The following is a 144179-nucleotide window of genomic DNA, read 5'->3' as shown; positions in this document are numbered from 1 at the left end:
AGGAAGTGCCTTTCCATGCTAACTGATCATGATCCTCCAAATGTGGACTTACCACCATAGCTTCCAACTGTAAACAAAGAGAGTAAGGAAGAAAAATGTTAATTAACTCTCAATCCCATGACATACCTTGCCACATCTATGTGACTGAGAATTGCAACAAATAATCTGGAACTACAACTAATGCATGCATAATCAAAGGAGAATCCCCAACCATATATCCATTCAAAAACTCATTAGATAACCATTCCCTACCTTCATATAAGTGCCCTGTAGAAACAACCCCTTACTAATTACAATTCTCCTCCATATGACAGATGCATTGGGTCGTGGTGCAATCCCTGCCAACCCAGCACAATAAGTAACATATTTGCCACGTAAGATTCTAGCCCAAAGAGCATCATCTAATATATCATGCACCACCCTAACTTGCAAGAAATGCAACATTCATTTCCCGACAAGTTCTAATCCCTAACCCTTCATGACTGAAAGGCATAGTCATTTAGTCCCAATGAACAGTATGAACTTATTGATTACCATGGCAGTCTCCTCAAATGAACTGACAAATCCTTTTATCAAACTCATCACACACCATCCGGGGCAAATATATGGTCTGAATTAGATGATTTGGCAAGACGGTTAAAATCGATTTAGCCAAAGACACCTATCCAGCAAAGGACAACACAGATGCCTTCCATTTCGCAAGATGATCATCAACTTTATTGAGCAACTGGCTAAAAGCATGCTTTGTTATCCGCTCATGAAACATGGGAACTCCCAAGTACATACCAATCTCATCTGACTTGTATAACCCCACCACATCACAGATTTGCTGTTGAAGAGCCTTATCCACATTAGCTGAGAAAAAGACATGTGATTTATGAAAATTTACCTTTTGACCCGATGCCACACAAAAAAGGTCTAAACATTATTTCATAACCATGATCTATTCCACAGAGGCTTCTCTAAACAATAACAAGTCATCAGCAAAGAATAAGTGAGAAAGAGCAGGACATCGACAAGTAATTTGGATGGGCTTTTGAAACCCCCCACAACTGAATGGAAAATACAGTGACTCAAATGCTCCATAACAAGTATAAAAAATGATGGTGATAAGGGGTCCCCCTGACGCACCCCTCTTGAAGGTCTTCTATACATTTCTCATTCCACGCCACACGCATAGAACACGACTGTAAACAGGTCTTAATTCGCTCTCTCAAAGCCAACAGAAAGCAAATCAGACGTAGACAATCTAACAAGAAGTCCCACTGCACTCTATCATAAGCTTTTTGTAAATCAATCTTCATAACCATCTACCCAGGACTTAATCTTCTATTATACATTGAGTGAGCCATTTCTCGAAGGATTACAACATTATCATGAAGTTGCCTCCTTGGAATAAAACTACTATGACTTGTCGATACTAGATACGATAACACCATTTGCATCGTGTTAAATAAGACCTTTGTTATAGCTTTATAGCTGATATGACATAAGCTTATCAATCGGAACTGAGCAAAAGACTCAGGAACATCAACTTTGGAAATGAGAATAATGAAAATCTCCCCTAGATTGTTATCCAGAATGCCATAGTGCAAAAAATTCAAAACTATTCTTACCAACAGAGGTCCAACACGTGTCCAAGACTTTTGATAGAAACAAGCTTAAAATCCATAAGGACCAGATGCTTTAAATGGATCCATATCAAAACTTCCCCCTCATCAAACGGTTTAGCCAGTACTTCGTATGCCTCTGGAGAGAGAATTAGAAATGAAAATGTCGATAGTTCAACAGCATTCAAATTGGAATCATCGAAGTATAAGCTGAAAAAGAACCGGAAAGCCAAACTGAGCAACTTATCTTGGTCCCAACACCATTCCCCACTCTCATTCTTCAAACATCTAATGTTCTTTTTACTACATTTGACCATAACACTCATATGATAAAAAACAATATTACAGTCCCCTTCCACAATCCATTATTCTCTAGACTTCTGAAACCATAACAATTCCTTTTGATCAAGAATCATTTATAATTCCACATAAAATGCGACTCCAACTTTACTAGACCAACATGAGGAGCAAATTCCACTTTTCTCTAAATACCCCAAAGGTGATTCAATAGCTTTCATTTTTTATGATGAAGGCAACCAAACACCTCTCATTTCCAATTAGTCAATTTTTTAAAAAACTTGGCCAGAGAGGTAGCAAGGGGCACAAAATCATTCCAATTATTAGAAACAAAAGTATGGTAAGACGGATGTTTCAACCAGGCTGCCTAAAAGCAAAAATGACCTATCGGCATTTGTAATTCCATGGGTTCTAATGAAATCAATTGGGGACAATGATCCAAACAAACCTGCTGAAGATGGCATATAGAGGCAGAGGCAAACTGATGACGCTAAGATACATTACAAATTGGCCTATCCAATCTTGCAGCTCGAAAGGAACCAGAAGTATAATTCCGTCTCTAAGAGAGCAAAGGACCAGAAATAGACAAATCCATCAACCGCAGCCCATCCATCCACTGATGAAACTGAGAACATCTAGCAGAAATATGTGGCCCAGCGCTTGAAGTCTCAGACAAACTAGCAAAATCATTGAAATACCTGAAAGAAGCCATGGCCCACCGACATCACCAACAAGCTCTCGAACTCGTGAGAAGAACTTAAGACAATGCCTTTCTATCTGACTCCCATATATTGCAGTAAAAAACCATGGTGGTCTAACCCCATCCACAACTTTAACATAAAGGAACTGAGAATGAGTATGCAAAACCATGACAGACGTACAAGAGGAATTCCAAAACATCCAAATGCCCCCACTCATACCTACAGCTTCAACACGTACCCAATCCTCAAACTTTAACGAAGCAAAGATTAAATATACCCAAAAAATCACTAACCTTAGTTTCCACTAGAATCAGGATAAACAGTTTAACTTGTGAGCATAAATTTTTAAGAAATCGTTGAGTCCTCTTGTTGGCGATCCCTTGAGAATTCCACATCAAAACAGACATTAGAAACTAAAAATAAGAGAAATGCGACCCTAGCCAAACACTAGAAGCTCACAAGCAAAATAATAGACCACACAAAATAGTGACTTAAGTGACAGACGCGAGGTTATCACCTCGCCTGTCATTCCTCGAAGCCCAGCCAGACTAATCTGTAAATCATAAACCATCATACCAGAATTGGGGTGTACCACATTCTCTTTTAGGATACCAGGCGCAGCCTTAGAGGACATGGGATCCGAATCCTTAAAGACCACATGGGAATCAACCACCCCAACCCCAAACTTACCAAACACAACCACATGTTCCCAAACCTCAACGGCACATACAAATTTCTTCGATGAAATAAAGGGCAACATGGAAGAAGCTTGTACTGAAGATACCGCTAAAGGATTTTCCACACTAGATAGAGGATCGAACTTTTGAGGTTCCAAAGACTGCAACACATCCACTCGCCTTGACTGATGGCCTTTGGACTGAAGGGTGCTCCATAGACCTTTTTTTGTCAAACTAGAATGGACAATAGGCTGCCGAAAAAGGGGAGAGGAACACATCTCAAGCATTATAATACCCTGCTAAACTCCGGCGTTGGAATTTCCACTTTTCGATGGAATCTCCATCGGAACTTGGAATCTTGAAGCTGAAATCTTTAAAAGGGTAAAATAAGATTTTCATAAAATGAACTTTTAATTGGTTTTATTGTTTGGTTTGGAAATAAAAGAGAAAAAAGTTTTAGAGGAATCCCCAGGTTCGGCCGCCGAACCTCCAAGTTCGGCCGTCGAAGGTAGTTCCTCCAGCCTCCTATACGAGGCCTTCAGCCCGAAAATGAGAGAGCTTTCTCTTCATTTTTGGGCAGAGGTAAGTCCATGCCCTTCCTTTGATATTCTTGTTGAGATTTCTTCAAATTTCTCCAAGAATTCATAAGTTTTCCTTTGTTTTTGAAGATTTGAGTTCAAATCTTCAGTTTTAAACCTTGGAGACCTCTGGAGATCGATTTCCCTCATCTCTAAGTTTGTGTTGCTGTCACCTTTGTGTCTCCAAGAGGTAAGTTTGAATCTTTGCTTTTCTTTTATTTTCTAGAAGTTTTCAGCAAGTTTTAAAAGGGGTTAAGGGCTGTTAATGCATGAAATGGTTAAACCTAAGTTTTAGGGTTTATATTAGTTTTGATGATGAATGTTCCTCTTGTGTTGTATGATGGGGATTAGGCTAGTTTCTATGTCCCTTATGCATGTTGAGTGAGTATGAATGATTATGAGTTGTTGGGTGTGAGGATCGGAGTGTTTGGTGGCTGTGTGCATAGGGCAGAATCGGGTTCTGCCTTGATGGAGAACCCAGGTTCGGCCGCCAAACCTGCTTGTGGAGACAGCCTTTTGGCCACCTAACCCGCCTCCGAAGGTTCCAACCTTCGGATCTGTGTGGGGTTTAAGCCGCCGAATCTACCCCCGAAAGTCATTAACTTTCGGATCTGTGTGGAGTTTAGGCCACCGAAACCATCCCCGAAAGTTGCTGACTTTCGAATCTGTGAAGGGTTTAGGCCGCCGAACCTGCCCCCGAAAGTCCTTGACTTTCGGATCTATGAGGGACCTTCAGCCGTCAAACTTGCGGCCGAAAGTCCCCTGCCCAGCCTTCTTCTGCTTGTTTTGCATGCATACTTTGGTATGTTTTAGGGGGGTTTTTTGGGAGTTGTTTAGAGTCTTGTAAATGTTATGTTTGGTCCCTCGTTTGAGTCTATCTATGTAGGATCAGACTTGAGAGACCGTAGAGGCCTGCAGTGAAATAACTGTGTCAGTGCTAGGCGAGCGTTAGCTAGAGGTGAGTAGAACTGAACTGATCTATTATTTTAAAGAATTCAAACTTTTTAAGCATGCTCATGTATCACGAATGCCATGTATATGTATTAAGTTGTTTGCATTAGAAATCACGAATTTGATGCATTGCATAAATTACTGTTGTTGTGGATGGATGTTGGATGACCCACTAGCCCTCGAGTATGATATGTTATGATGTATACGGAAGTCCAGGTCGAGGCATATTCTATGCCCCTGGCAATATATAAGAGAAAGTACAGGTCGAGATCCATTCTACGGCTCTAGCACTATAAATTTATTATGTTATGTTTAAGAGGAAGTCCTGAGGAGCACCTGTAATACCCGGCTAGACTCCGGTATCGGAATCCCTACCGTCCGGTGGGACCTCGGATGTCAGAAACCTCTAGAAGGGTAAAACTATGATTTTATGAAATGTTTTCATGTATTTCATGTTTTTAAGTAAGAAATTAAATGAGTTTTTGCATGAAAAATCTTTGAGAGGAAAACCCAGGTTCGGCCGCCGAACATGCATGCTTTCGGAGGGACTTTAGGCGCCCGAAAATTTTGAGTGAGGGAAATGCAGGTTCGGCGGCCGAACTCCAAGTTCGGCCGCCGAACCTTGCATGCATGCGGAGGCACTTTCGGCCCCCGAACGTGGCCTGGCCAGCCACCTATAAAAGGGGCACTTAGCCGAAATGGGAGAGTTTTCTCCCATTTTCAGCCACAGCAAGCTTCCGACCTCCCTCTCCCAAATCTTGTGTTTTTCCTTCAATCCCCACCATTTTCTTTGAGTTTTAAGGTTCCACAAAAGTTTTTGAGTGTTTTTAAGCAAGTTTGGAGCTTGGAAGTCTTGGAGCTAAATCCCTCCATTTTCCGAGCTAGGGTCGTTCTTCCTCTCGATCTTCAAGAGGTAAGCTTCGATCTATGCTTCTTTTATGTTTTATGGAAGTTTTATGCAAGTTGATGGGGTAGAATGCATGTTTAGGCTTGTTGTTAGGTTTATGGGTCTAGGTTGTGATTTGAACAATGTATGCTGAAAATGTGTTGTAGTTGGGGTATATTATAGTTGAGACCCCTAGGTGTGATGAATGATGTGTATGCATGTGTAGAAACAAGTTTATGCATGTTTTGAGGCGTTTTGGAGGCTGTGGACACAAGGGAGCCAAGTTTCTGCCTTTCGGCAGAAACTCAGGTTCGGCCGCCGAAGTGACTTTCGGCCGCCGAACCCCCTTGTGGAGGCAGTTTCGGCTGCCGAAGCCTGCCCCCGAAACTCAAGTTTCGTCTCTGTCTGGGAGGTTCGGCCGCCGAAAGTGCCGCCGAACCCGCATGACTTTCGGCTGAAGAGGGACTTTCGGCCGCCGAACCTGCCGCCGAAAGTGCCCTGTTCAGCCATTTCTTGCATGTTTTCATGTGATGTTTTCAGGATGTTTTAGGGGGTTTTTGGGGAGTATTTTAGAGTCATACTCATGTATGTTTGGTCCCTCATTTGAGTCCACCTGTGTAGGTTCGGACCCGAGGAACCGAGACCCCCAGCAGTGAGCCAGCTGCTTCAGAGTCTCTTCAGAGCTAGCCAGAGGTGAGTGGGATAAACTTTAAGTTTTAAAGCAAATTAATGAAATGTTTTAGCACGATTCACGCATCATGAATGCCATGAGATATATTAGGTTGTTTGCATTAGAATTCACGAATATGTTGCATTTCATACTTTGTTGTTGATGTGGATGAATGTTGAATGATCCATTAGCCCTTGTATGTCATGATAGCCTATGTGAGTTCAGGTGTGCCTGCTACGGCTCTACGCCCCTGGCACTATGACAGATTATGGAAGTCCGGGTGTGCCTGCTATGGCTCTACGCCCCCGGCATGTATAAGTAAGAAAGATAGGGGCTAAATGGTGACAAGTTCATCCTTGTTGTGAAATGTTTGTGTTATGGCGCATACATGAAAGCATGATTTAAATTGACGTTTTATTATTCTACTCACTGGGCTCTAGTAGCTCACCCCACTCCCTTTATCCCCAGAGTTGCAGGTACAGGATAGATCAGGAAGTCGGCTAGAGTGAAGTTAAGTCATGTATGTTGTAATAGATAGAAGTGGACATTAACATGATGTAATGAGTATTTATGACCATGTAATGTAATGAATGATTTGATGATGTATTGAGGATTATAGTAGTGCTTGACCTAGAGGTGTGTGAATCCCCATTATGTACAGAGTGTTTAATGAGTAATGATGTTAAGGACCATGATTATCCAAGCTGATATGTATGATGATGATACCCCATTGGAGTATTTGATGAGGACTCCAGTGTGGGGTTTATGTGTGATTTTGTGCATGCACAGGTTTTGCTTGGATAAGAGAAAAGAAAAATTTTTACAGATCATGTATATGTTGTTATGTATGGGATTCCACAGGTTTACAGGAGGTATGTAGGCTTGCTACGGGTCCCGGCGGCCTTAAGCCGATCTGGATCCTAGCGCCGGTAACGGGTCGGATTTCCGGGTCGTTACAGAGTGGTATCAGAGCCCTAGGTTCATATGGTCGGACCTAGAGTGTCGGGCTCATAGATGTTCTAGAAGGTCAAGCACACTAGGAAAATCATGTCCACTAGGATAGGATGTAGAGTCCTGTCTATATGATGATATGATATGCCATGATGATATGCATGTGCATAAATGCTATGATGTGATGTTATGTATGTGATGAGGGTTCATGTGTTTCCACATGAACCATATGATGCTAATGATTGCTTATACTATGTGCTATTTTTCAGAAGATAGAATGAGAGGAACTCGTCGATCTGCACGATTGACTGGAGTGCCACCTCAGGACGAGAGCGCTGATGCCCGTCCTCCAGCATTGCCTAGGGCAATGTCCAGTAGGTCCAACAGAGACAGAGTAGCTAGAGACCCTAGAAGGTCTTTGGATCTGGGTAGAAGCAGATCAGTAAGGGGAACAGTGCAGGGAGGAATGTCTGAGGATATGGAAGTAGATCAGAGGAGGGAGGGCAGTCTCGGTGTGAGCATGCCGGAAGAGGGCATGGGAGAATCGGAAGGAGGCACTCAGGCCTCGAGTTATGTCCAGCCACATCACTACCCACCCTATTCACACCATCCAGGGTATTCGATGGGAGGTACATCGGATCACCCCAGTTTTAGTCCTTATCCTCCACATATGCCATACCCACCTTACTACCCACCATACTCTCAGTATCCCATGTACCCACCTCCACCTCCCTATACCAGTACAGCAAACCCTACCCCAGGGGATGTTGCACCTCCACCACCACCAGTACCTACTGTCCCGGAAACACAAGTACCCAAACCTACCTCATCTGGAGGGAGCAAGGTCAAGATGACCGATTACATGAAGTTGGGTGCTCCTCAGTACAGAGCAGGCGATGACCCATTTGAGTATCTGAGCAGGGTCAAGACTATTACAGATGAGATAGGGGCTGATGACAGTAGAGTCATTCAGATGGCTGGGTTCACACTGGAGTGCAAGAAGGCACGTGGTTGGTTTAAGAACTATGTGAACCCGAGAGCGGACAGTATGTCCTGGGAGGAGTTCGCAAATGAGTTTGCAGGATGGGCTTTCCCTGAGAGCTCTAGAGAGCAGAAGATGATAGAATTCGAACAGTTGATGCAGACTGAACAGATGAGTGTGGAGGAGTACACAGACAGGTTCCTGGAGTTGTTGCCATATGCTGGGCAGAATTTGGACACAGATCAAAAGAAGTCAAGGAGATATATTATGAGGCTGCACTCCAGGTATTCCTCTTTGATACAGTCAGCAGAGAAGGAGAGTTTCCATGCCATAGTGGATATGGCTAGGAGAATGGAGGCTAGTGCTATCGTTGAGGGGAAGGTAAAACAGTCAGTGGCACAGTCTTCTGGTTCCAAGACCCCAGGTGGGGAAAGGTTAGACTCTTCTTCTCTGAGTGCAGCAGTTGCAGGCAGTAAGAAGTGGGACAGAGGCCACAGAAAATCTAAGAAGAATAAGTTCTGGAACAAGATCAAGTCAGGTCTGGGTTTAGGCAGTGGCTCAAGCTCTGGCGCAGAGGTTACAGCATGTATGAGATGTGGGAGACCACACAAGGGAGTATGTCTGGCAGGGACAAACACATGTTTCAGATGCGGACAGGCGGGTCATTTGGCTCGAGATTGTCCTAGAGCAGCCTTTGCAGCACCGTCTCAGCAGATAGCCTCCGGTAGTGTGGTACAGCCAGTAGCCCCAGCCGCAACACAGGCCAGTGGCAGAGGCAGAGGGAGAGGGTCAGCCTCTTCATCAGTAGGATACAGAGGTGAAGGTCCATCAGCTCCGGCACGGATCTTCACTATGACTCAGCAGGAGGCCAACACATCCAACACCGTGGTGGCAGGTAATCTCATCATTGGTTGTTCTGATGTGTATGCCTTAATGGACCCGGGTGCATCTCATTCTTTTATTGCTCCGAGAGTCGTGGAGAGGGTAGGATTGATGGTCTCTGGGTTAGAGTGTCCCCTATGGGTCAGTGGACCCAAGTGTGACCCGTCAGTGGCAGAGGCAGTCTGCCAATGTAGTCCAGTTTTCATAGAGGGAAGATGCCTTTCCGCCGACCTCGTGGTCCTAGATTTGACAGATTTTGACGTCATTCTAGGGATGGATTGGTTATCGACCCATGGTGCTACCTTGGACTGTAGAGACAAGGTAGTCAGATTCAGAGATCAGGATGGGTCAGAGGTCGTCTTCAGAGGAGACAAGAGGGGTACACCTAGAGGTCTGATCTCAGCTCTTCAGGCTCGTAGGTTGCTTAGGAGGGGATGTCAGGGGTTTCTAGCTCATGTGAGGGAGTTAGATAGTCATGTCAGAGAGCCCGCCTCAGTGCCTGTGGTGAGTGAGTTCTTAGATGTTTTCCCAGACGAGCTGCCAGGGTTACCACCTGCTAGGGAGATAGAGTTCGAGATTGAGTTAATGCCTGGTACCAGACCGATCTCTATCCCTCCCTACAGGATGGCACCAGCTGAATTGAAAGAACTGAAGGAACAGTTGCAAGAGCTGGTAGATAAGGGTTTCATCCGACCGAGTACTTCACCTTGGGGTGCTCCGGTTTTGTTTGTGAGGAAGAAGGATGGATCCCTCAGACTTTGTATAGACTACAGGCAGTTGAACAAAGTCACTACCAAGAATAGGTACCCATTGCCAAGGATCGACGATCTATTCGACCAGCTAGCAGGAGCGGGTTGTTTCTCCAAGATAGATCTGAGATCGGGGTACCATCAGTTGAGGATCAGGGAAGAGGACGTACCAAAGACAACTTTCAGGACCAGATATGGGCATTATGAGTTCCTTGTAATGCCGTTCGGGTTAACAAACGCCCCTGCAGCATTCATGGACCTCATGAACAGAGTGTTTAGACAGTACCTGGACCACTTTGTTATTGTCTTCATAGATGATATCTTAGTGTATTCCAGGAATGCAGAGGAGCATGCCCATCATCTGAGGATAGTTCTGCAGACCTTGAGGGAACATGGCTTGTATGCCAAGTTCTCCAAGTGTGAGTTCTGGTTAAGGAGCATCTCATTCTTGGGGCATGTAGTGTCAGAGAATGGAATAGAGGTAGACCCCAAGAAAGTGGAGGCTGTGACTAACTGGCCTAGACCCACCACAGTGACTGAGATTAGAAGTTTCTTGGGTTTGGCTGGTTACTACAGGAGGTTCGTTCAGGACTTCTCAAAGATTGCAGCTCCTCTAACCAGATTGACCAGGAAGAACCAGAAGTTTCTGTGGACCGACCAGTGTGAAGAGAGTTTCGAGGAGCTTAAGAAAAGGTTGACTTCAGCACCAGTGTTAGCTCTGCCAACTAGCAATGAGGACTTCACAGTGTTCTGTGATGCATCCAGAGTAGGTTTGGGTTGTGTGTTGATGCAGAATGGCAAGGTGATCGCTTATGCTTCTAGACAGCTGAAGAGGCATGAGTTGAATTACCCCACACACGATCTTGAGATGGCAGCAGTCATCTTTGCACTCAAGATGTGGAGGCATTACCTCTATGGGGTAAAATGTGAGATCTTCACAGATCATAAGAGCCTGCAGCACATCTTGAGTCAGAGAGATTTGAATTTGAGACAGAGGAGATGGGTAGAACTGCTGAGTGACTGTGATTGCAAGATTCAGTACCATCCGGGTAAGGCAAATGTTGTGGCAGACGCCCTAAGCCGGAAATCACTTGGCAGTTTATCCCACATCACGGCAGAGAGGAGACCGGTGGTGAAGGAGTTTTACAAGCTCATTAATGAGGGTCTACAGTTAGAGTTGTCTGGTACAGGTGCTTTGATTGCACAGATGAGAGTGACACCCGTGTTTCTGGAGCAGGTGGCTCAGAAACAGCATGAGGACCCAGAGTTAGTAAAGATTGCCAGGACTGTTCAGTCAGGCAAAGATAGTGAGTTCAGGTTTGACAGTAAGGGGATCCTCCGCTATGGGAGCAGATTATGTGTACCAGATGACGTAGGGCTTAAGGGAGACATTATGAGAGAAGCTCATAATGCAAGATACAGCATTCACCCCGGAGCCACCAAGATGTATCAAGATTTAAAGAAGGTTTATTGGTGGCCAGCGATGAAGAAAGAAGTGGCACAGTTTGTGTCCGCCTGCGAAGTATGTCAGAGGGTGAAGCTGGAACATCAGAAGCCGGCTGGAATGCTTAACCCGCTACCTATTCCAGAGTGGAAATGAGAGAATATAGCTATGGACTTCGTAGTGGGATTACCGGCAGCGTCCAACAGATTGGACTCCATATGGGTGATTGTGGACAGACTCACCAAATCTGCTCACTTCATCCCTGTCAGGAGTGGCTATTCTGTGGACAAGTTAGCGCAGGTATATGTAAACGAGATTGTCAGACTGCATGGGGTTCCCGTTTCTATAGTGTCAGATAGAGGGCCCCAGTTCACCTCTAGGTTTTGGCGGAGTCTGCAGGATGCCATGGGTACCAGATTAGACTTCAGTACTGCCTTCCATCCACAGACAGACGGACAGTCAGAGAGGACCATCCAGACAATAGAGGATATGCTCAGAATGTGTGTGCTAGATTTTGGCGGTTCTTGGAGGCAGCATCTACCTTTGGTGGAGTTTGCCTACAATAACAGCTATCATGCTAGCATAGGGATGGCTCCATATGAAGCTTTGTATGGGAGGAAGTGCAGATCACCTATCTGCTGGGAGGAAGTAGGAGAGAGGACTCTTGCGGGTCCGGAGTTAGTAGAGCTTACCAGCAGGGTGGTACCCATAATCAGAGAGAGGATCAAGACTGCTGCTAGTCGGCAGAAGAGTTATGCAGATACCCGCAGAAGACAGCTAGAGTTTCAGGAGGGGGATTTGGTTTTGCTCAAGGTGTCTCCTATGAAAGGAGTGGTTCGGTTCGGGAAGAAGGGTAAGTTAGCTCCACGGTACATCGGTCCTTTCGAGGTTCTTCAGAGGGTCGGTAATGTGTCGTACAAGCTAGACTTGCCTGCTTCGATGGAGAGAATCCATCCGGTTTTCCATGTTTCTCTGTTACGGAAGTTCGTGTCGGATCCTGGAAAGGTTCTTAGTGAGCCTGATATGGAGATCCATGAGGATCTCACCTATGTAGAATAGCCAGTGCGGATCCTAGACACTCAGATCAGAAAGCTGAGGAACAAGGAAATCCTGATGGTGAAAGTCCTTTGGAACCACCACAATATTGAAGAATGCACCTGGGAGACATGGGAGTCCATGCTCCAGCAATACCCCCATCTATTTTGAGGTGAGTGTTAGTTGTTCTATGTGTTGCATGTATGATATATTGTATGCTATGTTGTATGTTATGATTGATGCCATGCTTTGTATGTTAGTTGAGGAACATTCGGGGACGAATGTTCTTAAGGGGGGGAGAATGTAATACCCGGCTAGACTCCGGTATCGGAATCCCTACCGTCCGGTGGGACCTCGGATGTCGGAAACCTCTAGAAGGGTAAAACTATGATTTTATGAAATGTTTTCATGTATTTCATGTTTTTAAGTAAGAAATTAAATGAGTTTTTGCATGAAAAATCTTTGAGAGGAAAACCCAGGTTCGGCCGCCGAACTCCGAAGTTCGGCCGCCGAACATGCATGCTTTCGGAGGGACTTTAGGCGCCCGAAAATTTTGAGTGAGGGAAATGCAGGTTCGGCCGCCGAACTCCAAGTTCGGCCGCCGAACCTTGCATGCATGCGGAGGCACTTTCGGCCCCCGAACGTGGCCTGGCCAGCCACCTATAAAAGGGGCACTTAGCCGAAATGGGAGAGTTTTCTCCCATTTTCAGCCACAGCAAGCTTCCGACCTCCCTCTCCCAAATCTTGTGTTTTTCCTTCAATCCCCACCATTTTCTTTGAGTTTTAAGGTTCCACAAAAGTTTTTGAGTGTTTTTAAGCAAGTTTGGAGCTTGGAAGTCTTGGAGCTAAATCCCTCCATTTTCCGAGCTAGGGTCGTTCTTCCTCTCGATCTTCAAGAGGTAAGCTTCGATCTATGCTTCTTTTATGTTTTATGGAAGTTTTATGCAAGTTGATGGGGTAGAATGCATGTTTAGGCTTGTTGTTAGGTTTATGGGTCTAGGTTGTGATTTGAACAATGTATGCTGAAAATGTGTTGTAGTTGGGGTATATTATAGTTGAGACCCCTAGGTGTGATGAATGATGTGTATGCATGTGTAGAAACAAGTTTATGCATGTTTTGAGGCGTTTTGGAGGCTGTGGACACAAGGGAGCCAAGTTTCTGCCTTTCGGCAGAAACTCAGGTTCGGCCGCCGAAGTGACTTTCGGCCGCCGAACCCCCTTGTGGAGGCAGTTTCGGCTGCCGAAGTCTGCCCCCGAAACTCAAGTTTCGTCTCTGTCTGGGAGGTTCGGCCGCCGAAAGTGCCGCCGAACCCGCATGACTTTCGGCTGCAGAGGGACTTTCGGCCGCCGAAAGTGCCCTGTTCAGCCATTTCTTGCATGTTTTCATGTGATGTTTTCAGGATGTTTTAGGGGGTTTTTGGGGAGTATTTTAGAGTCATACTCATGTATGTTTGGTCCCTCATTTGAGTCCACCTGTGTAGGTTCGGACCCGAGGAACCGAGACCCCCAGCAGTGAGCCAGCTGCTTCAGAGTCTCTTCAGAGCTAGCCAGAGGTGAGTGGGATAAACTTTAAGTTTTAAAGCAAATTAATGAAATGTTTTAGCACGATTCACGCATCATGAATGCCATGAGATATATTAGGTTGTTTGCATTAGAATTCACGAATATGTTGCATTTCATACTTTGTTGTTGATGTGGATGAATGTTGAATGATCCATTAGCCCTTGTATGTCATGATAGCCTATGTGAGTCCAGGTGTGCCTGCTACGGCTCTACGCCCCTGGCACTATGACAGATTATGGAAGTCCGGGTGTGCCTGCTACGGCTCTACGCCCCCGGCATGTATAAGTAAGAAAGATAGGGGCTAAATGGTGACAAGTTCATCCTTGTTGTGAAATGTTTGTGTTATGGCGCATACATGAAAGCATGATTTAAATTGACGTTTTATTATTCTACTCACTGGGCTCTAGTAGCTCACCCCACTCCCTTTATCCCCAGAGTTGCAGGTACAGGATAGATCAGGAAGTCGGCTAGAGTGAAGTTAAGTCATGTATGTTGTAATAGATAGAAGTGGACATTAACATGATGTAATGAGTATTTATGACCATGTAATGTAATGAATGATTTGATGATGTATTGAGGATTATAGTAGTGCTTGACCTAGAGGTGTGTGAATCCCCATTATGTACAGAGTGTTTAATGAGTAATGATGTTAAGGACCATGATTATCCAAGCTGATATGTATGATGATGATACCCCATTGGAGTATTTGATGAGGACTCCAGTGTGGGGTTTATGTGTGATTTTGTGCATGCACAGGTTTTGCTTGGATAAGAGAAAAGAAAAATTTTTACAGATCATGTATATGTTGTTATGTATGGGATTCCACAGGTTTACAGGAGGTATGTAGGCTTGCTACGGGTCCCGGCGGCCTTAAGCCGATCTGGATCCTAGCGCCGGTAACGGGTCGGATTTCCGGGTCGTTACAGCACCCATCGTGGGCCGGGCACTATTGGAATTTGTAGAGGGTTACTGGTGTCAAATCCATCTCAATGTGAATTGTTTGTGTAGTGACGCATTTCATTCGATCATATGTTTATTAAACTGTTTTTATATTCTGCCCACCAGGCTCTTGTAGCTTATCCCTTTCCCCTAACTCCAGGTTTGTAGGATCAGAGTTAGCTCGAGAGAGTCGGCTGAGTTACTGGTATAGTCCCTTGTAATAGTATAGATGTGGACATGTATTATTTTATGGTTGTAGAATTGTGCTTTGCCCTAGTTTTTGTCCTTGTAATCCCTGTTTACATGATTCTTATGTAACAGTTTTAAGTATGAGTTATGTTTGAACTAAGCTTGAGACATGTGATGTTTACCATACTGGAGCGTTTGATGAGGGCTCTAGTATGAGTTTATGTTTTCAGCTTTAATGCATGCACAGGTCGAGCCTTAGTTCATGGGATGTTTAAGTTTTTGTTTTTGCGTGATCATGTATGGGATTTTATCAGGTGTAACAAAATGTATAGTAGGCTTGCTACGGGCTCCGGCGATCTTAAGTCGATCTGAACCCTAGCGCTGGTAGCAGTTCGGTTTTCGGGTCGTTACAGGCATAGTAGAATCTACAAGAACCACAACCAACTCAACTGACTCCAAGGTTTCTCCTTCTAGCACCCAAAACTGAGAACCCAAAAGAGGAGGCTTAGTTACAGTAGGAACTCCTGCCTTACCCTTATCCAGACCACCATCATTACCAACCCGTTTCCCAGAAAATTGCCCCACTAAATTTTGTCTTCTCACTTGATTTTTGGTATTCATCCAGGGTCCAAACCTAGCCACTACCTCAGGGACAACCTCATTAGGGCCTCGTTATGAGAATCACTAGCCACCTCCCCCTCAACCCTAGTTGAATTCTGATTCACAGTACCATTCCCCACACCACTTTCCTTTTGGGCAATAATAACCTCAAGACATCCTTTAAGACGATGGCCAAAACACCCACAATGAAAATAAATTTGGTGAAGGCCTTCATATTCAATACGTCGAACATGCTGCCTCAATCTAAATTTTGACAGAAGGGGTTTATTCAAGTCCACTTCTGCACAAACTCTTGTAAACTTGCCTCTGCTAGCATTAAGAGTATTCTCATCCACCCGAACAAAATGACCAACCTTACTTCCAATTCTTATAAAAAAAGAAGCAGCAAAATACTCAATTGGTAGATTGGCAAACAAATCCATACTATAGCCATTGTGACAGAAGCAGTTTTTGGATCAAAATTAGGAGTCCATTCTCACAAAACCACATAATGACCCGCAACCATCTAGGGACCAGCATTCAACACATGTTCATATTCCGACATATTAGAAGAACGAACTAGAAAAAAACCATTCATCAAATCAACAAAATCAATAGCAGATTTGAGACCCTATACCTGCACCAAACGCTTCTGCAAATAAGCAAATCCAACTGATCGACCCAACACTTTGATGATTAGCATACATCGCCATGAAGCCCAAAGGGTCCTCTTCTCTACCCACATCACCCGTATGGTCGGGCATTTAGGATCATCCAAGTCTTCATCATCAGTGTCCGATTCATTATTGGAGAACACATTAGCTTCACACTCGACCTAGCCCATGCACAAATCTAGCGAAATCGAAGGCTGTAATACGTCTCGAAAGGATACCTTCCGTTTGATAGAGAGATCCTCAAGTGAACTTTCACGTGAATGCTCTTCCGCTACATTCTGGTGCTCGCAAGACCCATCCTTCAGTCATGCCTTCTTGGAATAGTGGATGACTGGCAACCCAACAGCAAGGTCAAGCGACAGAGAGAGCGGCTTTTCCATTGCAGAGAGACTTATCTATTTAATTTCTACACGTTTTAAGGATATTATTATTTAGTTTATGCGTTATGAAAAAACTCATTAGTTTATCTTTCAATTTTAAAAAATACCTTGAAACATCCTGATATTTTAAAAAATCTACTAATTAATCACTCTGTTAATTTTAGTTATATATTTTAGTATTTGATTAAAAATTAATCTATTCATATCGATAACATTTTAGATTTTCTTGCAATACTTAATAACTAAAATTAATAGAGACTAATTAGTAAACTTTTTAAAAAGATAGAAATATTTTAATATACTTTTCAAAATAAAGAAGCCAGCTAATGAGTTTTTTCATAAAATAGAACTTGATGACCACTGGATTTCTCCATCCCGGTCTGGAGCCAGGCCTATGACGACAGCCCATTACTTAGAGGCCCTCAAGTCTCTCGCATGAATCAAGTCCAGTCCGCTTAGCCTTAAGACCGGGGTCCACCTAGATTTCTCAATCAGACCGGCCCAGCCTTTTCAGCCCAATGATCAGATCTCCTCTGGGCTCAGTCTTGATCTCCTCTACCAGCCCAGCCCGGAGGAAGGAAGGTGGCCAGCCCGTCTGCCTGGTGGGTCCATCCGCATGCGCATGCGCACCGAGGGAGAATTAAATGGCCGTTACGCATGGAGCAGATCTGATATTCTTGTACGTTTATATCAACATGGCAGACACAGGTGGCCCAATGACGAGAAGTTTGTTACACTTCACTAGCAGGCAAAAGAAATTAATAAAAGGGGGAGGGGCATCCTCCTCTAGGACGAAGTTTTTCTAAACTTACAGAACCCTTTGTAAACCCTATTTTCTGGATCTCAGATTATCAGAACTAAATAGTAAATTTTCAAAAATAAATTCTATTGAATCAAGTAAAAATGGAATGAATGAACTTAAGCGGAAAAATTAAGTCGATCTCTAACAAAAAAAAGATTGGTGATAGAGAGGGTGCGACAAAAAGAGCTGTGTAATTGTTGATATTGGACTCCGCCGCCTGCAAGTGAAAGGCGTCTGATCATTTTTTTTTTGTGTCAATAGTTTATACTTTTATTTTATTTTGATTTTTGTTTTCAATTGTCAATAACTAGTTTGGGAGTGTTTGTTGATGTGTGTTTAGGGATTTACATTTTTTGCTCTGCCCGTATCTTGCTGCCATCGAAGCTGATGGAAGTTAGTGAATCTTTGCATCAGAGCACTGAGCTTTGAAATTCCAAATTCATTCAAAATATTCGAAGGGAGGTTTTTATAGGCTTTAGAGAATTTTAAAATTAATAAATTTCGAGTGGTGATTTTTCGAAATTTCTCAAATAATTATTATCTTCATTTAACGACGTCCGTTTGAAAATTAATAATGGTGATAGTGTATTTCTAAGAAAAAAAACACATCAAAAATTGTCTACAATAACTCTATAAAAATAAATTTTTAAATCAACGTTCAATTTGTTGGATCGAGTCGCTGCTAAAATGTTCACATTTGGACATCCATCTCGTCCAGCTAATTGTAAACTTATTTTTGGGTTACTTTAATGCAAACTCTTACTTGATAAAAAATAAAAAAATAAAAGAATCAACTTGAACATTTGTTAGAGTGCCTGGTTAACAAGCATTTCACTCAATTTTGATATCAAAATCAATTTTCCAATTGTTTTGAATAGATCGTTGATTTTATGAAGGAATTTGAACCACGCCATTTTCCCTCACATCATGTGTGTTTCCATCAAATGATTCAAGCTTCTATCAACTCAAAGTCCATCAACATCTCAACAAATCAACATAAATAATATCAAATATACAAATCTTCAAACTTATATTTTCATTTATTTTTATTTTAAAGTCTATGATTTATTTTATAATAAAATGATATTATAAAATAATGCAATGTTAATAAAATAATACTTTTTCAGTAATACAGTTTTATGTTTTGCTGATGTGGCATTGAAATGATATTTTTAAGGGGTGTTGGACAAAATAATTCAAATATTTATGATAATCTACATTTTATATTCAATATCTTGAATTTTGGAATTATAGCTAAAAAATTAAATTGAATCTCTATAAATTAATAATAAATTAAAATATAGTCTCTAAAATTCTATTTGAATAATAAAATAGTTTTTAAATACACATTTTCATTATAACAATATTATTTTTTATTAATTTCATTATTCGCCCCTTATTTTCACTTTAAAATAGTATTATAAATATTAATAAAAATTTAAATATAAATATAAATTTAAAACATATAATATTTCATTTTATTTAAAAAGTAAAATTTTTCAAATATAAAAAATATACCTATAATTTATGATATTGAATATAAACATTTAGTAAAATATTTTAATATATATTATTTATATTTGATGTTTTGTATAATAAAAATTTATTTACAGTAAATATTTATTCAATATAATATATTTAATATTACATATAATATATACAAAATATATTTAATTTTAATATAAAATTTAAATTAAAAGATCATATATTTTATTAATAATATATGAACAAAAGCCCTCAATACAAGTGTAATTTAACAAAACGTGAACATCTATTAATGCCCTCCATATTTTTTTAAAGTTTTTATATTGAATATTATAATTAATTAGGTGATGTTATTAAAAAAAAAAAACTTAAACTTTTAACTAAATAAAATTATCTAATTATAAAATTCATAATAAATAATTTTTCAGAAATCTAACTGGGTTCGCATTGGTTAGTTATCAGGTAAAAATAATAATAATAATAATAAACGATAGGGTTAGTGTAGCTACTATTTTTTTTCTGAGTAGGTGTAGCTACCATTTGAGAGTTAGAGCTGTTTCCAAATAAACCATCTATCTCCATTTAAGAGTTAGGCCTTGCAGGATCGAGCTATAGAAATTTCACTATCTTATGATTCGTTTTCTTTTTGAAAAAATTAATTAAATTATTTTTAAAAATTGAATTATTTAGATTAAAATAAATTAAATTAATTCTTTATAAAATTCTTAAATCTTCTCTAGACCTTTCAAAAAAAAAAAAAATTCACGTTAATTTTAAAATTACTTTCCATTAATGCACCACACTTTATAATTAAAACACCAACAAGTACAACAATATTAAACACAATAATTTTATCTTCAAAAAAAAAAAAAAATCTCACTACATTGTATTAGAAACATAAAAAAGAACATTTTCATTAGGATGTGACTGCATCACTTTTGAATTCATATGTAAACAAATTAAATTTATAATTTTTCTTAGATTTTATATATAATATTATGTTTTTAATAATTTTATCATTTTTCATAAAAATAATGCAATTTTTAATAAAAACTTTCAATAATTATTTTTTTAACACTTTAAATGTTACTTTTTCTTTTATAATTGGATAATTTACGATTTAGTCCCTGAGTATTACCATTATTAACAAGTCAGTCCCTGTATTTTTAGAAACCTATTAAAACGTCCTTATGTTTTCTCTCCGTCAACGAAATAGTCCTTCTGTCTATTTTTGCCGTTAAAAATATAGTAAAAGACTATATTACCCCCCATTATTTTTCTCCTTCTCCTCCTCCTTCCTTTTCTTCTTCATCAATTCTTCTTCTGCTTCTTCTGCTTCTTCTTCTTCTCCTTCTTCTTCTGCTTCTTCTCCTTCTTCTCCTTCTTCTTCTGCTTCTTCTCCTTCTTCTTCTTTTGCTTCTTCTTCTTCTCATTCTTCTTCTTCTTCTTCTCATTCTTCTTCTTCTTCTTCTTCTTCTTCTCCTTCTTCTTCTTCTTCTTCTTTCTCTTCTTCTTCTTCTTCTTTTTCTTCTTCTTCTTTTTCGGAGGAGGAGGAGGAGGAGGAGGACGAAAAAAAAGACAGGGACTATTTCGTTGACAAAAAGAAACGATAAGGACGTTTTAATAGATCTGAGAAAAGATAGGGACTATTTAGTTGACATAAAAAAAGATAAGGACGTTTTAATAGATATGAAAAAAGATAAAAATATTTTAATAGATTTTTGAAAATGTAAGGACTAACTTGTTAATAATTGTAATATACAAGGACTAAATAAATGGTTTTATTTGAGGGTAAAATTGGATTTTAAAAATTTTCTCTCTCCTCCTTTATCTAATTTTAACAGAAAATAGGACGGAAGGACTATTTCGTTGACGAAAATAAAACATAAGGACGTTTTAATAGGTTTCTAAAAATACAGGGACTGACTTGTTAATAATGGTAATATCCAGAGACTAAATCGTAAATTACCCTTTATAATTTTTATCCTTTTTTTAAATTGTCTTAAAGTTATTGTATATATTTTTTTAAATTATAATAACGTATAAATTGACTATTATAATTTTATTTAATTTTTAATAATTTTTTAAAGATATTTTTTAATATTTAATAAAATTTTATATATTTAAGATGGATATAATTATAAAATTAATAAAAAAATTATATTTTTTTAATATGTATAAAAAGTAAAATATACAAAAATTATGAAACAGATAAAATATAAAATATTTTATGTAAAAATTATATTATTTAATATATCATCTTAATGTTCCAAAGGAAAAGCAATGCTTCTGTAAGCTGGGGAAGTTTTATTAAAAAAACATTTATTATTAAATCTCTCAATTTTTATAAAATTAATTAATTCAACATAGGGAGAGTAAAATTGGATTTTAAAAATTTTCTCTCTCCTCCTTTATCTAATTTTAACAGAAAATAGGACGGAAGGACTATTTCGTTGACGAAAATAAAATATAAGGACGTTTTAATAGGTTTCTAAAAATACAGGGACTGACTTGTTAATAATGGTAATACCCAAGAACTAAATCGTAAATTACCCTTTATAATTTTTATCCATTTTTTTAAATTGTCTTAAAGTTATTGTATATATTTTTTAAAATTATAATAACGTATAAATTGACTATTATAATTTTATTTAATTTTTAATATTTTTTTAAAGATATTTTTTAATATTTAATAAAATTTTATATATTTAAAATGGATATAATTATAAAATTAATAAAAAATTATATTTTTTTAATATGTATAAAAAGTAAAATATACAAAAATTATGAAACAGATAAAATATAAAATATTTTATGTAAAAATTATATTATTTAATATATCATCTTAATGTTCCAAAGGAAAAGCAATGCTTCTGTAAGCTGCGGAAGTTTTATTAAAAAAATTTATTATTAAATCTCTCAATTTTTATAAAATTAATTAATTCAACAACATTTTAAAATTATTTAATTAAAATATTTTTATATTTTATAAAATATAAAATTTTAATTTCTCTATAAAAAATTTAATACTTATTATAAATTTATTTAATTTATATAATTTAATTATATATTATTTAATCTTTATAATTTTAAATATTTAATTTAATTTTTTATTAAATTAAAATAAATTGATTAATAATTTATTTAATAAAAAATAAAAATTTTGATTTTATATAATATAAAAATATTTTAATCGAAGAATAATTTTGAAATGAGAATAAATTAATAAATTTTCAAAAACTTTAACAGCCTGCTAGTAATTCTCTTGAAAAAGAATTGGTGGGAAAAAAAAGGGTGGGAAGCAGTTGATGGCTTCGGTTCCAGGCGCAACCAACCAGGAATCACGAGTTAAATTAAGAAGGCAGGTACGATTCCCAGTCGATTATTCCCAGAATTTTTTTTAAAAAATAATAATACTTTCCAGCGCAAATAATTAACCGACCCTTCATACCCAACTCAGCCATTCTATACTTTTCTCCTCTCTTACCAAACCCCTCCTCCGCCTTCTCTCCCACCCAAATCCAAACCCCAGTCACCGATCACACCTCATTTGCTACTCGCTATGGCTTTAGCAAAATTCACTTCCTCTTCTAGGTCCAATCTCCTAAAACCCCTCACCACCGTCTTTTCCACCTCGGATTCTTTCCGCCGTCCGATCTCCACCTCCACCGACCCCCTCACTATCGAGACTTCCGTACCTTTCACTTCTCACAAATGCGAGCCTCCTTCCCGCTCCGTTGAGACTACTCCCCAAGAGCTCATTTCTTTCTTCAAGGACATGGCTATGATGCGCCGGATGGAGATCGCCGCCGACTCTCTCTACAAGGCCAAGCTTATCCGCGGGTTCTGTCACCTCTACGACGGCCAGGAAGCTGTGGCTGTTGGGATGGAAGCTGCTATAACTAAAAAGGATAGCATCATAACAGCATACCGGGACCACTGCACTTTCGTCGGCCGCGGTGGGACACTCCTGGAGGTCTTTGCGGAGCTCATGGGACGCCAGGCTGGGTGTTCGAAAGGGAAGGGTGGGTCAATGCATTTCTACAAGAAGGAAGCAGGGTTTTATGGAGGACACGGGATCGTGGGAGCTCAGGTTCCACTAGGATGTGGATTGGCATTCGCCCAGAAGTATTCCAAGGACGAGACTGTGACGTTTGCTTTATACGGAGATGGTGCCGCCAATCAAGGGCAGTTGTTCGAGGCGCTTAATATTTCTGCTCTTTGGGATCTGCCTGTCATTTTGGTCTGCGAGAACAATCACTGTAAGAACTGGAATCTTCCATTTTTTTTTCCTTTAATTATAGTTAGGTTGCGTGATTTCTAAGCGGTTTCAATTGGTGGTTGTATGCGCAGATGGTATGGGGACGGCGGAGTGGAGAGCCGCTAAGAGTCCCGCTTACTACAAGCGTGGGGATTACGTTCCTGGCCTGAAGGTTAGATTGAATGACCCCCCCCCCCCTCTTTTCCTTTTTCAAATTTGCCTGGTTTGTTGTAACTCTGGATTGAATTGAATTTTTTTTTTCCTTTCTATAAAGTTAAAAGATGGTGTTTGTCATTGACTTTTTCTTTTGGCAAGCGGTTGTAAATGCTCATTAGTTGTGGTTTCGATTATCTTAATTTAGCTGAACTCTCTCTCTCTCTCTCCTCCCCCCAAAAAAAAAAAAAAAAAAAGAACAAAAATCATGTACACATAATGTCTTTCTTGTGCTTTCTATTTATCGTACCTAATGTGATATTTTTACTATGGGCTGTTGGTACTATGTTAACCCTTTGTGCTAAAATTTTCCATTTCCACATCCTGTTCCTTTACTGCATAAAACTTGTTGGTTAAAGCATCATATTCCTTTTCTAGTTGCCGTTGGTTGAACTATCCTGGGGGTGGGGAGGGGGGGATTATAAAAGTGGGCCAGCTAAACATTACAAAACCAGGCATACCCCTCCATTATCCCAACCCCTTCTATCTTATACACCAGATGGAAGTTATTGAAAAATGTGCAGACCTAGCTCAAGTTGCAACAGTTAGCTTGCAACTATCCATGAGGTTTACTTTTGGATAGCAACTCATGTATTGTAAATCTTACATGTTGAAAAAAGGTTAACTGTATCTTTTCTGATTGGTTCCTGTAGAATGGTTGTGAAGTGAGTTTTTAAGGTCAATATGGTTTTGGGAAGTTTGACCAGCTGCATTCATATTCTTCTTTGCTTGGCATTTATTAAATTAACCTCTACTCAGTTGAGTTGCTGGGTTAATTTTATGCAATAGTTAAAAATCTATTCAATTAAAGGCTTTCTCATGACCCATAAAGATTTTGCAAAATGATGTCTTCAACTTTTAAGAATCATCTGTAAAGAAAGCTGACAATATTAACCAATCAGAATGTTGAGTGACTTGTGCATTGGATCTGCTTGCTGTGGCCTTATTATGATGGACTTCAAATATAATATTTGTTACTGTTGCTATGGGTTTGTTTCTGCCAGTATATGGTCTCCAATTTTTTTGTGTTGTAAAATTTTGGTACTAAAGAGCATAGGATTTGCCCTCCCTGTTCGGAAAAATGATTTATATTTCATAACTACAATGTGTTCTCTGGAGTTCCATCTAGTAAGGTGTTTTTCTTTTTCTTTATGATGACATGTTTAACTAAAATGGATTTTAACATGTTTCTTTTCTTTCTTTCACTTTTTGAACAGGTGGATGGCATGGATGCTCTTGCTGTGAAACAAGCATGCAAATTCGCCAAGGAGCATGTCTTAAGGAATGGGCCAATTGTGAGTTTTACTCTGTGCAAATGTGTTTAATGAATGATTCTAAGCATGCAATCTATTTTTGGTATTCTTTGCATTATAGTACATGCCAAACTAGACTATGAAGTATTGCAGAATTCAACATTGAAGTCACTGCCTCGCCTGAATGGTTTTTTCTCCCTCATCTACATGAGGGGATAATTCATTATCCTAGCTAAGTTTAATAAAACATACGGGATGAAATTCCTCCCCCTAAGAAAGCTAAGGGTTGAAGGGAACATCATGTTATAATTGGTTGATTGATTAAAGGCATTAAAGTTGGACTAGTTTAAAAGATTGAGATACTCATAGAAATGTGTAATTTGAAATCCATATGAAATGCGTCCCCATTCACATTTATTAATCTAATCACATCCAAATGCCTTAATTTGAAATCCTTTAATCCAAATGTGACAAACTTACATGAATCTCATGGGAAGTGCTATATCATGGCATCTGTTTAGATGGACAATATGTATGTGATTTCACAAAATTCTCATTGGATTAATGCTGGTATTAGAATAATAGTATGCTAAAATATTAATCTAATTGCTTGATGGGTCGAAGGGTTTTCCTACTTATTGTGTATAAATTGATTTGTTTACTTTAATGTTTGATGCTGGTGTCAGATACTTGAAATGGATACCTACAGATATCATGGTCACTCCATGTCTGATCCTGGAAGTACCTACCGTACTCGTGATGAGATTAGTGGCGTGAGACAGGTTAGTTCTACTTAACATTTTTATTGTCTACAACTCTCGAGATTAAATTTCGCACACCAGTTTTGATGTTCTATATGTATGTTGCTTCGTGTCCTGATTTTCAGGAACGTGATCCCATTGAAAGGATAAGAAAAGTGATATTAGCTTATGATCTAGCTACAGAGAAAGAGCTAAAGGTAAATTTTTTGTTTTTTTTTTTAAAAGCTAAAGGCAATTTATTTAACTTGTTTTCATATATGATTTTTCTGCACTATTTGGCATGTTGCTTGAAGTAAACTTTACAAAATATTTTTTGCTCTATCCTTTCTTTCATGCCTCAAGGAAGATTTTCGAATTTCAATGTTGGGAATGCAGATCTCATAATGAAATACGTTGGGAAACTTAATGTTCACTACTTTCCTATTTTTTTTCAGGATTTTGAGAAAGAAATACGAAAAGAAGTAGATCAAGCCATTGCTCAAGCGAAGGTAAGAAGTTGCATATTGCTTTACTTCTGAATGTTACTTGTTCATTTCTGTTGAATGAAACATTTCTTTAGCTTTCATCTTTCTAGCATGCTTAATGTGTTCTTGAATCTTCTTGGTCCTGATCCTCCCTCTACTTTCTTCTTTTAAACTTGTGTTTACAGGAAAGTCCGATGCCAGAACCCTCTGAACTTTTTACAAATGTGTACGTGAAAGGTCTGGGAACTGAGGTACTAAACATTTGTTTGTATCTTTTTCTTCTTACTTCCTCTTCTTCTTTTCCTCCATTTTCTTTCCTTTAAGGGTAATTCTGAATATTAAAGTTTCACTCTCTGTTTCTTCAATCATTACAATTTGAGATTTGATAAGTGTAATTTATTATGTATGATAATCAGAATATCCTTTGAATCAAAGACACCCATGTTTTAATAATCAACTGCTTTAGAGCAGAAGACGAAAAATTGAATAGCATATGTTAGTCAAATGTAACCTTATCAACTGAAAGTCATGTATATCTTATCCGAGTTTTATATGATGGCGTGTGTTCCTGAGCGCGATGCCATTTTAATTGGTATGCCTTAAAGTGAAATATAAAGGTTGACTAAAAAAATATATATGTTGGTCTGAACAATCTCCTTTTTCATTCAATCAGACATTTATGTGCCTAATAATATTGGGAACATTTTATCTATGTCCAATGTTTGCGTTTTACCGCTATTAAATTGCTCTTATATTGGAAACATGAACTGTACCTTCAATTTCACTTTGGAGATTTGTTTTATTAACACAGCTGTTATCTTCCTTCTGATAATGGTGGTTTTCAAATTTTCAATTGCAGGCATTTGGAGCAGATAGGAAAGAAGTTAGAGCTGTGCTTCCATAACCGAATATATGCAGAAAGTGTTGAACAAACCCCACCTCAAAACCCTTTTTACGCTGCAAAAATCATCCAAAAAGGATAGCAAATAAATATTAGCAAAGATGGGAATCTCTTGCAGGCAAAAGATTTTGTTTTCACAATTTGTATAGAATACTGATTCTTCTCAAGTTGTGGGGTGGAATTGTGTGTACTTTTCTTGAAAGAAGCTACGGTTGGATATAAAGAGGTCACCAATGTGCTCTGAGATGCAAGAAAATTCATTGATATGACGAGTTTTTTTTTGCCTCCTGCTTTAGATGAGCTGTTTTTTTTTAATATATAAATCATTTTGCCAGTAGGACTGTCTTGGCCACCTGAGCTCTCAGATATATGAATGAGAGCAAAAAATTTATGCCTTGGTTGCTGGCAGCTTGATTTTTTGATTCTGTTCTGCGTTCTTTATGTTATGGTTGTTTTGGAAGTTAACATCTGCATCTGCGTGCGGTTGTAACATGCAATGAGGTATTGTCTTCGAGTTTTACATATGGAACTGTTCAGTAGATGGGTTTCTTGATGGATCTCATTTTATCAGCCTACATCCTGCCTGGTGGATGTTTTCCTTTCATTTAAATGGCAGTTGTTCTGGCTTCTTGATGATAAAGAGTATGCCGCACAGGAGCCGTCACAAATTGAGGGAGTTTATCTGCAAATCAAGAAAGCGATTATAAGGGACTTTGTTAGGAGAATTTTTTTTATAAAAAACCAGTGTTTAGGAATGTTCATTGATGAAGCTGGATAGCTGGAACCTGGTAAAGTGAATGTATTTAGGGACATAAGAGAGTCGGTTCGCTATTGTATGTGGATTCCAATCAAATCTCTAATTGCAACAATACAATGATTTGATTAAAAGAACAAAGATAGATGAGAGAAATTGGTGAAAGAAGAACAAACATAAAAACAGTATGCAATTATTGGTGTTGGGTTTAACATAAATGTCGGGTAAGATGAAAGCTTCCACCTTTTGACGATGCTAATGATTGCACTCCTAATTGTGTGAAGTCCATTGGACGTGAGAACCAACTGCCATAAAAACCTCTCTCTCACGCACCCATAACCTGCCATGTCTATAGTAACAAGTTTAAATTGAGAAAGGTGTTATTCTTGATCTCGTTTCCTGCATTTTCTTTATTTTAAATGGAAACTAGCCATACATTCATTGGTTACATGAAAATTTTCTATTTAATGTGGATTAACATAATGTTAAGTGCGAAAAGGATGATTAAATGACAATTATTATTATTATTATTATAATAACATATAAAATGTTACCTAAAAGAATATACTCTAAAAATAATGTGTTCTCATCCCTATAATATATTAAAAAATATACCTTTCCCATTTACTTATAATAATCCATGTCTCTCTTTTCTTCTTCCTCTTCACATCTTTCCTTTAACAATAATAATAAAGGCTTTATTGTTGTTTAATCCATTCTGTTTTGGAATGGTTTTATTATCTGGTTAACATAGTTGGACCATGCTTTGAATTTGCCTAAGAAGCAGAAGATCAAGAGGTGTAGTTCACTTGTATGCCAAATTCCATTCAAATTTCTCATCACTAAAATACTAGGATTTTAAAGATCATAGATAATTTGATGGTGAATTTTCATTTAAAAATGGATTTTATGATTATTTAGATTTAAAACTTCAACCGGACTTTACTTTATTAATACTGGAATGTCTTTAAAATTAAAAAATCTAATTTAAACCTAGTCGGAAAAAAAAAATTGAAACCACAATAGCTATCTCAATTAGCAGCTGCACGTGAATTTTTATTTTCAATTAATATCTAATAATTTGGTATTTAAATCATGAATATATTTCCTTTTTACGTTCTTTAAACATGATTTTTTTGAGAAAAATATTAATAATCTGCTAAGAAAAAATATGAACAGTATGCTTCTGACTAAATTAGAGAAAAATATTTAAAATAATGTATATATGTTTACTTAAAATATAATATAATGTTAATATCATTTCTCGTATCAAATCTTCTTTTCTGTGATAATTTCTTTATAAAGTAACTTTGATTTTGTTAACAATTATTTAATTTAAAATTGAAATAAATAAAAATAATTAAATATATAGTGGGAAAAAAATCTACGGAAATCGGCTAATCTGGCAAATAGTCCAAGCATGTTACAAAAAGCAATCGAACCGAGCAGGAAGAAGAATAATTCAAACTAATTATTAATGAAAAAGATTATCCATTAATATTATTTTAAATCTCAAAGCTTATTCACACGAGCAGCCTATAAAATATTAAAAGAAAAAAAATAATTTTTGCATAAATATGTCATCAAACACTGAGGATTGTTTATTATGGTAACGATATATTGAAAGCAATAAAATTAATTAAAAAAAAAAAGAAATAGGGTTTTTTTTTTATTATTGGGAACGTTGGTCCAATCCAATCTAATTAAATATAAAATGAAAAGGTCAAAGGCCGAATCTAAACTCTGAAATTTTAGATACGAGTTAGTTGGCTTGCACTTTGGACAATTAATCTCAGTGGGTGACGCAACCAATCACATTAATTAATTCATAATTCAAGATTTTTTTTAAAAAAAAAAATTTCACATTCGATTATCATTATTTTTTTTCATTTTATAATTTTATATGTATTTTTTAAATTATTTTAAAATTATAATTTATTTTTTTTATATTATAATAATATATAAATTAACTATTATAATTCCATTTATTTTAATTTAAAGTCATATTTATACTTGAAATCCATGAGGGGATATATAGGGTTAAAGTGGAAATTAGTGCTTTTAATTTTGGGAGACATGATATATTCCTTCTCTGGCTAGCATTACCACCATAATCAAAGCATAATTCTTCTGTGATTAGGAAATTAATTAATTAATTATGCTAATTTAATCATGCACTAAAAGTTTTAATCCTCCATTATTCCTAAGATAAAAATTGTTCAATATTCATTATACTGTTCTTCCACTTGTTCCATTTTCAACAATGCCACTCTTCGATTTGATTTTTAGGTATATATAGTTTTATGAATATTATTCCAATAATTTTTTTATTTAAAAGACAAAAAATATCGAATAAATTATTTTAGAATTTTTTTTTTAAAACGACAATTGTTATGAGATACTGCTTTAATCAAATATATTTCTGGACAAACTTACTGAAAAATCTTGCAATGCAATAATTGTTCACTCTGGATACCAGAGGGTATAAACAAAAATGGAGGAGGAGAATCCAGACAGAAATGGAGAACCTCAGAGCCTGGACATTTCTGCAGATCAAACCTGAATTGTGTGGAAAAATTTTTGTGTTCCAAAGATATCTATCAAGACATAGACCATTTGTAATCACTCGTATCCTTTTCACATAGTTTCTAATTTCAAATCAGCAAGAGACTCATACAAATGGCAGAACTAAACTGAAATGAATAACTAAGATAGCATACATTAAAATCTCAACTCTCGAGTTTTGCCTAAGTTCAGCCAATCTGTGAGCTCTCCTAATTATCCACGAAGTGTAAATGCTTGGTGCTTGTATTGTAAGATTAACTTGATACAAGGAAATTGAATTATAGATGCCTTTATTTATGTATGATCCAAATAAAATCTTCTTGATGTCTATTACAGCAAACCTTCGAGGTTATCTTACCAGTCTGTCGTGTTCTTTCATCTGTCAGGAGTTGAAAGAAAGGGTGTCGGGCTGTTAATCTACACTGGAACATGTTATATCTCAGTTATATTTGATTGCAGGCCAAGGCCTAAATGAAGATCAAGAGATTTACAGGTTTGCTTGGAAGCATGCAAAGGTGAAGGTTTCCTGATAACAGGCTTGTTCTCTCCGGATCTTTCAGGATCTGTTAAAGTGAACATACAAGTTTCTTGTCGGAAAGGAACCTGAGCAGGTACAAATACCTGAGATCCATTAAGGTGAGAATCTTGGTCGTAGGGATTGAAACTAATGTGAGAATCCTCATAGAAGGTGAACTCTGGAGTGCAGCAGGAAGGATCATAGAACCACTGTGTTGAGCCATGGCGATTGTAGCTGAGGTTGTTGTTGAAAGGTTGAAGATAACAGCTGATACTGGCCCTCCTGGCTTGAAGCTGCAATCTTTTCTTCTTCATCCTTTCCTTCTTATGGGCATTCTGGTGACCTCCCAAAGCTTGAGAATTTGCGAACTCTTTGAAACAATACTGGCACTCAAACTTCTTATCGTCAGGCTCACTTGTCGAGCTTTTCTCCTTGTTGATTGGTTTCGCCATTAAAGATGAAACAGTGTTTGATGAATTAACACTTTCATCTCCTTCTGCAGATCCTTTCAAACGGCTCTCATCATTCTTGTATGGATTAAGCTCAAATCCGAATAATTTGAGCTTCTTCTCAACAAAGGATTCAGCTGAATGACAATTTTCTCCGTCCACTGTGGAAGAAAGGATTGTAGAAGCCTCCATATCCATCTTTCTTCAAGCTTGATATAGTTGTTAGGCTTCTCTTCCTTTTATAGTAAACTCTACGTTCCCAACGATGCATTGCATCACAAAACAGGTTAGTTTTATAATCATGAACACGCCCAGGGGTCAATAATAAAAATCCTTTTTCTTTAAAAAAAAAAAGAAAAGAAAAGAAAAGAAAAGTCAGATCAGAGAGCCGTCTCATTAAAAACATTTTCTAAAAAATAATTTTCCCGTTTTGTAATAGACACACCTCTGACGTTCTCCATGAAATAGGATTCATTATGCTTTATTAAGGAGGATTCCATGTTCTATGACTACAAGTAATATAAAAGCATGCAATTATGGTACCACTTGGATATTTAAAACAAACAAATATTCCATGCTTAGACAGAAGATAAAAGGCTATTATATTAACAAAAGTCAAAGAAAGGAGGAGATGTAATCACCTGGAAGGAAGGGGCTCTAGCTTTGCAACAAATCTCCCACTGTACTTAAAATGCGTATCCAACATTATTTTAATTAATCAACTATGAACGACTGGATTCATGTACTGTCCTCTATCTGAGCTTATCATATAATACACCAAAAAAATTATCCATATATAGTAGCTGTGGCCTGTGGGTACCCAGTACCAATAGAAAATTATTATAGAAATGTGATTATTCAGCAATTAATGAAGCTTCTGTGAAATTATCCCACCACCCACAAGATTATAGAAAAAGAAAAGAATGTTTATATATAAAATATTGTGTATGTTGACCATGTATGGGGATGCAGGATGCTATTTTAGAATAGTAGGGGAGAGTAGTTGCTAAACAAAGGAATAAAAAGAAGTGGGTAATGATGTAATTAAGCATATATACTAATTAAGGTCTTTAATGAGATCTGAGCATATCTTCGTAAAGCAGCCAAAACCCTATATTATATACCCAAAACACAAAAGCATAATGTTTTAAGTCATCTAATTAATATTATTTTATAGATAAGCAAAGCATTTGTGTTGGACAGTTGTTATAGTTGGACCCCACTTTTTGCAGCTTTGGAGACATGTTAATAAAACTAGTAGATTTTGTTTTTATTCTATTGTCTGTAACTAAATCTTCTATTGGACTTCTTTCACCAATGGATCTCTTTTGCTCATCAATTCCCACTCCTTTTTTTCCTAGATTTCAAATCACTTTCTTGCTTTAGGAGAAGAATTCCAAGTAGGCATGCTGTCATCAAGCATTTCTTCATATTAACTTGTGGGAATAAAAATAAAACCAAAGAAGAGAGATTGGCTAATGGTGGCTTGGTGGGTGGGTTGGTTGGTTGGTTGATTGATTGATTTTAGCTCACTTCATTTCATTTATTCATGTGTTATAGAGGATCAAACGTGGTCCCACCGTCCGTCAATCCAATTTATGTTTATATTTTCGAGTTTAATATCATAATAAATACATTTAATTAAATTTCAAAATTATTAATTTCAACGTTCTAATTTTCTATTCTCTTTTAGACATAAAAAAAAAAAAAAAACCTATATTCTCATCCTATATATTTTATACTTTTTCACCGGACAAATCCCATTAAAATTTAAATATAGATTAGGAAACAGCAAGAATGCCAAAATTGACTAAGCCAAAATCAAAGAGAATATAATTGATGGTTTTTTAAGATTAAAGCAATTATGACCAAAATCAGGACGAGGCATGGGTCATTGTGATATTTCATGTACCTGATCTTCAGGGCAGGAAAGAATTTACAAGCACAGTCCTCCTCCACCATGGCTGCATCTCTATCTGGGACTCTGATCACACTTGCTTTCTGTACCTGCTTCACTGTATTTCAAGCTTAAGCCTTCCTAGGCTATAAAATAACTGCGAAAGAAAAGAAACTATTGCAGAAAAATAGATGTAATCCAAATTGGATTAGTAATGAAACCGGTTTGATCAACCATTTTTTAGAAAATCAATATCAACCACTCGAGTAATTTAGAACCGAAAACTTAAACCAAAATTATAACAGGTTTTTTCAATCTCAATAAAAAAAAATTACAATTTAATAAAACCATTATCAAAATAATTATTCGCTCACTAAAATAATTAATATTCTCGAATAGAGTCATAAACTGCAACATCAATTTGCTGGTGTTTCATAAATATATAAATTTAAATTATATTATATTAATTTTGAATAATTAGCAATTACTAACTTTAAAACTGTTATAAAATATATTTTGAAGAATACTTATTTAATCTATTTACAATTTGACTAGTAATAATTTATTATATATCAACGCCATGTTTACAGCGTTGCCAAAATTTAGTATAATAACATTTAATTCGTTGGTATGAATAAATTTATTATTATAAAAATGTGAAACTTAAAATATTTCTCCATTAAAATAGTTAAATATTATTAATTAAAGTTTAATTAAATATTAAATTTTATCTAAATTTATTTTAAGAATTATTTATAAATATGCAAAATCATCAATTATAATAAAATAGTACTATTAGTTATATAGTATTTATTTAATACTAAAGTTCAATCTGATTAAACTTATCTCTATGAAAAACATAACTTTTCTAAATAGTAATTTTTTTCCCTTTTGAACATACTAAGTCCTAACTAACACAAAAAATTGATTTAAACTTAGATGAAGGATTAAATGGTAGACAGAATAAAACTATAGTGTTTATTTTTCTTTCCAAACAAAAACAAGAGGACAAATTAGTGTTTTCTTAAAATGATGGTATTTAAAAAGAGAGAGCGCATCCACGAAACGTCAGTTGCATGGTATGCCATCATATCAAGGTGGGCAATAAACAGTGCAAGGAGCTATAAACAGAGCATCGGAAGGAACTAGGAAATTCATACTCCTGTAATTCACATCATACCCATCTTGACTCATTTATCAACCATCACATCCCTAGCAACCTTGGGAACCAAAACAAAACTGAAACAAGGAAAATATGATAAAATTGGTGGTGACTACACAATAAAATAAAGAATAGACACCACACAATAAAATAAAGAATAGACTCAGACCCGGTTGATTTTTAGAGGAAATACAAGCATAAATCTTCCAACGTATTTGAATATTAAGAAACCAGTGAAAGTCTCAGCACCCCATATAGAGAAGTATGAAACCAAGCCAACATGGCAATTGGCAAAGCCAGTAGTACAATCTTGACTAAGACAAACTCAGGCTCTATTTCTTAGAAAGAGAGAATATGGAAGCATGGCTTTTATTTTTACTGTTATTTACCAAACTCCAATCCCAGCATCTTCTTTTTGGCAAAAGGAAGATAGAAAGTAACTAGGCATCCCATAATTGCTAGCTACTATGGCAACAAAATTGAGAAGGCAAATAATCCAAAGAATATGACTCCAGCAGAAAGCCACTCAGAACACTAATGGTGCAGAGGCCAATTCTACTGATCTAATACATAGACGGATCATGAAATAATAAAATGACCCAACATTTAGTACAAACATGTTACCATCATCCCGTAGAACTGAAGGAAACCGACCTTAAAAGGTAAGATGTGATGCTCCTTAATATGGAGAGGCCTTTAAAACTGAAGGAACACTTTAATGTACTGCTCAACGCAAATTCGAATTAATCGAGTCAAACAGATGGTATAAACCAATAAATCATCAACAGTTATCTTCGCAGTAATATATCTTCAACTCAAAGCCAGTCCCTACTCTTTGGATTTTGTTATGCTGTTATTGGAGCTCAATTTCGCTATAAAACCATAATTGATTGTAAATTTTGTGAAATGTAAATACAAATGCACAAACCAACAGTAAAATTACGATATTTAAATTCCAACAAACCCATTTTGCAACCCTAAATATATAAAATAAAAGGAAGAGAAGTCACCGGTCAAGGAACCAATTATATATTGCGAATACAGTTCGTACTTTGAATAGTACAAAGAGGCACAGTTGTACGGAGAAGCACGCATGGTCCTTAGAATAACAAAAAGAATAATGGAATTTGATAATGCAGTTGACAAAATCAAATAAACAAACATGCATTAAAGATTGGATGGAGATGGAGAGGCAGAGAAAGGGAGCAAAACTTACACAGAATTATAGACGCCAGACACAGAGAGGCTTCAAAGACTTAAATCTTAATTGGCTTTTTTATCAAACAATTGGCGAGCAACATATGCAAGCCAGATAGTTTTTAACATCGCAGATGCCTGGCCAATTGCTGCATAAACACATAGATCGGGGTACATGCCAATGCAATCTTCTTTCACCCAGCTGAAACGTCCCGGTCTTCGTGGTGTTAGCCACACCCTTGTGTTGGTGACACCCTTGGCTTTTGTTAAAGATTTCAGCTAATATGTTTAAAATATACGTGTCATACGTAGGGAAATCTGCAAAAGCACAAAACTGAAATGGCCAATGTTCATGTTCTCCGTTGTGAATGATATTGGAGCAACCACAAGTCCGTCATATTTTATCAATTAAATTTACAAAGCATATATTTAATTATCTGTTTTTTTTTTTTTTTAATATAATTGCCGCGACTGATGTTCAAACTCTAGATCTCTGCTCTGGAAATGACTGATATTAGAGATTTCAAGGCAATCTTGTTATCAAGAACGTTACCCAATTAACAGATATCCATTTTCAAAAGTGGCAACTTTTCATAATCGTCTCCAAAAGTTATTACCTATCAGCTAGTTTGGGGTTAGCACTTGTGGTTCAACATCCTGCCAAAAACTTGTAGAAACGATCAACAGCATTCTCCTGCTCCAATACAGTAAATATCCACTTCAGATGCAACTAAAAATTGATATAACATCCATCTCCAAGTTAATTCTTTACATCAGCATCCTGTCCCCACGACCAATTCTATGGATACAGTTTGAGTACACGATCATAATCAAGCATATAAAAAGAATACATGAAAAGCAATCTAACATCTAACGATATCCTACATCTCAAAAACTTTTTGACCCAAACTATCAAATATTGACCGATTAAGTACTTATTGGATGCAAAAATTTTGACTATTGATTCATGAAGCACTACAAATCTAATCTGAGAAGAAATGCAGGGTGGAACTCCATGGAAAAATAGATAATATATGAGCCACCCATCACAGTATTTTGACCTAATTCGCTAACACAGCTTGGCTTTCTAAGTACAGTCATCGAGCTTGTCTCTTGGAACGAGGCAGGAGAGCAAGAAGAATCTTTTTTCTTGGTCCCTGCAATTCACACATCCTGTATTAAAAACAAACTGGCACTTCAAATGCAAATAATATTCACATAAAGCAAACTTGAGAAGAATTAAGAGTCGTGACAACCAGCAGAGAGGCAACTGCCCACAGCTCTTTCTCAAGCTAGGAAAAACACATACAACAAATACATTGGAAATTTAATAAAATTCAAGAAAACCTTGATATTATTTAAGTTAAACCTACAGTCAATATCAGTGCCACAGCCTCTACAGTCCATCGTTTCACAGTCTCCACCTTGTCGGACAATATATATGCTCAATCCCCCTTGGGTCAATAGCTTAATAATCAAGTACTTTGTCTTGTAGTTTCAGAGATGAGTTCAAAATTTTCTGATATACCAGAATGCAAAAAAGAAAAAGAAAACCTCTAATAAGGCTACTCACTCAAGTAGTACCTTTATATATCCACAACTGACCAGTATGAGTGGATGCTTTGAAAAAATCAAACTACAAATAGAGAAGAATAGACTTCTTGTTATCACAGAAAGTTACCACCTAAAAGATGAGATGAATAATGAAATTTTATATTTTCATTAAAAGAAACAAACTAAATTCATTCCTTAATTTTTCACAACATGCTGATAGCCAAATTTATAAAAGTTAAGAGCACTAAAGCAAATATGCACAAATATAGAGCAGAAATATCATCCAAGTTTCAATAGTTTAGTACTCGAGGTTTAATTTCCATACACATCAATAACTGAGATGCAGAAGGTTAAAGATTAAAAAGTATACAAGAACTATAAAAGTGAGTTCAACAGGCAAAGTGCAAGCCAACACCATGCTGCTTTTTTTGCTTTTTTTGTGGGGGTAAGGTTGAGGTGGGGTAATTACCATGGGTATTCCCAGCTCTTTGAGGTCGCTTTCCCCCATCTGTTTCAATGCAGTCATATCCACCTGCACAATATATCATATGTATCATGAACCAGACAAAGGAGAAACGGTAATCAATAGCAGACAACAAACCTTAACAAATTTCAATAATGGTCATAACAGCTCTCAAATAACCCAAATCCATATGACATGGTGTCATATGTGTATTGAAAATATTCTGAAATTTCCAAATTTTTAATCTTGCAATTCCTCAGATTTTTGTTCAATTGCAGTACAGGACTTGGGTATGCATGCAGGCATGCATGTATAAAACTGCAAGGAAAACGTATACAGAAGTTGACACAGAACAGAAATCAATCTGAATCCAACAAACTAAGCCTTAGTCTCATAGCAGTCAAAGAAAGCATATTCTAATACTTAACCTAAAAAAATCATGCATTTAATAAGACTAAAGGGAAAAGAAAAAAAAATTTATCCTTCTTTGAAACCATTTCCTCAGCACAAGAAAAATTTAACGTACTTCCTCAGCTTTAAAAATAATGGCATATTTCCCCAATCCCAGAGAATGTAACAAGCCTTCAACAGTCTGTTGTTCTTCAGCCTACATGGTAACAAAAAATAAACAATGAGGTTAGAAGATGTCCTTGAACGAATAGTCTACATGAATAGAGTCCCATGCACATCAGAGATGGTGACTCACAGAAATGATGAAATTAATATCTAAGCACTTAATAGAACAATACAGCACAGAAATGCTAATACTATGAGAACACAACTTCTTTTCGTGACTTGGAAATAACAGATTGTGTAGAACAACTAAGCTAGTACTTCAAATTTACAATCTGTATTCCTTTTGAAGACTGACAAGCAGAATCACTGCATCAGTCTCCACTATGCAATAAAATTCATTCAGAAACTTGAGCATGTGCAGACCTCCCTGACTAAATCTAATTCCAACATTGAAATTAGAATTCAGTAAGTCCAAAAGTGGCAGAATCCATTAGTTTAGGATTAAGAGAGAATAGCAAACTGACAGAAAAATGGATTTTCTGCAAAGGGGAACCTTACTATTGGCCACAGCCATCCATTTTCTATAATTTCAAATCCATAGGTTTTAAACTATAAAAAGTCACCATAAACTGCACCCTAGGTTTCTGGCACTGCAAATTCTGAAATTCATTTTAAAAAAAAAAACTTGCGTCCTGTTAGCTAATAGAAAAAGGTCAGTTCTTACACTAGAAGAACCATGACCTCTTTCATTTTCTCAAATTCACTTCCCCCCATTTTAGAGTCTCTATAACAGTTCCAACAACCATTTTCTAACTTCAATCAAGTAGGCATTTAGATGCATAAAGCTTATCAATTTAAAGCAAACTATAGGATTCTGAAGACATGTTAGATAAAGAAAAATCTACCGATAATGAATGACAGCCTTCTGCATTCCTTTGATAAGAACAGTAAAGGATATATCTTACTAACGATTAAAAGAACTTACACCAGCATGTATAAGCATTTGGAAATAAACTTAAGAAAAAACATTGCAGAAAAAAAAGAAGAAAAAAAACACTTCTTGTCAGTAAGCTAACTGTAACTAAACTATATTCATTTGAAGCACATCAGCATCATGAATACAATGAACTTGTGTGCACGCTCATTTATGTACATGTGAAAGAAAGGTTACAGCAACTTGTACCGCATATGAGCTCTTTTGTAGAATCCCACTTGCACTTGGAGGAAGTTGGCCCAAAAGAGGCGCTGTCGGCTTTGTAGCTACTGCAGGCAACACAGTTTTACTCATGAAAGGTGTGGAACTACTGACAGGCCTCGAAGCATCAAGAACATCCTTATTCATGTATGGAACTGTTATTCCATCATCCAATGTCCTGCTTAATGGCCTTCTTTGTAATTCTCCCACATTTCTGGGCGGAGATAAACCCCTAGAACTACCAATAATTCTATCCGGAGATCTCCTTCGTATATGATCCAATGTCCAAGGAGAATAAGAGCTTGTTGACGAATCAATCCTGGGCAAATTATCCACACTTCTTGCAGGAGGCAGTCGACCCAAGATACTAGTGTTCTTAGGATCAGGCATGTGCTGCAGTGTATCAACAGTACTAGGTGGAGGACCTGAATGCTGGTGCACTGTCCTTGACAACTTTTCACGGAGGTCCATGTTTTTTTTGCCATAGTCTCTCTGGGCTCTTCTAGTGACATTTTTTTGCATGAGTTTGAATCGAAGGTCATCCTTACCGATGCGACCATCTTAGATTATCAAAGGCACAGGTCAGTTCTCCACAAATAAATCCAAAAACTGAGAAAACAAATGATATTTCAATAACAAAAGGCAATTTTATTACCTTCCACACGGTTCCCACTCAAACCTGTCAAATAACTGTCTCCTCTTTGTCTGCAATATGGTAAAGTATAACTATAACATTCTCCATAAGTAATCTCATTACCAAAGCATGCTCTTGAAAGACATATGCTAATGGCACAAAACCATGCCATGAAACATGTATATCGGTGACTATAAAGGACATTTTGTAATAGGGCATCCACAATTCCACATAGAGTAGCAGTTTCGCTTTAAACCCAAATGAAATTAACTAACCAAGTTAAGCATTCTGCTAATACCAAAAGTTTCTATAATCAATGAAAGATAAGAAATTGTGAGGAATTAAAAGGTCATTCATAGATGCGCAACCATAGATTGCCCAATATTTTAACAATTTCTTTAAAACACCAGGAAATATTACAAATAAAAGGCATTATTCAACTCATTTCAAATTCAAAGTTACGAAATTGAAACATTACAATGAAAAAAAAACACACCTTTTGTTGTTAACTAGGCTTCCATGTGATGAGAAACTTTCCAAACTACTTCCTAACCTATCTCTTACAGACCGCTTATTACTAGCACCAGGCAGAGGATCATCAGAGTCAACCCCCGATACAGCTGCAGCTCTCTTTACCACCTGTGACATTACACTGACAAGTCAATGCAATTACAGAATAGAAAATTGAATGTGCTTGGTTTATCTAGAAAAATGAAGAAAATAAACTCTATTATTTAGTAAATAAGCAAAAGTCATTAATAAAAGAAAAAGGCACTAAATCATGGCTAAGACTATGTTTGATTCAAAGGAATTCCACAAAAACCATGTGCTACATTTTTCTTTTAAAGAAAAAAGATTCAATTTCATGGAATTGGTAATAACTAAAATCAATTCTATCACATTTTTATGGAATTTAAAATGAATTCCACAAAATTACACAACCTTTCTGGACAACAATGTTCATATATTACTAAAAAAATACACCGTCTCCTCTCTCTTTCTCCTATCTTTCTTTGTCATTATGCACTTGACATTGCTTATGTTGTTAAATAGACCTCCTACATATGTGTATGTGTGTGCGCCACATACATACAGTGATAAATGCAACATTAATATTTAGGAGGGTTAAGGAAAATCACCCTTTTAAATTTTTTATCAAAAGTATAGGGGCTAAATGAGGCAGTCTATTAAGAACAAATATATATTCAATCTACTCCCACCTAGGGGCGATAGCCCCACCAGAACCCTAGGTCCGTCACTGCATATCGTAAACTGATTTATATATTTGCAAATTTTGATAAAATTTACTAGAGATAAGATTTTTATAGAGGAAAAAATTATTGTGGCACATTAAGGAAGTGGGGATGAATGAATTTCAATTATGAAATTATACAAAATATGAATTATATGAAATTCAATTGACTTCTTCATTTTAAGTGGTGTCATTCCAAACAATGGAATTTATTTTCAAATCAAATGCAGCTATGATCCATTTGAAATGAATTCTTGGTTTATAGGTAATTTGAATGAAACACTTAAATGAACCTCAGTTCAACTAGATTCTCGTATTTGCTTAATTCGCAAAATGCAACAGATACATTCAAAATTAATTTTCTCTCCTACTTTCTCAGCAACCAAACAACATTAGAGAAACAACTAACCAAAAAGGAAGACATATATGTATATCAAGAAACTGTGGAATCAACCAATAAATTAATAGATATATATATATAAGCAGCAAAATCCAAATTCGAAACATAAGAAATGAGGACTAAATGATTAAAATAATAATAAGAAAAATACCTGACCAGTACGCCCAAGAGTAATAGTGACACGACCTTTCGAAGCTTCAGCCATTTCAAAAGCCAAAACCCTAGATAATGAATTCACTGATCGGCTCTATATAATGAAGCGTTACCGCATGCATAATCGAACTTAAGCCCCAGAATCAGAACCCTAACCTCATTATTGATTAACAAAGGCGTAGAAAGGATGGAAGATACATTCGAGTCGACGTTCTGTGATTCCAATAGAAAAGGAAAAGAAAAGAACAGAAAAGAAGAGAGAAGAAAAGGAAATAATAATAATGTACGACTCAACTGTCGGAAATGTTATAACGGTGAACGGTGATCTTTAGCTGGACACGAATCACTGTCAATGAGGGACGTCTGATCCGGAGGCTACTTTTCTCTTTCCTTCTGGCCTTCTCTTCCCTCACTGGCTTTTACTTTTTTTCAATTTAATTTTAGCTCAATTGATCCAAAAGATTTAACATAGATTTAATTGCCTTAATTTTTAGATTTTGGTATAATTCTAAATAATTTATAAATTTTAATACTCTAGCTGATATTTAAAGTTATTGTTATTTTTATATAAATTATTTATTAAATAATTGAAAAAAAGTCTAATGGATTAATTGATCTAATTTTTAAGTTTAAATGTAATTTTATTTAATTTTTAAAATTTAAAATATAAAATTTTATAATAAAATATTAAATATAATATTTTATTATTTTTTAAATATAAATTAATTTTATATATAAAAATAATATTAATTTATACTAAATTATAATTAAATAATATATTTAATTTTAAAAACAAGAGTAATTCAACTTTTAAATATATCTAGAATTTTAACGGTAAATAAATTTTATTTTATATTAATAATTATGAAAATTTTATACTAATATATTATGTTTAATTATTATTTTGGATTAAATAATATATTTATTATAAAATATTTATAATTATTATTATAAAATAAAATTTATTATTGTTAAAGATGTGAATTATTATTTAATAATTAGTTTATTTATCTTTAATTTTAATTTTAAATATTAATTAAAATTATAATCAAATATAAAATAATATAAACATTAGGTATTTTTTAATTATTTGGTCAATTAAAAAATAATAATAATAAATATGGTATATCAACTAAATTATTATATAAATTATTAAATTTAAAAATTTATAGATTTATTAAAATTATACTAAAATATGTTTTAAATCAGTCACGAAAAAGTTATTATTTATTTCATATTCTATAAAAATTTATGTTGGTTCATCTTGAAAAATATATTTAAATATTTATTAATTAATATTTTTCATATTTAGTTGTTAAATATTAATGAAATTATAATATATAAAAAAATCAAATAGTCTTTTTTGCCGATTGTGATTCTACCGGAATGTCAGATTCCGGCAATGAGGGTATGGAAGAGGATGATCTTTTGCAACATAATGGCCGTAGGAAGCGTAAAGATGGTGAAAGAGGTTTCTCTTTAGAAGAACAAGACGGTAGAAAGTTTGAGTCTGTTGGACAACCGTCTCCAATGGGTCCTTCGTTTAGGGATATGCTAGTCAATGGGAGTCCTAATAACGAGACTGTGATTGCTGACACAGTTGAAGGGAATGATGAGGAGTCGTATGAGCTTTCTGATGGGGAAGAGGATGAGGAGGATGAAAAGTGCCCTAATATTAAACTTACTAAAATTGAGAAATCTCGTTATTGTAAACCATGGAAGAACTCCTTGATTATCAAGCTGATTGGAAGATCAATAGGGTATGCCTATTTATCGCGAAGGGTGAAGGAACTCTGGAAACCTAAATCCCCTATTGACTTAATTGCTCTGGACAACGATTTTTTCCTTGCTCGATTTAATAGTAGGGAAGATTTTGATTTTGCACTGGAGGGTGGACCATGGATTATAGCTGATCATTATTTGTCAGTTCACCAATGGTGCCCGGATTTTGATCCATTTAATGTTTCCTTGGAACGCTTGGCAGTTTGGGTTCGATTTCCATGCCTTCCAATTGAATACTTTAATGAGGATTTTCTTATGCGATTGGGGAGGAAGATAGGAGATCCTATCAGAGTGGATAATAACATTAGCCGAGTGACAAGAGGGCATTTTGCGAGATTATGTGTTGAAGTTGATGTTACGAAGCCTCTTTTGTCGAAATTCAAGCTGAACCGGAGAGTTCGACGTATTGAATATGAGGCGTTGCATATGGTTTGTTTTTCATGTGGAATTTTTGGGCATATGAAGGATAATTGTCCTTCGTTGCGGCATGAGTTGCAGCCAGAGAATGTAGAGAATGTGCCTAATTCGGTTCATAGTAACCCTGCTCCTAAGGTGGCTCAGTTACCCGAGAATCAGGTAGTTAATCCAGCTGTTTTAGATGATTTTGGTGATTGGATGCTGGTTAAGAAAGATAGAAGACGTAATCAACGTCCTCAGGAAAAACCTGTATTTAAATTTGGGTCAGGTGATCATGGTCCGAGGGAGTCAAACAAGGGTAAATCAACGATGAAGGCCAATAATAACCCCTTTAGTTCTCTAGTTATTCTCCAGGATTCTGAGACTCATATAAAACATAATGCGACTCCACCAGTGGTACAAGATTTTCGTCCTGTCTTGGGCAAAAAAAAGCTACGGGATTCTAAAGGGAAAGGTCAAGTGGTTTCTACTGTGACAAGAGAGGAGACTCCCAATATTGCTTTAGATTCCTATGTGAGATCTAATGGGCCTGCTGTGCAAAGTTCAGTTCTAAAAATTAGAGGGGTTTCGAGTGGATCAGGGGGATCTTCTAGAAAAGCTGCTGCACAAGATGACCATGTAGTTGTTCAAGGGAATAATAGAACGAATCAGTCAAAGACTTGGGTTGTTTCTAACCCGAAATTGGTGGGACTTGCAAATTTAGAAACAGAATTGGATAGGAATCAACATGATAATTTTAATGACAACCCATCCCAATATCCCAGCAGCTAATGGAGATGGTAATCAGGATATGAATCTTGACAATGATGCGATGATAATTATTGCTCAGACTTCCTTGAATGAATTTCAGAATAGTGGTTTAATTGGTAAGATGCCTTCTAATGAGGGGTCTTACTAGATTTTTCGTTCTATTATAGGTTCAGTCATCCTCATGGCTTTCTTTTCTCTCTTATTTTTAATGATTATTGGAGTTTGGAATTGTCAGGGTGCTGCTTCTTCTAATTTTCTGAGAGCTTTTAAGGAATACAATCGTATCTATAAGCCTCAGATTTTTTGTTTGGTTGAGCCTCGAATTTCTGGCCATTCAGCTGATAATGTTTGTAAACAGCTAGGTTATGATAATTGGGTTCGTGTTGAGACTTTTGGTTTCAGTGGAGGCATCTGGATTTTATGGTCAGAAATATTTTTTAAGTTAACGCTTGTGTCGACAGATCCGCAATTTATTACATGCAATGTGTTACTTGATAATGGAGACTCGTGGTTAGTGAGTTTTGTGTATGCCAGCCCTGACATTAGTTTACGAAGACGTTTGTGGCATTCGGTTCTGGGTTTCAATGGAAGTGAGAAAAGTTGGTTACTGTTGGGAGATTTCAATTCTTTTACAAGCGAGAATGAACAAACCGGCTATGTTAATGTTCACAGTATTGGGGCTAGTGATTTTCGGCAATGGATTTTTGATAACTCACTTATTGATTTGGGTTTTGAAGGTACCCCTTTTACTTGGAGTAAGGGTGGTATTAATTCTTCTTATAAAGCTGCTCGATTAGACCGTTGCTTGTGTACTGAGATTTGGCGCATGACATTTTCTAGAGCTACAGTTATTCATGCTCCAAAGTTGCATTCTGATCATTGTCCTATTTTTATGAATTGCTTTGGAGTTACAAATTCTTCTGTTCGTCGTTTTCATTTTCAAGCGGCTTGGACAGCTCACAAAGATTTTGTTAATGTTGTTTCCCGTGGTTGGAAGCAAAATACTTCTTTATTTGATAATTTGAAATCAACCAAAGACTCATTAAGCCAATGGAACCGATCTGAGTTTGGGAATATTTTTCATAATAAGCAGAGGTTGATCCGTCGAATTGATGGTGTTCAAAAAAGCTTAGCTATCCGGCAAACGAGAGGTTTAGTGAAGCTGGAATTTAATCTGAGATGACAGCTTGAAGATGTTTTGAAGCAGGAAGAATTATACTGGTTTCAACAATCTAGGGAGGAATGGATTGTTTCTGGTGAGAGAAATACAAGGTTTTATCATCTTTCTACCGTGATTAAACGCAAGAAGCAGCAAATTCTCAAGCTGAGAAATGGGAACAATGTGTGGATTGAAGATTCTAGTCAACTTAAAGAGCTTGCTAGCGGTTACTATCAGGAGCTGTATTCGAAAGATTTGGCGGTTGACTGCAGCCATTTTGTTAGACCTGATGGGCCTGCTCTTTCTTCTTCTCAACGGTTGCTTCTGGATCGTCCTTTTTCTCATGATGAAGTATATGATGCTTTACGCCTTATGTCTCCTTACAAGGCTCCAGGACCCGATGGTCTACAAGCAGTTTTCTTTCAGAAATCTTGGTCTGCGGTAGGTTCACAGGTTTCAGCGTTTATTATTGAGGTCTTGGGCGAGAGGGAGATTCCAGAGGAAGTTAATGAAACGGTGCTGACTCTTATTCCTAAAATTGCTTGTCCAGAATTTATTTCTCAGTTCAGACCAATTAGCTTATGTAACGTGATCTATAAGCTTGTTACAAAAGTGTTGATTAACAGATTGAAAGATGTTTTGAGCTCTCTCATTGGATTGGAACAAAGTAGCTTCGTTCCTGGCCGACAAATTATTGATAACATTGTGGTGTTTCAAGAAGTTTTGCACACTATGAGAACGTCTAAGCGATCAGGGGGTTTTATGGCGATTAAAATTGATCTTGAAAAGGCTTATGATAGACTAGATTGGGATTTTATTCAGTGGGTGCTGGGTTCTTACCACTTTTCCGATGCTTGGATTTCTAATATTATGAATTGTGTTAGAACATCTTCTATGTCAGTGTTATGGAATGGTGAGAAGTTAGAATCTTTTAAACCGACTCGTGGTGTGCGACAAGGCGATCCAATGTCTTCATATCTTTTTGTTACGTGTATTGAACAACTTTCGAGAATGTTTAAACAGCTTGTTCGTCAAGGCAGATGGAAGCCGATTCCTATATCGAGTAATGGTCCGATGATTTCTCATCTTATGTTCGCGGATGATATGGTTTTGTTCGCAGAAGCTTCTGTGAAACAGTTGGATTTGATTTTATCATGTTTGGATGACTTTGCTAAGGCTTCCGGGCAGAAAGTGAATTTAGCTAAGTCTTCTCTTTATTTGTCGCCTTTTGTTGATAGTGATTTGGCGTCACTTTTATCTTCAAGGTCAGGTATTCTTTTGACTGCTAATTTGGAAAAATACTTGGGTGTGCCATCTATTCATGGGAGGATTTCAGTCTCGACATATAGTAGTATTTTGGATAAAATGAGAGGCAGACTTGATGGCTGGAAGACGAGAGCTCTATCAAAAGCTGGACGACTAACGTTAGTTCAATCAGTTCTTAATGTTATTCCTGTTTTTGTGATGCAGAGTGCTCTTCTACCGGTATCGCTTTGCAATAAAATAGAAAAAATATGCAGGAACTTTATTTGGCATGGGAAGGATATGAAGCCAGCTGTACATCTGATTAATTGGGATACAATGTCCTTGCCGAAGCGGTTAGGTGGTCTTGGCATCAGAAATATGCGACAAATGAATCAGGCTCTATTAAGGAAGTTGTGTTGGCGAGCTTACAAGAATCCGCAAGCTTTGTGGGTTAGGTGCCTTTTCAATAAATATGAGTCGGGTTTTGTTCATTGGGAAGTCGCTAAGCGAGCTAATGGTTCAGTCAATTGGAAATCTTTTTGTTATGGTTTGGAGCTACTTCGAAAAGGGATAGTTGTAGATGTGAATAATGGGATGCACACTAGATTTTGGCTGGATGATTGGCTTCTGGTTGGGCCTCTTTGGAATTTTGCACTTAAACCGTTGATTGAGTTGAATATGCAGGTTTGTGTTCGATATTTCTGGGTTCCTAATATAGGCTGGAATTGGGACATTTTAAATTCTCTTCTTCCTACTGATGTCCTTTTATATTTCCAATCAATTACTTTAGTTGATGATATGTCGTGTTTGGATGGTTTTGCGTGGAAGCATTCTTCTTCTGGCTTATATACAGTTAAGTCAGGGTTTGATACGTTTTATTCAGAAGTGTCAGGATCAAATATGGATTGGCAAGGGCTGTGGAAGGTTAGGGTGCCACAGCGAATTCAAGTGTTTTTGTGGGAAGTGGCACATGAGAAAATCATGGTTAATGTTCAACGCCGAAAGCGAGAATTTATTGATTATGATTTATGTCCTCTTTGTGGAGTTGCAAGTGAATCTGTTTTGCATGCTCTACGAGATTGCCAACATGTGAAACAAATTTGGAATTCCCTTTTACCTACCAATTTCGTTTCTCCATTTTTTGATATTTTGAATGTGCCTTTATGGCTATCTGCTAATATAGAAAAAGTAGGATTATTGGCTAATGGAATACCATGGGATGTGCTTTTTAGTTCGACTGTTTGGTGGTTATGGAAGCGAAGAAACTTGTTGGTTTTTAATGAGAATAATGACCAGAATACTATTGATGCGACCTTTATTCAGCTTCGAGCAAAAGAATATGTTCATGCATGGAGGTTTTCGATGCAGGCTGGGTCTGGACCGAGAGGCCGGTCTTTGAAGTATGTTGGGTGGAAGCCGCCAGAAACAGGCTGGGTGGTAGTGAATTCCGATGGTAGTGCATTGTTGTCAGCAGGAAGGGCAAGTTGTGCAGGTTGTTTTCGAAACAATGAAGGTAGATGGCTTTTGGGCTTTCAACGGTTTTTGGGCAATTGTGGAGCAATGGAAGCTGAGCTATGGGAATATATTATGCTTTAGTATTAGCATGGGATTCAGGGTGGAAGAAGATTGAAGTTCAAACGGATTCTCAACTCGCGTTAGATTTACTTGCAGGTAGAGGTGCAGGAGTTTTTAGAGTTGCTAATTTAGTAAGGAATTGTCGTGATCTTATCAATAGAAGCTGGGAAGTCAAGATGATAAAAATTTACAGGGAAGCAAATGCGGTAGCGGATCGTTTGACTAGTTTAACCATTAGTGATGATTTTAATTTGAAAATTCATCAATGGCCTCCTGTTACTATTAAATTTTTACTGGATGCTGATAGGTTGGGACTTTCATGGCCTAGATTAATAAAATAAGGGCTCTATCCCTCTTTTACTAAAAAAAAAATAATAATAATAACCATTCAAAAATTAATCGAAGGTAATGTTTTCAAAATCAATAATAATGAATGAGTTTTTCAATTTTATATTAGATTAAATAATAAAATTTAAAAATTTAATGCAAAAACAATAAAAGTTAGAAGTTAATTTCAACAAGTATGCAATTTTTAAAAAATAAAAATTTATTATTTAATTCCTTAATTTTATCTTCAGTCCTCTCATTTTGAATAAATTGATTTGAACCCAAATTTCACTTCGGATGGGTTTGTAGAGTGTACGAATCAGAAGCTAACGTAAAGTAGATAACAATTATAGAGAGTATTATTACAACAATAAATAACTAATTTAAATATACTCTTCCTTTCAAAAATTTTCTTCATCTTTTCTTTTTAATTATTTCAAGATTTTTTTTTTTACTATAATAATAAATTAATTATTATAATTTTATTTTATTTAATTTTATTTAATTTTATTTTATTTTTAAAAAATTTATCAAAATATCTTTTAATATATAATAAAATTTAATATTTTTAAAAAGAGTAGAATTAAAAATTAATAAAAAATTTTATTTAAAAAAAAAATAAAAAAATAATGAAATAAAAGGAATAATTATTAAAAATTAATTTATTTTAAACAACACAAATTTTGAAATTAAAAAATGAACTCGAGACCAATGTGTTAATCTGGAATGTAGAGTTAAAGTGGGTATAATTTTTTCAATAAAAATTATAAGTTTCATAATTTTAAATAAAATAAATAATTAAATATATATGATATTTATATAAAATTTATAATATTTTAAAATAATAATTACAAAGAATATAAATAATAAAACTACAGAAACAAGAACTGCATAAATAATAGACTTAAGGATGATATTTTTCAATAATTATGTTTTTACTTTTTTTTTTTACAGCAGTGATTGGAATGGTTACATTATGACTTACTGAGCCAAAAATTGAATATAAAAAAGTTCAATTGATTTCATAAAAAAAAAAAAAAAATAGTTCAGTTCTAATTTGACGATAATGAAGTAGTTTTATAAAATTATAAAATTTGAAAATTTATTTTATTTAAAAATTAAATAAATCAATTTTCATTTTTCAACTTATTTTATAATTTTTTATTAAATGACTTGCATAATGGGATAAATTTCCCTTAGTAATTAAAACCTGATGATCAGTTGGAATGTTTTCTTAGAGACAACTGATTTAGTTTTTTTTTTTTCCTTTTTATATATGTGGATTTTTTAAAACCACATATAAACAGCAAATCGTAAATTTATATACTTTATAGTGTTTAATTTTTATAAATATTTTAATTAAGTTGTATTTAATTCTTCTATATAAATATATATCTAATCAATTTATTATATAATTTTTTTATTAGTGTATAATTTTGAGTCAATTAATTTATTAAAAAAATTACTATTTAATTCATATAGTATTATAAAATTTATTAATTAATTCATTAATTTTAAAAAATATATTAAAACATCATTGATATTTTAAAAAATCTACTACTTAATCTCTCCATTAATTTTATTATTAAATAGTTTACTATTTAGTTTTAATAGTTTTGATAATTTTATTAGTTACTCTCTTAAATTTTTAAAAAGTTAATTAATTACTCCTCCATATCAGAACCCTTCCGTATCTGAAATATTTTAAACTTTTTTATAATACTTGTCAAAACTATAGAAGAAATTAATTAATATATTTTTAAAATATCAAAAGATGTTTTAATTTATTTTTCAAAATTTGATTGATTAATTAGTGAATTTTTCTGTATGATAAAAACTCAGTAGTAATTTTTTCTTATTTATTTGATATTGAATTGGCTAGTTTTTGACATAAATGCAGCTATTTTGAATGTCGTTCATCCAAATTCTACTTCAACTTCTGTATTTGGAATGTGAGACTCAAATATTAGTCTATCAGGTAAAATAATATGGTTTTAAGTACTGGACTAAATCAGACTAGACATCCTGCAACTATCGGTCAAGCGAGCTGGTTCATGTCTAAGCTTCTCAGATGCTTCCTCCAACTCATTCCCAGTCTTCTCAGGTGCAGAAGCTAGCAGTACTGTCGGATCCTTTCCCCTACTGAAGCCTTTAAAATTAATGATGTTGATGCATCTTTTAAATATGGAGTCCTCTTGTATGGCTCTAAGTGGATGGCAGTGAATCATCTTTCTAAGCCTTTCTCCACTGGCAGAAAAATATTGGGCTTTGAGAGCTCGTAGCCATTAACAGAAGCTTTTTGAGTGTTCAATGGTTTCATATTCTCTACATCTACGCCGGTTATCATTCAGCATATAAAGTTCTGGTCGTCTTGCTATCATTTGGTCAAAATTATTCATTTTTTTTATTAATGGGTTTTAGCTCATTGATATTGGAATCTGTCTCCAGAACTGAAAATTTTCAGATTCAAATTGAATTACGAAATTTTATAATATAAATTGAAATTAGAGAGATTTATTTAATTAAAACAATTACCTAAATTAAAAGATGAAAGTGAAATTAATAAATTTAGACAGATGAAAATTGAAAGTAAACCTATATTAACCTTTTAAAGTTGATCTCAAGAAAGAAAGTTAACAGTGATCATTTGGAAAGTCATTTGAGAAAAAGTTTAGTATAATTTATATATATTTTATGGTGGAAGACATATTGGTCTAAAAACCTATGATTTTTCCTCTATCAAATCAAATAAAGATAGAAAGGAGGCGACAAAACTTCATTTTCCAATCATCTTATGCCCACAACCACACAGGTTTTTATAAAAGCTCAAACATTCAAGTGAAAGCTAAAGTTAAATTATGTAGATGTTTGAGATTTCGATATTTTGTCTTTATATTTCTGAAGGAATGATCGGATCTACATGGACTCACAGTGAAAATATACATTAAGCAAGAGATGCAGTAACCATTATTGCACAGAAAAGAACTGTAGTTTTGAAGCAGATTAGTCAATCTCCATGCATTAACTTGGGGATAAGGGTAGGTTAATTTTGAACTATATGTCCCTAATTAGGACCCCCAGTTGGAAATTTTTATCCTGGTGCTTACCAGCTCACATGGCATCTTCTCCAAATTTTCCGGTGATTCTGGCTCTAGAAGTAGTCAATGGAGAAACATGTGACGTAGAAAACTAAGCATTTTAACTCAAAGAATTCAGCAATTGCAGATTAAAATCAGAGTAAAAAGGGGAATTTGAATATTTATCTGGGGAGGAATTGCTTGACAATAACTATATACCTAGACAAAAAAGAAAGTTCAAAGTACTTGGGAGAAAAAGAGGGAAAAAGATTTAACCTAAAAGACACACAACAACAGAAAAGAAGTAATTGCTCTTTTTGAAGAGTGATGAATCAAAACCCCATCTGATACCTGTAAATTGGCTAGGGTTCTGAGAAATAACTCTTAATATAGAAGAAGAGACATGTCAGAATTTAAAAGTTAGTACTGCATCAAGCCCTAATTCAAAATATATATGCAGCAGAGATTGTTTTCACAGAAATAGAGAAGTGTATTTATATTAACATGGAAATAGAAAATTACATAGGTCAACAGGAATCAACTGTTCATAGCTATATGTTCTCAAACAACAGTATTTATTGCCATACATACATAGATATAAAGAACATCCAGATCTCTAGAGCTTGGACCTCCTGCAGCTTTCAGAAATTTTGCACCAACATTGAAGTCTTCAAACAAACAACACATAACAGCCACGTATAATATCATCATAATATTCAACAGAAGAGAGAGAGAGGGAGAGAGGGAGCTCATGATCTTTTTTTTTTCTTAAAAATAAAACACAACATACCGAAAAAAATCGAGCAATACTCATGCCAAAATCTTCAATCATCTAAAGCAAATCCCTGCAGACAGTATCTAGCTACTTCAATAAAGAAACCCATATGGATAAAAGCTTGGAAACTTGTTTAGACATATGCTTGATCTAGAAAATTAACAATCGGACCGTGATGCTTCGATTCCCCGAGAGAGAGAGAGAAGAATAAGAAGAAGAAACTGCTCAAATTCTTTCAAAGAAGAAGACCCTTTTTTCTCATCATGCTGGAGTAGTGGAGGCTAATAGAAGAAGTGGGAAATAAGAGTAGGGTTTTTTCTTCTTGAGTGAAGCCATGTTCTTCTTCTCTAACTTTCCTCTTTGTTTTTCTTTCTTTTTTTTCTTGTCCTTGATGCTGTTATGTTTGAGTTGGGTGGTGCGGTTGGTGAATGGTAAAAGAAGAAGCGATGATGATGAAAGTGAGGGACTAATGATGAGAGGAAGAAGGTAGAGGACATGATGATTGTTGCAGGGTATTTTTACGTTGAATAGAGTGATAAAAATCCAAAGAATTGCGTGCTCTTTCTCAGAAAGGATTGATGGGTTTTGTTCCTGCTTTCACATGGAGATAATTATCATCAACCCCACCTCCCACCAGACCCAAACCCAAAGCAATCTCCTCTCTCCTATCTTCTTATTCTACATAATATATGGTACGGGAACCTGTACTCTACTGTATATATGACAGATAGAGAGAGAGAGAGAGAGAGATGAGAGCTGAGGGAGCTCTAGGGGAGCTCAATGAAGCTCTCCTTCACTTAACTTTTTCTTCCAAAACAGAACATCCATCATGTTTCGTACCCGGTACTTCTAGTAAAAGTAAAAACATGGCAGATTTATTAAATTTTTATTTTCACCCTTTGATTTTCTTTTAATTATCTAAAATTAATTTATCAGAATTTTATAATATTATGCTCATTTATATTATATATATATATATTAAAAAAAAATTGCAATTAGTCAGATTAAAGTGAATTATGTGAGATTTCAAATTCAACTTTCTTCATTCTCAATTGGAAAAAAAAATCAACAATAAACTTTTAATTTCTATGATAGAGATATTTCATTGATTTTCAATTTTTATAAATTTTTTAATATTCTTTCTTTCTGCGTCATGTTAGAGATTTTCTTTTTCTTTCTCACTTATTTTTTTACCAATTTGTTACATTTTTACGTTAGAAAATTTTAGCTTTTTCATGTAAAGAAGTTGTTATAAGGAACTCTTTCTTTCCATAAATGTATATTGTTAACAAAATTGGAATTAAATATTTTTCTGATGGAAAATCTGATAATTCATTAATAGTAAAACAAAATAAATAGGAAATATATATATATAAATCCTAAATTTTACATTTTATTTTCACAATTATACTCTTAACTTTTTTTTATAAGAATATTTCATATTAATAAGTTTTTTATATTTATACTATCCGTTTATATTTCTATTAAAAATTAATGCTGAAAATCTCAACATAAGAAATCTCTAGATTAACAAATAAAAATCCTAAATAGAGTTATCTCACTCATCTGTATTTTTGTTACTTAGTCTAAACTGGATATTGAATGTTTAATCATGAGACAAAAAAAAAACATTACTTTAAAAATGAGTCTATATCTATTTTTAGGATTAAATATTACTCTAATTAGAATTTTTTTTTTATTAATTTATAAATTTTTTATGATAAAAATAAATTTTTTTATTAATTTTTAATAAGAATATGGACAGAGCGTACAATTATAAAAATATCGCTGGTATATAATATTTTTATAAAAAAAAGTTAAAGGCAGAATTGTAAATAAAAATACATAGTTTAGGATTTTGATGGACATTATCCCAAATAAATATAATATAATATAATTTGAGAATATTATTATGATTATGTACGTAAATCTCTTATATTTACCAAACGTTTTGTGTATTGAAAAATTAAATTATTATGAAAATTAATAAAAAAATAATATTTAAAAATTATTTATTTTTATAGTAAAATTATGTAATTATATTTTCTAATTATTGGAAATACTATTAGGAAGGCGGCTATCACTTAGGGGCCGATAGACAATTCCGATTACACCTAACTGCCATTAGAATTTGATAACATTAACAATGGCATTAAATATAAATACTAATAATTATTTCCTATTTTGTTGTTTCTATTTTTTATATTTTTATTGGGTTATAAATTAGAGATAAATTTTTATTGATCTGATTCTAAAAATTAAATTTTAGAAAAACTTGTTTAATTCTAAATATTACAAAATAAAACTTTAAGAACAGTATCCAACATGATTCATTTTTTATTATTGTCCCTTCTTTACAACAATCTTAATGATTTAATTTTATTTTTGAACGGTGGAAGAAAATATTATTTTTGAATGGTAAAAAAAAATTTTATTTTATGAAAGAGAATCTTATTTTTTAATGGTAATAGAAGAAAATAATTAAAAATCTACTTATTATCTCGATTATTAAAAATCATTGCGGTTAAAAGCGGGTGATAGATAATAAAATCACGTGAATATATTATTATTAATATTTTTAAGAAATAATAGATATTCATTAAATATTAAATTTATCAACTCAATTTTAAAACGAACGAGAATCGAATCCATAGGGTTATATGTGTTTGAAAAATTATAAAATGATAACTAATATTTTCTTTTATTTTCAAATTATAATAAATTTTTTATTTTTAAAATTTATAATAGAGGTGTAATATTTGGATAAATATAAATTAATTTGTGGAGGAAATGATTTATTTTTGTAAACGAGTAAGATGACAATCTTTTTTTATTATTAAGTTGTGCATTAAAAATTATTTATTTTATAGGTGATTTAATTTTTTTTATTAAAATAAGTGTAGACAAAGATATTTAGATAAGTTAAGTTAAAAAGTAATTACAAACTAAGAAATCAATGATAGAAATAAAAATTACTTTCTCTAAAAGTGTGTCCATTTATATATATATAATCAATTATAAAATGATTTTTAGTTGGACCTAATTTTTTGTTGTAAAGTTTTAGTGATTTTTATTTTTGAAAAGTATAAAATAATAAATTATTATAAATTACAGTTATATTTATATATGCTTGCATTTATTTTATTCATAATAGTATTAAAAGTAATGCAATAAAAGAAAATAAAATAATAAATTGATAAGATTCTTATAAATTATAAAAATTTTTTATAAAATTGATCTAAAATAATTAAAATTATTAGGATATTATGTTAAAAATATGCTCATATTTCGTGTGATATAAATGTTATCTTGTTTCTAGTCAAGGTAATAAAATTTTTAAATTTTTATATGGTTTGAAATAAGTATGAGATATTTTATTAAGTTTTGGCTAATATATATGATTACAAAATTTATACATAATGAATATATGATTATTTATTTATATATAAATTATGTTTATATTTAACATAAGTTATAATATAGTATATGAAATTAAATGTTTTCTTATTCATAAATTTGATATAAAATATATAAAGGGAGCAAATATGATTTTGGATATTAAAATTGAAATGATGGTAGATTGTTGCATCTCATGAATTTTTCAGATTTGATATAACTTATATTATGTAGACTGAACATATTTACACATAATCTAATCATGATTATTGGGCTACTTTAGTCAAATTTAAGAATTATTTGAGAGGTATCATGAATTATGGTATTTTTTACAGTGGATGTCCAACTGTATTAGAAAAATATAGTGCTATTAATTGAAATTTAGATTCAAATGAGAAAAAATCTACTAGTGATTGTGTATTTAATTTAGATAGTGATGCAATTATTTAGAAATAGACAAATTATTATTATCAGAACCACGAAGTAGTTGTAGTTTATTACTCTGGAATTAACTGATAATAAGTTTGAATGACTAAAAATTTTCTTAGCAAATACTATATTGAGAATAAAATCAATATCATTCTTGTGTTGTGATTGCCAAATGACAATATCTATTATAAAAATTAAAACTTTCAATAGTAAAAATATACATATTTGTGTAAGACATAGTATGGCAAGACAGTTACTGAGAAATAAAATTATATCCATTAATTATGTGAAGTCAAAGTGAACTTGACCAATTCTTTGATTATATTTTTAGGAAAGAAGTTAATAAATGAAATATCGAGCGGAATAAAACTTGAGTCAATCTAAAATTAAGAATCTAACCTTTGTGATTTATAAGATCTCATGAAAAAGGTTCATATGGGTAATAACAAGTCGCTTGTTAGGTCTGCTAACACTATTTAACGTTATCCATTCTTAATAATATTCATATCCCTTATGGGTGGTGTATAAATTGCAGTATACACTCGGTGATATTACCTATATAATTTAAAGTAGGGCCGTTTTTATGAGATAGGTCTGCTAACACTATTTAACGTTATCCATTCTTAATAATATTTATATCCCTTATGGGTGGTGTATAAATTGCAGTATACACTCGATGATATTACTTATATAATTTAAAGTGGGGCCGTTTTTATGAGATTGTGGTATAATATCTAGAGCACTTATAAAATATCAGACATGCGCATAGCCTATTAATACAAAATAACATTGACAACAAAATTTGTAAAGTGTTATAAGATTGATGGGTATTAACATTAGAGTTTTTGGTTCACATAAACAAAAATTTCACCAATTACTATATAGGTTAAATCTTATTAATTTAGATTTAGTTCATAATCCAAAATACATCAAATTCAAAATATATATATTAAAATTTTTAAATCTATCAGTGAAAAATCATTTAAAATATATAGAAAATTGTTGTAAAATAAATTTAAATTTTAAAAACTTTTGTGATAGTTGAAAATTTTATTTGTGAGATTTTTTTACTGATATAAGTTTGATATTTAATATGATTTTATTATATTATTTCAATATTTTATAATAATTTACGATGATTATTTTTTCACTATAAATGGTATGCAATTTTACACACAAAGATACTCATTTTTTTTATTTTATTCTTTTACTTATTTATAGTTTCTGCTGCTTTATAAATTAGATAAAAATTCTTATATTTTGATTTTAAAAATTAAATTTTAAAAAAAATATATTTAATTTTAAAAAATTATAAAATAAATCTTTAGCAATAGTGTTCACTGCGATTCAGATTTTATTATTATATTTTTTTATTTCAACAAGTATACGAGAAAATTAAGAGTAAAAGGTAAATGTGAGATAATTATATAATGAGAAATCCTTAATCCTTAATCTATTATATCTTTTTTTTTTCCCTGTAAGTCTAAAAAATAACAGGTGGTTTTGCTGTGTTTTAAGATCTGAACCAAACGCTACTAAGAGGTTGACATTGCAGTTCAAATTAATATTTCTTAATATACTGATCAGTCTCGCAGCCCAATACAAGTTTTTTTTAAAATTAATTTATTTTATTACTTTTAATCCTAAGGATAAATAAAAAATTGATTTTATTCTTTTAACTATTATTTAATAGTTAATAATATTTTTAAAATTTTTTATTTAATTAAATCTTTTAATTTTTAATTTCAGTCTAATTAATTCTGTTTATTATAATTTTAAATTAATTAAGTCTAAATCAAGCATCAAAATCAACAGAAGATTTTTTAAAAAGTGTGGTATTGACAGCAAATTTTGAATCAAAAGAATCTGAAAAAAGAGAGTTAAGAATGATAAAAATAAAGAACAAAGCAATTAGAGATGATAAGCACTCTCCCATAAAAGAAATCAATTCCGCGTTCAATATTATGAGGCTGAAGTTTGGATTTGACTTCTTTGACGGAATCCAAACAGAAAAATAGAAAAGGTCACCTTATTTTTTGCAATTAGGAAGGATAGAATTTAATTAAATCGTCGATGTCCCACAACAGTTGATTGATTATCATAACCAATGTCAATACATTTATTCAATTTAATGATTATGATTCCAATTTTGGGGGCAACCGAAAAAGTCACAACCATTGGAATAAAATGATTTCTTTTGCTTGTTGGGAGCCGTCTTGGGCTCCATTTCAATTATTTTAACTTCAATTTCGATCTTTGCTCCCAACTCAGCGTTTTGTAAAATTAGGAGTGGAAGAAAAATTATTTATGGATTTAGGATTAAAAAAAATTATTTACGAATTTGGAGCCGAAAAAAGAGTCTAGCGCCTATTTGACAGGCGCCAGACATTCTTTTTTTTTTAAGAATGATTTGGCGCCATTTAAAATGGCGCCAGCCATTCCTTTTTTTTAAAAAAAAATGGCCTGATGCCACTTAGAATGGGCCATTATTTTTTTTATTTTTTATTTATCTTTTTTAAACAGTATTATATAATTTAAAATTTATTGATATTATTTAACAATATTACTGTATTAATTTATTAAAATAATTAAAAAATTTATCATTAGATAAATATATATAATATTATTAAATTATTTTTATATATCTAATTATAACTGAATTATTTTTATATATCTAATCGCAGTATAATATTAATTTTATAATTATAAAATTATATATTACAGTCATTTTTTATTTAAAATTAATAATAAAATTTATTAAATATTAATATATTAAAATTATAAAAAATATTTATTATTATAAAAATATCTAATATTATCTAATTACAAATGAAGGTGCTTAGATCGCTGGTACGGAAGTGTCAGGACCCCTCTTCACGTTAGGCGACCATTTAATTCCTCTAGCACGCATGCGGGCAGAGCTGCGAATTGACTGGGCTTGCTGTCCTTCTTCAAGTCACATCACCGGGCTGGACTCCTCGTGCTGGACCCAGACTCGCGGACAGTTCGATCTGCCCCGTGTCTATCTGAGTCAGGACCGAAGATGCTGGACCGGTTAAATAAAGTGGGTTTCTGAGACCTTAGGCCTATTTCACTTTTTCGGGTTTAGCTTCCCCTAAAGTGAGAAAAGTCTAGCGGTTATCAAATTATATAATAATATATTTGATAACTCTCCAAAATATTAGGACATTAATATTATTCTGTGATTATATACGACAGCATAATAGCAGTCCAATAAAAATAAATTTAATTTTTATAATTTTAAATATTTATACATTTGTATATTAATTAATTAATATAATTATAATATTTTAATAAATAAAAAAAATAATGGCATGGCACCACTCCATTCTTAAAAAATAAAAAATAATGGTCTGGCACCACTCTAAGTGGCGCCAGGCCACTCTTACAAAAAAAAAAAAATGGCTGGCGCCATTTAGAATGGCGCCAGGTTCTGACGCCATTTAGAATGGCGCCAGGTTCTGACGCCTGTCAAATAGGCGCCAGGTTCTGACGCCTGTCAAATAGGCGCCAGGTTCTGACGCCTGTTAAATAGGTGTCAGGCTCTTTTTTCGGCTGCCACCTGCCAGTCTAACCACAAATTCGCAAATAATTTTTCTTCAACCCTAAATCCACAAATAATTCTTCACCCATCCCTAATTTTAGAAAAAGCCCACCCAACTCTGTAATTACTACTACACAATGCTGGTCAAATTCCATCTTTGCGTAAATATCAAATTGAAAGTAAATATTGCATTTCACTTTCTTTATATGAATCGAATTTCTTAGATATAAAATATTTTTAAAATTTAAGAAATAATATTTTATTTTTTTAATAAATTTATTCAACATCAATCTAAATTAATTGATGTATTGAAATTGAAAGACAATTTTGAATTATGTAATTCACTTAATATTGAATTTATTTTAAATAAAAACATTAAGTGACGATATTTTAATTTATAAATGCTAAAATTATTTATTTTAAATTAGTTAATGGATAATATTAAACCAGCAAATTGTAATGCGTTTTATTTTTATAGAAATTGGGAATGAGCCAAACTTGAGGAGATGTGGAGGAATTTGCGCTGTGACGACTGACCGTTGGGTAAAAGTTAAAGGAAAATTGGTTAACCTCAACGGAAGTCAAAGCACGGAAGTTGACTTTTGCACCTGATGGTATCTTGTGAAAAAGGAGCTACCAACTCTGTTTTTTAGAAATCACTATCTAATTTTTACAATATGAAAAAATTAATTAATTAATATTTTAATTTTAAAAATATATTAAAATATTTTTAATATTTTAAAAAGTTTATTAATTAATAATTTTATTAATTTTAATGGTTAAATATTATAAAAAAATTTAAAATATTTTAGAGAAACTAATTAAATAATAAAATATTTAATTATAAAATTAATTAAAAAATTAATTATTAGACTTTTTAAAATATCATAGATTTTTTAATATATTTTTTAAAATTAAAAATTTAAATAATAAACTTTTTCATAGTATAAATAGTAAATAGTAAATAATAATTTTTCCATACTATCAATATTAAATAGTAATTAATAATTTTTTCTTTTTAATAGTTAATAATTTTTTATTTTTGTATAATATAATTTTAATATTTAATTTAAGATAAAAAATTATTAAAAAAAATTTAAAATATAATAAATTCATATATTAAAATAAAATTTTAATTTTTATTAATTAGATATATAAATTAACTTTTAGATTTCTTTATAATATTATCTAAGCATTGAAAATTTTATTAACACACTATACCATCTAAAAATTTGGACCATAATGGGCCTCACCCTCCCTTAACATTTCATATGGGCTCTCATTCAGAATTACAAAAATCTGTCATCATTTATTAGAGATGCTAATTAAAAGATATTTCTCAACGCTCATCAGGTTTAAAACTTGTCCACACTAACATCTTAGGTATAGAGTTGGTGATGTATTCTCATAATGAAAATTACGTTTCAACTGAATACAATTTAAAAGGGATTATTAGAGAAATTTTACAATATGATAATTAAAGAAATTTTCATTATAATTCATAAAATAAATATGTTATACGGTCAAAATCGATTGAATCAAATTAATTTAAAATTTTAATTTAATTTTTATTTTTAAAAATTTCAATTATTTTAATTCAGTTCGATTTTAATAAAAAAATAAATTAAACCGATTCATTATAGTATTATATTATTTTTGATAATATAGAAAGATAGATTATAATTAAAATTAAAATATTTTAATGAAATTTTAGAATATTAAAAATAAAATGTAAAAAAATTATTTAAAAATTAAATTAAATTAATTTTATTTCAATTAATTTTTATTTAAAATTAATTAAATTTTTTTAAATATTAAAATTTTAATTTTTAATTTATTCAATCTAATTTAATTTTAAATTGAATTCACTTAATTTGAATATAGAGATATTATAAATTTTGATTTGAAGTTCTATAATTAATAAAATCAAGTCATTATGATAAATTTCTCAATTACTGTTGAGTAAATTAATTGTTGGCATTGCATGTTACCATCACTAGATGATTACTAATATTATTGACAGCGGAAAGATTCATGGGCGAACAAGGTCTAAACACGTGGTCTGTAAAGGGTCAGGGTAGTAAATGTATGAGAATAAATTTAGTAGATGAGAGAATTAATGATTTTGGATTGAAGTGTTTAGAAGATTTAAGGCTGAGAAGTTGTAGAATAAGAGTTAATAGGTTGAAAAAGACCAGATAGAAGTTAATATTTTATTTTTTTTAAACACACTAAATTAAAATAGACACGATATTTAATATTTCGTATAGACATTCGATGAGTCAATAAATTTCCGAAGTTAAAACACTATAATTTTCATATTATTTTAATTTTTTTTAAGCTCTTTAAAATGAAAATTTGAATTTTTTAATTTTTTTTATAACTACTTAATATAATCAAAATAAAATTATTACAAAAAATAGTGATGATTACATAAAGAAGTTGAATGCATAAGTAATTGCTTACTCATTTCCACTTAGCATACCCTTAAGATGAATGTAGCTTCAAATGAGCAAGGCATCTCTTGTTTTCAGTCTTGCAAAAGAAACACGGATTCTCCAGAGTTAGGAGAAGGTAGGTTTTTCTAGAAAGTGGAATGGACATATGAGAATGTTTTCATTATTAGATTACTTCTTCTGCAATATTATTGATCTCAAAATAGAAAGTTATGGGTGTGTGTAAAACAATCCATTTTCATTCCTCAAAATTTTTTAAAATTTAAATTAAATTCAAATTTAACTAATTTTCAACTTCAACTCAATATTTATAAATCCAAGGTTTATTTATTTAAAAAACTATAATAAAAAGTGAACAATTCAATTATAATATTATAACTCCTAATTAAAGAAAGAGAATAAAATATAATTAATAAAATAAAAAACTAATTCGTACACATAAAACAAAATTGAACTTAATATATATTGTTTTACCATATCATATAAATAATCTTATATTATCTTTCGGATATATTCTATAATTATTTTCCATGGAAGATAATTTTTGGACCAAAATGCTCCCACACATGTCTTTAGTTTTTAATTTAGATTTCGTCTAAGGAGATTTATTATTTAATTTCTGAGTATTATTATTATTAATAAGTTAATTCTTACATTTTTTTAAAATATATTAAAATGTTTTTATTTTTTTTCAATACTCCCACCAACTCGTTCTTGACTTAAAATAGATGAAAAACGAGAGCAAAAATTTTTAAAACTGAATTTTACTCTCAATAAACTCCCTTCTTCTTCCTCTTCTTTCTCTTTCTCTTTTTTCTCAATGCTTTCACCAACTCGTTTATGACTTAAAATCAACTCTTTAATTCTCTCACTGCTCACATCTCTCTATCATTTTCGCTCTTTTTCTCCAAATTTTAATTCTAATCTCAATCCCAAGTCCTCCATCCTAAAATGGTAGGAGATTGGATTGATTTTACGGTATTTCCATAGGTGCAAGCCTTTATAGAAAATGATCAATGGAGGGAAAAATTGGATTGGAAATCCTTATGTCAACAAGCCTTTGATGAGTTTAAATGAGATCTTATCAATCCTATGGTTCTCATGCCTTCCTTTCCATTGAGGATCTTCCTCTATGTGTCTACGACTTAGAATCCTTATGGAGCCATGCCGAATTCTTTAAATCGAAATGAAAAGAATGAAAAGTGAAAGGTTTTTTTTTTCTCTCCGTCCATCAACGCTAGGTTCATCTCACCAACAGTCCATTATAAATTCACTCAACTCCTTATTCAAATTCTTGGCAAATTACGTACACACGGTCACGATTATTTCATCATCATCCCCGACCTCCCTTCAACCGACCTTCCTAGCCTCTGCTACAAGAAGTCACGTGGCCTCTTGTCCCAAACAGCTCAGTCCAACGAATCCAAATGCTTGATTTTCAATTCAATCTAGCTTTTTAATTTCAAATAAGACGAGAAGATTGAAGAATGTTCTTGTTCAATTAAGTGCTTAAATTTGGTGACCGTGAGCTAAGCCTTGGTGGAAAATGTGGACAAATTTGTTGAGGCAATAGATGAGGTATCAAATGGAGGATTTTTAAGGAGAGAAGAGAGGGAATTGGGATCGGATTGGGTGGAATTGGAGTGGAAGCTAAAGGTTATTATACCATCCGACGCTTTTGTGGCAAACTTAAAAAAAGAAGAAGAGGAAGAAGAAACGAGGAGAAGAAGGAAAAAAACGTAATTTGGTATTTTTGACATATTTTTAACGACACAAATATAAATAATCGGATGAAAAGTTTATTTCATAGATATAGAGAAAAGATAAAAATATTTTAATAGATATCTCAAAACCGAAAAATTAAATTAATAATAATAATAATACTCAGAAACTAAATAATAAATTTTTATTTTTTAAATATAATTATATACAAATAACACTAAAAATTCAAGATTTTATAGTTTTAAAAATAATATTATACTATTAAGCTAAATCTAATTTATATTAATTAATCTTTTCATATTTATTTTGAATTAGTTGATTTTTTTTTTCTTTTTATTGAAAGAGATATCTGAATTCAACGGCGACATGGTGAACCCACCATGCATAGACATATTTTAAATTTTGTGTATTCTTTAAAATCATGTGTGAAATCAACACAAATCAATTAATGCTTACTGATTTGATTATGTACTTAAAAATATAAAAGATTTATTTGCTACATACACGTTTGAGTTCACACTTTAATTAAATACTAAAAAAAATCAATTAACAATTAAGAAATTTTATGAGATATTTTACTTAAACCACTAATTACTAACCATACATTTCAATACATATTGAAAATTCTCATATAAATCAAATCCATTTGTAATATTAATACTAATGGTTTACAAAGACGATCAACTGTTACTAATGATATCCAGTTACTTTGAATAAAAAAATTTATATAATATAGTAATTATTTTAGATCGAGCGAATTGATGAATTTAAAATTTATTTAGATTAATTTGAAATAGAATGATTTATTTTTTTTAATGAAATTAATGTTTATTTATAAGTGATGATAAAAGATAATAATATAAGAATTAAAGTACTATATATGCAGAGATGCAGAAAGGAAAAGAGAGGAAACGTGGAGCATCTCCTAACCTTGAATTATTTATTTGTTTTCATATACAAAAACAATAAATGAAGGTAGGTCTAATGTCATGTAAGGCGAAAGAAATTGGGAACTCTCCAGCTAACATTTCAATCTCTAAACTTCTCTATCAATTTTAACAAGTGCCCATCTTCTATTTTTGATGTTTATGGAATTGACATGCACATTTATATTTTTTTTTAGCAAATATATATATTTCCTAATTTCCTTTTTTTGTAAAAAAAAAAATAATTTGCTCATAATTTAAATAAATAATTTATTATAAGAGATTAAATGAAAGTAGTCACTGTACGACAATATGAATTATTAATATTTTGAATTCGTGTTATTTATTTAATTTAATCGTTAAAGTCATTGATATTTATTTAATAAAATCTAATTAATCCCAACTAAAAGAAATTGTCAATATTCCAGACTCGTGTAGAATCATGTGGGTGTCTTTTAACTCCATGTATGGTCAACTCAAGATGGAAACTTGTTACTATCAGCTTTAAAACATATTAATTGTATAGTGTCGACTATATATTAAACGTGGAAATTATATATTATATGTAATTTTTTAAAAAAGAGATAGGAGGCTTAGGTTTGAATTCTTAATTTCTTACACTGAGAATTCTCATCGCTAATTGGGATTATTAACTCAATTTTCAAAGAAAAAATTTTACACTATACTAGCAAAAATTTTACAATATATTATTTGGGCTAGTTTGGAATTACTTTTTTCTTGCTGATTCTCTCTAGTATATGAGCTGTGTCGACCAAGAAAACTGAGAGAGAGGATAAGAGCAAGCTAGGATTAAGGAGAAAGAGGAGGCAATGCTTTTTTTCCCCCTCTCCTCCCTAACAGGATCCAAAAACTGAGAGAGGAAAAGATTCTAGCAGCCAAATGAAATCATCTTCTTCATGCTGCTATTTTTATAACCTAGAAACTAATGGTATTGGAGACTTCTACTTCTCTACACCTGAAACTCAAAAGAGAAGTCATATGATTAGATGATTCTCATTCATGGCTCATAAAATCTTGATAAAAGTTTCACAGGAACTATAAAATCTTACAATTTAATTGACATTTTTTTCATCAAAATATACACTAAAAAAATATAATAAATCCTTATAATCAATAGAGTTTAGACTACGTGAGCAAACCCTTTCATTTTTCATTTAAAATTTCAATTTTTAAAATTCGAAATAAATTAAATTTCTTCAAATAAAATTTGAATTTATGACCAGTTAGTTAACGGTTAATCACTCCACCACTGAACTTATGAGCAACAATGGGAGATGAGATATTATAAAGTTCAATTCCCATACTCATCTATGATCAATATGAGCTCGAAATTTCTTTTATAACTCCTGTTTCTATGTCTCATTTCATAAGAAATCTCAAAATGACTCTATTTTATTATATTCCATCCATGTTATACTTAATATTTCTCCAAAAAATATCTGTGCTAAAAAATACTAAATGTAACAGAAAATTGTTTCATCTTTACACAAAAGATTACAAGATTGCTTGGAAGGAAAGAAATAAATTACTAAGAAACCGAGGAATTGGAACCCAAAAATACATGCCAAATTCTAACATCGCAATCCAAACTACCACTGTAAACAAGATACGAGGTACCAGCTGAATAAAAAACACTGCCTCTACCTTCATTATTAGTGTGATCAACAGCTGCAGTCAGGCACTTAACTGGTCTTGTATGTCCTTCAAGTACTGCCAGACAATAATAATTCTTCTCTTCGCCTCTCCTCCAAATCCTAACTGTATTATCAGCTGATCCACTGCATACCAAATCTGACACAACTGCCAAGCACAAAATTGCCTTGCTGTGCCCTCTAAGCGCACCTGCCACCACCATATGTCCACTGCCAGTGTCGGCCTTTTCCCAAACAAGAATAGATCGATCACAAGCACCAGAATACAAAACACACAATTCTGTATCGAGAGCTAAAGCATTAACTGCTGATTTGTGCCCCTCCATTGTCGCCACCAGCGAATGCTTCTTCTTGCCTTCATGTTTGTTCCATACCTTGATTTTCTTGTCAGCTGAACCCGTATAAACAAACCCATCATTTGATAATATCATTGCATTGATTGCATCGTCGTGCGCTTTAGAAACTGATTCTAAACATTTAAAGTCTGTGGTTCGCCAGACCTTGAACGTCCGGTCCCATGACGCAGAAAAGAGAAGAGAGCCATCCCTGGAAATGGCGAGTGCTGTTATGGTGTCAACATGGTGTACCCATGTGCATTTCTTGTGTCTCCTCACTTGTACGTAGTTCTTTCCTGAAAAGAATCTGAAGAAACGATCGTTCATTGTGGGAAGAGTGGCTATGCAATTATACTTTTGGTGGCTATTTTTGTTAATTTTCCATACACGGATCTTGCAATCCTGGTGAGCGCTGAACAGCTTATCTCCTATAATGACCAGGGACTTAAAAGCTCCATTACTGGTAGCAATTATTTTGTCGGTAGAGTCTGGATGCACAGAATTTGAAGGGTCTGGTCTCCAGGCACGTAACTCGTTGTTTGAAGAGCCACTGTAGAGGAGCTTCCCGGCCAGAGTGAGGGAGGAAACGGAAGAAGAGTGGCCAGAGAGGGTGGCCAGGCATTGGTGGTGGACGATGGGAATTTGGTGATGATGTAGCTGAGAAGATTGTGGAGTAAGGGAAGGAACAGATAGTAAACTTTGTTGAGAATCAAGGGAGGAGAAGGTAGATGATTCTGATGAGATAAGGTCGTTAGGGTGGGTCTGAGGTTGTTTCTCTGTGGTGCAAGGAAACAGACATGGAAGCAGTTCCATTTGCTCAAGCTAAGGAAAAGCTAGAGCTCAGAGACAAGATTACTCAGTTGGATTTGACATCCAGACCAGATTTATACACTTACAAGCGGAATTCTTTCTACCGAATATATATAACCCGTCCAATATAATCTTATAGTGTATAAAACTTTTTGTTAATTATAAGGAAGGGTATAAATTTTTTTTGTTAATTATAAGGAATGCTTGCTAATTTTTAACTAGTAATGAAAATTCTGAAATCTATGTTTAAATGAAATTTCTTATCATTATTAGGGTAATTTTTAACTATCATCCTCGAATTTAAAATTATTACACTTTAGTCCTTATCATTAATTTAAATAACCATAAAATCTTTCATCTTTAAAAATCTTACATAAAAATTCCTCAAGCTATTTTCTAGTCATTTATTTAACAAAACTTATACATTAGTGTAAAAATAACAAATAAAAATACCATATAAAATATTAATACAATTATCTCTCCTTGCATTTTTTTAAGTTTTTATTTTCACTTTTATACTTTTACGTATTAATACTTTTGCTTGATAAATGAATAAAATTGAGGGATTTTTATTAAATACTTGTAAAGATGATGAGAAGTTCTTATGTATAGAAATTCTTGTATAACACTACTATTAAAGATGGAGGATTTTATAATAATAAATTAAAGATGAGCGAGGCACTAAATTGCAACAAAATTCAAAGTTAAAGGACTACAATATAAAATACTCATTTTATTATTAATTAAAACATGTATTATTGTTATTTTCATTTGCTGGTCATGTGATTTATGATTCACAGTGCTTATTGTCTAGTGATGCTTATCTGTCTGGTGCTTGTTTTAAGCACATGATGCACCTGCCAGTAGAAGAGACAAAATTATAAAATTCAATGCATGGTTTGTGCTTGAAGTTCACGAGCAATTTCCGACCAGCAATCAGATGACTGGCACTACTTTGTTATCGGAAACAGGATCATCTCTCATAAATATATTAACCTACATTGCCTCTTAACCACACTCACTAAACAACACAACAGCCACTCATTTTATCAAACTAATTCAAAACCACTGTAAATCTTCCAATTTTGTCTCCTACATTGCACAAAAAAAATATCAAACTGCTGTAAACTTGTTAGAAAAAATAAAAGAAAAGAAAATTGTGCAGATCAGAGATGGATGACAATACATTGGTTAAGATCCCCGAAGTTATTCTTAGCTCTAGCGGCCCAAGAATGCCACTACTGGGCATGGGAACAGCAGCTTCTCCTCTAGTAGGTTCTGATGAAATTAAAGCAGCGATTCTCCAAGCAATCGAGCTTGGTTATCGACATTTTGACACAGCCACATTGTATTTGACAGAGGAGCCTCTAGGCGAAGCCATTGCTGAAGCATTGACTCGTGGCTTGATCAAATCGAGAGAGGAGCTTTTCATCACTTCCAAGCTATGGTGCAGCGATGCTCATAGTGATCTTGTTAGTCCTGCGATTCAAAAGAGTCTCCGGTAAAACGACAATCTTGAAGCCTATAAAAATAAGTACCCATTATTACAAATTAATCTATGAACATGTTTGTGTGTTTGTGTGCAGTGCTCTTCAGTTGGAGTATCTTGATCTTTATCTGATCCATTGGCCCGTAAGCTCAAGACCGGGGATCTATGAGTTCCCAATAAAGAAAGAAGATCTTTTAGCAATGGATTTTAAAGGTGTATGGGCAGCAATGGAAGAGTGCCAGAAACTTGGTCTTGCTAAATCTATTGGTGTGAGCAATTTCTCCTGTAAAAAGCTATCGGATCTTCTTGAGATAGCAGAGATTCCTCCAGCAATTAATCAAGTAAGTTTTGATGATTGTGTTAATGAATTCTTAGTGTTATGGTGATTAAGTGAAAGATATGTTTGGATTTTGAAAGGTAGAGATAAATCCACTATGGCAACAAAAGAAACAAATGGAATTCTGCAAGGCCCATGGGATTGTTTTAACAGGTTATGCTACTCTAGGAGGAACCATCAAGGGCAGCAACGGGGTTATGGAGAATGAAGTGCTCAAGGAGATTGCAAATGCCAAAGGAAAGAGTGTTGCTCAGGTGATTATCTTTGTTTTTCATTTAGGATTAGTGATGATGAGTTGAAAATCCAGATGGGGGATTAATTAATTGATGGGTGTTTATAAAAACAGATCTGTCTGAGATGGGCGTATGAACAAGGAGTTTGTATAATTGTGAAGAGCTTCCACGAAGAAAGAATGAAAGAGAACCTTGACATATTCAACTGGACGTTGAGCGAGGAAGAATCCAAGAAAATTAGTGAGATTCCTCAGAGCAAAGGATCCAGTGGAGAAGATTACATCTCAGATAAAGGCCCTTTCAAGACACTTGAGGAACTTTGGGATGGAGAAATTTGATATTTTATAGTTTCTTTCTTTTTTTTTTTTTTTTTTTTGAGAAATGAATTTATTCTCAGCTTAAGCATACTTCTGTTCCTCCACATTTTTATTTGTATGGATAAACTAGTTAGATTTTACAATTTGTCTATACATTCACCTTATCTTCAAAAAGTCCAAGAAAGGTTGTTATTTAGTTTTTATATTGTGAAAATTTATTAATTGATTTTTTAATTTTTAAAAATAAATTAAATATTTTGATATTTTAAAAAAATTATTAATGAGATCTCCATTAATTTTAGTTTAAGTTTGTCATTATTTAGTTCATGTAATTTTTTTTTAAAAAATTTATTAGTTAATATCTCAATTTTATAAAAAATTATTAATTAAACTTTCGTATGGAGATTATTTAAATTTTTTTAAATATTTAATGATTACAATTAATTAATAAATTTTCTAAAAAATTAAAAACTAAACTAATAAATTTTTAATAATACAGCAGCAAATAATAATTAAAAACCCAAACCTTCATTTCATGAAATGGAAGCGTAAATAGTCCATCTCCATTTGGAATTTTTATTTTACCAACAAAAGGTGCATTTTTAAGGCAAGAAAAAAAATGTCTATATGGAAAAGCCGAAGGCCTATAGAAAATCAAAATCAAAACACAATTTAAAAAAAAAAAATCAAATCTAAATTAAATAAGCAAACAAATCACCTAAATCAGATCACTTAGGACTGTGAATCAAACTATTTAAATCAACAACTAAACCAAATACATGCATCGATCCAGCCCAACACACCGACCCATAGCCAGAATCGCCGAGAATGGAGCAGAATAGCAACAATGGCCAACAAAATCAAACGCAACAGCACCTAGAAAAATCAAACAAGTAAAGATGCAACAACAAATAAACATGCAACAAAACACTGAAATGGAGAAGGCCCATGGAAAAGCAAAAGTAAAGCAAAAAAACAGCTCAGAACAAATAAACAAATAAACAAATAACAATACCTCCAGGGAAGAGACGTAACAGAGCTTATAACATAACAATAGTTTGCAAGAGACGTGGTCAATGAATATAGTAATGCAGTTTCAAAATGTCTATGTCACACAGGTTAAATCCCTTCCTAAAAGACATAATTAGAGCAACTCAAAAGCAATTCCAAAGAAATTCCTTTCTAATAGTCGTCGGAGATCTATCAAAAGAATAGATACCAATATAAAAATCAAATTGCTACTCTATCCAACCATCGCAAGAGAAACTAAAGGGAACCTTGAAAAGAAATAGCATTAAACGAAACAACATAATAAACGGTGTGGATTTTGCTATTTTAATTTATATCGAGAGATAAAGTAGAATAAAAATTACCAAGAAATCTGGGCGTAATGAAAGTGATTCTCTATCTTCATCAAACTCTTATGAAAAAACGAGAGGAGTGCAACTCTTAAACTAATACTAGATTTAACTAGCAAAAAATTAACTGAAATCGAATCCTTATAATATATTTAATATTTAAATTTGTTTTGAATTTTATTAATTTTTTAAATTAAATTAAAGAGGTAAAAATTGGTTAGTTTTTAATATTTATTTGATCAAATGCTAATAAAATAAAATTGAGTCAATACAGGCTTGAGTATAAAAGTTAATAGTCATGACAAGCTTAGATTATATTCACGCTTTATATATTGTGTATTAATTATCAAATTTATTTATATAAATAATTAATTATTTATAAAATAGATATTTTTATAATAATATTTATAACTTTTTTATATTCTTTTAGTAAATAAAATTTAAATATTTTATAAAAACATCAAAAATAAAATTATTAATAAAAAAATATATTTATATGGATATTATAAATTAAAAAATATAAAATTAAACAAATTTGGATATTATTCAAATAATAATAGTCAGATTAGGATGAGCTCATTTGATTTAAAATAAATTTTAGTAAGATTTGAGACAAGTTCTAAGTATTGAAAATAACAATCGAGTTTAGACTTGAATGGTATAATGGTTTGTGTTTAATTGTTATATTTTTAATATATATTTATTTTTTTATATTTTTTAATAAATTATTAATAATATAATTAATTTATATTTAATTACAATATTTTTTATAGTTTCAAAATTTTGAGTGTTTATTAGATTATGATTTTAGTGTATATATTCTAAGTAATGTAAGAGTATAAACATACATTTGGCTTAGAATGAATATCCCTAAATTTGGCAATTTTTTTCCAAAGATAAATATATTAGATTACAAAAGAGGTTACAAGGTCCATAGAAGAGGTCATCAGCCCATAGCCCAATACAAAAGGAAGTCCAATGCCCAACCCATAAGAAAAACCCTAGAGCTATAGGAAGATTTAAGTCAACCGACCCGTTACAGTGAAGATCCCGCCACAAAACAGATGCCACAAAAGGCGAAAAATTGATATGCTCCATGAACCCATAAATCATTGGAGAAAACATGGGGTGAGAGGGGAGACAGCTCTAAATCTCTCAATCTCTTATAGCTTTAAGAAACCCGATATATTGGAGAAAATGTTAGTGTTTCCGAAGATTACTTTTTCCAGAAAAAAATTTATACCCCTAACTTGGTATAACTCCCTCTTCTCTACCTGGAAGAAAGGAGAGTGACCAGGAACCAACCTTAGTGTAGCACAACGACATATCTATGACATGCAGGTCTAGAAATCGAATTTCAATCAGTAAACCCAACTTGCGAAAAAACAAAGTAACAAAGGAAAATAAATGGCATGCACAACACATAAGAGACTCAAAAGTCTCATGGATGCAATTAGAAGGGGATGAAACACAAATCTCAGCAACAAAACCCTCACTCTCCAAACTCCAAATCTATGATAACAAAAGCGAAAAATAAAAGTATTTTCACCCAATCCAAAACAGGGGAGGGTAAAACCATGTTCTGGGCTGGGAGAAAGTTCGGGCAAGGGAAGTTACACGAAGGCAACAGAGGAGACCAGGACTAAGCCCGACGTGAAACTAAAAGAAGAAGAGGATTCCCTTTCTATAAAAAAAGAGAGAGAGAGACTTAGATTGGCATCCTAATAAGAACATAGACTGAACAAAGAAAATGTTGTAAAATTACGGATCGCCAAATTGCTAGTCATGGCAAATAGACAGAATAGGAGGCGGCTAGGGTTTCTTACGACTTTACCTTTTCTTCTTCTTTTTTTTCTTTTTTTTTTGTTTTTTTCAAAGGGAGTAGATTGACCGATAAAACAAGATCTCGATGTCATAAATTCCCCCAGATACCAAAATAGAAAAATAGCATACTTTTGAATTCAAGATGAGAAATTTTACTCCCAACAAAAAAAATAATAATAAATTCAAGACCCGGATTTAAGAGTCAAGGCTGAAATTTTCTTACAGAAAATCTAGAACTTACTGCTGGAGATCGAAAGATGGATACCAATTCATCGATCAGCATCCCGGAAGTGGTTCTTAGCTCTAGCGGCCGGAGAATGCCCCTAGTGGGCATGGGCACTGCAGTTTCCCCTCCAGTACCACCAGAAGAAACTAAAACAGCGATTCTTCAAGCAATTGAGCTTGGTTACAGGCATTTTGATACAGCCGCACTCTACCTAACAGAGGAGCCTCTAGGCCAAGCCATTGCTGAAGCACTGTCTCGCGGCTTCATTAAATCTCGAGAGGAGCTCTTTATCACCTCTAAGCTTTGGTGCAGCGATGCTCATAGCGATCTCGTTCTCCCAGCCCTTCAAAAGAGTCTACAGTATTGCAGCAATCTTCTCTTTTCTTAAGCTCATTTTCCATATTTGATTTTTTTTTCAACGCGTCGTATTTATAATTTTGCAGGACTCTTCAGTTGGAGTACATCGATCTTTATCTGATCCATTGGCCTGTGAGCTCCAGACCAGGGACCTTTGAGTTCCCAATAAAGCAAGAAGATTTTTTAGCTATGGATTTTAAAGGAGTATGGAGAGCTATGGAAGAGTGCCAGACAATTGGACTCACAAAATCAATTGGTGTCAGCAATTTTTCCTGTAAGAAGCTCTCGGAAATCCTTTCAGTAGCAGAGATTCCTCCAGCTGTTAACCAAGTAAGTTCCAGCTTCTTTCCATTTTTTCCTTGCCAAGTTATTTTTATTTTGTGGGGATTGGCAATGAAAGATGCTGGGAACTTGAAAGGTAGAGATAAACCCGCTATGGCAACAAAAGAAGCTGCTGGAGTTCTGCAAGGACAATGGAATAGTGTTGACAGCGTATGCTTCTCTAGGAGCAAGTGGGACCATTTGGGGTAGCAACAGGGTTATGGAGAATGAAACGCTCATTCAGATTGCAAATGCCAAAGGAAAGACTCTTGCTCAGGTGCTTTAACACTGCCTTGCCTTCTCTCAACCTTTATTTGTTCTTGTTGCTTTCAGGGCTAAAGACAAAATAAACAAAATCCTGAAATTTGTAGTATAATTTTCAAGTCCCTGACGGAACCTGTAGCTGATGAATTTCAAAGTCAGTCTATTAAGTTACAGTAATTAGCCATAATTTTGTTCTAAAAGCATCATAATTTCAAGATTATTTGGGAATCTATCAACTTATATCTGTTCTAGGATTTCAATTAATTGAAAGCTAACAGATTCATTTGCCCTAACAAAATTTTCAGATATGCCTTAGGTGGGCATATGAGCAAGGGATCAGTGTGTTGGTGAAAAGTTTCAACAAGGAGAGGATGAAACAGAACCTCGACATATTTAACTGGGAATTGAGCGAGGAAGAAAGTAAAATGATCAGTGAGATTCCTCAAAGTAGAGGATGTCGAGGAGAAGATTACATCTCAGAGAAGGGACCTTTCAAGACAGTAGAGGAGCTCTGGGATGGTGAAATTTGATCTAAATAAATTCTTAGCTTCAGGTACTAAACAAAGATGGACTCCTGTTCTCTGCTATTCCCATTTTGATAAATGCTTGTCAGTTTTCATATCAAATACCATGCTTTCAGAAGAGATATTGCTTGAATGCTGAATAAAGAATTTCAGATGGTGGCATTAACCTTTCATAATTTCATTGACCACGGAATTAAATGCCTGGCTTGATATTAAATTGCTATTTTGGAGGTTGGGATATTTGGGAATTGGAAGCTCCAAGGAAGCCACAGTTGAACTCATGAAATAAGAACACAAAAAATACAGTAAATGATTAATGATAATAAATGAAAAAAAAAAAAAAAAACCTACATCAGTAAAAGAAGTATGCATCATATGCCATAGGACATTCATTGATCTAACAATAATTCTTTCAGAATTTTGTCCTAAGGCCAAAAGGAGAAACTCTCCAGCCTAACTTGTTTGTTCCAGTAGAAAGTCACTCCTATTGGCCACAGTAACAAAATAACATCTAAATAATTTCCTCAGCAAACAGGACAACTGTGAAGGGTATTTCAACAGAAGTTCCGAATAGGAGAAATGGAACAGTCTAAGTCACTCCAATAGTACAAATACAACAACCAAGCTAAAAGTTCAAAAGACTCGTCAAACTTGAATATATGCAAAACTGACCAAGATAGTGTCTGCACAGTTCATTGTGGTTTTCAACAGTCAAGCATCTTGCAGAAGCAACTTGATAGGCATGTTAAATTATAAGTGGCTGATAAAGAAAAAAGTTCCATCGTTTACGTGGTCACAATGGAATGCAGTTATTTGCAATTAGTTTAGGTTGTGGCTCATAATTAGATTCAAAGATCTCGTAAGAACTATTTTAATTTACTGTTCCCAAACAAATTTATATTCTCAGAAAATTGAATGAAAGTACTATTATGTTTTGGCCTAACCTACAGAAACAATTTAATATCAAAAGTCTTAGAATAACACCTTAAGTCACTTCTAAATGTCCAAAAAAAATTTGCAAGTCCCTTTTACAAGTTTTACCAGTAGAACATGTAATAACTATACAAATCCCAAGTTTTAACTTGTTACTGACATAATCCAAAATCATACCAAGTGAAGAAGCAAAGCAACAAGTGAATGTAATAGTATGCATCTCCATTCACAGTACTTAATCAGATCCTTAATGCATTGAAATTGAAGATGGAAACGCTGCATAGCACATGATCCTTGAATAGCCACACGCACGCGCGCACACACAAAAAGGAAATCTAAAAGCATAATATAATACCACGACTTGAGCATATGTCAATAGACAGAATCCAACCTTCAATTCTCTGGCTTGTCAACTAATGCATGGACAAGGTCAATTTGAGCTCAAATAAAAAAGTTTTACAAAAAATGGTGAAGCATCTGCATTGATAGAGTTCCATAGTATCTGTCTCATGGCTTAACCTTTTGCACCACCAAGCACAGAGAAAAACTAGAACTGCCCAGGCAGGTTGTCTTTTCAACTGTACCATATATTGAACAAAAATGCACAAATTCTCTATCTAAATTAACTCCACTCCAAAATTTACTTATAAAACCTTCCTTTTCTTTCTATATTCTAAAAACCAATGAGGAAAGCGATAGTCACCATGATCCACATAAAGGAAGATTAAAAGTAAAATAAAATAATAATAAAAAAAAAACCCTGGCATCAATCAGTTCTGTAGCTCAAAGGCCATTAGTAATTACCGTTTACCAGAAGAGTAGTTCTAGAGTAAAAGTGAGAGGGAAGTCGTTCAAGTCATCTGCAAGCTTCATTTGTCGCTATAGCCTTCCACACTATTCTTTATGGTCACTCCAATGAGAAATCTGGAGTCACTCCAATGAGAAATCTGAAGTCACATGAAACGATTCAACCACTCACAGAAAGATTCAACGATCAATAACTGCCATTTGAAAAGTTAATACATCAGAATCCGTGTTAGAGGAAAAATTAAATACAGAATGTTGGTGATCTGCCGGGCGCCGGTACGCTCCTGTCGATTGCCTTCGTTGCCGTAATCGGAGTCGCAGTCGGGCGCAGCTCCCCTTTCGACGTCTAAGTTTGGTAAGCGCACCAGAAACGACGCCGCTTGCTAGTCAAGTAAAGCAGCAATGTGAGCCCAGTAACATGTCCCGACCCAATTTTCACTTTCCAAACTGCGTCAGCGTGTTACTGGGTTAAGTCATTCGATTTCAATCCATTGGTTAAGTAATATTTTTATATTATTTTATTTTTATATTTTAATTATGTATACTATTTAGTCATGGTTACTTTAATTATTCATATTATTTAACTTATATCGATATTAAATTAAATTTACTATATTATTTTTAACAGCAAATTTAAAGAATTTAATTATAAAAAATATAAATCAAGAATTTAATTATTTAATAATAGTTTTCAATTTAAATGTGCACAAAAACATTTTAGAATTTTTTTTTAAGAAATTAATAATAAAAAATACATTGCTTTGTATCAACCATTCCAAAGAAAGACATGTTAATTTATGATAGTTCTCGTGAGCTTTAAGAAGTGTGGAGTGACTGGGCTTGCAAAAGCAAGCTTCTTATTAGGTTTGATGACATGAAGATATACATTACACAATACGAAATATTTACTAATGCATGCTTAGTTATTAGGTTTGATTACATAAAGATATACATTACACAATACAAAATATTTATGAGAAATTCAATATAGTAATAAATTCTGATTTGATTTTAAATTTAGATTAAATTTAATTTTATATAAAAAGTAGTTTAAAGATAAAAAAATATTTAAAATTCTTATAAAAATATATTATTTAGAAACTGATGTGAAATTCAACATTATCACTTGAATACATTATCACTTGAATATTTTTTATTATTTTTTAAGATATTATTCTATTCGTATTAAATTAATTTATTAAATGATAAATTAAGTATTTATTTAAAGATCGAAAATTCTCAATTTTATTTAAAAAAAGTATTGATACACTTATCGCAATAAAATTATTAATATAGATGTATATCCACTAAATATTGTATAATCATTGAGTATATCACAATTGCCAAATTTAATTATTATTATTATTTTTTAATTTCGCCACCACTTTTACGAAATCAAACCTAACATTTAGTAGATTAGTTAGTAGTTAAACAAAATTCACCCTTATTATAAAACTAGAGGATGAATGACCTCACTCACTAAACATGGCATAATCAAATGTTTAAAAAGGATCACTTGTCAATTATTCATTGTTGTAATAATTGTTATACCTAATTTGATTATCTTAGCCAATGGAATCTCAAAAAGTGTTGGATTCGCCGTCCATCAAACCATGACCTTAGCTCTAATTAATCACTAGTAAATTCAAAATCAAAGGGAATTCTTTACTTGTGCCTAATCAATACATCAAAATCCTTTGTTGTCACTTCAAAATCTTATATAGTATAAGAAAAGATGTGGGCTTTGGTATCACAAATTTTCTTGATTGATTACCTGTTTGGTAAAAGGTAGAAAGTTCTTTGCCTCGTAATATGTTGCCAGTACAAGAAACAAGAAAAAGAGATGCTCCAAATCAAGCCTTATTTTTGCAAAAGGAGATATGCAATTATCAAATTTCTTTCCAAGAAAAAATCATTTTTTTATTCTTTAAAAAGAGAAACGGAGTACATGTTGAATAATAAATTCAAGATTTTTGTAGCCATGGATAGTCCATGATCCTCTTTCAACCTCAATGTTTATTCAAGATCGGATCTTATCCACGTAGTAATTCAGTTGGTCGGCCATGTCTTGAATGATACCACACGTTGAAGGCCCATCATTGATCATACTGAACAAGCCTTGTCAAGGTATAGTTGACAGATTTAAACGGTGAAGATTCTCTTTTAATACTCGGGCAAAATTAAATTTGTGGGTCCTCCTTACGGATGGCAACGAATCGAATATTTTTGAATACCCGATTCGACTGAACCCTAATAAAACAGATTTAGATAGTTATAATTGGATTTGAGATGGGTTCGAGCTTTAAAAAATAATACCCGTTGCGGGTTCGGATCAGATTTGGATTTTATGTACATAGTACCCATTATCCGAACCCGTTTATATAAATAATTAATTTAATATAAAAAATATATTTTACAATAATATTTATAAATTTTTTTTATATATTTTTATTTAAAAATTTAAATTTAAATATTATTTAAAAATATTAAATGTTTTAAATGAAAATTATTAATAAAAAATATTTTTTATATAAATTATTAATTAAAATATATAAGATTAAACGGATTCGAATTTTATTCGGATAATAATAATTGGGTTTAGAACGGATTCGGATAGTTTAAATTAATTTTTAATTGGATTCAAAACGAGTTCAGATATTACTAATATAAATCGGATTTGAATTCGAATAATTTAATTTTTACGATACCTACCGTTTGCATTCTAGTAAATTTCAGATTATGCTTCATTGACTTAAATTGTAGGGAAAATAACAGAAATTAAGAAATGAAAGAATAAATTTTATTTTATTTTATAAGCTATTTTGATTGGCTGCCTCTATTTTCAATAAATTTTTCAAAACATATTTTACTACTTAATAAATTTTAATATTTTAAAAATAAATATAATTAAAAAATGAATAAAAAAATTATTTTATTTTAATATACGGCAAAAAAAATTATAGAACAAAAAAAATATAAATGTATTTTATATAAAACACTAAAAATTAGTTTACTTATAAAAAATAGATTTTTATTTTCTATTTTCTCATTTTTAGAAAAGTCCTCATTTTATATAAAAAAAGTAGAAAATATGTTCACTTGTTAAATGTTAGAAACCTTTCTCAGTTCAAATTAATAAAGGAATATTCATAACATTCCTAATTAAATAAATTATTAAAAAAATAGTTGAAAACTTGATTATTTTATTCTTTTAATTTTTTTTACTTCGTACTTATTTTATAACAAGAAAATTAATTTTATAATTATAAATAAATATTTTATAGATAATTATTTAATTTTAGCTATGAAAGATATTATGATATAATTTTTTTATATAAAAATTATTATATTTCATTTATAAAACATTTAAAACATTTATCGTAAAAGGAATAATGAAAAACAATTTACATGTAAAATTAAAAAAAAAACTACATGTGAAAATTTTGACACATACAAATATGCAATTTTATTTTTATAATTCTTTTTCAAAATCTATTTCAATTAAGGTTTCGTTTATTTTATAAAAAATATTTTTTTAAAAATATATTTTTCACATTTTTTAAATTTAAGATTTTAAAAAAATTAATTAATGAAAATATTTTTTTTGATAAAAAAAATTAAATTATTTTCTCCTAAGAATATCACCTAAACAGAAATTTTGGAGATTAGCCTTTGATTTCTGTCGGTGATTTACCAAGTCAGCTATTTTTTTTTAATTGTCTTCGATTATTATGTTTACTACTATAAAATTCACATTAATTTGACGCTTGGTTCATTTCATGGATTTTTACTAAAAAAAAAAAATTCCACATTTGAAGACATTTAAAAAATATAATTAATTAAAACAATTTAAATTAAAAAAATGATTTTCTCAATTCAAAATATTAAAATATTTTTTAAAAAATTTTGATAACTTTTATTGAATTGTGAATCTATTAAAATAAATCACTGATATATTATTTTTCTAAATGAAAATAAAAATTAAAATAGATTGACATTTAATTAAATTATAATTGAGTATCAGTTTAATTAATCCTTTCGTAGCTTATTTGAGTTTAGTCTTATTTTTTTTTTTAAATTTTACGAATTAAAATATTAATTTTTTATTATTATAAACGTTAAAAAATATAAAAATATATTTTAAAAAAAATTCCATGAAACATTCTAAGGGTAAGTTAGTATTTCCCATCTTAGTCAATAAATAGTTAACATGATCTAATCCCTCTCCTATCTATCTTCCTATTATTGAAGTTTGATTAGCTTTTTTAAATTAATAAAATTGAAATGATTGTCGATCTTTTACGAAACATAGATAATAAATTTCATATTAATACTACTATAAAAAATATGTTTATTCAATGAAAAAACTTTAAAAATTTCTGAGATTTGATTCTCATTGGTCCGAATATATTGAAAACGAAGGAAAATTCCAAGAAAGAAAAAGGTCGTTTTGGTCCCATCCAAAGATTTGTCTGGGACTTCCAAATCTCTTCGTTCTCTTTCTCCTGTTTCCAGTCACTGTTTTGAAATTTCCTTCGCACCGTGATGTGCTTTTTTTTTCCCACAGTGTTTTACTATCAATGAAAATATTAAAAATGATAAAATAACCTAATCAATCCCTTATTATTATTATTATAAAATCATAATTAAGATTTTTCAGCACTTAGAATTTGTTTAGTTAGAGTAATTTTGGTAAGAGAAGTTCAAATATTCAGAAAATATGAAACGTGAGATGTATAATACTTCTCCACTGTAAAGAAAATAAATTTCTCTCTCCAATCTAAATTTCAATCTCCAGTGTTTTACCTATTTCTCATGCTATCGGTTCAGATTCTTTCTCTATCATCTTCATATTCGGATTCATTTGACCTCCGATCAACTCCCTTGTCTTCTCCGATCAATTGCTCGGTTACATCTTCAATATTTATTGAAAACTTGTCAAGCACTAATATATTTTGAATAATTCTTTTTTTTTTTAAATATTTATACACTTGACCCAGCTAATTAAATTTCGCTATACACGATAGCATGTGCCCAGATATTGGGGTTTCTTCCTATGCCTTTTTCACATCGATTTGGAGATCGCATTGACACCAAAGTGGATTTCAGAATCTCAGCGTTATTAAGGCCTTATATTTTAAATAATTAATAAATAAAGGAGATTTCTTAGAGAGAGAAAGCAAAGATTTGATTTTGAGAGAAAGAGAGAGTAAGGGACGCCTGTAGACACTGAGAGACAGCTACTCATCGTATAAAAGCCAAGGCTCCCACCATACAACACACCTGTTTCAGTTTTTGCTTCTGCCTCCTGCGAGAGTTACAGAAGCTGACGGTCCTCTCTTTTCTGCTATGGCTACAAACGGCGTCGCTTCCATGCATTGGAGGTCGGAGAAGATAGGTGGCTTTGATCTCTCACCTTCTGTTGATGAACAAGTACACGTTTTAGCAGTGGATGATAGTCTTGTTGATCGCAAAGTCATTGAACATCTGCTCAAAATCTCATGTTGCAAAGGTTCGTCTCTTGAATATTTCTGCTTAAGAATCACAACTTCCTTTTTCTTTTCCTTTTAGGTAATGGAGTTCTGAGTGAAATTTGTGTTGCAGTGACTGCAGTGGATAGTGGAATTAGAGCTCTGCAATTCCTGGGATTAGATGAAGGGAAGGGCTCCTCTGTTGGTCTCGATGTGAGTGAACTGAACATCTATTTATTTTTCACCTAATTGAGCTCAGTTGTGTATTCTTATTTTATCCTCCTATCTATTCTCCTCATCTGATTGCTGAATGTTAAATGGTTTCAGGACTTGAAGGTGGATCTGATTATCACAGACTACTGCATGCCTGGAATGACTGGTTACGAGTTGCTCAAGAAAATCAAGGTATCAACACTCATCCATTTCTCTGTTTTTAAACGGAATTCTCGAGAGAATTGTTTGCAGAATTTAATTGCTGATGTGTGCAAAACAGGAATCGTCCACTTTCAGAGAAATTCCGGTAGTGATAATGTCATCGGAGAACGTCATGGCTCGAATAGACAGGTATGCAATCAATTCACTCATAGTTTATATCTGCCTAAAACTCAAAATCCTTGGAGATTGGATTTAATCATTTTGTTTATAGTTTAACAGGTGTTTGGAGGAAGGAGCGCAGGACTTTATAGTAAAACCGGTGAAATTATCAGACGTGAAACGATTAAGAGATTACATGAGCGCCGGGGAGTTCAGAATGAAGAGCCAACAAATAGGCAACAATAACAGTAACAGCAATAAGAGGAAGTTAAGAGAGAGTTGTGATCTATCTTCATCGCCACCGTCCATCTCATTTTCATCATCACCAACATCGCCTTCACCGTCACCATCACCGTCATCACTATCTTCTCCATCGTCTCCATTGCCGGGTCTACCACCGTCACCACCATCACCGCCGATTCTGTCATATTCGGCGCCTTGTTCTCCCACTTCGTTAGATTCGCCCACCAGACGGCTGAAAATGAGCATCTCAGAGTAGATCCTTTATTGCCCCTTCCAACGCCACTATTTTTATTTACTCTACAAATTAGGGGGGAAAACCATTACAAATGTCAGCAGTTCTCCGTTAGCTTAACGGTCTTTGTTGTTCTTTTGCTCTTGCCTTTTCTGGAGGCATTTGTTTATGTTGTTGATTAGTACAATATTAAATTGAATACTCAATTAATCAGCTAATCATAATCATGAAGATGAATGAAGTGGATATTCTGGAAAGCAAACTGGGAATGGAAACTGATGGCTTGGTTCTTTTTGCCATTTATGATGTGGACGACGAAAGGCAAATATAAAATGGGGTTGTTCTTGGGCAGGTGGCGACATTGTGGGGATTGGGGTTAGAGATATTGCATGATATTGTCTGCTAGAAGGAATATTTGGAATGAGATTGTGATTGTGAATGATTTGTGGAGACGTTGGCTTCACAAGGCTCTGGGTGGTGTGGGGTGAAACTGCAGTATTTGTCTGGTTGTCTCTTAAAAGAGCAGGATGCTTAGCCTATACTCCTGCTACCGAGGGAACAATGGCCCAATACACCCTCCTGACATAATCTGGGCTTGTGCGTTGGACCCTGCATGAGAGACTGAGAAGAAGGATATGGAAAGAAATTAAAGGTTGTTTGATTAGGGTAATTTAGTTAGTAAATTTTAAACTTTTAGAAAGTGTGAAAAATATTTTTATTTTAGTTGGTATTTTTTATTTAATTTTATGAAAAATTAAGAGTTTTTCTTTTTAGCAGTGGTAGTGAAGTAACTTTTATTTCTCTCGATTAATTAAATTATTTTTTAAAATAATTTTTCAATAAATAACATATCTGAACCGAATAAAATTTAATTAACATTAATATATTTTAGTTCATAAATAAAGATTTTATTTCAATGCATTAAAAAATATTGAAAAGTAAAAAATATGTACATATCATAGTATATTAATGTATTTTGATAATATAAAGCAGATATTTAATGAGTAAATATTAGGTTAATAAAATTAATTTAGTATTCTAAATTGTTAAATTTCAATTTTAAAATCCTTCAAAAAAAATTTTTCAATTTTAGTTAGAATTAAATTGATTTAATGTACTTCTTAAAAAATATAATGGGAAAAAGGTCTCAATTATTTTGCTGAATTATTGTAGTATAATTTTCATTATTATTATATGTATTTGCATACCGCATTAGGGTTATTTTATTTTATTCATTTTATGTTTTTTAGAAATGTTTTGGAGATCACAAACATTAACCAACTTCGTTAACATACAGGGTAGGTATTTGTGCAAGGAGTATTCAATTTAAACTAAAAAATTGATAGAATCGAATTAATTTAAAATTTTAATTTAATTTTTTATTTATTTTAATTCAGTTGGGTTTAATTTTTAATTTTAAAAAATTTTAATTATTTTAATTCAGTTTAATTTTAATCTGAAAAAATAAAAAAAATTAAATCGAACCGATTAGTGATAATAATATATTATTTTAAATAATACTGAGAGATTATATCATAATAAAAGTTAAAATATTTTAATTATATTTTAAAAATTAAAAATAAAGTGTAAAAAATAAAAAAGTTTATTAAAAATATAAATTGATCAAATCAAATTGAATCAGATCGGTTCGATTCGATTTAATTTTTAATAAAAATCAATTCGATTCGATTTTTATAAATATCAAAGTTTCAATTTTTAATTTATTCGATTCGGTTTAAAACATAACAACATATAATAATAAGATTATGGAAAACTTAATTTAAAATCAAATATGTTATTTTTTTATCAAGGGAGAATTTTATGAATAAATATACTTACATAACTAATTAAAACATTTTATGTTTCTATTCTAACAATACGGTTTTATATATTATAATTAAGGAGAAATTATTGAGTGTAACTAGATTAGAATGAATTCCCATACTCATGCTGATAAAGGAGCATGTGATTGGAGGGTTATAGAATTTGCCATGATTAAGAGTCAATAATTAAAACTTCATTCATTAAATATTTGAACTTGAAGAGGTTAAGTTCTATGTATCAAAATATCAGGTCATGGAAAATTTTTAGATATATTTGATTTATCATAATTTAATATAAATAAATGTAAATTTTATGTATTTTTTTAATAAAAAAATCTACATTCATATGTTTTGGATTAATGTGGATTAAGTCTAAATAATTTTTTTTTAAATAAGTCAAATGTCTTACAAATATAATTTAGGATAATTTATAATCAACTCTTAGAATTTTGATAAAATCTATAAATTAGTCCCCATTGAAAGTTTATATAATAATTAATAAAATTTATTATTTAATTGTTAAAAAAATTATTGATTAATCAATTTTAAAAAATACGTTCAAATTTCATAAAATTTTTTACTAATTAATCTAGTTGAATATTTTACTATTTAATTCATACGATATAAATTTCTTTTTTCAATTTTATGAAAATATCTATCATTTAAGAATATTTTAAATTTTTATACAATATTTAATGGATAGACTAATTAATAAATTTTTTAAAATTTTAAAAATATTTTAATATATTTTTAAAATTAAAAAATTAAATAATAAATTTTTTTTATATTACGTAATCACATAATAATTCTTTCTAATAATTAAATTATTTAAATCTCAAAATATGTTAAAAAAATTGGTCTTACTACTCTTAGAAACAAGATAAATTTACCATTAATTTATCTTGTCGTGTATCGGATCTCTCTTTTTGGGTTCACTCCTCTGAATCTTTGATCGAAATGAAAATTTTAATTTCCCTGAAATATTTGATACCCAAAAAGATTTTAATGGACAAAGAAGAAATTTACTGCAAAATTCCTTCTCATTCTACCACCATCACAATTTCTAGCTTTCGTGAGGGGCGATGGATAAAGACATGGGCATTGAAAACCAAAATAAATTCCTTCCTTTGGTCATTGATTGTCACAGCTTGTGCACGCAACCACTGTTCAACCCTCTGCTCTCTTGGCATTTGGTTACACAGTTAATTACTAACTCCCCCACAATATCTTTCATTTAACATTTATTCACTCAAACTAATGAAAGTAAATAATAGCTTTAATTTTTTTAAAAAAATTATAATAATTTATCTAGAATATCTCTTTAAATATATATGTTTTTCGCATATTAATATTAAATGACATAAAAATTAATGAGAGTATATATAAAAAATAAAAATTAATATTATCTTAAATTTTTTAGAGTGACAGATAATTTAAAATAAATAAAAAAAAATTCTCTAGCTACATTCTAGCATTAAGTGGAAGCACGCAATTTCCATGGAAGCTAGTTGATGGATTGTTTTGTTTAGTCAAAGCGGTAACTCATGCAGTGACAACTCTTTGAATTTTTTGGGTCGCAATTTCTCTGTTTAGGCATCTGGCTGATCATGGATGAACTAGTTTTTATAGTTTCTTTTGCTTTATTGATTCTTCTTCTTCCTGTGGTCATTGAAGCATCAACCAGGATTGGAATACCCAGAAAATCCGAACCAGTGATAAACGACATAAAAGACAAATCGTATGAACCTTTTTTGGGTAAATCCAACGTGAGTGCCTTTACTAAGCGCCTCATATATCTAAGGCCTTCTGGCTTTGGATGAATTCCTTGTTGAGCAAAGGCTTCAAGTCTCCACCTCCGCCTCTGCCTCCGGTGCTTGATAATGATCAGTTTTTGTAAGTTGATGGTAGTCTTAAGGGTGTGATTGTTGATGAGAATGGATTGGAAGTGATTTCTTAGAGAAAACTTCAAGAGGAAATTGACAAGAATGGCAGTTCTCAAAAAGAAGCGGCAGAAGAAGAAGAAGATGGTGACGGCGAGAAGGTTCCAGCAAGAAATGGGCGGTCGCTGTAACTTTAAGCATACAAGAAATTCTTATTCGAGTGTAATCATCCGTTTCGGAGAACAATAAAGTTGTCCTGAAATTGGTAGTCCTGAAAGATTTTTACGGCCCGCAACAGTAATCCTCAATCTAAGAAGGCAATGCAGGCCATTCAAAAATCAAATTTAATAAGTCAAACATCGAATCTTTCTCATCTCCCTCCACAACCATCACCTGCGCCACCACCTGCAACGGCAATTCCGGCTAAACAAGCGCCTGCACCACCACCTCCTCCTCCTCCTCCTCCAATCCCAGCAAAGTAAAATTAATTCAAGACCACCTCCACCTCCGTTCCCATATTCCCAATTTCCCATCCCATATTCCCACAAATTAACATCAAATTACACAAACAAAAAATATTTGATTGTGACGTTTAAACAATCAATGGAGAGACAGACCCTGAAAGTCGAAGTCGCCTTTGAATGATGTTAATCAACTACAAGAAAAATTCCTCCTTATGCTCACTCTCATTCCAAGCCCCCTACACAAATTTCAGGCAATCTCAAGTTCTGATACTTGTGCATCAGAAGTTAAAATTGATCTGCTGTGCACAGAAAATAGCAATACCAACAGGAATCATTGTGTTTACAAGACAAACAAAACTTAATGCCCTTGAAAATAAATGGTTTCCATCAATTACAAGGTCCATTACATTTCTATTCTTGCATAACAAATTCTCTGGTACATGCACCAGGGGAAGCAGGGATGCTGCATATCATCCCAACCTCTGTCCTCGCACATGCCCTATCTACATAACATGCTCGGTGATATGCCCGTTTTCTTTTTCGTCTCGTAGCAACTCGGTATATAGATGGTGATTAATCAGTGGCATTTTTTCTATTTTCCTGGTATGACTACCTAAGTGGAACAACAGTTCTTCCATATATATATATTGTCCTTGCCCATACATGCAGCTTCCGCAGCAGGTGTAAACCAAAGCAGGTGGTACACCAACTGCTGTTCGCTTAATCTTGGATTCTCAGAAGACAATAAATGATTCTATATCCCAAGTGTCTTGGAACCCTCCTGCATGTACCATCATTTATCACTTGCATATTTAGAAGATTTCTTTTAAAAGCATATAGTAATAACAATAATCAATAATAATAACATCAATACAAATAACTCATCCTCTTTATCTAATTATCAAGGTTGCTATCAGAACTCGGCTAACAGCTATTAGTCATGAAAGATTCGCTAGCAGTAATATGATATCATTGAAAGAAATTTAGGGAAGAATCAGCAAATGGTCAAGCACGGATTCCTACTCCTCCAGTCCTAAAAGGAAAAAAGTTTTACCCCCATCCACTAACACTTGGAGGTTCATTTGCCCTTGGCTTAAACAACATAACCCCTCACCTTGACATTACTGGGATCTAAACGTTTCACCTTAAATATTAGACCATTCTATCCATTACTCGAAATCCATAAAACAGACTTGTCTTGAAATTACACATTGAATCAATTCTTTCATTTCCAATAATAGATGGATATGGCATACCTTATCTAAAGGGCCTTTTGACACTTTTTGTTCCCGATAAAAAACTGGCATGGGTGTGGCTTTGAAATTAAGGCTCTGCCTTAACTTTTCAGTCTTCACCTCTTTTTCCTGCTGTAATCAACAAAAAATTTCAAAACATGCCAATCATTTCATCAAACCATATGAATTCGTCTATGATCCAGTGATAGTAGCATATACGGAACATCCAATCACCCAAGCAAACCCTAACCGGAAATATAATAATATACACGTGCATTTGTAAACTTTCGTGTTTGGACCATATTGACATGGCCTTACTAATGGAAAATGTGGGAATGTTGAAGCATACCTTTGATTTTGTTTGATCGCGTGTACTCTCAGCCTCTTTTGCTTTTGATTTATCTTCCAGTTTCTTAGAAAACTGAAACAAATTGTAAAGGTGATCCAAAATTTAAATCAATGATGGAAAATGACCTAGTATCTTCAAATTATCTGAAAAGTCTTTATGTCTATCAGAAACAGGGTCAATGATTACCTCTTTCCTTCTCCCTGCCCTTTCATCGCTTTTCAAGCCAAAAGAAGATGGGGCTGCTTTAGCAGTTTTTTTATCCATATTAGCTGCTTTGAAAGACCTAAAAAGGAAAACTTTCAATGTAACTCTTAACTTTACAGAAAAGGAAATCAGGAAAATTCTTTTGGTGTTGGCATTAGCTTAGCGGCAGGGGCAATACAAAAAAATTTTGACTCAATTAAACAGACCTAGAAGTTGCACGAAACACTTTGCGAATTGCTACATAACTATTCATGATTTATGCAATGCTGGAATGACAAAATATCCATAAATGGGTATAGATAAAAAGAATATTGCCACAATACCTTCAATCATCATGGATTTTAAAAAGGAGGAAATATCAATTGAGGGAGAGAGTAGTTGAGATTATCTATTCTATAATTGATCACTCAGTCTAGAATACTAAAAGCTGCCTAATTGGTACTGGTGACCTAAAACAGATATAAAGTAAATAATCAGACTGACAAGAAGGTAAATGTTTATAAATGAAAATTGTTTAACAATCAAACAAAAATCAACATGCATAATTCCTAAAAAAGATTAAATATATTCTCTACTAACTCGTAGGGGATTTTTAACATTCAATTCCTTCTATCTTCTGTTGTTAAATAACGAAATAACTTAAACTTCAAAGCCAGATAAAATGAACTTGTCCACATGCATAAACAAATGTAACATCAATGCACAAGTATAATATTCAAGAAATACAACTATTGCATAACTGCACAAGTCCATGTAAGCAATGGTATTTGCATTCAAACAAAGTAAGAGAATCCAAGAAATTACCCTGCATACTCTTTTCGAGGAGTCACAGAATTGGAAACTTTAACTTCTGTCCCCTTTGTGGGCACCTGCCAAAGCAAAATGAGATTTGACATTAACAGGTCAAACATGACTAGTTATGCAGTAGAATCAAAAGGTTCCTTCCTATGGTAAACCTAATCAAATATCAAACCTGCTTTGCTTCCAAATATCTCCCTTCAGCGGAAGCCTTCAACTGGTTGAAGTTGTTTTGGAACGTCTTGAATGCTCTTTTGACAATGTCCTTATCCTTCATTTTCTCCATAATTAATGATTTCCGGTTAGTTGTCATGGGAGTTGATGCATGAGCAGGTGGATCAGATTTTGGAGCATCCAAACTAAGAGACAAGTGAAAGGATTTCGGAGCCACTTTCTTTCTTTCTCCTATGGAAGGACTTTTACTCTTTGGTAAGGATGAACCAGTTACTTTCTTTATTGAAGGCCGTGATGTGGATAATGTGCCAGAACTTGGCATTGTCTTTGGGGCCTTCGGTGTGGAAATCTGGGGTGATTTAGCTACAGGTGATGCTGGTTTCTTCTTTATCCTTGCCATATCCCTAATCTTGCTCATTGGAGAAGTCTAAATGGAAAGCAACAAAATTTATGAGACACCATTATTAGAAAAGAACCAATATTTCAAGAGATGCAGAGAGCAAATTTAACAGTGAGAAATTTCTCTACAAGAAAAAATGAGTTTATAGTGAAATTGCTCACCTTTTGAGACTCCTTCAAGTGATCTAGCTTCCCATTTTCCTCTTTAGTTACAGGAATTCTTTCTGTTTCTTTGTCCAACTTCTTTGGCGAGTCCTTTATTTCCTGAGACTCTGTGTCCAAAGTTTCCTCTTCTTTAACTAAAGCAACTTCTTCTTCTGGCTTGTTTAATGTGGGGCCATCTAGTCTGATAGTTGGTTCTTCTTCCACACTTTCAATTGATGAACCTTGAACTTCCGCATTGATTGCAGCATCTTCATCAACGACACCAACATGGCCAGAACCCAACACACTATCCAATTTAGTTTCTTGTCCAGTCCCTTCAGCAGAAGTTTGGCCATTGGCTATATGAGATTCAGAATCTGTCCCACAAGAATTTCCAGTGGGATCTCCACCATTTTGATCTTTTGATCCTAGTGAGTCATGTTCCATTTGCTTCTCCTGATCCATCTGCTCAGCCTTTCTGGCAGCAATCTTTTTGTAATGGGCTTCAAAGTAAGCCTTTTTCTCAGCTACAGATCCAGGTGTGGCACACTTCTCCACTTCCTCCATGTACTTATTCTGTGAGAAAGATGACCATTTCTCCCAAGACAATGAATCATTCTCAAATCTACCAAAAGAAACCGACACTTCAAGGGCACGATCTGAAGCAGCTGTCTCCCCCATCTGTTCATGTAACACATAAAACCAAACCCAAGCCATAAACAGAATGACACCTCATAATTTCACAAACAGCATGGGAATCTTGCAATCATGTATCAAGATCAATCAACGATCGATTTCAGAACAGAGCAAATTCAAGAAAACAATAAAGGGAAATCAAACTTTAAAACAAATGGGCCACTTTTTACATACCAAATAACAAATAATAAGAGTACCTTATCTTCATTATTTGAGGCAGCCATTATTGATTCACCAATTAACACTCAACAGAAGAGAGCTTATTCACCACAGAGCTACCACAGAAGAACACAAACTGGGCACGCCTGTGGCCTGTAATTAGCATTATCATGAATCCATTGAATCCCAGCTACAATGATTAAGAGTAAGATATTCACAAAGGAGACAAAAAGAAGACCTGAAAAAACGCAAGCGGTGAACAAGAAAAAGCATGAATGGGCATGTGATTGTGTTTCATAGTAAAGAGACCCGTCTAATCTCTCTCCCTCTCTCTCTCTCTCCCTCCCCTAAATTTTCTCCTAAATCTCTTTTATCACTACGCCTTTTCACAGTAATAGGCGCCCTTGTCTGTTTCTGGTACTTGTGGAAGCTACCAAATCATAAATCCAATCATCAAGACAAAACAATTACCTTAAAAGAGATAGAGAGAGAACATGCATAATCAAAAAGTACAAACAATAACCCATTTAATTATTTTTCTTAAAACGATTTAGCTTTTTGTTTCCATAATTTTTTCTAGCGAAACAAAACTGAAAAAAAAAAAAAAAATCAAACATTTGAGACTTCCCTTTAATTCATGAGTAAAAAACTCAACTTTGAAAAGGAAAAACACAAAAAGATCAAATATTTACATGGAAATTAAAGATTAGTTAGCACAATTAATGGGTTATTGAAGAAAATGTGGAATCGATTGGACAGAGATATCACAACTAAGTAGTAAAACAATAATTAATTGAAATTCATCCATCATCATTACCTTTTAGAATTGAGATTTCTCTTTATAATCAATCCATAATCAATACAAAAGGCGACGAAGGGTGATCAGATCAGACGGGAATGGAAGGCCCACCATGGAAAAGTAGGATTAGTACAGTGAAGAGCGATGGAGATGAGAGTGAGAGTCAAGCAAGGTACAGACAAGTCTCGCGTATATTAAAATATCATCTAACCATTGCCAGGCTGCCAGGTTAGGACAACTTATGGCCCCACCCACCACCGAATTCTTTAATTATTTCTTCTAACGGAAAAATATCATCTCCCCAAACGAATGTCCAAAATTGGAGATTCACCGTGTCGTTTCATTCTGATTTACAATGTCGTTTAGAAACTATTATGTATTAAAGTATTTTAAAAAATAATTAAAATATATATATTTTAAAATTTTAAATGAGTTGAATGTATAATCACATGATATCCTATAAAATATTATTTAAAATACACATGTAAATTAATTATGTTCGTTTTCTTTAATTTTTTAATTATTTAGAAAAATTCTTTTATATTTTTTATTAAGAGAATTTATAATTTAATTTTTAAATATTATTATTATTAATAAATTCATTTTTATATTTTTAAAAATTTATTAAAAGTTTTATTTTTTTATTATTTACAATGGAGATGAAATTTTTTTTACTGTTTACAATGTAGTACTTCTGTTTAATTTTCTTGATTTTACAGTTAAAAGGGATTGAGAAATTTTTTAAATTCTAAAACTGACCCTATAAAGACTAAAGAAGCATCATTTTCCATATTTTCCTTCTAACCAAACAGACTCTTGATATTTTCTCTCTTTTCTCTTTTCTTATAGAGCATCAATTTTCTTTAATTTCAGCAACAATTTCCCCAACTAGTTTAATCAATATGCTTTAAATACTCAATCTTTTTGGTTTAGAACTCCATCATTCTCTCCTATAAGCAAAATCAAAAGGTATATTTCAATTCTTCATACCTAACCATCCCTTATTCTAAACAAAAGGATTAAAAATTTCTTCACCATTTGTCCAATGGAGAATTCTCAATAATACTCAAAATTGCAACTCAAATGAATCCTTTTCCATATTAGATGAGAAGTCAAAAGATGAAAGGAAATTACTAAATCTTGGAAAAACTTACTATCCAAGACCTCAACTCTTTTTTTTTTTTTTTGGGATTCTTGCTGATAAACACATTTAGATATTTTTTTGTTCAAGCCTTCAATTGATGTGCCCATGATGAAAGCGCGTAGCAAGTGTTCGATAAAATGCCTAATGGAGCTGCTGTATTTTTCATTTACCTTGTGCTCTCTTTTTTTGGCCTTTTTGACAGAGAAAGAGAGGAAACGTTGAGGAGGAAACATCATTAATAATATAAAATGTGATAGAGATGAATTTTCTAGAGGAATTGATCGCGATAGAGGTAAAATTTTATGATAGTTTTGTTGTTTGCTTAAATTTATATAGGGTTGCTTCCTAATATTACAATTAAGTAGAGTATTTTTCTCCCTGAACCTATTTTAAAAAAAAAAAACTATGAGAAAAGGATGAAATGGGGCAGGTCCAATGAGCTTATAGAGGAAGGAATTATTTAAATAGTACCAGGTAGTTACCTGAGAAACCAAATGTTTTTGCTTTTAAGGCAACCTTAATGCTATCACCATGTTCATGCAATACAATCAAAATCACTACCCACATAATATAAAAACATTGACTTTAATAATACTTCTCTGTTTGACTGGTTATTTAAAAGAAAATAACATGACAATTTTTAAAAAATAATAATTGAAGAAAGACAGGTGTTTTATGATTGATTGTTCTTCCCTTTCTCTTTGGATAAAGTAGGAGTGGAAGAGTGTTTTGCCATTTAAATGGTAATTTAATAAAAAAAATGCAAACTTCCTTAGTTTTTAAGAAAATTGATTCTTTTTATATTTTTTCTATTATTAATCATGTGGGCTCAGCCAGCTAAAATCACTAATTCACTTAACTTGCCTTTGGTGTTTTATCCTCAATACTCTTAAGCTACTCAATATCCTACTCATATTATCATCCTACTAAACATCACTATCAAGTATCTACCATCTACTATATTAAACACAATACATATTTTATTATAGGAAAAAAATAATATTTAATTGATATGGTACAAAAAAATTCACTAATTAATTTTTTATAAATTTTAATTAATAAATGTTAAAAAAAATTTAAAATATGGTCGAAGGAACTAATTAATTTTTTTTTAAATTGAAAACTGAAATTGAAGATTAAAATCTAAAATTTTTTAGATTTATTCAGATGCACTTACCATTAAGTTAAGCGTGTGAGTGTAGAAAATTGAAAAATCAATTAATAAAATTTTTATATTATTATGATTAAAGGTTGATATTATTATGATTAAAAGGTATAACACTTAATATTTAAAATTGATAAAAAGATTGATTAGTAGATTTTTTAATATTTTAGATATATTTTATTATATTTTTTAAAATTAAAAGATTAATTAGTAAATTTGTTTATATATTTTTTTAAAAGGAATTTGATTATACCAAAATTAGCTATAAATTGGATTACTGTCTTAGCTTGATACAAAACTCTCTCTTTCGTTTTCTACTATGGGCTTCGATGTCACAACTTTTGCTAATTTACAAGGAATAAATACCTTGGGCCTTTTCCTGGCGCGCTTGATTCCGGTTTCGGAAGCAATCATTTGCCGCAAGGGTTCAATCCTTGTGGGCTTTGACATTACGGCCGGCGAATCATTTGTGGATTATCTGTACAATATGGACTTATGTGAACTCCAGCAACAGCGGTTCTCTGGGCTTAGCAGCAAAAAATCGTGTTGCCCAAGTAGCTTCTCTTGCAGCTTTCACATCGTAAAACCTTTGTAGCAGTTTTATCAATTTTTTTTTCAAATGAACATAATGAATGTTTGGGGCTCTACTGTCCATATTGGTTCGTTAAGGTTTGAACTCAATGAAGGAATTGATTATTTATTAGATAATTTTTTTTTATAAACAAGTAGATGTAAGAGACGAAAATGCATCCATTTTATTGATAGTGGGGTGATAATTTAATTCCCTTCCCATCCAATTCCAACCTATACCCACACTGTTCGACAACACATGGGTTCCAAAACAAAGGCAAAAAGAAAAGGTTTAATTACGAATTCTGATAGACCCAATCATGACATACCAGATCTAAATCTCTAGAACGTCTATTCACTTGAAAATAATTTTAACGTTTCTTTCCGTAGAAAAATTGAGCTATGGCATTGGCAAATGAAGCATAAAAAGCTCGCCCAATGCATCTTTAAAACAGAGCTCTAGAAAGGTAAAGGCACACGTATACGTTTACGTCAAGCAAACACGGCTCCTGGGTCCATGGGAGTCCTCCATCTGTGATGGCTTGACGCACAAATCTCCCTGGGATGACAAGCGTTAACAATCAAACTTTACTAGTCAAGGTCTATTGTATAGAATTTGTTTCCATGTTGAAAAGCTCCACCTCTCTTGCAGCTTCTGGAATCTTAAATTACCAACGTGTAAGCCACCTCCAATTAGAATCCAAGATGTTGCACTAGTAAGAGGAATAAACTAGAGCTTTGCGCCACTATGTGGGGCCTTAAAAGTGGTTGAAAAATACTGCAAAAACACGTTGAGGTTGCTAAGCCCGTGAGCTCCTTGAGATGAACATTATTCATTTCTTTCTCATCAGCTTTTTCCTTTTGGATTTTTCAAGATTGTCAATGTTCTTATCAATCATAATTACAAACCAACAACTCTACAATTGCAGGCATAGAGGACAAGAAAAAGAGATTGAATGAACAGAAAATAACAGCACTTTATTCTTCCATTATCTCTTCCAATAATTCCATTACATCCCCACCAAAATTGTTCCATAGCAATGGAACTCTAAAATAAGGAATCGAAATCCGGTAACTGTAAGAACATGAATTTATCAAGAATATCAACTAAAAAACTCACAAATCTCCTTCCCAGTGCCAGTCCATCCAGATTCCTAATCTGTACATATCTAGGAAAGAATTTGAATTTCTTCAGATGTTTAACTGGAAAAGAATATTAAAAGAATCACAAATAACTCGAGTAACCCATTATTGTTGAAGATTGAGAAGAACTAAAAAATCCCAGAGACTGATCCCTCGCTCTAGAGTTCTCGTATCCTTTGTAAAGATCGTAAGGTTCCCACAGATGATCAAGAGGGCACGGCTTCTTGCCGTCAAGCCTGACCCAAGGCTTACCTTTGCCACTCCAATGCAGCAAGCTAACTGGACCAGGATGCAATGACCTGCAGCTTCCTCTCACATTATCCCCGCCAAGCCCGTGTTGGTTCCACCGGTGGTCAATAGCCTCTACGTTACCGGCGAACACTAATAAAAAAGGTGGCAGTGAACCCAATTCGTAAATCCTCCTCTTTCTCTGTATCTCCATCCAGTTCTCGATTCTCCTCCTGTAATTACCCTCTCTCCACCTCACCAAATCCATCACCATTACCCCAGTGTTGAAATAGCACGGCTTCCGAGCTGAGAAAACAAGGGATAGAACAGGGTCAGACCAGAACCCATCAGTGAAATATTTGGTGAAATTTGCACGGCAATACTCAGGTGCGCCAATGATTCTTGACCCAGAAAGGGTTGTATTCCAGAGCTTGTGTATATCGTCCACAACAACCACATCCGAGTCTAGGTAAATGACTCGGTCAACGCAGGGATCTAGGATATCACCGAGGTAGTTTCTTGCGTAATTTAATGGGTTTTCTAGGGCTTGACGAATTGATGAAGAGATTAGATTGATAACTGTGTCTTCTCTGAATATATAAACCTTGAAACTGAGTGAAGGGAACGTGGATCGAACGAGTTGACTCAGAACTCGAGGACTCGCCATATCGAACTCTGCCGCAATAAAATGTAAGAACACGTTTTCTGGGCAAGAAGCGTGTTTTAGAACGGAGTGAACAGCAGCGATTGACCCGCGGAGATACTCCGAGTCCAGAGTCATGGCTACGTGAACCAAAGAAGGGTCACAAGTAGACACGAACTGGCTATTGCCTGACACCGGGCATTCCACCCCATTACGGTATTCCGGCGCCTCAGCGAATCGGAGTCCACCTAATTCAAGGCCATCACCTCCGCCGTTCATTTCTCTCCCGGGTATAGAGCGAATCCCAAGGCAGATAGGAGCATAAAGAACGGAAACCAAAAGGAACAGAACGGCAGGGAGTATCCCGAAACTATTCATTTTGATTAATGAATGCAGATTAAACAGAAAAAAAAGGGTTCCAACATACAATTGCTGGGTCAAACAGATACGCTATAGACTATAAATGGTTGTTATATAGCATTTATTGGCATTTGAAGTGAAAGGGAAGGTGAAGAGATTGAGAGAAAAAACGAGGATTGTAATTAAAGGAGTAAAATGTGTAATTGAAATGGAAGTACAAAGATTAAGAAGAATGAGAAAGAACAAGTTTTTCTAGTTTATCGTTCTTGACGTTTTCATTTCCAAGAAAACAAGGACTTTGCTTTACCTCTCCGGCGAACGGGAGAACAGAGAAAGAGAGAGAGAGAGAGAGAGCGAAAGGGAAGCAGAAGCCTATATAATGGAGATATCAGAGAGAAAAAAATATTAATGAGGGTCTCTCTCGCTTCCTCTGCTCTATCTCTCTCTCTCTTCCTCTGGCTTTTTCTTTCTCTCTCTAGTGTCAAAGAGGGAAAGTAACCAGTTCGGGGAAACTGCTAGCAAGAAAGGTATAGAATCCACACTGTAATTGCTTGATGCCATTTTCTAGGGGAAGTGTCATTCACGCGCCTTTTTGTGCGGGTGTCATTGGAGTGGACGGGATGCGTAATAATTATTGTTAGTGTGCTGGTTCAAAATTTTGTTACCCTGTATCTCTAACGTAAATACGCGTTTTAAAATTCTTCTAAATTAGTAATCGGGGAATTTTTCTTTTCTTTTTGGGGTCAAAAGCTTGGTAATTGGTAGGAATGTGAGTCGGGCGGGTTTTCGCGGGTATCCGATCCGTCCAAACTCTATTAGGACGGATTTGAGTTTTTACAAAACGGATTTGGGCAGGTTCAGATTTAAAAAATGCTACCCGTCTCGGATTCGGGTAGGGTTCGGGAATAGGTGCTCGGATACCCGTTACCCGAACCCGATTAGCTATATTAACAAAACTAAGTGAAGTAACCCTAATCCCTAATTCCTTTTTTCATTTTACTCTGCTTTCCTCTCTTCGTCGGCGCCTCTCTCCCTCGCTTCCCTTCCCATAGTTCTCAGTCACGTCTCTCCCCCACTTCACTGACGACTGTCGGCAGCCCAGTCGGCACCGGCGACGTCTCCTTTCTCTCCCCAGTCAGCTATATCTCCTTCTCTCTCCAGCGGCGACATCTCCGACTTCCCAGTTAGAGACAACTCTTCCCTCTCCCCGGTCGGCATCGGCGATATCTCCTTCTCTCTCCAGTCGGTGACATCTACTCTTTTCAATTGACGCTTCTCTCCTCCACTTCACTGATGCTAGAGACAACCCTTCCCCTCCTCAATCGGCGTCGCCGACATCTCCTGAAACTCTCTTCAGGTTTACAATTAAATTTTTTGATAATTAAATTTTTTGATAATCAAGATCTTTTGTGTGTATGTTCTTGAAAAATTTTTAGTTGCTATTAAAGATTTTTAGAATTTAGGAACTATTTATCTAATTATTTGGATACTGTTAAAAAATCTAATTATTTGCTATTTGATTAATGTAATACTGTTGATTTTTAGAATTTATAAAATTAATCTGATTATATGATTATAAATCATTATTTGCTGAGTTGCTGAGTTGCTGGTTCTTGTTATTGAACACACTGTTGGGTCTGCTGGGTTGTGCAACTGTTAGGTGTAGTTTATTTGGCAGTTTTTCTCATCGAATTGAATTAAAAAAATCGGGTTCGGGTATTGTACGGGTATTGTTAAACGGGTTCGGGACGGATTCGGATAGTAAAAATAAAATATTAAACGGATTTGGGACGGATTCGGATTTTATAAATATAATCGGGTTCGAATTTGGATACTCTGAATTTCGCGGATACCCTACCCGTTGCATATCCCTAGTAATTGGGCATTCATTTTAGCTTTTCATTTTTAAAAAATAAATAGTAATAATTTTGTCTAATTACATGAAATAATAATTCTAAATATTTATATTTATTTTGTCTAAATTATTTACAATATAATACATTTATTTTGTCTATATTATTTACAATATAATACATTTATTTTGTTCATTGGAAAAAGGTGATTAAATTAATAAAAGTTTTATTTCATAATTTTTATCTATTTTTTCTTTTTATTTTTCTTAAAATTATTATTTATTTTTTATACTATATTAACATACAAATTAACTATAATAATATCATTTAATTTTACCTTATTTTAAAAAATAATTAAAATATTTCATAATATTTAATAAAATTTAATATTTTAAAATAAATATAATTAAAAATTATATTTTTTAATTAAATAAAAATTATGAACGAATAAAATATATATTTTAATAATTTTTTAAGAATATAATAACATCATTATTGCCTTTTTTTCCTAAAAATAATATTGAAATTTTGATTTACCCACTGCAGGGATTAAAAACAGCACATACAATAATCCTTTTATAATTATTTTATTTTAATTTATATTATTTTCTTTTTTTACTAATAAGATAGGAATTATGATGATTGGTAGATGTATTTTAATTTTTAATAAAATAGAGCAGCAAAAAATTAAAGAGGATGGTATAATTCCAAGTACTCTCCTTGGGCCAAGAAATATTCTTTACCTCCACTAATGCAATGACAGCTGTCTCATCGAAGCAACCAGGTAATCCCTATTTCTGATTTTGACATTGACGGCTGTGATCTAGCCTGGCACTCATACTGCCCCACCACTTCCTGGATCCTCTCCCACGTGATCACGTGCTCCCCACCCTATTCCTGCTCATCTCTTTCCTCTTTTGTGAATTTCTAGCATACCACTGGCCCACATACTCTGTATTTGTCTTCAAAGAACTGCTATTTATTTCATTTTATTTTATAAACACTAGCTGTCGTTTACCATTCAAATTTTTATTTTCCTCAAATAAAAATATAAAATTTAATTAAACTTATTTTATTGCACTCCGAGACTTAGCCTGATGAAAAATACATCCTGATAGACCTTAGAGGTGCATTCTGATAGATCTGAGAGATCTAAGGTTCGACACCTCCAACCCCTATTTTTAAAAAATTACCCCTAATTTTCAAAAAATTAAACTTATTTTATTTCCATAACAAAACATACGTTAAGTGGTTTATGCCCATATACGAATATGAATATATTTTAATGAATTTTTATTTTTCAGAAAGTAGGGGATGAGGAGATGAATGCAAGTAGAGATATAAAAATGAGTAACTTGCTTAAAATGCACTCGCGGTTTTGAAAATCTTAATGCAGGATTAAAAGGATTTGTGACAACCAATCAATATTTTACACACCAATAAATATTTATATTTAATTTAAATTTAAATATTAATGAATGTAAAGGGACAGCCATACCCAACAATGACAGTATCATACATGAGATTCATTGAACAAATATATATTTGTTGGCTAAAAGGCATTGATCAATGTCTTTTTACTTTGGACACGGTTACAAAATTCAATTTTCCTGTAGTAATTTTTAAACTTTGTTGTAAGCCGTGTAAATGAGGGAAGCCGTGTAAATAAGGGAGAGAAAAATTTTACCATGCACTCACTTATATAGATTTACACGTTCAATCAATAAAATTTTATTAAATAAAATAAATATATATATTCTGTATGCATAGTAAAATATTTTCTAAAAAAATACAAAATAGATTTTTATAAGTAATCACTCTATTCCAACTCTATTATATTAGATTTAGGTAATATATAATTAGAATTTTCATATTAATTGTTTAAAATATATTTTTAATAAATTAGTAAATTAAAACTAGTAAAATTGAAAGAGCTTAAATTTTAGGTAAAAATAATTAAATTTTAATTAAATTTAAAATATTTTTAAATAAAATAACTTTTCAACGGTACCATTCCCATTTTAAGTTCTAAATTCCCTAAATTATTCTTCGACAAAAAAATTCTCTAAATTATTGTTAAAAGAAAAAGATTTCCTACGTTATTAAATTAACTACTCTAATTACTAGGATTAAAAATTATGTGCATAGGATCTAGAGTTAGATTTACAATGCAAAAATAATCCCAACCAACTCATAATCATATTCAGTTCCACCTGATAAAAGCTCTACTCCCATACACAAGATAAACTATAGATAAGGTCCTATAATTCAGTCACAATAGCACTGCATAGACTCAATCAAATATAATACCTATAATCCAGTCCCCACATGATTACGAATCACACTACCAGCACCACCATGACTAGGATCTTTACTCGCTCCATCACAATTAAGCTTAACACACTTATTATTAGATGGTTGCTAAGATACAGAAATAACAATATGTCCCTATTTGCCAAAAGATAAGTATCGGTGCGATCAAACATACGTATCGGTGTGACCAAACATACATATTGTAATGTAAAGAGTGTAATAAAGATCATATTTTCACATCAAATTGTAGACTATCAAGAACTTATTGGAAAACCACAACATTTCTCCATTTCTAAATCTACTACATTACAATAACAAATAATTGTTAAAGATGTAAAACCAACACCATATCCTAGCCAATTGGCCACAAACAAATTGAAAAATGATTCACACATACTAGGATCCCAAATCTGATTCCAGACATGCCGAGAGCATGGCAATTCCATAACACATGAAGAATAGTTTCCTCTCTATGGCCACAAATAGCACAAGTAGGGTTATTGGTAAACCTATGTTTAAATCTTTCATCATTGATCGTAATTTTTTCATAAGCAACCAACCAGTAAAACATGCGATAACATTTGGGGCACTTTAATTTTTCAAAGCAATTTCCACATACCATTCCTAGGCCAACTATCAAACTTGTCTATCAACTCATATGCAGACTTAATTGAAAATACTCTTGAAGGTGTGAATCGCCAGGATACCTCATCACAAACTCTAACATCTTCAACAATAGAAACGAGTTCTAATAGAAGACATGTATCTTCAAGAAGGTAGGATCGTATCAAGCCTATGCCCGCTCCTCTGAAAATGTCCTTAAATCGATTATCAGCCGGCCTCACAGAATATTCTTAAACGACGATTTGCGTCTCCACTCGACTACCATCCCCAACTCAGAAGCATTCCTAATAGGGTTTGCCACTGCTTCCTCCGCCATACCATCAGTGTAGCTTGACTTTCTTAGTGCTGCAAGCAAAATCAATCTTCTCTTCCTCTAACAGCAGCTTCAGAAAAAAAAAAGCCTCCATCACGTCTTCTTCTCTCGAGATTTTTTAAATTATTGTAAGATAATTTATTTGATACGGCCTCTGACATATCTATATATTAAAAAAATATGTGGTGCTATTTATGGTACTATTTGTTTTCAACATAATATTTTAAACTTTAATTTAAATTTAAATTTTGAATTTATTTGACTTTATAAATAAATATTAATGGTCAGTATTATTAAATTAATTTTTATCTAAACTCTTTTTCTCAATTAGATTAATTGGATTAGAATATTATAATATTTTCTAACTTATAAAATTACAAAATTGGATTGTTTAAAATTTCAATTATTAATTTAATAAATTATTTTAAATTAATTAATAATGATTTTGTAATCACTATTTAAATATTTTTCTCATTTAATTTTTTTATTTTTTTGAATTATTGAAAATTGTTCTCCATGAATATTTTTTGAAAATTATTTTTATATGTGTATGCAAGTATTTTCAATGCTTATTATTACACAAACCTAAAAACGTCTACTTTTATGTATTACTATATTACTTTTAAGTATCAATCATAATTAAATTTATATAAACACTTATTGAAAATTTTTAGCAAAGATAATACTTCATAATGTAAATATATTAAAGTAATATTTATAATGACAGTTTATTAATAATTTTAAAATACTTAGTTTAAGTTTAAAATATTTATTAATAAAATAAATATTAGTATTAGTAATTTAAATTTTGTATTTTTATCACTAATTAAATAAAAATAATCATAAATAATCAAAACTAATAATGTAGTTATACAAGTAATAATAAATATAATTGTTTATTTAAAAAAACTCCACAGTTCAACTCTTAATAAAAATAGCAAATCATATATATATTTTTTTAAAAATACAAGATATTAGTCTTTTAGAAAAAAAATGACATATTACTATATTTATAAACTAAAAAAAAGTTAAGGGGAGATAATTTTTTGTTTTGGTGCTTATTAGGGTGAGCAGTATTCGATTCAAATCAAAAAAATCAATCGAATCGAATCGATTTAAAAATTTAGTTCGGTTTTTTATATATTTCAGTTCGGTTTGATTTTTAATTTCAAAAATTTCGGTTATTTCGGTTCGATTCGATTTTGATCAGAAAAAAATCAAAAAAATCGAACCGAACCGATTAGTGATAATAATATGTTTTTTCAATAATATAGAGAAATTAAATCATATTAAGATTAAAATATTTTAATTAAATTTTAAAATATTAAAAATAAAGTGTAAAAAATAAAAAAATTATTAAAAATTGAAATCGAACAAACCGAACTGAATCGAACCGAATCAGACCGGTTCGATTCAATTTGATTTCTGATCAAAATCGATTTGGTTCGATTTTTATAAATACTAAAATTTTGGTTTTCAATTTATTCGGTTCGATTCAATTTTAAATCGAACCGATCGAATGCTCACCCCCTGGCGCTTATAAACATTAAATTTAATTTGACCAAATAAATTATCATATTATACTCATTTAATTTTAAAATTTCACTATATATTTTATTTATTTTTTTTAGTGATTTTCATAATAAATGTGCTTATAAATTAATTATTACTAAACAAATCAATTTCTATCTGTCATTTATCAATATTTTAATTAATATGTAATTATTTAAAATTTTAAATATGTGTAAGTTTTGTTTTAAAAAAATATATTTATAAGTAAGTAATGTTTATAAACTAATTTTCATAAGTATCCGTACTTACAATCAGATGAAGGCACGCATTAGAATGGAAAGGAGTAGCAGCTTAGAAGCCAGATTTTTTTTTTAACTCTCTTTTGCTGGCTACTAGAAGGAAAAACAAACTCAACTCTAACAGTCAAAGGAGCCACAAGAACCTTTATTTTAGCATCTTAACAATGGAAATTCTATATACACTCGGTCAATGTGATTTTGACGCATAATTAAAAATTAAAAGAAACTTTTATTTAAAATATGATAAAATTTATATATCAATTTAAAATGTAAAATTTTTATTGATTGATTATATAAATTAATGGATTAATTATTGAAAATATTAAAAAAAAAAAATTTACAAATATAACGTGAATCATCAACTATTTATCAGAGTAGTGTTTACGCATAAAAACGAAAAATGAAGAAAGTTGAACATCGACTGCTCATTTATTTCAGTCAGTTTCTCTGCCTACACAAATATCTCGTATTAATCCTCCTATAGAATAACAAAGAAGGAGGATATGTACTATGTCTGAAAGACGTGTTCCAGTTACGTTCCTCTTAGAGAAGATGTTCTGCAAATCCCTCCACCTATATATGATTATAATTTCCATCCTTCAATGCCAACTTTATCAACTTTCATGCCATTAGGAGAGTGGAATTTTATTACTTCATTTGGATTTCAATTTAATTTTTCTCATGAAGAGCAACATCATACCAGACAATTCACTCGGACGATGGCACCATCACTAAGTATATCTCAATATCCAAATGTAACACCGCATCAATATACTATTCTAGCTTTTAATGTATTTGCTTCAACATATTATGATACGCAAGACATATTCTATACTAGACAATTTTTTCAGTAACTTTTATCAATCTATGACATTTCAACCGTTTTTTTCTAAGCAATAAGGGGAGATGAATATTAATAGAAATATAGAGTCAGAAGGAGAGGCAGAAACTCCTTCTTAAGGGCAACAACGTGATATTCAAAGAAATCCACAACGTGTAAGAAGGCTTCTACGTTGTAGTACAGGAGGACACTTAAGATATTAGTTGTATTTTTTGGATTGCTCTTTTCGCAAAAACAGTAAATTAACTCAATTTACTTTTGACACTTCAATAATAATAATGATAAATTATTAAAATAGTAAATTATCACAATTTTATAATAATAAATTATTAAAATAATATAATATTTATTCTAAAACTTATTTCTAATAAAATAATATAAAACTTAATATACATGTGATATATTATTTTTTATCTTCTTTAACTATAAAATAAAAGAGTAATAATTATTTTTTAACTTCATTGCAGACAATATATAACATATAACATAAGAAAAAACTAAATAAATTGAGAATGAATATACAAACTTACAAGTGATGTACCTAGACAATGAAAATATTTAGAGAGTGATAACTATGATTGGTGATGAAAATGCTAATAGAATATTGAGAAGAGAATGCCGAAAGAATGAGAATATTTGTAAGCAGTATTACTACTGAAAACATAGTGTTTTCAAGAGAAATAATTGCTTCTGAAAACGCCACGTGCAGTGGCGTTTTCATTAACTAAAATGCCACTTTAAATTGGCATTTTCAGGAGCATACATAAGGTCAATTAAATTGATATTTTCATAACCCAGTATTTTCTCTGCAAAATATTTTAAAATTATATTAATTTTATAATTTTTTAAACTTACATTATTTAAATAATAAACCCCAAATTAATGTATGCACCACATCCATGAAAATAGAAAGACCCCAACCATGGCCGAGGAAATCGGGATCATGGCTATGCAAAGTGAGACCATCATTGTCCATCAATCATTTCAACTTGCCATCCGAAACCATCAGTGAAGAATGTACAATATGCAAATCGATCTACATTGAGGTATTGAAATATTATTATCTGTATTCGGGATAGAGCATGTTAATATGTCGATCGCAGCTGCAGTGGTCCTAATCACAACACTTATTTGTCTTGATGAGTTAGTTCTATAAAATTAGAATATTTATGTTAGTAAGAACATTAAATCACTAATTAACCTAAACATATTTTAGAACCATTAATTAATAAAATCTAGTTAATTAATCATTTGATTTGAATATTTTCATTCAAATCAGAATCATAACAACTATTTATTAAAAAAAAAAATCATAACAACTAGGTACAACAGGCGGAAGATCAATGGTTATTATGCCAAAAAAAGAAAAGAAAATAAAAAAAAAATCAACCATTTAATAATAAGTTTAATTTGTTAAGTTGCCTAACCAAAATTTGATATAAATGGGTTCTAATTTTCTACTACCATATGCAGAATTAAAAAAGAAAGTTTATGGTTATGAGATGAACACCACCCCATTTTTTAATATAAATAGTTAGTTGGAAATATTTTTTTAATCATTATAATAACAATTAATTTCCCCAATTTATTCAATTATTGCTATCATTCACTTATAACATCTTTAAAAATCCAAATTTGCAAAGTCTTGTTTGGATATTTTAGTTATTGAGTCAAAAGTCTACTGTATATGTTGCATTTGAATGAGTTTAATTAATAATGATTAAATTAAAATAAAAAAATGATTACTTTTATTTCAAATAAAGAGAATTATTAAAAATTAGTTGAATTTCTATAAAATTTTTAATTTTAAACAGAACATAAAGGAGAAAAAGAAAAAACAAGAAGAGCATAATGTGCTGAGACCCTTAGTGTTAGAGTTTTAGAATTTCAGAGACTAAAATTAAAAAATTACAGTTTTAATTCCTGAAATTCTAAAACTCTAACTGGGTTGGTATGATTGACAAATGAAGCGTGTGATTATAAGTTTTTAAAACTCGCTTCCAAATATTCGTAATTAATCATGAAGTTTACATTATTATTGAGACTAAGTTAATAATTTTGAAATTGTATTTAAAACTGTAAAGTTATAAATTAGAATACTACCAAAATCAATTATATAAAAAATCAACTAGAATAAACTTTTTTCTTTAAAAAAAAAAAAAATCCGTTGTGGCATCATTTCATGTTAGAACTTGGAAGAATAGAAATATAAAACCTAAAGTGGCATTACCGACAATTAATTAGAAGGGACGGTGGTTAATGGTTATATGTACAGAGTGTAGCATTCATTTAATAAAATAAAGAAACCAGTACAACCACAATTCTCATTAGGCCTGTGGACTTTTAAATTATGAAGTCACCAACAAATCCTTTATAAAAGTTTAACCCATTTCCCATATTTTATCACCTTCGAAAGCTCGGAAGAAATGTTTCCCCATCTCATAGAAGTTTACTTATTTTTATAATAAATTAAATTGACTAAAATAGAGATATATTTTTGGATTGATCAATTTTAAAAATAATGTGAGATAGTTCACGTCTATAACAGCTGAAGTTAATAAATTAAAAAAAATGATAGATATAATAAATTTTTTAAAATTTAATAATAATTTTATAAAATATATATATTTATTTTTATAATTACTAGTTTTTATATTATAAAAAATAAAATTAATTATAATATTTTTTAAAAATTTAGTGAAAATTGGCTAAAAAATTTTATTGAGTAATTAATCGAAAATATTGTAATTACAGATATAATAAAAATTTATTAAATTATATTTAATTAAAGTAATTTTTTGTAAAAATTTATTTTGTTTAGAGTAGCGAATTTTGATTTATAGACTCATTTTATTTAGAAGAGTGAATTTTGATAAAAAATTAGACGTTACAGTGTCAAATGAAATATCAATTTATTAAATTTTTATCATATAATTTTATTTTATAGTGATTTTATGTTGAAAAATATAAGTGTTACTAAATAAATTATAATTTTAAAAATAAGGTGTTCATATCTTAGCAAGAAAAAAAAAACCCTAAAGTTTTGTTCTTGGTCAAGACGGGCGAAGTTATTACGATTCCTGTTTATCAGAATTTCGGTGAGGAGGGAGATTCTGAATACCAGCCAACTAGCCATAAATAAAACTTTTTATTTTTAATTTTTTTAATTTTTACAAGTCCAAGACCTTGTTTGGTTTAATGCAATTAAAAAGAGCTTCCTTTTATAATTCCAACAAAATTGCCTCTGACTCTATGGGCGTGTGAGAAGCGGTAAAAATTATGGGAATTATTGATTAATTAATTATTTTAACAAATGAATATTATTGGAAGGTGAGAAGTTGTTGTGATTTGTGAACTAGGCATTGGATACTCTCTCCACCACAGACCAAGACGGTGGCGTTTTGTCTGCACCTGATATTTCTTTATAGTAGAGATGCTTTTCAACGTGGGAATAAAAATAGGCTGCTCCATTCTGTTGTAGTTGCAGTTCCGTGCGGGGCACGTGGATTAAAATTTTTGAAAGCGGGACCCTTTTCTCTTGTAGTTGGGCCCACTTCCGAGTTGCAAACAGCAAGAATCAATATCTGAATCCAAGCCATCAATTTTACTGAAACGTGGGAATCCACTTCCGAGTTCCGCGCGGGGCACGTGGATTAGGCTACTGTATGAAGTTCTTGTCTTGAACAATTACGAGCACCTCACGTTTAGGGGAGTAATCACCTCAGGAATCCAGGGTTGGTAGGGTTTCTGCTCTTTCCTCTCTCATTAATGTCTGTTTAATGCTTCCAGCCCTCGGTTTTGTCTCCTCTCTTATCTGTCTGACCGTTTGTCTTCCACAGCCTTGCCCATATCTCCTACTTCCCTAGCAAATCTGCTAGTGGTTAAGGCGTTGTCCTGCCTTATGTATTTTTCTACTCTTTTCATCAGCTTTACCAAGGTAATAGGTGGCTTTCTGCATAATGATTCAAAGAACTTTGGAGAAGTGATTCCCTTTTGCATGGCTTCTACTGTCCTGGCTTCTTCGAGCTTGGGGATTTGTAGAGCCTCCGAGTTAAATCTAGCCACGTATTCCCTCAGGGACTTATTCCTCCTCTGTCAAACCATCTCCAAGTAGCTTGTTTTTCTTTCCACTGGACCCAGCGATGAACCTCCTAATAAACACATTGGCTAGGTCTATAAAACTTTTGATACTTCCTGTCTCTAGGCTGTTGAACCACGCTTGGGCTGGTCTGGTAAGTAGGGGTGAGCAGTATTTGGTTCAAACCGAAAAAATTGATCGAATCAAATTAATTTTAAAATTCAGTTATGTTCGGTTCGAATTTTAGTTTTAAAAATTTGGGTTATTTTGATCCGGTTCGGTTTTGATTAGAAAAAAATTAAAAAAATCGAACCGAACCGATTAATGATAATAATGTGTTATTTTCAATAATATAGAGAAATTAGATTATATTACAATTAAAATATTTTTATTAAATTTTAAAATACTAAAAATAAAGTGTAAAAAAATAAAAAATTTGTTAAAAATTGGAATCGATCAAATTGAACCGAATCAAATCTAATCAGACTGATTTGGTTCAATTTGATTTTTGATCAAAATCAGTTTGGTTCGGTTTTCATAAATACTAAAATTTTAGTTTTCGCTTTATTCGATTTAGTTCGATTTTGAATCGAACCGACCGAATGCTCACTCCTACTGGTAAGGGTAGTGGGAAAAACTTTACACATCAGGGCATCCGAGTGAGTCTGAAGCTCCATAAATATTTTGTAGTTTAGGACGTGCTCCCAAGGGTTTTCGCGACATTATATGTGGCCATTATTGATATCATGAACTTTTTGGGAATAGTTTCCTGTTGCACCCATCTCACGAATGGGGATGAGGTTGGTAGTAGGGGGCTGCTATTGTCTCGTGCCCCCAACTCTACTAGGAACTGCTCCTTCAGCCTCTCTACCTTCTGATATGCATCTACCTCTTCTCTCCCCTTTTCTCCAGGCGGTAGCTTCTCTCCCACTCCTCGCTTCCTGACCTTTCTGCCGGCCCATCATTTTCGATGAGCTCCCTTATTACCTGGCCTCTTGCTCTGGCCACAGGCTCATTTCTCCTACTAGCCTCTGCGTCTCCCTCACCCATCCTCCTGCTGCTTTGCTGAGGGGCATGATAGTTCACTGTGGGTTGGGGCTCATTAACATTGAATCCTTCGGTTATAGGGGTATGCTCAATGGAGTGCTGAGTCCCCTTTGCTACAGCATTGGCCCCAGCCAATGGGTAGTATTTTGGAGTTGGAGAGCTATGCTTTATAGCTCCTGATCAGATAGGGTAGTTTGGAGCATGGTCCCTACCAAGTTTGGTGAGGGGTTAAACAATACAGGTGGTTGGTTTAATGGAGCAGTAAGGCTGGAGAATGAAAACTGTGGTCCCTCTTAAGCAGAATTCAGGTCGTTTGGGGTATTTTCGGTGTGGTTTTCATCATGATTAGCCATATGGATCTTAGTGGGGAGGATGAAAACTCTGGTGACAAAGAAGATCTTCTTCGTTCCCACAGATAGCGCCAATTGATGATCTGAGATCCGATAAAGGTTAGAATTAAGGTATGTATGAGTGAACTTAGTCCTGTTGGCTCATCCCTCGTCCCCTTTATTTTATTCCTTTTTTATTTTTTTGTGGCGTATAACCATTGTTCTGCGCATGCACACCCTGTCATTGTCATACGGGATAGTATATATGGACTTATTGTGTCATTTTCCATCGTAAAACAACCATTTAATTTCCTTTAGCGTTGTGTAGATACGATCCTGGATATTTAGGGTCTGTTGCCCACGAATCCGTCAAGTCAAGTGAGCATGATCTCCTTTACATGGGCCTGATCCCTGCTCTGTTCGGCCTACCTGAGCGAGGCCTGGACTGCGTACTAGAGGACAGACCTGCATATTGAACTTGAATAGACTACGGATTGGCCCTCCAACGTAGATTCAACTGTGGCTCGGATATCAAAGACCGAGCCGTTATCAATACCGAAACACCTGCAGCCTCACCCATCTGGCACATGCAATTTTTGATCTGAAGCATGACATTTCTTGATCCTAATAATGCTTTAAGGACTACTTCTCGACTGGGCTCAGCCACCAGCTCAATCCACTATTCATGCAATGTGTGGGTTGTCCCAAAATGAATATAGGAGTTTATAAAGCAATCTCACTGCTTATAAAATGATTAAAGACTAAATAAAAAAGTTCAAGAAAAAATAAAACTTGATGGCATGTGATGACCGCTAGATTCCTTCTTCCCGGGCCAGGGGCTTGACCACAGCCCAAAGCCCATGACGTAGAGGCCCACATACCTGATGTACATAACAAGCCGGGCTCATCCAACCCTCAAGGCCGAGCTCGACCCATCCTCTTCACTCAGGCTTAGCGTCCGGCCCAACTTTTGGCCCAACCCAGGATCCAGAATAATATTCACCCCTGGCAGATCCGCTTGAACGTATGCACGAGGAGAATCAGAGGCCGTTACGCATGGAGCAGGCGGCTGATACCCTAGTACCTCCAAATCCGCATGGCAGAGACGCGTGACCCAATCCTGGAGAGGCCTTTACACGTCACCAGCAAGCAAGACAATGTATAAAAGAGGAGTCCCCTCCTCAGGAGAAGGGGGGGCCTTATTCAGTAATACAAAACCCTTGTAAAACCCTATTCTATTGGATCTCAGATCATCAATTGGCGCCGTCTGTGGGAAACGAAGGAGATCTTTTCATCACCGGAGTTTTCACTTTCAAAACCCACTGAGATCCACGATGGCAAACCACCAAGAAAGTAACCCTAATATTCCAAATGACCTGAGCTCTGCCCAAGAGGGGCAGCAGTTCTCCTTTTCTAGCCCTACAACGTTGAATAACCAAACACCTATTTCTCTTAATCCCTCGCCAAGCTTGGCAGGGAATACTCCCACCATGACCCTGTCTAACCAAGACATTCAAACCATGGCTCTCCAGCTACAAACCACTGCTCACTGGTTGGGGCAGATAATGCAACAAAGGGGACTTAGCACCCCGGTAAACGCACTCCCAGTAGTGGAGGAACCCAGAACCGATGAACCCCAACCTACCTCTGCCCGCCTCCAAACTAACAACCACGATGCCGGAGAGGAGGAAGAACCGGAGGCCCGAATCCATGGGAGAAGGGCAAGAGAGTTGATAGAAAATGAAGAGGTGAACGGCTATTCTGCTGAAACAACCAGGGAAACGGGAACTGAAACAGAGGAGGAAGAATGTAGTTTGGGCAAAAGATCCAACCCGGAAGACGAGAAAATGAACCAAAAGCTGAAAAGGTTGAAGGAGCAGCTCCTAGCCGAGCTAGGTAAGAAAGATCAGAGTCAAACCTCCTTGCCTACTTCTTCTCCCTTCTCAAAGTTAATGCAGCAGGAGACCGTTCCCAAAAAGTTTATGATGCCACCGATGGCGGCCTATAATGGAGCTGGTAACCCGAGAGAGCATGTCATGAACTATAAGACCTTCATGGAGTTGCAAACTCTGTCAGATGCTCTGATGTGCAAGGTGTTCCCAACAACGCTCTCGGGACCAGCGAGGGCATGGTTCAACAGCCTGGAGGCCGAAAGCATTAAAAGTTTCGGAGATCTTGCCACCCGCTTCATTAGCCGGTTCGTAGTCGGGGTGCCAGCAGATAGGAAGACGAGCTATCTGGAAACAGTGAGACAAAAGGCTGGTGAATCCCTCAGAGAGTATGTCGCCCGTTTCAATACGGAGGCCCTGCAGATTCCCGAGCTTGACGAAGGAAGGGCGGTAGAGGCCATGCAAAAGGGAACAACCTCTGCCGAGTTCTTTGGTTCTCTGAGCAGGAAACCTCCGACCTCACTGGCCAAGTTAATGAAGAGGGCAGAAAAGTATATAAGGCAGGATGACGCCTTAGTAACGAGTAGATTTGCCAAAGGGGTGGCAGGAAAAGAGAAAGCCCCGGAGGAGGGGAGACCGGAGAAACACGAGAAGAAGCATGGAAAGAGGCCTGAGCCCTACAAGCAGGCCTGGGAAAGAAGGGATCAAAGGCCTCCCCCTCCTCCCAGGGCTCATGAACCAAGAGTGCTCCCTCCTTGGGTCCCGGAGAAACCGACTCCATTAAATGCGTCCAGAGCCGAGGTGCTCATGGCTGTCCAGGATAAGGAGTTTCTCCAGTGGCCCAAACCTTTGAAGTCAGAAGCAGATCAGAGGAATCCTGACAAGTATTGTCAGTACCACCGGACGCATGGCCACGATACAAATAACTGTTTTCAGTTAATCGCGGAAATTGAAAGATTGATAAAAAGGGGGCATCTCAAAAATTTTGTGAAGAAACCGGAGGGGCAGAGGCCTCAACCCGGTCCGGCAGCCCAGATACCCAGGAGAACTGGAGCTGGACCAGTGAATGATGGGTCCAGTGGGACTATTAATATGATTGTTGGAGGAACTGGAGGACGGATGAACCGTCGAGGAAAGAAGAGAAACCGGGAAGGGGAGACCAGCAATGGCGAGGTTATGCAGATCGTTGAACACTCTCCCATGACCATCATTTTCTCTTCGGAGGATGCACAGGGCATTCAGATGCCCCATGATGACGCGCTTGTCATTGAAGCAGTCATTCATAATTTTCGGGTGAAGAAGGTTCTGGTGGATGATGGGAGTAAGGTCAATTTATTGCCATATCGGGTTTTCCAGCAGATGGAAATCCCAGAGGAACAGCTGGTTCGGGACCAGTCACCCATCAAAGGGATCGGAGGAGCACCGGTACTTGTAGAAGGGAAGGTGAAGCTGGCCCTTATCTTGGGAGAAGCACCCAGAGCTCGCACCCATCATGAGGTGTTTTTGGTGGTCAAACTCCCACTGAGCTACAATGCGATTTTGGGGAGGCCGGCGTTGTTCAACTTTGAAGCTGTCACTAGCATCAGGTATCTGGCACTCAAGTTCCCAACGGAAGAAGGAGTGGGAATGGTCCGGGGCAGCCAGGAAGAAGCAAGGGCAGTATACTTGGCCACAGTGACGGAACCGAACTCAACCGGAGAAGCGCTTGATTCGGAAGTTTTGGAGGTCAGGGATGAGACAAAGGAAGCCCGAACAGAGCCCGTTGGAGAGCTGGAGACCTTCTCCCTATCAGAAGAAGAAGCAAGTAAGGTCTTCAGTCTCAATGCCGGCCTCACCAAAGAACAAAAAGGTGAAGCCATGGCCCTGATCCGAAGTCACTCGCCGACCTTCGCATGGAAGCCCTCAGACATGCCGGGAATTGACCCCAAAGTGATGACACACCGATTGAATGTCCTCCCCGAGGCCAGACCAGTAAAGCAAAAGAAGAGAGTAGTGGGAAGAGAGAAGCAGCAGGCTACCCAGGAAGAAGTGCAGAAGCTAGAAGAGGCAGGCTTTATTAGGGAGGTTATGTACCCACAGTGGTTGGCAAATCCTGTGTTAGTCAAAAAAGCCAATGGCAAATACAGGATGTGTATAGATTTTACCGACCTGAATAAGGCCTGCCCTAAAGATTGTTACCCCCTCCCCGATATTAATAAGATGGTCGACTCAACGGCCGGTTTTGATTATATGTCTTCTTTGGATGCTATGTCTGGTTACCACCAAATCCCAATGGAAAAGACGGATGAGGAGAAGACCTCATTTATAACTGAAGACGGGACTTACTGCTACAGAGCTATGCCCTTCGGATTAAGAAACGCCGGGGCAACTTACCAACGATTAATGAATAAAATCTTTAAGAACCAGATTGGCAGGAATGTAGAAGTGTATGTGGATGACATGGTGGTTAAAAGTTCAACTTTTCAACAACACATAACGGATTTAAGGGAGATATTTGGGGTGTTAGATCAATACAGGATGAAGTTGAATCCAGCAAAGTGTGCTTTCTTCATCAGGGGAGGAAAGTTCTTGGGATACATGGTGAGTGGAAAAGGCATTGAGCCCAATCCGGAGAAGGTGGAAGCCATATTGAACATGCCAGAGCCGACCTGTGTAAGGGACGTCCAGAGATTAACCGGGAGAGTAGTGGCGCTTCACCGATTTATGTCAAGGTCGGCAGAAAAGTGTTTGTCATTCTTCAAAAAATTGAGGAAGGTCCCGAATTTTGAATGGACAGAAGACTGCCAAAAAGCCTTCACAGAGCTTAAGGAATACCTCAGCTCGCCTCACGTGCTCAGCAGCCCCATAAAAGGGGAAGAACTCCTGATATACTTGGCAGCCTCAGAGCAAGCAGTCAGCGCAGTACTAGTAAGGGTGGAAGAAGGAGAGCAGAAGCCTGTCTTCTACGTCAGCAAGGTGCTCAGAGATACCGAAGTCAGGTATTCAAACATAGAAAAATTGGCGTATGCCTTGTTGTTAGCAGTCCGGAAATTCAAAGTTTATCTGGAAGGCCACCAAGGAGTTGTGATGACGGACCAACCTTTAAAGAAGATCCTACGTAGGCCGAAAACTTCAGGACGAATGTTAACATGGTCCGTGGAAATCAGCCCTTACTGTCTGGAGTACCGACCTCGGACAGCTATAAAATCTCAAGCGCTGGCTGACTTCATAGCAGAATGCTCATTCAACGAGGAGAAGGAAGGATCATCCTCGGAGATACCAAGAAAAGAAGGAGAGGGAGAGCTTTCCCAAGAGTCCAGCTGGAAGCTATATGTAGACGGAGCATCAGGCTCTGAGAGCAGTGGCGCTGGGATAATACTTAAGGGGCCGGAGGGCTTTAAAGTATGTTATGCCTTACGGCTAGAATTCAAAACTTCTAATAATGTGGCCGAATATGAAGCCTTGGTGAACGGAATGTTGGTAGCTTTGGAAATAGGGGTAGCCGACCTCGAAGTAAATAGTGACTCTCAGCTGGTGATCAACCAGGTAACGGGAGTATATCAGGCCAGAGATCCCATCATGCAGAGTTATCTTGATAAAGTAAAAACTGTGGAAGCCGACCTCACGAGCCGAGAAGTTATTACCAGATTTCAGAGGATACCTCGAGATGAAAATGAGGAGGCAGACCTGCTTAGTCGACTGACCAAAGAAGAGTTAGAGCAGCTCCCTGATGAAGTATACATACAGCATGTCAGCACACCTGCTTTCAAGAAGACAAACACAGTACTGCAGGTGGAACAGAGCCCAACTTGGATGACTCCATACCTGAGATACTTGGAAAAGGGCGAACTCTCCGAAGATAAAGTTGAAGCCAAAAAGATAGCAGCGCGAGCTGCCAATTACCAAGTAATAAGGGGAACTTTATACAGAAAAGGGAAGTCCAGCCCATGGCTCCGGTGTGTGAGTCCGGAGGAAGCTGCAAAGGTAATGGAGGAAATACATAGAGGCCTATGTGGGGCTCACGAGGGAGCAGGGACATTAGCTAACAAAATATTCAGGCAAGGATACTACTGGCCCACTGTTAAAAAAGAAGCAGAAGAGTTTGTCCGGAGGTGTGACGTATGTCAGAGATTTGCTAATGCCATCAGGACCCCTGCCACTCCTCAAGCAAGCATATCCAGTCCATGGCCTTTCTCACAATGGGGAATTGACATCCTGGGACCTTTCCCCAAGACTACGGGGCAAAGGAAATTCGTAGTGGTGGCTGTGGAATATTTCTCGAAATGGCCAGAGGCAGAAGCAATAGCCACAATCACAGCTCGCAAGATGATAGATTTCGTATGGGGACATATCATCTGCAGATTTGGCATACCAAGAGTACTTATCTCAGACAACGGCAGACAATTCGACTGCAGCACTTTCAGAGCCTTCACAACGAACATGGGCATATGGCATAAGTTCTCCTCCGTGGCTCATTCTCAGACTAATGGCCAAACGGAAGTCACTAATAGAGCTATCCTTCAAGGATTAAAGAAACGGCTGGATGGCGCAAAGGAGAATTGGGCAGAAGAACTCAATAGCACTCTATGGGCACTCCGAACCACTCCCAGAGCGCCCACTCAAGAAACCCCGTTTGCACTTGCTTATGGCACAGAGGCTGTAGTCCCAGTTGAGTTGCAGATCCCCACTCATCGAGTTCAATTCGTTAGTGAGAACGCTAATGGGGACAAATTAAGGAGCAACCTAGATGCTCTTGAAGAAGTTAGGGAAGAAGCTCAAATCCGAACTGCTGCTTATCAATAACGAGCGGCAAGATATTACAATCAAAAGGTCAGAGAAAGAAGCTTGAAGGTGGGAGACCTGACTTTAAGAAACCTGGAAGCTACAGGAAAAAGAGCAGCCGCAGGCAAGCTAGCACCGACCTGGGAAGGTCCATTCAAAGTGACAAGAGTGGTTAAGCCCGGGGTATACCGAATCGAAGATATGCAAGAAAACCCCGAGCCCCACGCTTGGAACATCCAGCACCTAAAAAGGTATTTTCCTTGAAATATTCGTAAAGAAAAACGTTGTATTTTGATAGACATGAGTAAATAAAAATTGTTTATACAATGTGATTATCTTTATGAATAACGTTCTACATGAAACAAGGCCTCAGTTAGGCACGAAATCAGCTGGGATGACGAAGCGACAGTAAGGCCAATGAGCCTGAATCTTGTACAAAACCCCAAAGCGGGTACCAAAAAACAACCGGCGAGGCCCCGAGGTCGTCCCGGAAATTCAAAGAAAAACAGGATCCCGTAAGATCTCCTGGAATCAAAAACAACCGGCGAGGCCCCGAGGTCGTCCCGAAAATTCAAAGAAAAACAGGATCCCGTAAGATCTCCTGGAATCAAAAACAACCGGCGAGGCCCCGAGGTCGTCCCGGAAATTCAAAGAAAAACAGGATCCCGTAAGATCTCCTGGAATCAAAAACAACCGGCGAGGCCCCGAGGTCGTCCCGAAAATTCAAAGAAAAACAGGATCCCGTAAGATCTCCTGGAATCAAAAACAGCCGGCGAGGCCCCGAGGTCGTCCCGGAAATTCAAAGAAAAACAGGATCCCGTAAGATCTCCTGAAATCAAAAACAGCCGGCGAGGCCCCGAGGTCGTCCCGGAAATTCAAAGAAAAACAGGATCCCGTAAGATCTCCTGGAATCAAAAACAACCGGCGAGGCCCCGAGGTCGTCCCGGAAATTCAAAGAAAAACAGGATCCCGTAAGATCTCCTGGAATCAAAAACAACCGGCGAGGCCCCGAGGTCGTCCCGGAAATTCAAAGAAAAACAGGATACCGTAAGATCTCATGGAATCAAAAACAACCGGCGAGGCCCCAAGGTCGTCCGGCAAATTCAAAGAAAACCAGGATCCCGTAAGATCTCCTAGAATCAAAAATAGGTCGGTGAAGGACTTAAGAGCCTCCCGAAATAAAAAATTTTTTCCACACCACAGGGACAACTTATAAAATCCAATTCCGACCTCGAAAAGAGAAGAGCCCAGAGCCTGTTAAAAAAAAAAAAAAAAAAAAAAAAAAAAAAAAAAAAAAAAAAAACCCGAGCTCCCAGCTCGGATAGACTTATCTTCGCAAAAATTCAAGGTACGAACGAAAAAGGCCGGGTTTCCAGCTCGGATAGTCAGGTTCCGACCTATGAAAAAAGGAACAAAGGCCTAATAAGCTAAAGAAGCCCCAACCTCGAAAAAGACGCTAACGCCATAACTTTGGCTTTCGAAGAGGTCGAGCTCCCAGCTCGGACCAATATTCACAAAGGCCCAAGACCGAGCTCTCAGCTCAGATAGACTCATATCCTTAAAAGATCAAGATACGAAGGCCAAAGAGAAAGGCCGAGCTCCCTCCGTTAAAGGACTCATAAATGATGAAATCCTTAGAAGGATACCAAAGCTATAATCAAAGCCTAAATCAGTTTATTTGGAACAAATATACAAAATCACAACCAAGAATAAAAAAGAAGGAAACTGATATTTCATTCATGACTGTTACAATTTATCTCTCCGGCGAGGATGGAGGATAAATAGTCCTTAAAGGACTTACATCAGTAAGAACACCCTCGCCTGCATTATTTCTATTTACAGTCACCTCCGAAGGAAGCTCGATGTCCCTTGGGCCAGAGCTCTCAACATTAATAGTAGGGGCAACTTCTGACCCAGGGTGGAGGCTTTCTTTCTCAGAATCAAGATCATCTTCCTCCGACCCTAGCTCGGACTCCCCTGAAGAAGACTCAGCCGGCCGGTCTATGTTCCTCCGGGAATCTCCTCGGGGCAAAGGACAATCATCCTCCCCGTATAGCACTGACTCGCCATCTGAGTCCACTTCGCGCCTACGAAGCTCGGCCAAAGGAATATCAGGAGCCTGTCTAGCTTCTCTTAAACCGCGATTGTAGCCAGTTACATACATGCGGTAGGCCTTATCATAGATTGCCTGTTTCATTTCACCAGAAGCTTTATACTCCTCAAGATGTTCTTCACAAGCCTCAGCTACAAATTCCTTAAACTCAGAAGAGCCTTTGTAGTCCTGAAGATGAGCTTCACAGGCCTGCTCAATTTTAACCTTTAGCTCATCAGACTCCTGATACTCTGCTATATACTGTTCACGCTTTTGCTGAGCCTTCTCTTCGGCATACTTTACCACCTTGAGCAGGGCTAAACATTTACGTTCCAAAGCCCTGACTTCATTTTTTAGCTGTTGTTGGCGAAGGTTGAACTCTTCAGCCGATGAAGACAGATCTTTGATACGTTCAGAACTTGTGCCCAATTCCTGCTCAAGGACCTCCACCCGGGCTAGGGTACTTTCCCTCTGAGCCTTCACCTCATTCAGGTGAGCTTGAAGCCCTTCAAAATCGGCCTTTAAGGCCTCATATTGGCGCTGAACCTCAGCCTTTTGGCTTACAGCCTCATCCCTCTCTTGAAGGGCCGCTGTCATAGAGGACAGCTGCTTCACAACCTCTACACAACGAGCTTCCACCTCAGCTGCTCTCTCATCGGACTCCTGGAGGACCCTGCGAGTACGAGACAGCTCTGACTCCAGGGATTTGCTATGTTCTGCCGCCTCAGCCGCTCTGTCCTCAGCTCTTTTAGAGGCCTCCAGCGCAGAATGCAACTCCCTTTGGAGAGCTTGGATCTGCTCCCGGGCGGCTGCCAGGTGGCCCCTCGCGTCGCTGGTGGCAGTCAGGTTTTCGTCGCGACGCGCTTCCTCGATCCGGCGGTCCACGGACTCCCGGAGAGAGAGGTCACGGGCATCCACCTCCATAACCAGGCCTAACACCTAGTACGGAAGAACAATTGTCAAGAAAAGAAACAAAGCAAACTCAAAGAGAAATGAAAAAAATAACTTACCATCAGAAGCATTTCTCCAATCGTGGATCCGAGCTCCTCACGAAAACGAGATTGGAAGGACACCTGCTCCTTGGTAGAACGGGCCAAGTGACCAGTCAGGGCCAGCAGACGAGGATCCAAAGCCTTTGTTATCCCGCCGAACATCCGCTCCCGGAGAAGTGCGGCAACAGCAGAGGCCGGAGACTCAGATGAAATGCTTGACAGGTCCAGAATGTTGTCAGCAGGGGACGACGAAGGAACAACAGAAACACCCTTCCCCTTCCCAATGGAAGAAAGAGGTGGGTAAGGACCCGCAGCAGTCCTGGACTTCTTCCGAGCAGGAGATGGGACAGGCGTTCCAGAAGAGGTCGGACGCTTGCCCCCGGTCTTTGAGGAGACGCCCTCAGCTCCCTCAGGCTCAATCCTCACAGGGGCAGGGGCACCTTCACCAGAAACCTCTGGGCTTTGATCCTCTAGGAGGATGACCTCCATCCCCGTCCCAGAGGTCTCATTATCTTCAACAGGGGACTTAGATTTCCCCCCTGACACCCCCTCAGTAGAATGGGCAGCACTCTGCCCCACTTGTTCAGTAGCTTGGGTCTGCTCCACAATAGCTAGGGAAGTTTCCCTCACGACCTCTGAAGAGGCTGGAACGGATCTAGACCCTTCAGCAGGCGTCGAGGTTGAGCCCGACCCACCATGGCTAGATGGCCCAGCTGATTTGATGCTGCGAGAGCTCGGCTTGGAAGTTCGAGAAGAAGCTTTGACGGGAGGTCGGCTGACCTTCTTGGAGGAAGCGGCCTGAGCCAGCTCTGCAGCAATCTCAGTTACAGAACGCCCATCCCCAAAGGCGTCAAAAATTGCATGCATGTTCTCCCGAGACAGGTCAAAATTCTTGGGGAATTTGATGCCATCCATTCTAACCTCAGAAGCTGCAAGAAACAAGAAGTTATAAAGAGTCAGCATACTTCCTGATATTATGAGCAAAGAAGAAACAGAATAGCCGGACAAAGCACTATACCCGTGTCCCGGATATCCCTAAGGTTGGACGCAAACATACACTTCTCGACATCATACTTCCTCTCAACGGAAGTCAGTCGAAGCAGCCCGACCTGCTCAATAAGACTTAATTCGGGCAGATCGTTGCAGCCCGAAAAGATCTCCCCCCACCTTAGGTCCACATCCCACGATCGGTAGGACCCTAGTTTTAACTCCGCCACAAGGAAATTCTCTACCCATCCCTTTATAGAATCCTTGTAGCCCGTAAGAAGAGACAGCCCATTACGGGGGGAAAAGTAATAGAAGTTTTGCTTCGCCCTAACCAGGCGGAAAAAAGTGACAAACAGACAGGCCAAAGGTGCGAAACCCCAACCCAAACAGATAGACTCGAAATAGGACATGAATAAAATGGAATTTGGGGATAACATTCGAGGAGTTACCCCAAAGTATTCGAAGACCTCGACAAAGAAAGGGGTAAAAGGAAACGGTAAACCAAATTCTCTCTGCTTCAGGAAAAACACTATGCTACGAACCTCTTGGGGATCCACCAAACCAGGAGGACGAGGGTAAGGAAGAACTATCCTCTCATTTGGAAGAGGTGCTCGAATAAGATACAACGGAGTATCTAAAAGCCTCCGGGAAATGTGATTAGTTATGTTGGCAGGTGTAATATGCGACTCAAGGTCAAAAACATCAGGAAGCTTTGAACTTGCCATGGAAGAACAAAGAAGCGTACCTGAGAACGCGATGGGATGAAAAACTGTAGAAAGAGTTGCAGAAAGACAGAGAGCAGACAAGAGCTAGTTCTTCAAAAGACAAGGAATTTGAAAAGAAAGGCAATTATGAGGCAGGGCGTTGATCTGAACAGTTTTGTCTTGGAGCGGCGCGATCATTAATTGTTCTCAAAATTTACCCTCTCAACGGTTAGGTAATAACCGGCGAGATGGTAAAGGGGCAAAAGGATGATCGCTGGGCTTACCTACATCTATCAAGGGCCAAGTACACGATGACAGCCCATCATTTAAAAGCCCATTCGCCATCCACATAATACAGGCCCAACTCATCAGTCAGAGCAACTTAGCCTACTACTTTACCATCCCTATGGTAAATGCCGAGGAAACAGAGGGGCAAGTCATGAAAAGACTCAAAAGTACAAGCAAAAGGGAGCATGATAAAGGTCAGACTTGCTCATCACTTAAAAAGTTATAAGATTTGATTTATCGTTATTAAACAAAGGATGTGAGATCGGAAAGAGGCGCCAAGAGCACCTCGGAATCATACAGAGCTGAGAGCTTAGAGTTCAACTCATCAGAAGCCGAGCTCGGACAGCATGACTTGAGAGCTCGGCCAGCTAAAGGAAACTCAGAGCTCATTTCCCTAAGCAAAGACAGAACTCTCGGGTCGGTCAGTCCAGCTCGGACAACATGACCTGAGAGCCCGGTCGGATGAAGGAGACTCAAAGCTCAATTCATCGAAGTAAATACCGAGCTCACAGGTCGGTCAGACAGTCCAGTTCGGAAACTTGAAAGCCCAGTTGACTAAGTGGATCTGGAGTTCAACTCATCAGAGCTCGCAGATATGGTTAGATCAGCTCAGGAAAAAGCAGGACAGAGCTCAGTTGGTTAAAATTGTAAGGCGAGCAATCTAAAGTATTTCACACATGATAAAGGAAGAACAGCTTAAGCATGAGAGCAGAACAAGAACTTCATTAAAAGAAAAGTACATTACAGCAAGTTACAAAGGCCTACACTACGGGATGAAAGACTATCCTTAAAGGATTTACATATCCAGATACTTCATCATCTACGATTATCACCTACCCTACTATTCTAGTCTTCAGCTCGGAGGACTTCTCGTAGCTCGGAATGTGAGTTTTTCAGAAAAGGCCAAGATCTGTCCCGCTATTATAGGGGAACTGAACAAGTTGATTCCCATAAGCATTTCTCACTGTCCCCCTGGGCAAACGTCCGGTTACCCAAATGTGATGCACGATACATTCGAACAAGCTCAGATATTGTATGCCGGCCGTGCACCACACATGAAAAACATAAGTCTTCGGGCTATGGCTCCGAAGAGATCGCGAAGTACACATTCGAAGAAATCGCGGGAGACTTGACTGAGTGCAGCAGATCTCAGTCCCACGTAATACTGGTACTTCACACCAAAGGGAATAATAATACTGGTACTTCACACCAAAAAGAACAACAAGCTGAGCGCCGGCGCCACTCCCGTTTATATCAAAAGAGGACAACAGGGGCATCGAGGAAATTCCCTTTTTCTCTGCGGAAAAAGGTGAAGTTAGAGCGAACCCCTCAATAGCCCAGAACTTCTTTGGAGCCCGGACAATAAGCAAAGGAGGAGGCCGGCCAGACGATCTGGGTAAAGCAGTTTCAGCAGCTTGCCGAATGGTTCCACCCTTCGACTGCCATACCAGAAGGATCTTCAATGCACCATCCAGACGCCTTAGAGGTAACATCAAATTGTCAAGAATTTTGAACTGACCCATTTTTATTTCAGGAACTGCAAAAAGTTTCAAAACAGAAACAAGTCAGAAACAGTTCCCCCTTAAGATAATAAGAGCAAAATCAAAGCAAACCTCTGGGGCACAAGGCAATCTGTTTGAAGAAGGCGTCGAATGGACCTGCCACAGATAAAACAAGAATTTCTCATTTCAACAGAAGGCTCAAGAATGAAGAAAAGCTGGCACTGATATATACTCGGAGCCTGAGGACTTAGCACGAGGCAGAGCTACACTAGACTCTAAGCCAGTGATGTCAGATTCTTAAAAGATATTCACGGAAAAGGAAAGAAAGGAGATGTCCAGATAATGATGACAAAAAGAAAAAAGAAAGCAAAGGCGGCAGAGGACAAGAAGAATAGAAAAAAGACAGAAAGAGAAAAGAGCAAATAGAATTCAGAAACTGCGCAACGACTGAAAGATGAAAGGATGTTATTAAGGCACCTGAACCCGAACAGACGCGATCATAAAAGTTCTTGGTATTCACCCCCTCGGCAGTTGGAGCAATAACCGCCGAGAAGGTGAAGGGGCAATTGATGACCGCTAGATTCCTTCTTCCCGGGCCAGGGGCTTGACCACAGCCCAAAGCCCATGACGTAGAGGCCCACATACCTGATGTACATAACAAGCCGGGCTCATCCAACCCTCAAGGCCGAGCTCGACCCATCCTCTTCACTCAGGCTTAGCGTCCGGCCCAACTTTCGGCCCAACCCAGGATCCAGAATAATATTCACCAGACAGCCTGGCAGATCCGCTTGAACGTACACACGAGGAGAATCAGAGGCCGTTACGCATGGAGCAGGCGGCTGATACCCTAGTACCTCCAAATCCGCATGGCAGAGACGCGTGGCCCAATCCTGGAGAGGCCTTTACACGTCACCAGCAAGCAAGACAATGTATAAAAGAGGAGTCCCCTCCTCAGGAGAAGGGGGGGCCTTATTCAGTAATACAAAACCCTTGTAAAACCCTATTCTATTGGATCTCAGATCATCAGCATGAATCAACCAAATAGCAGAATCTTAGTCCCCCATCAACAGACTAGACAGGAGTATTCATCTCATGGCAAGGGGCATGGATACTGAGAAATGGCACCGGATATTTGAATTGAACTGACAAATTGTAAATCTAAAAAACCTTTAGTGATTATGTTACTAGATGCAGCTATTATTAGCTCTATCTAATATGAGAATGAATTTAATAACCACTAAATTAAGTACTTGCATTCATTCATTTATTATACAAACTTTAATTGCTTTTGAACAAATGTCTTTACAAATATTTAACCTAATGGTCATTGAACTTGTTCTCATATGGGGTTGAGCTTACATTAGAAGCATCCTATGTTTTTTTACGGTGTTGATGCAATTCTGTTGTTGCTAAAATTCAAGAAATGGGATATTAGTTCTGATCAAGTAGTTAACAATTAAACATCAACATTTGATGGGAAAAGTCAATATTTGAATTAATTTATAATTTATCATAAAATAATTAGGTGTTATAAGCTTTTTTTACAAATTACAAAATTTTATCAATTTTTTGGAGAGATTAAGACTTGTGTAGTTCCCAAATTTGAACAAAAAACTGAATATTGCACCAGAATTCCAATATCACTAAACTTTTCCAATTTCATCGACCATAAATACCTTCTCTGAGTTTTTCATGTTGCAACCATCTATCACACATTTATATGCATCCCAGTCTTCTTCTGCGAGCTTGCTTAAACTCTTCTCTTTTCTGCAACCATCTATCACCTTCTCTGAGTTTCTCTCGAGTTCTTCTCTTTTTTGGGAGCACTGGTCTCCTTCCATCTGCCGCATGTTGATTCCCCTGCCCCGTCCGAGCAGGGAACGTCCTCGTTTCTTCCACCCGGAGAGTGGGTCTCCCTCCCTATCTTCGAGTGATTTCTTTTGGTGTTTGTTTCCTTTTCTTATTTTTTATTCTTTCCTTGCAGATATGGGGTTATTTGTGAGGGTTTCTTTGATATGCTTTTCTGCTTTCCTTGCTTTATTGTGGTTAAATCCTTGCAAGTAGATTTAAAGGCTCACAGATTTTATTCTTATATATATTGTCCTCTACGCTGAAGGGAGGTAAGGCAGTGACTCGCAGAGCAATGCTCAGAAGGCGCGATTGGATCAGTGAAGAGGACATCCTCACCACCTTCGCTGGCGTTGCTTCATCTATAAAGATGTTGTTGACCAGAATCGTTGGAAGTGGTCCAAGAATGGCTCTTCAGCAGTTCTGAACCCAAGCAAGAGGAAGTGGAGTAGCTCATAGTGCCAAGTCGAAGAGCGCATCTGCACCGATTCTTGCTGGCATGCTTGTTCTAAGGCGACCTCCTTTGACTCGGGCATTGGACCTATTGATATGAGATGTGGGTTTTCCTTCTTGATTGTGCCAAGGTTCCATCGCCTTTCAGCCAGATCTTTGCTTGCATGCAACTATTCTTCTACTTGTGTTGCTTCCTTCGCTCTGGAAGATGTGGATTTGGTTTGGGTTTTTCTCCTTCGATCTTAAGTGACTGTTTAATGGCCAGATTTGCTAATATTTTGGGAGTTTTTTCTTGTTCAGCCTTAGCAGTTACTCTGTCCGGTGGCCGAATTTTCAAAACATGGAGCCGCTCTGCTTTAATTGTTTTGTCGGATCTGGTTTCAGATCATATGGTATTTCCCGTCTCTAGAGTTTTGATTGTTTGGATTTTGTTCTTATGGATCTTAACTATTTAAGGTGCTATCAAAAAGTTATCCACTATTAAAAAATAATATTAATATAATTGTATAATAATAATATTATTTAAAAATATTATTACAAAAATATATTATTATTTTGAAATCTTTGTGCATTACTTCTCTTAATGAAAAAAAGATTGACTCTAGTTCTGTATGCACTTCCTTCTTATCAGAATTAAGCTGTTTTTCATGGATGATGAGGAAGTGCATAATCCACTTAATGGAAAAGGATTGATTCCAATTCTATATGCACTCCCTCTTCATCAGAATTAAATTATTCTACAAGCACTTTATAGAAAAATGGATTAATTTTTTCGTCGATTGAAGAGAAAGTGCATAATCATGAAAAAGGATTTACCGGTGTATTTCATGAAAAAGGTGATAATTTTTTTCTGACGAAGAGAAAGTATATAATCTTGGAAAAGGATTGACCGGTGCACTTTATGAAAAATCTTATTAATTTTTTCTTTCGACGAAGAAAAAGTGTATAATTATGGAAAAGGATTGACCGGTTTATTTCATGGAGAAACATATTAAATTTTTTTTTATGAAAAAACATATTAATTTTTTTTTATGGAGAAACTTATTAATTTTTTTTTATTGCAGAATTGTATTTGTAGATATAATACAATGTTTGTTGGTGATTAATTTTTTCATGAAAAGCTTATTAAATTCTTTATGGTCATAGCAGTAGCAATTGTATGCTTCATATTCATTGGTTGCACTTAAAAGCCAACATGAGATGACATGGGAAATTTTGAATTTTGGTGCAAAAGTTTTTGTTGCTTGCCCACCCATCAATATTAAACTCATTGATTCTTGCTAATATAGAAGATGAACACATAGGCAAGAAGAATTATACTAACAAAAGGGATGAAAGCCAATATGATATGACATGAGAGACTTCTGAACACTATGGCCAATTTCCATGATGCCATCATTTTAGCTCGAATCAGTCAAGTAACATTGATTGATTAAATAAAAAATATAAAAAAATATTATTAATATATAAATTTATAAAAGCTCCAACCTATAAATAAAAAAAATATACATGTGTATAAGAATGATAATATAAAAATAATTACATTATTTTGAATTACAAAATAAAATAAAATATTTTTGGGCTTGAACTTAATTTTTTATGTAAGAATAATTAAGTTGCCTACGTATCCTTTTGATAAAGGAATCAAAGCCCCCGTAGTTCAGTTACATTTCATTGTTGCTCTTGTAGGTTTCTAACTTTGTGAATTCTTTAGAAATTCACCATCCGCTCCATTGTATCATCAATTTATAATCTGCCAATCATTCTGATTCAACCATATATTTATTTAGTAAAATATAAAATTTAAAATTAAAGAAATAAAAAAATACATTTATTTAATTAGATAATATGCAAATAAATTAGTACCTGATCTTGATTAATTTCTGGTAAATCATCTTTCATCTTTGAAGTAAAATGCTCGAGCCAAAGGCTCTCATCATAGCATGCATCCTGCAACTGTTTTGGAGACGTGTCTTCCATATTAATCGGACTTACTGTTGTTCCAACATAGGATAACGGTTGCACAAGTTGTTCCAAACTTGTGTTGTTGGTGACACTATGAAGGTCAAATGCAGGATCATCTTCAATACCCATCAAGCTACTTGAACTCTCAACCTCAATTGTTGAGGGCGATATCACAACTGAAAGATTTTCTTGAACGTCATTTGATGGTTGGTGTACAGCTGCTGGATCAAAACTCTGAAAATCAAAATGAGAAGGCATATCATCCTTGGTCAAGAAACTGTCATCAATAACTTTTGAGCTCCAAACTCCATTACCCTTTGCAGTATTGGGACTGGTTGGCTTTCTTGAAATTTGTTTGACTCAATCTCTGAGCGCTTGTTTGGCAGAAAGCCATGAGTAGCTTCATCATGAAGGCCATACTTCCTCTTCTTAGAGTTGAATCTATTTCTGTTACTCATCTTCAGTTGACAAAGCACATGATAGTCACTAGTGTTTGACACCTCAAGATCCATACTGTACTCAATCAAGTTCCAACAACGATCTTGGTCCAATTTTGATGGATTTCTGTAACTGAACCGTTTCTTATAAGCCGTCAAACCACTAACATGGATGACTGATCCTGACTCGCCATGCCAAGTACCCCCACCAGCACCGATCTTGCGATTAATTCTTGAACTGCCAGTATTTTTCTTGTTTAGCTTTGTGAAGAAGAAAACATCCTCACTGACATTCAACTTGTATCTTTGCCATAGCTCCCAGGGCTCTTCTGTGCTATACAAATCACACTCCCTAATGACTCCATATTGCCATGCAGTCAATTCACCGGTGATCCTTCGAAGGAGATAATGACCCACCAGCTCTTCGTCAGTGGGACAAAATCTCAAGCCTGGAAAATCCTCCATCCTAATTTTTGCATGTCCATGCATGGGAAAAAAGAAACAACAACAATTCAGCATAAATAATCTTTTTAAAGATTTAAAAATAAATTAAAATTAATAGAGTGATCTAAATAAACTTTATGAACTAATAATAGACTAATAAAAGATAGTAGCTAGCAGAGTATGAATTTGACTGTAGCTTAGATTTAGATTCAAGAAAAAAAGAAAGAACCCTTCAAGAAAAAAAAAAAAATACAATACCTACAAGTTATGAACCTCTGCGGCAGCGTCAACCCTTTATTTGGAATGCGATTCTTTCACTGGTTTGAGTGCCCTGATGCCTTCCCCTTCAATCTTCCTAATATCAATTCAAGAGAGAAGAAAGGATAGCTTTAGTCATTGCAGTGGAGGAGACTGATTGTTTCTTGGGATCTTTGACAGAAAGATACTAAGGATTTTCACTAATTTTTTTTATGGCAATTCAAAAGGAAGAAAGAACAAAAAGAAATTTAACTAACTAAAATAGAGTGACAGTAGATGTAAAAAAAATTAAAAAATGACATAAACAAAAAGAAACAGATACAGACAGTACCTAAAATTTAACTAACTAAAATAGCAAGTACGTGGTTTTATTTGTGATGCTCAAGCTTTCCTTTTCAAGAAAGAAAGATTAGCTTCAATCATTTGCAGTGGAGGAGATAGATTGTTTCTTGGGATCTTTGACAGAAAGATTCAAGGCCTTTCATTATCTTTTAATGGTTGTTCAATAAAAAGAAAAGAAAAGAATTCTTGGGAGGAGATAGATGGTTTGAGCGTTCTTTCTGATAGCAATTCAAGAAAGAAAGATTAGCTTCAGTCATTTGCAGTGGAGGAGATAGATTGTTCCTAGGGATCTTTGACAGAAAGATTCAAGGCCTTTCATAATCTTTTAATGGCTGTTCAAGAGAAAAAAAAATAAGAAAAGAAAAGAATTCTTGGGAGGAGATAGATGGTTTGAGCGTTCTTTCTGTTCTTTCTGATGGCAATTCAAGAAAGAAAGATTAGCTTCAGTCATTTGCAGTGGAGGAGATAGATTGTTTCTTGAGATCTTTGACAGAAAGATTCAAGGCCTTTCATTATCTTTTAATGGCTGTTCAAGAAAGAAAAGAATTCTTTCTTTGACAACCCTCAACGAAATACATGAACTAACTCACCCCTTTATTTGGAATGCTAATTCTTTCGCACCCTGATGCCTTCTCCTTTCACTCTTTCTGATATCAATTGAAGAAAAAAGAAAGAATAGCTTTAGTCCGTGGAGTAACTCATTGTTTCTTGGGATCTTTGATAGAGTGATTTATATACCTTTAGATGTTTATATAGTATAGTGGAAAAAAATATAAATATATTGGATTAATTCATTTCAATTAATATCTTTATTATATAAGTAAATAATAAAAATAAAATAAATAAACTCCACATAAATTTTCTTATAAAAATAAAATAGAGATCGAAATACAAACAATTAATAGTAAAACATTACAATTAAATGAAATATTAATTTAGATAATAAATAATTTAAATATTTATGAAAAAAATGGTAAAACTAGATCTTTAAAAACTTACTAAATTTTATTAAATTTAAAAATAAATATTTACGCAATAATTTTAATTTTTTTAACGTATTGTTAAATTAGTCTGTTGTAATTTTTAATTAAAAAAACTGAAAATAGCTTAAATGCTAAAACAATTGAAAACAGTAATTTAATTGAGCTACATTTCTATTATTTTAAATTTTTTTATTTCATAATTTTCACGCTCAATTTTTAAGGCATTAATTATAAGACAATTGACAATTTTACCAGTATCTCTCCTATTTTTCACGGTATAGTTTTAAACAGATTTAGTTAAGTTAATAATATTTTAATTAAAAAACATAATAAAAGCACAACGAAAATTAAGAAAAAAAAAAGTTTAGGGACTGCCCATTGCTCAAACCCCTTGGGTGTTCTGATCCCATGACCATACGCAGCTAAGTGTATAAATGCTAATTAGGGACTAGGCTCCACATTAACCAATTAAAAATAATTAATATTAAAAAAATTACTCAAAATACATCTAAGCAATTTTTTTTAATAAATAAACTAAATATAAGAAATATTAAATTTTGCAGGAGATAAGAAAAAACACCACGTGTAAATTTAATCTTATTGGAACCTATTAGTTATTGGAAGTGTTTAGTTTGTTTGATTAGATTAATTTGGTATTATATTTATAATTAATTTTATTTTAGATAAAATTATAATTTTATTTTAGTTTTAATTTTAAAATTTAAAATAATGAGAACTATATCAAATAAATTATATATCTTTTAACTATTGAATTAATTAATGCTTAGCCAATAAATTATATATCAAATAAATTTTAAATTGTTAAAAATGCTTGTATTGCATTGTTAGTAAAAAAAAATTACCCTCTATTTTTATTTTTTTAAAATAAATTTACTTATTATATTAATAAAATTTTATCAAATAAAAAGATATTATCCAAACAAAAAAACTATTATGCGATTCTCTAATCAAAATATAAGCAGTTAAAATAGTATTACTGCAAATTCATCTGACAGAAATATCAATTCTAGAATCTAACAAAAATTTATACTCATTCAAAATCAAATTCCTACATAAGATAATTTGACAAAAATACTCCTCAAGTGTCGTCTAAACCTTTGCATAAGATAATTTGGTAAAAATACTCCTCTTTCTTTTTTATTTTTCGAGTATAATTCATTAAAATCTCCCGAATAAAACTACGAAAGAGAGTTTTTACGAGATAAAACTCGAATAAAATTCCAAGATTTATATCGTCGTTGCAATTTCGAAAACCTATAATAACTATTAAACTTCCATTGGACATTACATTCCGAAACAACGGAATCAATAAAATTCAAAAAAAAATCAACCATAAAAATAGAACCATGACTCTTCTTCAAAAAAAAATCAACCATAAAAATAGAACCATGACTCTTCTACATTAACGAAAGGCCTCTAAACAATCATTGTCTATTGACCGAGAAACAACCATTAAAATGTAAAAAATTTCATACGAGAACTAATAGTTTTTGTTTCATCAAAAATAAAATATCAGGCTTATAACTAGAAATCAAATCTTTTAATGTATTATCTGTCAAAAAATTGCCGCCATAAATATGCCAAAGAGTTCTGCATATTAAAAATTGATTGGATTGTATGTGACGATCGAAATATTTCTAGAGCTTTTAACAGGGACAACAATATTTTCTTTTTTATCAATAGTCAATTTGACACAGACCTTCTATTATGAAGAAGGAAAAAGAAGAAATTAAATTTAAGAAAGAGAAAAAGCTGAAAGTATCGAGTCACAAAGAAATCATATAAAAAAATTTGCATCCAAAGTTTTAATATTTACTTTATTTTTGTTATTTGTTTGTTCATTTCAATTAATATCTTAACGAATCAAACTGTTCGTGAGCTATTCGAAACTCGACTTGATTAAAAACTCAATCAGACTCGAAAACGTGCGCAACTCAAACTCACTTTTTAAGCTCGTTTAATAAGCTGAGAGTATAGAGCCGCGAGAGCTCGTTTTTAAGCTCCTTAATAAATTTGCGAGTTGGCTCGTGAATAGACTCGTGAGCAAACTCGTGAATTCATTTAAAATATGTATATTAAATAATTTAAAAAATTTATATTACAGAAGTCATCTAAAATATGTATATTACAGTGTTCATATTAATAACTACCCAATTTATATACAAGCCACACCAATGGTTATAAGTGCACCAGCTCCTTTTATTTATTTACTTTTCACGAGGATGAACAGAAATGGCATAACAGAAATTGAAGGCTCAACTGCACATAAACAGAACTGTAAAAGCTTTGACTATTAGTCTCACATTGAAACCTATTATCAGAGTACAAATAGAAACAACAAACATAACTCGGTCTCAAATAGAGCATAAATTTTGCGGCATCAATGATTCTGTCTACAAGTCTGAGAGTTCAGGGCATTCAGAAAAAATTTAGAAATGATGGATCCATGTACAAAACAGACAATAAAAAAAAACAATTAACAAAACAATGAAATAAAATAAAATAAAAAAAGAAATGAGAATACCCCTGTCTTCGGCCCAATGATTCGATGGTGAATCCGGTGAAGGAGTGATCAGTCTCCGCTTCGAGTAGTACGGCAAGGCATTGAAGGTGCTGTCACGATTGGAGTCGAGATGTTGAGAATTTCAGGCTGGAAACAGGACTCGCAACACGCGACCTGGGTGTAGGAGAGGAGATGGAGCTGGCGTCGAGGATGAGAAGGATCAGGCTGCTGGCGAGGACAAAGAATCAGTGGTGTGTGTGGAGAATAGATGGAAAATGGAGATGGGTATGTTGAGCAAGGGTTTCGGTTTGGAGATGTCGTGAACTTTAGAGAATTCGAGAAGCAGAGCTGATTACGGAAAATTGTGAAATTGGTTGTGTACAGAGTGTAGCATTCATTTAATAAAATAAAGAAACCAGTACAACCACAATTCTCATTAGGCCTGGACTTTGAAATTATGACGTCAGTCTAGGGGTGAGCATTCGGTCGGTTCGGTTCAAAACCGAACCGAACCGAATAAACCGAAAACCGAAATTTTAGTGTTTATAAAAATCGAACCGAACCGATTTTAATCAGAAATCGAATCGAACCGAACCGGTCTGATTCGGTTCGATTCGGTTCGATTTGATCGGTTTCGATTTTTAACAATTTTTTATTTTTACACTTTATTTTTAATATTTTAAATTTAATTAAAATATTTTAATTTTAATATGATTTAATTTCTCTATATTATTGAAAAAAATATATTATTATCACTAATCGATTCGGTTTGATTTTTTTAGTTTTTTTCTGATTAAAACCGAATCGAACCGAAATAATTAAAATTTCTGAAATTAAAAACCGAACCGAATCGAAATATATAAAAAATCGAATCAAATTTTTAAATCAATTCAGTTCGATTAATTTTTTCGATTTGAACCAAATACTGCTCACCCCTAACAGTTACCAACAAATCCTTTATAAAAATTTCACCCGTTTCCCATATTTTATCACCTTCGAGAGCTCGGAAGAAATGTGTCCCTATCAGATAGAAGTATACTTACTTTTATAATAAATTGATTTGACTAAAATAAAGATGTATTTTAATTCATCAATTTAAAAAATATATATAAATTAATTGGCGTATGTTATCATTATTCGATACTCCGTTAATAAATTAAAAAATAATATGAATATAATAAATTGTTTAAAATTTAATAATAATTTTATAAAAAAATATATATTTATTTTTATCATTATTAATTTTTATATCGTAAAAAAATAAAATTAATTATAATATTTTTTAAAAATTTAATAAAAATTTAAAAAAAATTTTATTGATTAATTAATTGGAGAAGCCATAATTTTAAATATAATAAAAATTTATTGAATTGTATTTATTAAAATATCATTTTATGTGAAGATTCATTTTGTTCAGAGGAATCAATTTATAAATTCACTTGTCCACAACAATAAATTTTAATATCGAATTGGACACTATAATATTTGAATTCTCATTTTACAGATGCAACAGAGTATTATTATCAAAATTTTTTACTATATAACTCTATTTTATAGGAATAGATATAATTATTGTAGTTCACGTTAAAAAATATAAGTGTTATTAAATAAATTATAATTTTAAAAATAAGGTGTTCATATCTTAGCAAGGAAAAAAAAAACCCTAAAATTTTGTTCTTGGTCAAGACGGGCGAAGTTATTACGATTCCTGTTTATCAGAATTTCGGTGAGGGGGGAGATTCTGAATACCAGCCAACTAGCCATAAATAAAACTTTTTATTTTAATTTTTTAAATTTTTACAAGTCCAAGACCTTGTTTGGTTTAATGCAATTAAAAAGAGCATTTTATAATTCCAACAAAATTGCCTCTGACTCTATGGGCGTGTGAGAAGCGATAAAAATTATGGGAATTATTGATTAATTAATTATTTTAACAAATGAATATTATTGGAAGGTGAGAAGTTGTTGTGATTTGTGAACTAGGCATTGGATACTCTCTCCAGTCTCCACCACAGACCAAGACGGTGGCGTTTTGTCTGCACCCGATATTTCTTTATAGTAGAGATGCTTTTCAACGTGGGAATAAAAATAGGCTGCTCTATTCTGTTGTAGTTGCAGTTCCGTGCGGGGCACGTGGATTAAAATTTTTGAAAGCGGGACTCTTTTCTCTTGTAGTTGGGCCCACTTCCGAGTTGCAAACAGAAAGAATCAATATCTGAATCCAAGCCATCAATTTTACTGAAACACTTCGACTTGAGCCGCCCGTGAAACGGGAGTGAGCCTTGCCCGGCTGTACCAATTCACACCTTCAATATCAACGAAGGTGACTCGACCGTTGAGCCTTTACTGCATTTACTTGATAGTCCAGTTCGACCTGAACAATTACAAAAAGATTTCAATTTGTTCTTCCCATCAAACATGACTTTTTTTTTTTTTTTCATTGAAGATTCAGTTAGTTTTGATGTAAAGAATGTTTGATCACCGGTCTTTTTTGTCTGGTGAGCTTATCTTAATACAAAGGCTGTTACATGCTCGTGCATATACAAAAAGATAAAAATTTATGAGAAAACTCATTTATTAAATAGTATAGAATACTCAGAAAGTGAATACATTGATTATCTAGTATTTTTCATCATTAAATAAATTTACAAATTGCTTTCCCACCTTTATGATGGTGGGCATAGTTTTATCAACTCCGAACGAGTCATATGCCTTGCTCATTGCTCATATGTAAACTGCAGAAACAGTTGATGTGATTTCCTTGGTTCTTGGATCTCCGGTTTCTCACAATACACCATTAGGGTCTTCTCTCACCAACAAGGCCAGAACGTTGAGTGAACTCCAAGCTTTTGTCACATTGTTACTAGAGTCCCCTAAGGTAACAACAACACTGCATCAGACCCACCTGCTCCAATAACTCCATCCAACAAAACTCCATCCATATATAGCCATGGTATTATTCAATAGTCAAGTCTCTAATTCAGGCTCTATCTGCAAATTTTACAAGTTAAAGATAATGATTAACCAACCAAATAAACAGATGGTACTGCAAGAAATATAGTCTTTTCCTTGTTATTATTTGGAATAAATTATGACTATAATTTAAGAAGGGTAGATTTACGCCGATCTCAAAATAACAATAGAACAAAAATAGAATTGATGGGCTGCCAAAAATTTTTGACTTCTCATAGATGGTGGGGCTGGACCTGGAGTTATCCCTTCCCCAGGCTCATTTTTTTTAGGTTTGGACTGACTGGTGAATAGGCCCTTGATGTGCTCTTGCTACATCTTTTATCTTAGGTGAGGACTCAGAGTTCTTTGCTGATTTTTTCAGTAACATGAAAAAACGAAGTGATTATAGCAACACTTGCAACTCAAAAACACTAATGTGTATGATAGGACTTATTGTCCTACTCTTTCGACTCATCATCTCTGTCCGGGACTAAGCATCTTAAAATAGAGGAATAAAACTCAAAGATATTAATTTACAATATCAAAATATTATCCTATATCTCTTTATTAACCATCTCGGTAAGTATCTTAGGTGGAAATGAAAAAAGAAAAAGCATCTTAGGTGGAACTGAAAGAAGAAAGGAAAAAGGAAAGAAGAATCTAATAAAGTAAAGCTGAACATACCTGATGATCTGAGATCCAGTAAAGGTTAGGATTATGGTATGTGAGTAAATTTAGTCCCGTTGGCTCATCCCTCCTCCCCTTTATTCTATTTCTTTTTTGTATTTTTGTGGCGTATAATCGTTGTCCTACGCTTGTACACTCTGTCATTGTCACACGGGGCTATACATATGGACGTATTGCGTCTTTTCCATCGTCAGACGGCCATTTAATTTCCTTCAGCGTCATGTAGATACGATCCCGAATGTTTACGGTTTGTTGTCCCACAAATCCGTTAAGTCAAGTGAGCTAGACCTCTTTCACGTGGGTCTGATCTCTGCTCTGTCCGACCTGCCTGAGTGAGGCCTAGGTTAAGTGCTCGAGTACAGACCTGCATATTGAACTTGGATGGGCTACGGCCTGGCCCTCCAACGCGGGTTCGATTGCGGTCCGGATATCAGAGACCCAGCGGTTATCAAATGCCCCTTTACCTGTTTATTAATTATTCCATGATTAATGAGGGGTAAATCTTAAAGCCCCAATTATGACCGTGCGTGTAACGCCCCGAAGATCCGGACCGCTACCGGCGCTAGGATCCAGATCGGCATAAGGCCGCCGGGACCCGTAGCAAGCCTAACATGTACCTGTAAACCTGTTTAATTCCATACATGATCAACATCATACATAAAAATTAAAACTTCTTCTTGCATACATGCTATCAATCACCAACTCAACCTGTGCATACTCTGAACATTTACATAAATAAAGTCCCTCGGTGGGATCTCAACAAGCCTCAAAGGGCTATACAACATATGGTGAGTTGGTTTACATAAACATAGAGATCATGTAAAAAAATACAAATGGGATTAACAACATACTATGGTCAAGCACAACTCTAACCTCAATAACATTAATACATAAAGGGACTATTCAAAAATACATCATTTTACAAATTTGTCATGTCCACAACTCTAACTATCTATTACATCAACCTGACTTTATTCTTCCTGCCTTCTCTATCTATCCCGTACCTGCAAACCTGGGGGTTAGGGGAGAGGGGTGAGCTAGATGCCCAGTGAGTAGAACTCTAAAAAAGAATATTTTAAAACATGTCATCATGGAATGCATCACTGCACAAACATTTCACATCATGGACGGACTGACCCAAAAATCCCTCAGCTCCATGCCCGGCCCTATTATGGGCACCACAGGACTTCGTATTGCCCGGCCCTATTATGGGCACCACAGGACTTCGTAGATCGGAGCTATTGCTCGGCCCTATTATGGGCACCACAGGACTTCGTACAAAGGACTAGTGAGTCGTGCAATGTCCATCCCCCATCAACAACAAATAATAATACAATGCAACTTAATTCGTGATTCTAATGCAAACAACCTATAATATAATCATGATGCATGAAGCATGATAAAAATATTTAATTTCTTAATTTAAAAGGTTAAATATAGTCCCACTCACCTCTGGCTGACTCTGACAACTCTGTAGCAGCTGGCTCACTGCTGGGGTCCTTGGTTCCTCGGGTCCGAACCTACACAGGTGGACTCCAATGAGGGACCAAACATATATAAACATGACTCTAATATATACCCCAAAACCCCCCTAAAACATCATTAAAACATCACAGAAAATATGCATGAAATGGCTGAACAGGGCACTTTCGGCGGCACCTTCGGCGGCCGAAAGTCCCAGACAGAGACGAAACTCAGCTAGGTTCGGCGGCACCTTCGGCGGCCGAAAGTGCCAGACAGAGACGAAAGTCTCTTTTCGGGGGCAACTTCGGCAGCCGAAAGGCCTGCCTCCCCAGCCATGTTCGGCGGCCGAAAGTGCCTTCGGCTGCCGAACCTGGTTTCTGCCAAAGGGCAGAAACTTGGCTCCCTTTTGCCCATTTTGCCTCCAAACTTACCAATCATGCATATTTTTCAACCAAAGCATGCATACAAGCTCCTAGGGGCCTCAAACAAGCATATACCCCATCTACAACACTCCACAATCACACAAACAAGCTACATTGTTCATCAAACATCAAAAACCTAACATTTTCTCAAATATACATATATCCCTAAACATGGCATTCTACCCCTTTAAAACTTTGTAAAACTTGTTTAAAACACATAATAAGGGTGGATCCGAGCTTACCTCTTGAAGACACGAGAGGAAACGACCTTAGCTCGGAGATGGGAGAGATTTGAGTTCTTGAACTTCAAAGCTCCAAAACTTGCTTTAAACTTGTGAGTCTTCAAAATAGAAGTTATAAACTTGTTAAAACCATGAAAAATCTAAGGAAAACACTCAAGATTGAGGGAGGAGCGGCGGAGACTCACCTTGGCCGACGAAGGGGGAAAAAGCTCGCCCGTGCGGACCAAGGGGACCCTTTTATAGTGGCTGGCCAGGCCACGTTCGGGGGCCGAATGTGCCTCTGTATCCATGCAATGTTCGGCGGCCGAATATAAGGTTCGGCGGCCGAACCTGCAATTCCCTCACTCATGCTTTCGGGGGCCTAACGTGCCTCCTAATCACATGCATGTTCGGCAGCCGAACTTGTCTTTCGGCGGCCGAACCTGAGTTTTTTTTTTCCTTAGAGAATTTTCATGCAAAAACTCATTTAAAATCATACTTAAAAACATTAAAATGCATGAAAACATTTTATAAAACATGATTTTACCCTTCTAGAGGCTTCCGACATCAGAGATTCCACCGGACGGTAGGAATTTCGATACCGGAGTCTAGCCGGGTATTACATTCTCCCCCCCTTAAGAACATTCGTCCCCGAATGTTCCTCAACTAGTACATGCATATCACAACAAACATAACATATACATAAAAACACATAGGGACTAACCTTAAAAGAGATGGGGATATTGCTGGAGCATGGACTCCCGTGTCTCCCAAGTGCATTCTTCCATATTGTGGTGGTTCCAAAGGACTTTCACCATCGGAATTTCCTTGTTCCTCAACTTTCTGATCTGTGTGTCCACAATCCGTACTGGCTGCTCTACATAGGTGAGATCCTCTTGGATCTCCACATCAGGCTCACTAAGAACCTTGCCCGGATCTGACACGAACTTCCTCAACATGGAAACATGGAAAACCGGATGGATTCTCTCCATGGAAGCAGGCAAGTCCAGCTTGTACGATACATTCCCAACCTTTTGCAAGACCTCAAAGGGTCCGATGTACCGTGGAGCTAGCTTACCCTTCTTACCAAACCGAACCACCCCTTTCATTGGAGACACCTTGAGCAACACTAGATCCCCCTCCTGAAACTCTTCCTGTTTCCTGCGGATGTCTGCATAACTCTTCTGCCTGCTTGAAGCAGTCTTGATTCTTTCTCTGATCATGGGCACCACCCTGCTGGTGATCTCTACAAGCTCGGGCCCTGCCAAGGCCTTCTCTCCTACTTCTTCCCAGCAAACAGGTGACCTGCACTTCCTCCCATACAAAGCTTCATATGGGGCCATCCCTATGCTGGCATGATAGCTGTTATTGTAGGCGAACTCCACCAAGGGTAGATGTTGCCTCCAAGAACCGCCAAAATCCAGCGCACACATTCTGAGCATATCCTCTATTGTCTGGATGGTCCTCTCTGACTGTCCATCAGTCTGGGGATGGAAGGCAGTACTGAAATTCAACCTGGTACCCATAGCACTCTGCAGACTCCGCCAAAACCTGGAGGTGAATTGGGGCCCTCTATCTGACACTATTGAAACAGGAACCCCATGCAGCCTGACGATCTCATCAACATACACCTGCGCCAATTTATCCACAGAGTAGTTGCTCCTGACAGGGATGAAGTGAGCAGATTTAGTGAGTCTATCCACTATCACCCATATGGAGTCTAATCTGTTGGAGGTTGCCGGTAATCCCACTACGAAGTCCATAGCTATATTTTCCCATTTCCACTCTGGAATAGGTAGCGGGTTAAGCATTCCAGCCGGCTTCTGATGTTCCAGCTTCACCCTCTGACACACTTCGCAGGCTGACACAAACTGTGCCACTTCTCTCTTCATAGCTGGCCACCAATACACTCTCTTTAGATCTTGATACATCTTGGTGGCTCCCGGGTGAACACTGTATCTTGCACTATGAGCCTCTCTCATAATGTCTCCTTTTAGCCCAATGTCATCTGGTACACATAGTCTGTTCCCATAGCGGAGGATCCCCTTACTGTCGAATCTGAACTCAATGTTCTTGCCTGACTGAACAGTCCTGGCAATCTTTACTAACTCTGGGTCCTCGTGCTGTTTCTGAGCCACCTGCTCCAGAAACACGGGTGTTACTTTCATCTGTGCAATCAGAGCACCTGTACCAGACAACTCCAACTGTAGACCTTCATTCATGAGCTTGTAAAATTCCTTCACCACCGGTCTCCTCTCTGCCGTGATGTGGGATAGACTGCCAAGTGATTTCCGGCTTAAGGCATCAGCTACAACATTAGCCTTACCCGGATGGTACTGTATCTTGCAATCATAGTCACTGAGCAGCTCTACCCATCTCCTCTGTCTCAAATTCAGCTCCCTCTGGCTCAAGATGTGCTGCAGGCTCTTATGATCTGTGAAGATCTCACATTTTACCCCATAGAGGTAGTGCCTCCACATCTTGAGTGCAAAGATCACTGCTGCCATTTCTAGGTCATGTGTGGGGTAATTCAGTTCGTGCTTCTTCAGCTGTCTAGAAGCATAAGCTATCACCCTTCCATTCTGCATTAGCACACAACCCAAGCCTATTCTGGATGCATCACAGAACACTGTGAAATCCTCATTGCTGTTTGGCAGAGCTAACACTGGTGCTGAAGTCAACCTTTTCTTGAGCTCCTCAAAGCTTTCCTCACACTGGTCGGTCCACTCAAACCTCTGATTCTTTCTGGTTAATCTGGTTAGAGGAGCTGCAATTTTGGAGAAGTCCTGAACGAACCTCCTGTAGTAACCAGCCAAACCCAATAAACTTCTGATCTCTGTCACGGAGGTGGGCCTTGGCCAGTTAGTCACAGCTTCAACCTTCTTGGGGTCCACCTCTATCCCATTCTCTGACACTATATGCCCAAGAATGATATGCTCCTTAACCAGAACTCACACTTGGAGAACTTGGCATACAAGCCATGCTCCCTTAAGGTTTGTAATACAATCCTCAGATGCTGGGCATGCTCCTCTGCATTCCTGGAATACACTAGGATATCATCTATAAAGACAATAACGAAGTGATCCAGGTATGGTCTGAATACTCTATTCATGAGGTCCATGAATGCTGCAGGGGCGTTAGTTAACCCAAACGGCATTACAAGGAACTCATAGTGCCCATATCTGGTCCTGAAAGCTGTCTTCGGTATGTCTTCTTCCCTTATCCTCAGCTGATGGTACCCTGATCTCAGATCTATCTTGGAGAAACAACCCGCTCCTGCTAGCTGGTCAAATAGATCGTCGATCCTTGGCAATGGGTACTTGTTCTTGGTAGTGACTTTGTTCAACTGCCTGTAGTCGATACAAAGTCTAAGGGATCCATCCTTCTTTCTCACAAATAGCACTGGGGCACCCCAAGGTGAGGTACTCGGTCGGATGAAGCCCTTATCTACCAGATCTTGCAACTGCTCTTTCAATTCTTTCAATTCTGCTGGTGCCATCCTGTAGGGAGGGATAGAGATCGGTCTAATTCCAGGCATCAGTTCAATCTCGAACTCTATCTCCCTAGCAGGTGGTAGTCCTGGAAGCTCTTCTGGAAATACATCCAGAAATTCTCTGACAACTGGCACTGAGGCTGGCTCCCTGACCTGACTATCCAGCTCTCTCACGTGAGCTACATACCCCTGACATCCCTTCCTAAGCATCCTACGAGCCTGTAGGGCCGATATCAGACCTCTAGGCGTACCCCTCTTGTCTCCTCTGAAGACAACCTCTGACCCGTTCTGATCTCTGAACCTGACTACCTTGTCCCTGCAGTCCAAGGTAGCACCATGGGTAGATAGCCAATCCATCCCTAGAATAACATCAAAATCTGTCAAGTCTAGAACCACAAGGTCGGCGGAGAGGCATCTTCCCTCAACAAACACGGGACAATACCGGCAGACCGACTCTGCCACTGTCGGGTCACACTTGGGTCCACTGACCCATAGGGGACACTCTAACCCAGAGACCATCAACCCTAACCTCTCAGCTGCCCTCGGAGCAATAAAGGAATGAGATGCACCCGGGTCCATTAATGCATACACATCAGAATACCCAATGATGAGATTACCTGACACCACGGTGTTGGATGTGTTCGCCTCCTGCTGAGTCATGGTGAAGATCCTGGCTGGAGCTGATGGACCCTCACCTCGGGAACCAGAAGAAGAGGCTGTCCCTCTCCCTCTACCTCTGCCACTGCCCTGAGTTGTGGCTGGAGCCGCTGGTTGTGCCACACTACCTGAAGCTGTCTGTTGGGATTGGCCCACAAAAGGTGCTCTAGGACAATCCCGAGCCATGTGTCCCTCCTGGCCACATCTGAAACATGCATTGGTTCCAAATCGACACCTTCCCTTGTGTGGCTTCCCACACCTTTGGCATTCTGCACCGTCTGAGCCTGAACTCGAGCCACCGCCAAATCCCAAACCGGATTTCAGCTTATTCCAAAACTTGTTCTTCTTGGGCTTCTTGGTGTTACTCCATCTCTTGCTCCCTGAGCTCTGAGTAGAGGGTCCTGGCCCTCCTCTGCCTGGGGTCTTAACCCCTGAAGACTGGGTCACTGACTGCTTCACTGACCCCTCAATTATGGCACTGGCCTCCATTCTTCGAGCCATATCCACCACAGTGTGGAAACTTTCCCTCTCAGCTGACTGAATTAATGAGGAGTACCTGGACTGTAATTTCATAACATACCTCCTGGCCTTCTTTGCATCTGTATCTAGAGCTTGCCCCGAGAAGGGTAATAGCTCCAAAAATTTATCTGTGTACTCCTCTATGCTCATGTCTTCTGTCTGTCTCAGCTGCTCAAACTCAATCATCTTCAGCTCTCTGGAACTATCTGGAAAG

General features: G+C 34.9%; 10 protein-coding genes and 4 long non-coding RNA genes across 22 annotated transcripts; 5 read left to right on the top strand and 9 right to left on the bottom strand.

The window, feature by feature from the left end:
- Positions 1-22457: 22457 nt before the first annotated feature.
- On the top strand, positions 22458-27323 carry LOC110615777 (pyruvate dehydrogenase E1 component subunit alpha-1, mitochondrial). The gene is made up of 8 exons (XM_021757872.2): positions 22458-23307; positions 23399-23478; positions 24737-24814; positions 25459-25554; positions 25659-25730; positions 25968-26021; positions 26183-26248; positions 26857-27323. The coding sequence occupies exons 1-8, from the start codon at positions 22608-22610 to the stop codon at positions 26899-26901; spliced, it is 1191 nt and encodes a 396-aa protein (XP_021613564.1). The 5' UTR covers positions 22458-22607; the 3' UTR covers positions 26902-27323.
- A 2973-nt stretch (positions 27324-30296) lies between these two features.
- On the bottom strand, positions 30297-32857 carry LOC110615088 (zinc finger protein 5). The gene is made up of 2 exons (XM_021756795.2): positions 31825-32857; positions 30297-31434 (listed from the first exon to the last, which is right to left on the bottom strand). The coding sequence occupies exon 2, from the start codon at positions 31379-31381 to the stop codon at positions 30650-30652; it is 732 nt and encodes a 243-aa protein (XP_021612487.1). The 5' UTR covers positions 31382-31434; positions 31825-32857; the 3' UTR covers positions 30297-30649.
- A 3307-nt stretch (positions 32858-36164) lies between these two features.
- Positions 36165-42044, bottom strand: LOC110615883. Of its 5 annotated transcripts, XR_006350808.1 has the most exons (9): positions 41763-42044; positions 41605-41674; positions 40298-40440; positions 39823-39893; positions 39156-39727; positions 37983-38063; positions 37595-37774; positions 37463-37525; positions 36165-36596 (listed from the first exon to the last, which is right to left on the bottom strand). XR_006350808.1 is itself a non-coding variant. In XM_021758071.2 (8 exons), exons 1-8 carry the CDS (start codon positions 41765-41767, stop codon positions 36537-36539), a joined length of 1065 nt encoding a protein of 354 aa, XP_021613763.1. In that variant the 5' UTR covers positions 41768-42043; the 3' UTR covers positions 36165-36536. The 5 variants fall into 5 exon arrangements, 4 of the variants coding, with proteins under 4 accessions (XP_021613763.1, XP_021613764.1, XP_021613762.1 ...); XM_021758071.2 differs by lacking the exon at positions 37595-37774 and having other exon boundaries at positions 41763-42043; XM_021758072.2 differs by lacking the exons at positions 36165-36596; positions 37595-37774 and adding an exon at positions 36603-36958 and having other exon boundaries at positions 41763-42043.
- A 10363-nt stretch (positions 42045-52407) lies between these two features.
- LOC110614906 lies at positions 52408-53515 on the bottom strand. Its single transcript, XR_002487862.2, has 2 exons — positions 52729-53515; positions 52408-52606 (listed from the first exon to the last, which is right to left on the bottom strand). It is a non-coding gene; the product is annotated as an uncharacterized LOC110614906 (long non-coding RNA).
- A 13089-nt stretch (positions 53516-66604) lies between these two features.
- Positions 66605-68123, bottom strand: LOC110614987 (protein JINGUBANG). The gene has a single exon (XM_021756687.2). The coding sequence runs from the start codon at positions 68026-68028 to the stop codon at positions 66757-66759; it is 1272 nt and encodes a 423-aa protein (XP_021612379.1). The 5' UTR covers positions 68029-68123; the 3' UTR covers positions 66605-66756.
- Positions 68124-68980: 857 nt separating this feature from the next.
- LOC110614989 (non-functional NADPH-dependent codeinone reductase 2) lies at positions 68981-70471 on the top strand. Its single transcript, XM_021756688.2, has 4 exons — positions 68981-69526; positions 69612-69855; positions 69932-70105; positions 70198-70471. The coding sequence occupies exons 1-4, from the start codon at positions 69198-69200 to the stop codon at positions 70420-70422; spliced, it is 972 nt and encodes a 323-aa protein (XP_021612380.1). The 5' UTR covers positions 68981-69197; the 3' UTR covers positions 70423-70471.
- Positions 70472-72823: 2352 nt separating this feature from the next.
- On the top strand, positions 72824-75463 carry LOC110616295 (non-functional NADPH-dependent codeinone reductase 2). Its single transcript, XM_021758677.2, has 4 exons — positions 72824-74169; positions 74253-74496; positions 74585-74764; positions 75057-75463. Exons 1-4 carry the CDS (start codon positions 73841-73843, stop codon positions 75279-75281), a joined length of 978 nt encoding a protein of 325 aa, XP_021614369.1. The 5' UTR covers positions 72824-73840; the 3' UTR covers positions 75282-75463.
- Positions 75464-76542: 1079 nt separating this feature from the next.
- On the bottom strand, positions 76543-77460 carry LOC110616297. The gene is made up of 2 exons (XR_002488182.2): positions 77265-77460; positions 76543-77155 (listed from the first exon to the last, which is right to left on the bottom strand). It is a non-coding gene; the product is annotated as an uncharacterized LOC110616297 (long non-coding RNA).
- Positions 77461-82199: 4739 nt separating this feature from the next.
- Positions 82200-83713, top strand: LOC110616296 (two-component response regulator ARR5). The gene is made up of 5 exons (XM_021758678.2): positions 82200-82527; positions 82620-82699; positions 82814-82891; positions 82980-83050; positions 83141-83713. Exons 1-5 carry the CDS (start codon positions 82365-82367, stop codon positions 83517-83519), a joined length of 771 nt encoding a protein of 256 aa, XP_021614370.1. The 5' UTR covers positions 82200-82364; the 3' UTR covers positions 83520-83713.
- A 4288-nt stretch (positions 83714-88001) lies between these two features.
- On the bottom strand, positions 88002-92784 carry LOC110615550 (protein WVD2-like 7). Of its 5 annotated transcripts, none has more exons than XM_021757463.2 (9): positions 92638-92784; positions 91859-91973; positions 90984-91646; positions 90424-90849; positions 90255-90319; positions 89433-89529; positions 89247-89318; positions 88919-89029; positions 88002-88443 (listed from the first exon to the last, which is right to left on the bottom strand). In XM_021757463.2, the coding sequence occupies exons 2-9, from the start codon at positions 91883-91885 to the stop codon at positions 88417-88419; spliced, it is 1488 nt and encodes a 495-aa protein (XP_021613155.1). In that variant the 5' UTR covers positions 91886-91973; positions 92638-92784; the 3' UTR covers positions 88002-88416. The 5 variants fall into 5 exon arrangements, with proteins under 5 accessions (XP_021613155.1, XP_021613152.1, XP_021613157.1 ...); XM_021757460.2 differs by lacking the exon at positions 92638-92784 and adding an exon at positions 92059-92414; XM_021757465.2 differs by lacking the exon at positions 91859-91973 and having other exon boundaries at positions 92638-92766.
- Positions 92785-96455: 3671 nt separating this feature from the next.
- On the bottom strand, positions 96456-98388 carry LOC110614251 (probable galacturonosyltransferase-like 9). The gene has a single exon (XM_021755739.2). It carries the CDS (start codon positions 97888-97890, stop codon positions 96724-96726), a length of 1167 nt encoding a protein of 388 aa, XP_021611431.1. The 5' UTR covers positions 97891-98388; the 3' UTR covers positions 96456-96723.
- A 27508-nt stretch (positions 98389-125896) lies between these two features.
- On the top strand, positions 125897-127007 carry LOC110616132. Its single transcript, XR_002488151.2, has 2 exons — positions 125897-126202; positions 126281-127007. It is a non-coding gene; the product is annotated as an uncharacterized LOC110616132 (long non-coding RNA).
- A 1240-nt stretch (positions 127008-128247) lies between these two features.
- LOC110615047 (NAC domain-containing protein 105-like) lies at positions 128248-129538 on the bottom strand. Its single transcript, XM_021756754.2, has 2 exons — positions 128464-129538; positions 128248-128362 (listed from the first exon to the last, which is right to left on the bottom strand). The coding sequence occupies exon 1, from the start codon at positions 129516-129518 to the stop codon at positions 128832-128834; it is 687 nt and encodes a 228-aa protein (XP_021612446.2). The 5' UTR covers positions 129519-129538; the 3' UTR covers positions 128248-128362; positions 128464-128831.
- Positions 129539-133103: 3565 nt separating this feature from the next.
- On the bottom strand, positions 133104-133985 carry LOC110615048. The gene is made up of 2 exons (XR_002487885.2): positions 133572-133985; positions 133104-133306 (listed from the first exon to the last, which is right to left on the bottom strand). It is a non-coding gene; the product is annotated as an uncharacterized LOC110615048 (long non-coding RNA).
- Positions 133986-144179: the final 10194 nt, after the last annotated feature.

The sequence above is a fragment of the Manihot esculenta genome, chromosome 5 (assembly GCF_001659605.2).
Source record: "Manihot esculenta cultivar AM560-2 chromosome 5, M.esculenta_v8, whole genome shotgun sequence".
Lineage (NCBI taxonomy): Eukaryota > Viridiplantae > Streptophyta > Magnoliopsida > Malpighiales > Euphorbiaceae > Manihot > Manihot esculenta.
Note: the sequence above shows the minus strand (reverse complement) of the source record. Positions and strands in the feature narration are given on the sequence as shown.

Bases quoted from the DNA above. Each gene is read 5' to 3' on its own strand.
- LOC110615777 (XM_021757872.2), top strand. From the start codon at position 22,608: ATGGCTTTAGCAAAATTCACTTCCTCTTCTAGGTCCAATCTCCTAAAA. The intron at 23,479-24,736 runs GTTAGATTGAAT...CTTTTTGAACAG, and splicing joins ATTACGTTCCTGGCCTGAAG to GTGGATGGCATGGATGCTCT. The intron at 25,731-25,967 runs GTAAATTTTTTG...ATTTTTTTTCAG, and splicing joins CTACAGAGAAAGAGCTAAAG to GATTTTGAGAAAGAAATACG.
- LOC110615088 (XM_021756795.2), bottom strand. From the start codon at position 31,381: ATGGATATGGAGGCTTCTACAATCCTTTCTTCCACAGTGGACGGAGAA.
- LOC110615883 (XM_021758070.2), bottom strand. The intron at 39,894-40,297 runs GTGTGTTTTTTT...AGAATGTTATAG, and splicing joins AGCCTAGTTAACAACAAAAG to TTATACTTTACCATATTGCA. The intron at 37,526-37,982 runs GTACGTTAAATT...TATATTGTGCAG, and splicing joins TTATTTTTAAAGCTGAGGAA to GTGGATATGACTGCATTGAA.
- LOC110614987 (XM_021756687.2), bottom strand. From the start codon at position 68,028: ATGGAACTGCTTCCATGTCTGTTTCCTTGCACCACAGAGAAACAACCT.
- LOC110614989 (XM_021756688.2), top strand. From the start codon at position 69,198: ATGGATGACAATACATTGGTTAAGATCCCCGAAGTTATTCTTAGCTCT. The intron at 69,527-69,611 runs GTAAAACGACAA...GTTTGTGTGCAG, and splicing joins GCGATTCAAAAGAGTCTCCG to TGCTCTTCAGTTGGAGTATC. The intron at 69,856-69,931 runs GTAAGTTTTGAT...GGATTTTGAAAG, and splicing joins TTCCTCCAGCAATTAATCAA to GTAGAGATAAATCCACTATG.
- LOC110616295 (XM_021758677.2), top strand. From the start codon at position 73,841: ATGGATACCAATTCATCGATCAGCATCCCGGAAGTGGTTCTTAGCTCT. The intron at 74,497-74,584 runs GTAAGTTCCAGC...GGAACTTGAAAG, and splicing joins TTCCTCCAGCTGTTAACCAA to GTAGAGATAAACCCGCTATG. The intron at 74,765-75,056 runs GTGCTTTAACAC...CAAAATTTTCAG, and splicing joins AAGGAAAGACTCTTGCTCAG to ATATGCCTTAGGTGGGCATA.
- LOC110616296 (XM_021758678.2), top strand. From the start codon at position 82,365: ATGGCTACAAACGGCGTCGCTTCCATGCATTGGAGGTCGGAGAAGATA. The intron at 82,528-82,619 runs GTTCGTCTCTTG...TTTGTGTTGCAG, and splicing joins CAAAATCTCATGTTGCAAAG to TGACTGCAGTGGATAGTGGA. The intron at 82,892-82,979 runs GTATCAACACTC...TGTGCAAAACAG, and splicing joins AGTTGCTCAAGAAAATCAAG to GAATCGTCCACTTTCAGAGA.
- LOC110615550 (XM_021757463.2), bottom strand. From the start codon at position 91,885: ATGGCTGCCTCAAATAATGAAGATAAG. The intron at 91,647-91,858 runs GTACTCTTATTA...TTACATGAACAG, and splicing joins CCTCAAATAATGAAGATAAG to ATGGGGGAGACAGCTGCTTC. The intron at 90,320-90,423 runs GTTTGATATTTG...TTGCTTTGGCAG, and splicing joins GATATTTGGAAGCAAAGCAG to GTGCCCACAAAGGGGACAGA.
- LOC110614251 (XM_021755739.2), bottom strand. From the start codon at position 97,890: ATGAATAGTTTCGGGATACTCCCTGCCGTTCTGTTCCTTTTGGTTTCC.
- LOC110615047 (XM_021756754.2), bottom strand. From the start codon at position 129,518: ATGCTGAATTGTTGTTGTTTCTTTTTTCCCATGCATGGACATGCAAAA.